Source organism: Camelus dromedarius, chromosome 26 (assembly GCF_036321535.1).
Source record: "Camelus dromedarius isolate mCamDro1 chromosome 26, mCamDro1.pat, whole genome shotgun sequence".
NCBI lineage: Eukaryota > Metazoa > Chordata > Mammalia > Artiodactyla > Camelidae > Camelus > Camelus dromedarius.
In genome coordinates, this window is record NC_087461.1 from 19,210,443 (window position 1) to 19,354,621 (window position 144,179).

General features: G+C 40.3%; 2 protein-coding genes, 1 non-coding gene and 1 pseudogene across 9 annotated transcripts; 1 reads left to right on the plus strand and 3 right to left on the minus strand.

Annotated features, from left to right (window-relative positions):
* Positions 1–4,420: 4,420 nt before the first annotated feature.
* On the minus strand, positions 4,421–111,060 carry ARHGAP12 (Rho GTPase activating protein 12). 7 transcript variants are annotated; one of them, XM_031444879.2, is made up of 20 exons: positions 110,912–111,060; positions 93,854–93,892; positions 92,545–92,660; positions 91,433–92,180; positions 54,711–54,974; positions 47,969–48,109; positions 46,745–46,825; positions 38,888–39,013; positions 35,621–35,695; positions 28,956–29,017; positions 24,928–25,009; positions 19,126–19,227; positions 16,568–16,666; positions 13,770–13,872; positions 12,267–12,383; positions 10,229–10,327; positions 8,552–8,629; positions 8,315–8,449; positions 7,989–8,091; positions 4,421–7,209 (listed from the first exon to the last, which is right to left on the minus strand). In XM_031444879.2, the coding sequence occupies exons 4-20, from the start codon at positions 92,117–92,119 to the stop codon at positions 7,035–7,037; spliced, it is 2,529 nt and encodes an 842-aa protein (XP_031300739.2). In that variant the 5' UTR covers positions 92,120–92,180; positions 92,545–92,660; positions 93,854–93,892; positions 110,912–111,060; the 3' UTR covers positions 4,421–7,034. The 7 variants fall into 7 exon arrangements, with proteins under 7 accessions (XP_031300739.2, XP_031300740.2, XP_031300742.2 ...); XM_031444880.2 differs by lacking the exon at positions 92,545–92,660; XM_031444882.2 differs by lacking the exon at positions 47,969–48,109.
* LOC105086861 (14-3-3 protein eta-like) lies at positions 42,074–45,828 on the minus strand. Its single transcript, XM_031444886.2, has one exon. It carries the CDS (start codon positions 45,640–45,642, stop codon positions 44,971–44,973), a length of 672 nt encoding a protein of 223 aa, XP_031300746.2. The 5' UTR covers positions 45,643–45,828; the 3' UTR covers positions 42,074–44,970.
* On the plus strand, positions 88,090–88,401 carry LOC105086867 (U6 snRNA-associated Sm-like protein LSm3; annotated as a pseudogene).
* TRNAA-UGC (transfer RNA alanine (anticodon UGC)) lies at positions 98,827–98,899 on the minus strand. The gene has a single exon. It is a non-coding gene; the product is annotated as a tRNA-Ala (tRNA).
* Positions 111,061–144,179: the final 33,119 nt, after the last annotated feature.

Genomic DNA, 144,179 nt, shown 5'->3' on the forward strand with positions numbered 1-144,179 from the left:
GTTCTCCCCATGTTTTGTAATGATGGTACTAAATCCTCACGTGCAAGGGTATAGCCACCAAGGACAATGCCTCCTCCCTGCTGGCCCTCACTTAGTCTTATTTCTACAAGCAATGAAGTATTTAACGCTGATATCTCTAAGACATCTCGGTGGGCTGAAACTTGTTCTGTAATTGATTCTGCAAGATGGGATCCTGGGCAGAGTATTTCTTGAATTCTTAAATGCAGGTAACAACTTGTGCCTTTTATACTTGAAAGTCGGTTTTGTTGGATACAAAATCCTTGACTTTCTTTCCTTGAGAATCTTAAATATATCACTCCATCTGCATCTGGTATGAAGGGTTCCTGTTGAAGATTCTGATAATCTGGTAATTTCCTTTCCAGGTCATATGCCCTTTTAAACAGATGCCCAAAAGCTTTGCTTTTCTTTATGGTCCAGTAATTTCTCTAGAATGTGTCTTATTGAGGATTATTTTAGGTCAATATTAGTTATTTGGAGTGTTCTTTCAACACATTTTTTTCTAATTTCAGGAAAGAATCTCTGATTTTAATGACTGTTAATGCCTTGGTTTTCTGAACTCCTATTAATTACATGCTTGACCTTCTTTGCCTATTTTCAATGTCACTTTTTCACTTTTTAATAAATCTTTAAATCTTCCTTGATTTTTAAATATTTTTCTTACATCTTCTTTACACCTTCTTTTTAAGGCATTATCAGTTTTATCTATCCGCTCTTATGTTTCTGTTTACAATTCTGAAATATTGTTTCCTGAGTTCTGTCATCTTGGTTCTTAAAATTCTAATTTGATGTTGTTCTTTCATTTACTATTTCTTAAAAACTTTGAGCTCACTTTGCAACAAAAATCACTCCTCTTTTGTGGGCACGTGCTCCTGGAAGGCTTCCATCTTCCACAGGGTGTTTGCTTCTTGTTCTTTTTCCTAAAAACTTTATATGGAATTTGGCCTTGAGACCATTATTTTGTTCATTTATATGTAAAGTTAATTTTCCTGAACTTCTGGGACTAAGGATTCGGGAAAGCTTTGTTAATTTCGGATTCATTCTTGTGTTGTTTCCGTGTCATGGTGAAGTGTGGCCGCTTGACTCCTGGGACTGCCCGCTCTGCCTCCCTCCCAACCTTGACCTGGACGCCCCTTTGTCTGTTGTCCCCGCCCCGTCCCATGGGTCCCACTCTCAGCGACTCCTCCCCAGTGTGAGGCCCGGTCCTGGAAGGGATCTCTGGCAGGCTGGTTTCGTGCATCCTGGGGGACGGAGTGACCACGCCCTCAGTCCCGGCGGCTATGCTGGGTTCTCAGGTCTGTCAGATGCCGCCCGGCTGCCCGTCCGCGACACCAGTGTCCCTGCAGGTCTTGGAGCTGCTGGGGCTTAATCCCCACCTGCTCGTATTTTGGGGGTTTTGAGGACGTCTCGTCACCTAGTTTTGCTGTCAATGTCGTTATAATGTTGCTTTAATGTGGGAACTGCAAACCCATGCTGTCACCTCCCCCTTCCCAGAATCCTTCCCATGTATTTCATTTACAGGAGGCATGATGTGGGTTACTTACGTGACCACACTAACGTTGTTAAACCCAGGCTTCTCCCGACACTTCAGTTGAGAAAGTCCCACTTCACATTTTATCGTTTCGTGCCAGGTCATCCATCTGCTGCCTAAAAAATCAGGCCTCACCAACTGAACCGACGCTTCATCAAAGCCTTCAACGCTTCCTGTATCTCTCTGGCAAGCTAGCCTCATGTCAACTCAACGAGTACGCAAGAGCTACGTCATTCTCAGCCCACGCTACCCAGTCACGAAGCAATTAATCGTAGCTCAGCCCCAGGAAGCCGGCCTGACCACGGCCCCAGTGGCTGGCCGGGCAGGCGCACTCCTAAAGCTACTGAAACCAGCCACTTCCAAGTCCCTCCTCAGTAAGCGTGAACGTCAGAACTAAACATGTACCCGTTGTCATAATACCAGCCTCACAGCTACAAACACGAGAGCAGGCATCCTACCCGCCTTGCTTACCGCTGCATCCCCAGAGGTTAACACGGTGCTTAAACACCTAGAACGAACTCCTGGGCTCTGCTGAAGAGTCAGTGGGATCTCAGCAGACTGTTTTCACTAAACTCCCTTCTCAACCTCTTACTCAGTGGCAGACGTTTCAGTCCTCACTACCCATTATTTCAAGTGGCAATTTCATACCGTCTGATGCTGGCTTTGTGGGACTCCACGCGTGACAAGGCCGGTAAGGAGGCTCGGTCGTGGCAACAGGCAATGCTCCGGCAATCCGTTTGTTCATATAACAGTTCAGGGACAGGGGCACGATCAGAGAGGACACTCACGAGACGTAGCCGATGTCAGAAACGTGACATCTGACCTGGTTCCATAACATGTAAGGGGTTGAATTCAGGGACCCTCACAGTCAGAACTATGTCATCCAAAGACACTGGGCTTCCCGCTTAGAAAGCGCTTGCTTCCTTCTCCACACGGCTGTGCTGGCTTCCAGGGAGGCCTCTGATTTCTCTCTAAGCCCCCCTCTCCTGGAAGTCTGCACACTGTGGGCATGGGGGCCTCAGTAAGTCCCAAGTGGCCTCGGTGAGAAGCCACTTACAGGTCTGTCGAAGGCAAACAGCAGCTGCTGGGGCGGGCCACCTCCCAACTTGCAACAGGTGAATGTAAGACATAAACAAGGAAAACCAAAGTGTCTGTGTGCCAACAACTCCGCCTGAAAACAGATGCCCACCATTGGTAGGCAAGTCACAGGTTTCTTCCTCGAGTGGTATCATGTGACACCACCAGATTATGCTTTACTTAAATTGATGACAAACTTCTAAATAGAAGTAATGTCACTAATCCAGATATTTCTCCCCTTCAGCCGTGGGCTCGTCTTCCTGGGCCACTAACCAGCCATGAGGCTCCAGGCGTCCACAAGCACTCTGGGCCCCATGAAGTAAGACTGCGAGCGTGAGTGAGGGTCCCTGCGGAGCCGCCCTGCTGTATCAGTGAAGCTCAATTTTAATGGAGCATTAAGATCCCCTTGTCTTTTGACTACATATAAACCACCTCTCAAAACGCCCAGGAGAAAGAGGCCTTGAAAGCTCTGCTGAATCTTCACTGGTCACCACCACGACCTTACTGCTGTTCTGACGTCCACCTCTGCAAGGGCCCTGTGGCAAAGAGCTCCTGTGTCAACACTTGTCACTCTGATGTCACCACAGATCCCATCACTAGGACAAGGTTCACGTCAGCTTTGCAAGTCTCACTGCTACTTACAGCGAGAGCCACAGCCATCAGAACTACCTGGAAGATTTGGCTCCCGGCATGAACAACTAAAACCGTGACCAGACTGCTTTTTCTGCAAACGCTGAAAGAGGAAGTAAAGTGCAGGGAGGGGAGGGCTGATGAGAAAAAGTACGAAACCAAACTTCTTAAACACGCATTGTAGTGGTTTGTTAAACAGTTACCTTGTTCCACAAGTGCTCTGTTTACGAGGGCCATGAAAGTGCTTTCTCGGAGGGAATGAAAGGGTTCATTTTAGTGCCATATTCACATAAGGCTGATTTGTAAAAGCTCAGTCCAGCTGAATATATTTACAGCCACCACTGGTCCACAAAACCTCAGTTGAGAAGCCTAATTGAGATTCTCCAGGGGAAGGCCCCGTCTTTCTCGTTGCAGGACGTCTCATTAGGACTCCGCGCCGCCCGCTTCTCTAGCACGCGGAGTCCGACTGCGCTTGGCCGGGGCTCACGCCTTGTGAATTGCCAGCAGACTCTCATCACCATCTCTGTAAGGTCGCTGATTTTGTCTCGCAGGCCCTTTGCTTTTTGTTTTGTTTTTTGTTTTGTTTCAGACTAAAGTTGCATTTAACAGGGCTCTATTAGTTATACTGGGATACTGCTAAAAACAAAAATAAAAACAGCAAGGTGCCCCGCCTCCAGGATTGTAACATACAGGCTGAACTTGGGACTCAAAACACCTTCTGTCTCAAACAAGAGCCTGCTTCCTGTAGGAGGGTTGTCAGAGCTGATGGCTGGAGTTCAGACACCAGAAAACTCAGTAAAATCTTACTTTCTACCCATTTTCCACGTCTATAGACACGCAGTATTTGAGCGGTTGGCTTTTATTAGACCAGTGAGAGTGTGACGCCCATCTCACTATTTTTATTTCCTTTATTAAGTGACATGTTGTAGGCTTCGCTGTGTATTTTTTTTTTTAATGCCTGAAGATGTTGGAGAAATTAGTGTCGTGGGAAACTACATGTTTACTTTAAACATTTAATTAGAAGCTTCTCCCATGAGCTGGGAAAAAAATCTCCTGGCACAATTATGAAATAACTTTTTTCCTCTCCCTGCTATCTTAATAGCTGGTATTACAGGCTTACTTACAAAAGACCGTGGGATAAAATCAAAGTAGTAAGCAGGTCCCCGGGTATCTGCTATTATTGTTTTATTGATGAGTTTTCATTTGTATGTAAGCAGTGACACACACATTCACACACACACACGTGTGTGTACATGTACATAACACAACTGCAAGGCCCACAGTTTGGCTGAATTATTCCATTCATGCTTTTCACATAAGAAAAAAAAAACCCTACAGATTTGCCTCTAACTAAAAGGTAATACTGGGTTTTTTCTTTTCCAGAGATACTTCATAATTAACTTTTTCTACAGTAAAAGGTAAAATTTCTTACTGCTGTGAAATTTAAACAGTATTTTCCTTCCATTGGAATATAATAACATACTTGAATATATTTTTTTCTTTGAATTTCTAATGACTTTTTTTATGACATTCTGAAGGAAGGCCTATTTAGTAAATAAAATTCCACTGACAATTTATTTCAGCCTTTAATATATTTTCTACTAAAAACCAAGCTGTCAAGACAGGAAAATATGACTGGTTTTGTTATTACAAAACAACAAGTAAGAATGTGTAATTCACAAAGGATGGAAACACAAGACACTGATCTCACTGTACGCAAAGTATTACAGCAAGCTGATCAGCTGTGGACTAATAAAACGTTTAAGACTTCACATACACGTATGCATACTTTGAAACAAGAAACACAGGACAGTTTTCATCTTTGATACGTCCGTAACTACCAAGAGAAAGGACGTCACTGATGTGAGTCTAGCGTTTGCTGGCACACAACCGCTGCAGGGCCAGGTCCAAAGCACACTGTCACGTTGTCAAGGGCACCTTGAGGCAGACACAGACATTCTCGCTTGGGGGCTTTTTCCCCCTTCCCCAAACAATCTGCTTCCCCATAGCGGTCGAGTAGCTTGGTTTGTTATCAATTAGACAAGATCACAACAACAAACAATACTTTCACCACAAAACTCAGGTGAGAGGTTTTCATACAAAAAATATTTGTTCCCAAAGAAGGCAATCTGCAAATTATAAATGCAATCCTAAGAAAAAGAGTCTTGGTTACAAATCATTCATGTTCACAAATTGATGAAGAAATGAGAAGTGAAGGGGTGGGGAGGGGGGTGGGTGGAGGAGGTACTGGCTTGGCAGGGAGCAGAAATGCTATGAAATGAGGAAAACATATTTGCCACAGGAAATAATGGGTTCAGTTGATTTTTTTTTAAATGAGGTATTGTAATTGTGTGCCAGTAAATGCAAAAACAAAACAAAACTAAAAACCAAAATGCACATTCCCAATGGAAAAATCTCTAAACCTCTTATAGTTCTTTATTCAGATTAGACATTGCATATACAGCAGTTAACCTAGAAAAATACATTTTAAAAAATCTTCAGCAGACCATGCTCTCTGTAACAAAACCTTTCAAAACCCTGTTTTATTATACAAACCAATCTACATTAGTAATGTAAAAAGAAATTCCCAAATTTAGTAATGTCATCTTTCCATCTGACATCCATCTAATTTACATCTGGGTTTCCACTATTCATACTGCAGAGTTAGAATTCTGTAATAAATTTTTTCTAAGGTATTCTGTACATATTAAATAATCTAAAAGGCTCCTCTTGTAGTGCATTTGCCATTTAGCAAGTTTACTCAGTATTTTTCCAGTACCATTTGGATTACAGTGATTTGCCTGTAAATGTAATTAAAATCTAAAAGTGCACACAGTTAACTTTCTCAAATAACGGCCTATTTCTGGAGGAAACCTAATATTCACGGAGAAGATTACCGATACCGTGATTAGAAACGTAGGGTTAGAATGTTCTCTGAGACTATACAACACAGGTATGTACAAAAGCTGAGGACAGCAGTCTTCAGCCGGTATTTACATCGAACAATGTTTGTTTCCACAGGGTCATACCAAGAACGCAGCATGGTACTGGACAGTTAGGGTTGTTAGCTGCAAGTCAGTGTAGCCCAGACAGCCCCCAAGCCCCTGCCCAGGCGTGTGCTAAGCTAAACTCCAGTACGTCACAGTGTTGTAAGTACTATTAGTGTGCTGACCAAACAAGCACCCAGGACGCCCCACAAGGCTGCTACGCTCCAGGGGAGCAGGCAGCGAGCCTCCGGCGGGGTGGGGGGGCCTGGGCTGTGAGATTCCAGCGCTTAGGGCCCAGGGCGCATGGGGACCCGGCGAGACAAACGCATGGGTGTCGGGACAGATATGCTCCATTTCGTCTGAAACGCCCAGGCGCGCTTCCAGTATAAGACAGTAGGTCTTGCTCTGTCGGGCGATGAACCTATCGAATCATGAGAAGAAATTCTACATTATCCAGTTTGAGGGGGAAAAATGTAGTATTCTCACCAAATTATCCAGTGTATATGACTGGTCAGAAATGCAAGTTTTGATTTTTGCTGAAATTCAGAGTAGGAAATGCAAACATTCGGGATAAAGTTATTTCAAAATCACACACAGCTCTCTCAACTTGCAACAAGGCAGCAAATGCGAGAGCCTAACACACATCCGGACGCTCCCCTTCCCTTCTGATCCCTCAAAAAAGTGCAAAATCAACGAGTCACTGCTTGGTCCAAAAATAAAACACATCAGGTATAAGGATCTGAAATCTGAAGCAATCTGGCTTCTGTTCCACAGGTCATCCTCAGTAAGGATCAGCGTCCGAAGATGGAACCTACTTCCAGGAGAATGAGCTCTACGATCTGATTCTGGTAGACGGTGTGGACTGCGATGTTACCAGTCTCCTTCTCTGGCTTTAACAGAGTGGGGCCAAAAACAATCGCTATACTTTGATAGGTCATTCGGTTTTTTTCTCCGTTTTCTATAACCCTAAGGGGGAAAAAATTGTTAAAAGAGAAAATAAAAAATACAGAAAAATCCTTCAAACAGTGCTATAAAGCTTACATTTAGAAAAGAGAAATAATGCTCATTTTCCTAAGGTTCTCCTGAACCAAGGAGAACCAAGTGTGAGTGTCATGTGAAGCTGCCTTTGGATAAGCGCAGCTGAAAGGCATAATCATACAGAGTCTAACACACTTTGGATGTGCGATATTTCAGCTTCGTGTTTAAAATGAGATGTAGACTTGAATACGAGTTACAATTCAGGAAATAGTGACTCCTCCACTAGGCAGACGGGGAAAATCTCATGAGGGCACAGAGATGAAACTTTCAGTTTTACTCGTTTTATGCTTTTTTTAAAAAATCTCTCTTGCTGTGATCATTTACTTTAGCGTTCTTTCTGTCAGAGGCTTTTAGTGAATCTGTAGTAACTTACGCCAATCACGGCTTTACTTTAACTGAATATTCCTCACTTAGTAACCAACCACATCTTCCTATAATTAACTTTAGGAACAATGTCTGAACACTCACTGTGCGCTAGGCAGTCTATAAACGTGCTTCACATGTAAAGTCTACTTGAATGTATTCTTCATACCAAACCATTTTCCCCACGAGGAACTGGGTGCACAGAGACGTTCTCTCTCACGTTACAGAGGCAAAGAGACTCGGGTCTGTGCGGCCCTGGCCCTGGGGGCCCACAGCACCTCTCATATCCGTGCAGTCCTGTCCCCCCCGCCCCCAACTATTCCCTCCTCTGTGGTGACTCTGACCTTTTGAGATGTCTGAACAGAACCTGCATCGTGTCCTGGTTTGGCTTTGGCAACTGTCTGATTAGGTCCTTCACAGCAGAGACGCGCTGTCTTGGTTCTTGTTCTGAAAAAAAGACAATAACTGGAGATTTTGCGTGGAACTGTCATTAGTTTGGAACCTGGCATTTGGTGATGCACAGTGACATCTGGTGGTCACATTTAAAATTTCTGGAGTAAAACAATCTGGAAAAAGCTTGTTTAAAGTATGTTCAAACAGAATTTGTAGCAGCTTAATCTGCACAGATTTCAACATCTAGGGGAAAAACTGAGTGGAATTACATACTTACTAATCGCATTAACAAAATCATTAAAATGATTAAATGTAAAGAGAGGTTCCGGTAATTCTCGGAAAAACATTTTGAGTGCTCCAGTGATGACGTGAATATCTTCCCATTTGCTATCCCTCAAGTCCAGCTTCTCATCTGGAAAACAGTAGGAACAGGACATTTTCTGAAGTTGTTTTAAATCAATTCTAACAGGATGAGTGCTTCTTTTGTACGTAACTATGGGGAATGTGATCTCACCATGGTTGACGGCGAATCTCAGCTTCTGGATCACTGCCAGGTTGCCGCTAACTCTGTAAATCCCGTCAACATCCAAACCTAGGCGACAAATAATAATTTTATGTTTAAAGTGCTTGCTGGGACCTATGGTGAAAAAGAACATGAAAATAACATGAGTATACGTATGTTCACGTGTGGCTGAAGCATTGTGCTGTAACCAGAAACTGACACAACGCTGTAAACTGACTGTACTTCCATAAAAATATACATATATAAAAAAAAAAGCATTCGTTGGCCTCTTCTAAAGAATATTTCCTGTTTTAGAATTTTTATTTATTAACATTAGCCTAAAGTCAAATGGCACTCTTTTCCCCTAAATGGCTTTTTATGGGCGCTTGGCAGGAAGAGAGGGGTGGAGGCGCACCCTCAACTGTTTAATAAACAGCAACAAGCCTGCTGCGTTTACCAGGCACACCGGCGGCCATCTTGAGGAAACCGTCTTCAACTTGAAATACTAGCAACTTAAGATAAACTTTGGCAAACGCCTGGGGGTAAGTCAAAAAGGAAAGGAAAGGGGCGAGGGTAGAGCTGAGGGGCAGAGCGCGTGCCTAGCACGCACGAGGACCTGGGTTCAATCCCCAGTGCCTCCATTACAAAATAAATAAATAAACCTAACTGCCTCCCCTTGCCAAAACTACAACAACAATAACAAAGTAAAGGAACCAGTAGATAAAATCAGCCCCATTTCTTTGCACATCACTTGGTAATGTGAATGCACATATTAATGCACTCTGGAAAGTGTGTGTCCTATTAAGTGCTTGTAATAAACAAACCTAATACAAGCAGGCAACTAAAATAACGGTTCTATAAAAACTGATACTTTGATAGTTATTCATTTCTTTTATATATAGAAGAGACTCATCTGAAATTCACACAAAGAAGCCTAAAAAATTCAAATATTCATTAAATGATAGTGATGCACACACTTAACACTAGCTAATGTGCTGTTCACTTAACTTCCGAAAAAGGCAGGTAGCCTGGTGTCTCTGCGTCTTGCTGACAAGAGTCAGACAAGAGATCTGTGACTGGCAGGAATTAAATATGATGCAAATGTATTAATTACACAAGGCGTTCTTGATGATGTATTGATGTAAGATAATGTTATTACAGGCAAGATACTATTATATTATAAACATGTTTAAAGTTAACCAAAATAGAAATTAGTTCCAGACTTCTCTTATAGGAAATGACATTCAAAGGATTTGTCTATTTAGACACTTAACAGTTGGCTTCAAAATGTCACCTCCTTTTTACTATATACACAAGAAACTTTCTCTTAGTAAATAAATACTATCTCCTTACATCTTCTATTCTGCCCATCACTCCTCAATAAAGTCAGTTTCACAATCACCACCTTCTTCATTTTAAGCAAATGCCAACTCCAAACAGCTTCCAGAAATACCATACGTTGAATCAAACATAAGTACACTCAACAGATGCCTGCAGAGGTCTTAATTTGAAACTGTACAAAATGCAAGGCTTTTTTTTTTTCTTTTGCAAAAAAGATGCTTTTCTTAACAACTTACGACTATAAAGAACTTCCAGTTGCAACACACAAAATCATAAAAATCCTAGGGATTTTTGATGCCAAAACAATGGGTTGGTGTGCTGAACATTAAAAAAAAGTCATTTTCTTACCATATTCTTCAACATGTTCAATGCATAATTTCACAAATTTTGGCACGGTACCATTCTCCCTCTGACACAGATTAGCAAGATTGGCTCCAAATACCTGATCTGAAAGAGATTTTTAAAGATGAATCATCTGTTTAAAATTTAGTTCACAAAACAGCTAAACCATTCACAGTGCAACAGAAGGACACCCCTGCACGCAGCCACTGGTCACCATGACGCACGCCCGTGTGCCCTGCAGCCTGCTTACCCCTTCCAGCTCCATGTCGCACGAGTTCCTGCTGCACTGAGCTCCGTGACACCCCCACTCCAGCCTGACCCCCTTCTCACTTCCTACTCCTTGTGCAGAGATCAGTCTTCCATGGGGAAGCTCTGTCTCATCACTCCTGGTCTCGGCTAACATGTCCCCTCCTTAGAGAAGCCCTCTGACTGTCCTGCCTAAGGTAACCCAACCTCACTCACTCTCCATCTTATTATTACACCAGATTCTTCAGAGCAGTCATCCCTATTCTAGATTATCTGTCCATCTCTTATCTTTGGAGAAGGTTCACAGGGACAGGGACCTTGTAACTCCTGAATGCCACCGGGAATTCATGCCTACCACTTAGTAAGTACTGAAGAGTGAGTGAGTGAGTGAGTGAGTGAGTGAGTGTGTGTGAGTGTGTGTGTGTGTGTGTGTGTGTGTGTGTGTGTGTGTCGTGCTCTACCAGTGAGCTAAAATATTTTTTTAAGCTATTAAAGCATGCCCATCGTGTGCCAACATCTGATTTCACAAAATATATCAAAGTCTGTTCTAGTCATCTCTCAACTCAACAGTTTTGAAATTCCGCATTAGTGCTAAATATTCAGGAAAACAAACAAAACACAGGATTGAAGTGGGTGACCACCACCAGAAAGTGACAACTCTATTTCTCACTGAAAAGGCCTGGTTGTTTGTCAGGCTTTTTTTTTTCTTAAGCTTCTAAGCTCAATATGCTAAATTCACACGGATTACCTGGGAGTACCTATTTATCCTTAACTCTTTAAGGCTGCTAATTTGAATCACTTAATTAGCTGAACTCTCCCTAGAAGTTTTAAATATCTTTTTAACGAAACTCATTTGTGTACTTTACTCAGATGCTCTGCGAGCAGGTGCCCGGCGGTGGTCTCTGTCAGATGCTCCACAACCAGAGACAGGTATGATATGTGGTGTGCCCTGTGCCACCTGCATCTTTATTTATTAACAAATGCCTCTGTTTTGAGTCACATATTGGAAATTTTATCTTTGAGATTAAACGTGCTTGTAAGAATTAAACGCAATATATACAAGTATATGTGATTCTAAAGAATTCTTTCCTATTAAGAAAAGATCCTGTTAGTGTGTATGTTTCTTATTCATGAAAAACAGATGTAAAAATTAATTAGGAAAAAAATCTCCTTCTAATTTTAAAATTACCTTAAATGAGCACTGAAGGCAAATGATCCAGAATAAAATTGTCCATGATTTTCCTTCTTTTTTCCTACTGTTAGTGATTATTTATTAAAAATTCCTTCTGACCTGTGCCTCTCAAAACTAAGAATCTTTACTGTCACGTCTTCCACAATTCTGCCGCACAGCCCACCCCATCTGTGCAGTCCCTCTGCTGCAGGGTTTCTAAAAACCTCATTTTGTGCTGATGTCTGTTCAATGCTTTAGTGAAAATACATTCTTCCTGCACATCAAAAAATCAATTTTAGGGGGGGAGGGTATAGCTCAAGCGGTAGAGTGCATGCCTAGCATGCACAAGGTCCTGGGTTCAATCCCCAGTACCTCCTCCAAAAATAAATAAACCTAATTATCTCCCTCCCCCCACCAAAAAAATTAAAATCAAATTAAAAGAAAAAAAATACTGGAAAGAAATCAGTTTTAATTACTCAAATGTATTTTAATCACTGAACCTGGTAACTTTATGCATAAAGAATGAGAACATTTTTATTGTTTAGAAATTTTTTCAGCTTTTAACTTAAAATGTCTTATTTCTGATTTTGGCCAAAGTTCATTATTATGAACACCACTTCTACCTACCTTTAATATAACCTTTTTCACGAACAGCTTGCAAAGTGGGGCGTCGCATAAGAAACTTCTTTAAGTTTTTCTTGGTTTTCTTCTGTTCTGAAGAATCTATGCTAGATACTTTTGTGGCTTAAGACAGACAGATATTAAGCACTTCATAAAATAAAATTTTTGATAAAAAGCTTTTCCACCTAGCTCTCAAAACATATTAGTCTCATATATAAAAACCACAGCATGTAAATTCAGTTATTCTAACTTTAATACAGCTTAAGGGTAACACACGAAGAATCAAACTAACACAGACCCAATTTCCAAGTGATAAACCAGACACTTCATTTTTATCACTAAACACTGACCACAAACTGCGTCTTTGGTACATATGCCAAGACTTCTCTAAGTTGCTCTAATTTATATTCATTGTTTCATTAATGACATTACTTATAACCTTGGACCCTCCATCAGTTTTTAGAAGGTAAAATGATCAGGAAGAAGATAAACGCATAAACATAAACAAAACCCTACCCCTTCTCCATCTTTGCTGAACCAGGGGTCAGGGGACTTAAGTGCACACACCCCCATCCGCAGTATCTGTACTTGCAGCTAACCACGACCCACCATCGTCACTCTACTCTGAGCTAAGGATGGGGTCCCCTGGAAAATGTTCTACATCGCCTGCACACACGAGGTTTTCTTTTTGTTATAATCACAAAAATCTGAAAAGTAAATTTCAACATACTGAAAAAAGCTGAGAGCACAATCTATTAGTAAAGAACTGAAATAATAAAAATTTCACGCGCTTGTACTGTTATATGGTGACAGTGTCGGTAACAGGCTAAACTTCTTTCGAATGTGGAAGAAGAAAAGGAGAACTGATTTTCTAATCATTCAGTTAATATGAAGACCAAAAATTCTTAGTTACATGTGGACTTGTCCAGATAGATTTAACAAAGTTCAGGGTCACAGCTAATGGCCCATTTAAACAATGTAATTCACAAGAGGCCTGTGTTAGCAAACGCGATCCTTAAAACTGCTGGTGCTCGCTCTGGTCCTGTGCGTGTCTGCGATCTGGAGATTACATGTGGGCAGCGACATCTCACAGACACATCCAGTCAGGGGCGGCGGCCTGGTGCCCAGTATGTAGCTACATATACGTCCCCTGACTTCTGAGCATGTGAGAGTCTATCCAGGGTCTTAAATAGTAATTATGTATTTTTCAATCAGTAAAGTTCAGCTTCCTAGAGACCTCAATAGAAGTACGTTCTGTTGTCTGCATTTTTTTCTGTTTTAAGTATCACAGTATCTTAGAGTTAATACGATGCCATGGGGGTGCACACGGTGAGGCTGACAGATGACAAGGAGGTAACGAGGAGAGAGAATGAAACACTGAGACCACACTGCTGCACCTTCCAAACCCCGCAGTGTGGAGACCCCACTCGGCTCCTGCACTTTAAATCTCTGAAGAGCTAAGGGACAAGCCCTCTCACATCACTAGCAAAACAGGAAAGAGAAACTTACAACGGGATTTTTTCAGATCCTTGTGGTCTTTTTCTTTATCGTGCTTTTCCACTCCCGGTGAATCTGGCGTCTCCTCTTCAAGGGTTTCATCGGGTTCTATTGTCTGTCGGTGAGAGATTTTCCAGGCACATTACTTTTGATACCACTTTGGATGCAGTTCTCAGAATGATCAGCAATCCACTCTTCCGAATGGTTTTAGGGAACCAATCAGTATGCAGGGTGCGTGATTAGATATCTGATACATCTTTAAAAATACCTCCCCCCTCCCCCGGCATTAATTGTGAATTTCAATAAAGAAACAATTGCTGATAATTCACAGGATAATGGGCTTGTCCTGCGGATGAGGCTGTCCTGCCTCATTCTGACCGACTGCACTGAATGACAGCATGTTATAACGGGTAAAAGGTGAGGCTATAATCTATGGTGACAGAACAGGACAATGTCACATTCTCGGTAACAGTACACGACAAAGCTAACTAGCAGCAGCACATTGACTGTTTCACACAGACAGTCTTTTAAAGTTGCGCTGGGTGTCAACAGTTACTCATTACTCACAGACCCACGGTGTCAGGAATGGAAAGAAATCCTAGAACTTACGTACAGACTAACTGTAACAGTCACTTTTACAAGCTAAGAACATTGCTGTCTTTCACGCTGAGCACCTTACTCCACCCAGAGCTTATTTCTGTGTGCAGGGCAGGGAAGGCTCCAGTGTCGCCCTGGACATCTACTGGCCGCAGAGTGTCCACAGGTAAGTGGGTCTGTTTCCAGGCTCTTTTTTCTGCCACAGGCCTGTACGTCTACCCCAGTAAGGATACCACCTTGCAGGAGCTAACACAGCTTCATAAGGTCCTGACATCTGATTCAGCAAGTCTTCTTCACAGGTGTCTTAGATGTTCTTAGTCCTCTGCATTTCCATATGAATTCTAGAAACTTGCCAGGTTCCACCAAAAGACCTACTGGGATTTTGAATGAGGTTCAAAACTCTCAGATCTACAAATTTATAACTCATTTGGAAGAATACTGTAACTTTACATAATTGAATCTTTTAATCCATGAACAGGGCATACTTCTCATGTAACTAAGTTTTCTTCAATGTCTCTCAGTAAAGTTTTGTAATTTTCCTGGAAGAAGTCTTGCCCATCTCTTGTCATACAGTGTACAATTTGAAATTTTTATAGTCAGTAATATGTTTCTCTCTTTTCAGTTGGCTTACTCCCTGATCCTTTAGGCCTTCATTTAAAAAACCACTTCCTCTGCAAGGCGTCCTTTGACCCCTATACTAGGTCAGCCCTACTTCATCAGCATATGTTAGCAGTGTGCTGTACATCGCTGACCATCGAACCTCATCCCGCTTCATTATGCAGACCGTGCAGCGGTCCGTCCTCAGCCATCTTCTCTTCGACTGCAGGCTCCATGCACAAGGCGCGGTGCAGCTGTACCCCGGTGCCTGAGGTGCTCACACGTCTGTTAAGTGAATGTGGCATCCCTGCTCTCAAGGGTAGTGAACAGGGCACTGAGATGAGAGCTGAAAGCCCATATTGGGTGGGGGAGAAGGTACATTTGTAAAGACACACTGGGTTCAGGCTGTTGAATTTTAATGGGAATCACATAAGGTTTCTGAGCAGGAGAGGATTATAAACGTGACACAAGGAAGTTTCATACAGCAGAGGCGTTAAGGATGGATTGGTGGGGGATGAGATGGAATGAGGAGAACTGTTTAGGAGGCTACTTTTACTGTAAACATCCAAAGGCCTGTCTGTGGATTCAGGAACAAATGGAAAGAAAGGGACAAGGTTCAGAAATGTCATAAGATACAACGTTACAAATGGTGAAGGAAGAATTCACATCTAGACTGGTGAACAGTCTGCTAGAAGAGGCAAAAGCTGGAGGCGGAAGAGGTGAAGAAAACTCAGATTCCAATCCGGATGCCTTGAACTGGGTAAATCGTAAAGCTTTGGCGCTTACAAGGCTCCGTGGAGACATTCCGGTCCAACCTCTCTGTGATGAGTAGAAAAGCTGAGGCCCACAGAGGGAGGACACCTCGAGAAGACCTCAAGCCTTATTAACGATGAGGCACCACCCACAAAGTCCGTGAAAGACACCCCCTCCTGTCCTGAAGCCAGTGACCCCCCAGCTCTGTTTCTATCTCCGGCTGGTTTAGACTAGATCACGCCCTCCCATAAGCATTCGCTTCATCTCACTTCTGTCACTGACATGTGATGCTCAGACAGGAGCCGCGTCCCCACGTGGAGAGGGAGCGAGGACACACGCACCGTCTAAGGAGGCGCAGCCCCTACTTGCTGCTGCTTCAGAATACACACTTGGGCTTCTTTTTGGCTGTAATACACACAAGAAGAAACTTACCAGGAACATGAGGGCACTGTGAACAGAAAGGTCACGAGGAAAGAAAAGAGACGGCAGCTTCAGTCCTTTCAGCATTTTGCTCGGGACCTGTTTCTACCAAATAGTACTATTTCCAACTCATTCACGCCATGAACACCACGCCCGAGGCACAGTGTGACTGTCCCTGCCTCCTGAGCTACTTTCTTTTTGAACCAATGCCTCATGCGAAAACCCACGGGTGGCAAACACTCTATAAATGAGAATGTGAAATCACTCATTAGCCCCTGGGAATTGCTAAACGGACCACTGCTTTTCCCACCTCTGTCAAAATACGTATTTTTAGAAAGTGTTTTTTCACATATATTGCAAACTAGACACACGATAACCAGATAGAAAGCCAAAAAAGAAAACCAGGTCTGCAGTGAAAACAGTTACCTAAGGCGAACACACACCTGACTGCTGATGGTACCACTAAGAACTTTAAACCAGTCGTTAATAACACTGTCGTTATCAGACTGAATCAGCAGCTCTGTTCCTTGACGGGTTTTCAGCTTTAAAGACAAGAAGGGAGGGGAAAAGTATGGTTAGTGCTTTCAACCAAATAAATAAATACATTTAATTCAAAGCCTACAAAACCACCAGGAGACAATTAGATGCCATATATTACATGAATAGTGATGAAAGGCTACTGTACTACACAGCGATGAAGTATCTTTTGTTTTAGTATAAAGCAACACCAGCTGACTTATTTTACAAAACATGACTTTTTCTCACAACAGATTCTCAATGAAAATCTAGTAAGTTAGGAACCCAAACTCTATGACACAAATGCTATAAAACTTGCTGAAATCTACTATACTTTATCATTAAAAAAATAAGTTCAGGGGAGGGTAGAGTTCAGTGGTAGAGCGCATGCCTAACACGCACAAGGTTCAGTCCCCAGCACCTCCATTAACAAAGAAATAACCCTAATTACCTACTCCCCGCCAAACAACAAAAAAAACCAATTTTTTTAAAAGTTCAAGTTTCCAAACATTACATTTTAAATTAGAATTGAAACATAATTTGTAAAGAAATAAAATCTGTGGTATTTTCACACAAATCTGAGAAATTTTTTTCTCTCTAGTTAAAAAAATAAATGTAGAAAGAAAATATATGAGTTAGACTTTCATCATTTCCACTTTAACAGGGAATTGTAATGAAGTGGTACAAAGATGTAATAAACATCATACCCACTTTGGACAGAAACATTACCAAACTGTTAAACAAGAATGAAGTCAAGTAAGGATACTGTGTGTGACTCCATCTGAAGGCAACAACCACTTTATGTGTAATCTCTCTGGCTCAAGCTCCCCACACCTGGCTGGGGAAGAACGCTGAGGCAGTCGTAGAAAGCACTGCTTCTCCTTTCTGGTTGGTAAATGTTTGATTTCTTTTTTCCCAGAGGAACATATGGCAATGTTTTCCAAACAACATTCTGAGACATATCCCTCAACTAGTTCCTGAAGTCATGTTTAAAACGTATTCCTCAAAAAAAAAAAGAAAAAAGAAAAAAGAAAAACTCCACTAGGTGATATTAACTTGGGAAATACTGGACTGAAGAGAGTTAAACCAAATTCTGTCCTTCAAGACTTAAGAGTTTTGATACTCCAGGGTGCACTGTGACTTTCTAACAGAGGATTAAAATATACACTATTTCCCAAATTTATCTGACCACGGGAGGGATCCTTTTCATTCGGGAACGGAACAAGGCCGGCTCAGGAAACAGGGACCTCCTTTCCTGCGTGACTTTTCTAGGGAGTGGGCCAAGCCAATCAGCCAATGTTGACTATTCACTGCATGTCAGATATTCTGTTAGAGGTTCTTACTTAAATAAAAGGGAAAATGCAGTCTCTGCTTCAAAAAATCTTTTTGATCATCTAGTGGGGGCAATAATTTACAGAGAGGATGATAACTCAGGGTACACAGAAATAAATGCTGTTTTAAAAGCATAAAGCAGCAGCCTCAGTGTTGCAGTAATGTTTCTCGTGGGTCTTGGGAGATAGGAAACATCTGACGAGCAGAGACTAGCAGGTGATGCTTGAGGCAGATTAATCAAGAGTAAACACCATTGAGACAGGAAAACTTGGGTTCTACTCGGGAAACACCAACCGTTCCAGTCTGCCCAGACAACAAGCAGGAAAGGCCTGAGACAGGAGGCTACCAAGGAAGGTTGGGGTCTGGAAGATTATTTGCAAAGACTGTCTCAAAAAGCCCTCTGCACCCAGCACACCCCTCTACAGTGGGACTCGCTGCTCCTCCACCACCCTGCACCGCTGGCTGCCTCTGACTTGCTTTCGCCAGCAGAATACACTGCCCTCTGGCTCTTAAACCCAGGTCTCAAGAAGCCCTGCAGCTCTTACTCGGGCCCTTCTGGGACCCTGATGTGTGAAGCAGCCTGGGTGGCCCCCCGGGTGAGAAAAAGCCCAGCCAACAGCTGGCACCGAGCCTGGGACATGGGGTCTGAGCACCCAGCCCCTCAAGACCCTGGTGCCTGGAGCCCCGGGGGGGAGCAGAAGAATCACGCAGCCCGGCACAGGCCGCGTCCAGCGAACAAAGTGGTTTTTCTCTTAAGCTACTAAGTTTTGGGGTGGCCTGTTATGCAGCAATAAGTAACTGATACAGAGTCACATATTGCTGTGCAGGGCTTTGAATGACAAGTGGAAAGGTTTTAATTTATTTTTTAATTTTAGATTTGGCAGGTAAAGGAAACCACACCCTTGTACTGTTGCTGGGGAAAGGCAAGACTCGTGGAACAAAGGCTTGTAACCGTAGTCTGAGATCCAGTGATTTGTGCAAATGAAGCCACATCTCTACATCAGCTTTTTTCCCTTAAATTATGATATAAAACTGACTTAATGACTAACTTTGCCCTAACTAGTCACACTGAAAGACTATTTCCCAAAATAGCTCAGAACATAAAATTACTATGGTTAAGAATGAGAATTATACTTAGAAAAAAAAGCATTACCTCAAATACATTCTTCTTACTGGATTTATCCTTTGAAGCCATCTCAATCGTCGCTCCCTTAAGGTCCACTGTGAACTCTGGTTTGGACTGGTTACTCCCAAACTTTGTTTTAGAAAAAAGGAAAAACCTTTATGTGATATTCATGTCCGTATGTGTATCCAAAAAGAATCAAGACCAATTTTATATTATTAACAATAAATCAAACAGATGATTACCTCAAATTCTTCTCTTTTTATATTATAAATCCTATTTTAAATTAAAATTGAAAACTGTCTATAAGACATGAATATATAGTTCATAGAAAAGGAAACAAAATGGCTCAACTACCATCATTATAAGAAAAATACAAAATAAAGCCACACTAAACTCCTTTTTCACCCATTAGTGTAACAACAACAGAAAAATTTGATGAAAAACTGCTGGCGAGGCTGTAGAGTGTTAGGCCCTTGTTTGCAAGTGGGGTGTAAACCGAACCACCAGGGAGGAGAAACTGGTGACACTGCATCTGCAAATTTATGAACACATGCAGACCTTGGCTTGGCAATTCTGTTTTTTGGAATTTATCCTAGACTACCCATGACTAACATAAAATGATGTGTTCAAAAGGCAATATTCTTCACGTGGCAGACAATCAAATTCTTCTCCACCTAATAAACATTCTCTAAACCTCATTTTGTGCTTTCAAGAGGTATTTCCTTATCGACTATGTATGTTGTCAATGACTAACAGTAACCTGTGAAAACAAAACTCTGAGCTGCATGTTCTTTCATTCAGTCTTTGTCAGAAAGGAAAACAAGAGCCAGACGGTCTAAAAGCCTCGGCAACTTCATGAGGAACCGCGAAAACAAGGGGAAGACAGCCGACAAGGGTGGTTTGAGAGGAAAAGCACTTAGCTACTACATTTTGTTAGCCAGATAAGGAAAAGATTAGCAAACGGCAGAAAATTTATGTTTAATACAGACTTACTCTATATCTTGCCATCACTAACTTAAATTTTTGTTTAATCTGTTAACTGAGACTAGAAAACAGCATTCCTGTGTCACTGTTAAGGTCTGGAGGTTTTAAAATCGCTAAAGGCTGGGGAGCTGTCACCTCTAAAGTCATGAAGACTTGTCACAGGAAATTTCACTTGCTAAAATACTTCAGGTCAAATTATGTCTGTCACTGGAAACGGATCTCCCCCACCAACCTGTGATAGCTCTCTCTCTATTCATAACGTCAGTGACTGCCTGCAGGTTCACACTGAGTAAGTGGTCCAACTTCACCTGTTCCCTTTCACTTCATCTTTTCAGCTAGCAGTGTGGACTTAAATACTATACTTAATAGAACTGAACAAAACTTAGGATATTATATGGAATTTATTAGTGGAACCAAAACAAAATTTAGGGTATTTCATGGAATTTAATTAGTGGAATCATAATAAAAATCACAACAAAAATTTTAACAATTCAGCAAAGCCTTTGCCTTCTTTACTACATTTGTCATTCAAAAAAAATAACAACATGTAATTAATCTTAAAGCTGTTATGGGAATAACTTTCTGAGCAAATCTGATATATCCCAAAAGTTATAAAACTTAACTGTATACATTTAACAAAATGATAGAAATCAATTTAATTTAACTTGTTGTCATGACATGCTCTGTAGACAGATGGTTAGCTATAAGCTAAGGTATAAATAACCAACCCAATAAGATACGGTGACCAAACATAAATACAATGATGTGACTTGGAATTTTAGTTAAAATGCTTCAATACGGTTGGCCAAATTTTGTGTTCATTATCCATTATTTCTCAAAATCTAGTCCTGCTTTTCTCTACTGTAATTATTGCTCAAACATATCCACAGCAAAGAAAACAGAATTACTGTGGCAAGGGACATGCAACAAACACATACAGTGACAGCTGAGACGGGAGCAGACTTTACACATGCGACAGCAGGCCGGCGGCGGACAGAGTCTTTCCAGGAAGAAAGCAGCGAAAGCAAGAGCTCGGAGGCTGAGCCCTGGCGGCAGAGCGACTTGATGGGGAAGGGAGAGAATGATGGTGTCATTACGATGCACAATGGCAAGATGGCACACAGGACAAAACCACGGTGGAAACGACAGGACAAAATACCACTCCACAGGCAGACACAATAGAGTGAAGCTAGACTTCCAAAATGTTTTCGAAGGCCCTAGAATTCATCGTAGAATATTTCCTGACTTTGTTATTTTTAAGATGAATGTTTTATGCAACTTAAACAGACTTGTTTCCCTTATGCTCACAGCGGAGACCTGAGGGCTGGCGCAGAGAAGTCACAGGCCCCCCGCCCTCGGACCCAGCCCCTGCTCAGAATACCTGAGCTTCCTCCACGTGGCCGGCAGGGCTGTGTCCCCTGCCTGCCTGCGTCCTCTCTCGGGAAGGGCCCTACCATCCAGCTGGCCTTCCCCTTCCTCCAGGACAGCTCTCAACCAGAGGTGACTATGTCGCCCAGGGGACATCTGGCAATGTATGGACACGTTTGCAGTTGTCACAATGGGAGGTGGGGATGCTACTGTCATCTGAACAATCCACAATGCATAAGACAGCCCCACAACAAAGTATTACTTGGTCCAAAGAAGTGACTACTTTTAGAAATTTGAAAGCTTGTATAAATGAACCTGAACAAGTACCAGTATTTGTGGGGTGACTCTGACATACTCAGGGCACAGGATGACGGATCCTCGAGAGGGAGCACAGTGCTGTGTCGTACTGAGGCTGTGCCTGGCTGGTCCCCCGTTACAGCGTAAGCTCTAAGACAGGGGTTGCGTTATTTCCTCCTGAGGCCCCAAACTTAACACCAGGCCCAGAACACAGCAGGCTTTTATGTCTGCTGAACAAATGATGTGAAAGGAGGTAAGAAAAAGGCCAGTGTACTTTAAGTAACTGACATGAAAACCCAGTGGAAACCACTATTTTCCCAAAAACAGGTGGCAAGTACCAATCCTGAAGGAGAAGGCAAGGCTCACTGGATTTCTGGATGACAGAGCTTCGATGTGATTTATCTCACGGTGGAGCTGGTGCAGCGTACGTACAATGAGCACTCAATCTTAACCATCCGTGAAACCCCAAATAAACACAAAGCATGGATGTTTTTTAAAACAGAGCTTCAAACAGCAGAGATGATTTTGCTCAGTGTCCCATCGGTAAACAGGTACCCTGGAGTAGGTGTAAGGTTTGAACTGGCCATTTCTTCCAGTGGGTCTCAGTACAGGTTCCTGCGCCAAGTGGGGAACGACTCCATCAAGAACCAGCCTTCTAAGCTGTAGCCCCTTAACATGACGTCCAAGCCAAACTGAAGGAAAAGCAATCTCTTCCAACATCAAAGGGAAAACTGCTCTGACTTCTGACAGCATCTTCCTGAGAGACACTCAGGGGAGTTTTCACTACAGCTGATTTTTGTCTTTTGGCTTAACTATTAGCCTCAGGTAAGATGGGATTTCACTGTATAAACAGGATACATTTTACCTACGATGGATCTAGTTGGTGACTTAGCAGAGAAAAAGTGAGGATTCTTTCAAATCCTTTCTGAACAATCCTAATTACAGAGTTACTTGGGGAGCATCTTGTATATTTCACCAATTTAAAATATTTATGAATGTTACATGTCAGAATATATTATACATACTCACACAATTTTATTTGAATAATCTTACTTGTTTTTACTTAGTCCACTTAAATTAGTTTTTATTCCCTTAATATGTATTACATGTGGGAAGAAAAAGGCAGCCTGAGAATTTTTAATTAGCTGTAAAATAAAAATTAAGACTTGACTATATAACCAAGTATCTTATCATCTGTTTAGTTTCCAAGATTATAAAACAGTGTGACTACATTTTATTTAATGACACCAATCTGAAGTGACTTATATTATTAATAATGCATTAATAAATTTTCATTTTAAGGCAAAAATTCGAACAGTGAATCCTTAAGTTAAAACTTCATTAAGAATTCTAGAATTTCAAAGTTGGCTAGCTCAGTGAATTTTAAACTATGCTTCTGCTATTACCACATGGAAACCCAGCAACACAATTTTAGCTGATGAACAAAAATACCTCACACCCTCTGTCAGCATTAGTTTTAATGATGAGTTCTGAAGTATGTAAGGTCTTCAAGAGGACTTCATAAAATGCCACCAGCCTGTACTAATGGTTCTGCGCCGGCATATTCACTTAACATCTTCAAATTTAAAAAGAAATGTTTGTTTTCTTTAAGTCACATACAAATCTGCCTACCTCAGTGATGCCTCACTGACCACAATGGTCTGTCTACCTGCCTTATCTGTATATATCACAACCTTCAATCTTTAAGGATCAATAATTACCAAATAAATGACCTATTATCCTGCTTTCTTCAGGAACTTTCTTACTTATTAGTCTCTAATTGCTTCTCCATTTCTTTTCTTTCATCCATTTCCTTTACTCAATTTCAAATAAAAGCTGAGCCACAAGCAGGCACAGTCTTTTAGTCTTCAGTCTTCTAAAAATGCATTATTACAAACCCAAAAAGTGCCCTGCTTTACCTTAGGAGAAAAAGGAGAAATAATTACCAATTTCCCTTAAGATTAAGTCAAAACAAAATTTCATTCTTTTAACATAGAAAGCACATCACGGGTCAGTTCCACTGCACTGGCTGTCCAGAGAACAAACCAAAGGATGAGCGCAGCTAAAGTGAAATGTTCCAGAACGTTCACACTCAAGCTCAATCCAGCAGATATGGGGGTCGCTGTATCAGCGAATCTGAGGACTAGTGTGCTCTGTGGCTTTCCTGGTTCAGAACAATGTTACACGGCTGCATTATAAATGAAGACACTGAAAATTTGCCTGAGTTTTATAAGTGAATTTCTCTTTCATCAAACGTAAGGTCAACACGTCCTGTTAATTTTAAAGCAACTCAGTAATGATAAGAAATACTGGTTTAAAGTAAGATATAAAGCAGAAATTAGATTAATTTCATTTTAAAATTTTATTTAAGTATCGACACTTTAAACTTAATTACCAAACCTATTTTGGAAACATCCAGAGCATGGACTCTGGAGCCAGAATGGTACCCAGATCTGCTGCTTAGCAGTTATAAGACCTTCAGGGAGTTATTTAACTGTTTTACACCTCATTTTCTCATCTCTGAGGGGGTGTGGGGGTGATGAACAGCTGATCTCCCAGAGGTAAGAGGATAATACATACACCATCCTGCACATTCAGAACAGTACCTAATACATTTTAAGCATTCAAAAAGTGTTAGCTATTATGATGTGTCACAAATCGTAATTTTTGGTATTTGTATTACAAATAACCAAGGAGCAATGATAGTAAACACTCAAAATCCCACAAGTAATGGTGACATTTCATTCTTCTAAAAGCTGGCTGACGTCCTATGGAGACATGGACACGCGACCAGTGTCCAAGGGGCAGATTCATGGGGCGTGCCACTTGGCTGTTTATTTTCTGACTAAATATCTGAAAGAGCAAAGTCACAAATACAGGAAAGCTTTCTCGTCCTGAAGATGAACCAAGGAACGCATTCGTTCTCTAACGCCAAGCAGTAAGGCCACCTTTCAGTTCAACGGAGAAAACAGATTTTAACAATACAATGAATCAGACTTTTCTTAAGTAGCCATCTTCTATCTCTTAAGAGTCAAAACACATCTTTGACTAAGAAACCTCCACTTACTCTTATTTGCACTTGAGCTGTAGCAAGAACTCTGGAACACTCTGCGAAGTTCTGCTACACCACCACCCACATGATCTGAATGCATGGAGCCTCCAAAGGAAAGAAATACTCACCCAGCTTGTGCTACTTCCTTGAGTTTTGGTAAAGAGCAAAGAGGAACCCTGCAACACGGCCCATGACGACAGCCAGTTCTTTCTGCAATTATAAAGATGCCCAATTAAAACTCTGCTATCCAGTTTTTCCAGCCAAATTTAAAAAATTAAAACCTCCTTAGCTACTCCCAATGTTGTCTACAACTTACAGTCATTACTGACACTCTAATTGCTGTTATTGGGGATATAATTCTAGTGGAAATCACAATCACTCTATGGTCCCAACTGACCATAAAGGCCCCAACACAAATGAAATTAATTACAGATATAAGTCATTGGAATAACACCTAATTGCTGAAAGTGCGTAAAAGTAACCCAGCACATCTGTGCTCAAGGGCACTAGTGTAAAGTCACGTGAACACTGCATTTGGGAAGAATTCTTATCCACAATTAAAAATTAGACGAACATGCGTATCTCGCCTAATTCTCTGCAGATACAGATTGTGTTACATTTCTCAGTCATCTCCCTTCCCCTAACAAGGCTGCGCTAGGGAAGCGGCAGACAGCAGGCACACTCTAATTGTACGATAAATTACACACTGATCACTGAGGTTACTACTACTAAAATGAGGCTTTTAAAAAAGTATTTTTTCCTAAATTACAAAACCAACACATACACTATCTCAAAACTCTGAACACAGAAATGTACAGAGGAAAAGGCCCCCACTTCTCCTCCTCACCCCACACTCCAGAGGTAACCAATGTTTACCTTACAAGGCCATTCTACTGCTGGCAGGCTAAAATGAACAGCTGAACATACGGCCAGTTTTGAGAAAACTCAAAGCAGCACATTTTCAGAATGTAGAATCTAACACCTATCATTTAGACTCACTTTATTATTTTACTACTTTTTACGTCTACTTGAAAAGTGGAGCAAAGTTTGCTGCTACTGAGTTTCTGTCCGTTCTTCCTTTTACTTCCTGCGGTGTTGCTTATAGGGCCTTACTGCTGCTGACTCAATGAACGCCTGTCCCTGACGGCCTGACCCACGGCGCTTTATTGTTTTAAAGATGCTGAAGGCTTCTCCCCTGAATCGGACCTGTCTGCTCTGAAGATCCCTATTCCTGCTCTACTTTTTACACCTTTGATTTGCCTGTTTGTTTGTTTTCTTCTCTGAACCATTTTTCAGATGTCTCTACTAGATACAAGAGAGTTAGGTTTTGTTTTGTGTTTCAGTCTGAGCACCGTTTTTCTTTCAATAGATGAGTACCTATTGATGATACTGACTCATTGATATTGATATGATAGATGTATTTGGTACTTGTTCTGTCATCATTTTGTTGTATTTTCATTTTATTTTATTATTTTGTTTTGTGTGGATCTCCAGATATTTTGGAAGATTAATTTTTTATATGCAAACTTACTTTATATTCAATATTTTACTTCTTTAGATCTGTTAAGTCTCTCCTCTGAAAAATACTAAAATATATTCTCACTTTAAATATATTTCGACTGGTAAATAAACTTTTTGAGTTTAATTTTCAAAATCAGAAAAACTGTAGAATATTTATATGAGAACAAATATTGAATATTTGAATACTGAACAAGTGACAGTTGCCTCAAGGACTGTGTGACTGAGTTAAAAGCAGAATTAGTCACTTTTTTTCATGGAACCCAATTTTTTTCCTGAAAAAACAACTGATGGATACACTATGGTTATTTAGATTTGAGTATCTGACAGGTAGACATTATCTCAAAAATAAATAAAGCAAGCCTGTCATTTCAAGGAAAATAAATGATAGCACTTGTTGACAATAACAAATTAAAGCTTTCAAACATAAAGCAGAATTTTGGAAAACTTGGCACATCTACCACTATGAGGCTGACAATTTCCCAATATGTAGTGAGTCTGATGATGATATTACTGATTTGTGATTCTATGATATTATAAAATAAAATGTGACAACATTTGAAAATTCAGCAAACTTAGTAAACCAGTATTTTCCAAATGACATACAAGATGCTACAAAGTTATATATGGGTAAAGAGTCATTCAAAGTGCAACACAGATCTCTGGATTTTAATGTAACTGAATATGAAAAGTTCAGTGACAGTTTTTCAGACCCGTCACTGCAACTAACATTTATGGAATTCTGGTGGAGCAGCAAAATATGCACAATGATCTGAGAAGGCTATTAAAATACTCTTCCCTTTTTCAACTTTATCTACGCAAAGAATTTTCTTCATATCCTTCAACCAAAATAGTATGTCACAAAAGACTGCAGAGATGAGAATCCAGCTGTATTCCATTAAGGCAAATAATAAAGGTTTCTGAAAACAAAACAATGCCACGCTTCTGCTGGAAATTTTTACACTAGAAAACACAGGGGGGTTTGTCTTCAAAAAAATGTTATTCATGTTAACATTTATTAGTTATTAGTTTTATTAGTTATTATTTTAAAAGAGTTAAGGCTCTTAAAATGTCTCAATTTTAATTTCTTATAATAAATAATTAGATATAAACTATATAGACAAAAGTTCTTTGCAGTAATCAATAATTTTCAAGAGTTTAAAGGGGTCCTCAGAGTAAAATGTTTGATAACCACTAAAAATACAGGAAATTAAAACACCATTTTGCTCAACTCTATATAAATAAATCTAAAGATAATAAAGTGGATGATAGTCTTAGGAAAACATAAATCACCAAAAGTATTCCAAAGGAAGCAGAAAACCTAAAAGACTGAATTGTCACAGGAAAAATGAAAACAGAAAGTGGCCAAAGACCTATCCGCACTGCCTACGTCCAAAAGGGAGAAAGAGGAACATAAAGACCCAGCTCTCACGGCCTCTGCCGAGGACAGACGACCGCGGGGTCTGCAAAGCGACCTCAGAGCGCTCGAGAGAACAGCTTCCTTGTGCCAGAGTCTGACACAGACAGTTCAGTAAAGCACCTCTGAAAACTCAACCACATGTAAATTTTAAACTCTTTCTTACACAACAGATTGATCTCATCTTGGCTATAAAACCACAGCATTTCAGCAGTTTTTAAAAGCTGAGAGAAATGCAACTTATTTTACAAAGAACTTATTTCTTTAACTCAGTAGGAGGTACTACTCATTAACCAAAAAACCAACAACCCAAGAGAAAAACTGAATTTAACAACAACAAAAAAGAAAAGCAAATGGCTTATGATACTCTCTCATTAAGAAGAAATTCAGATAAAAAATTCCATTTTTCCTCTAATGTCTATTAGCAAAGATCAACGAATTTGACAACATACTGAACGGGCAAAAGTGTGGAGAAACTGAGGCGACTGGACAGTGGAAGTGACTCAGCGTGTTGGGACACAGTCTGGAATTCTATCGAAATGACCACTGCAGGTGGCCCAGCAATCCCACTGCTGTAAAATTTACTCTGCAGGCGGATCTACAACTCGCAAAATGTACTGTGCAAGACACTGACTGTGATACCGTTTGTAACAGCAAAAAAAATGTACACACCCTAAATGTCTACCGACAGACAGGCAGAGTGACATACTTGCAAGTAAGTAAGGTAAATAAACTGTGACACAGCCGTGCGACACATGACTGTGCAGCAGTTAGAAACAGTGCAGCTGCTCCACAGGCAATGGGACAGAACCACCTCCAAGACAAACTGTTAGAAGACTGTGTTAAAACAGTTAATCTATGTGCATACAAATATATGTATCTTCTATCTCTGGAGGAAACCAGTACATCTCACTAGACGTAACTGGTTGCCCCTGGGGAGGGAAACTGATGTACCTTTGTGTTTTGCCATGTGCATTCTTACTTACTAAAAAAAAATTTAATAAAGCTAATGCTTGCTCAGAATCCTCTGCCTTATCACCTTAAGAAATATGTCACAACAAAAAACTTTTCCTGCACTTCATGACAATTCTATATACATCACATTAGAAAATACATTATTTGAAATTCTTTGAACCTTTCAATCATTTCTACTAGAATTATAGTTTTTATTGATTTCAATCAGATGAAGCATGTAAGAACATTAATGATTTGTGGACTTACCGAACCTTTTTCCCATTTTCAGTAATTTTTGTTACATTTAATAATCCGTACTTCTCTTGACCCTATGGTATGGAACAGAGGCAATACTGTTTATACGTCATTCATATAGACAAGGAGGTCCAAATTCTTACATGTGACTGAACCAAACTGATCTGGTACTCTAAAAATCAGCTTCAAAGAAAAGATTGGTCAGTATATAATATGCTTAGTTCCAGGTACATTAAGAATATAATTTTCTAATACTTCTGTAAAGTTATTTTCAGTTATTTGATAATTAAACACTTGGTCTTCTCAAGTAATAGCAGCCATAAGGTTAAAAAAAATCAAATTAGATTTCCATATGAACACTGGAAAAATGATTTATGACTTCCTGTTCAAAGAAAGTGATACAAGGCTATAAAAATAAATACAGTGCTGTAACAATAAATATTACAAAAAAGGAATTATTTACTTTGCTGTTATTTTACAACAGTATAGTCTGAAATTAACTAGATGGAGCAAATGCAGTGACTGTATTTAATAAATTACTTAACAGTAGGCAGTACTCTGCATAGAACTGGCCTAAATGTGGCACAAAGAATCCAATATATGCTCCACTGGTCACATTATCAGACGGTGAACTGGGCTCTGGGCAAACCAGACAGATTAGTGAGCTGATGGGAAAACACTGACACAGCTTTATCATCAAATTCTGGGAAGGCAAAGCCACTGTGCTCAAACTGAAGGTTATCTTAACACTTTTCCAGGTGGAGGTGAGGCAGGACCTTCTCACTGCTTTAGCTTCTTACATTCAAATGAATTTAATCAAAGTGAATGGGTGCCCAGAGCAACCATCAGCATTAGTGAGTGAGTACAGGACAGAGCAGTCAATTTTACTTCAACTACAACACACACGCACGATACACACATATACAGGAAAAAATATTCCCAGCTCAGAATTTATTCCTAGCTATCTAACTCACACCTCAGCTATTTTCCCAATGTAATCCGACCAAATCTTTCTCGTATGGGAGATAACCATAATATTGAGTATTTTCTCAATAATGTCTAGAACATAATGTTTGAAGGTTTTGCCTGGTCTGATAAAAACTCACATCTACAGACAAAGTGGACAAACTGCTACGCTATTCGTTTTTGGAATACTGGGAGCCTGGGAAATAGCCATGTTACTGCAATTTTTTCACAAAGCATAGGCTGGATCTCCTTAGACATGCAAGTCTGAGACTTTCTTAGAGTTCTCTGTTGTCTCTCGTGGCTGCAAGTGCGCACAGGAGGTTAAGTAAGAATACTCCCAATTTACTACCAGAAGTGGGGAGGGAAAAAAACCCCAGAGACTGAGGAACCAAGTAACACTCGTCTGAGGGATGGGCACTGGTTATGTGCGCACAGGAAGTGGAAGGGCAGAGGTGGGAACCTGCCTTTTGAAAACCGCTGCAGCTAGAAGTGTGCAGGGTGAAAAAGCAGAGATGGGAAGGGAATGCAAGCATCAAAGCAGGAAGGAAACTTAAGGGAGAGCAGAGATGAAAGATGGCCTGAGCCTCAGGGGAGAGACACCCTTGGCCAGGGATTCTCACCCAGGCCACGGAGGGACTGAAACCGTGCAAGACTGGGTGTGTACATGTGTCATTCAAGGAAACGGTCCAGAACGCTCCTGGAATCCTCACAGGGACCAGGACTCAAGTACTAACACTCTAAGTAGTAAGCACTCTAACTTGAACATAAAATAAGAACAAAACTGGCCACATCCAAAACACACAAATACAAAAACAACTACCACGCAACCTGATAAGTCTCAGGTACCTCCCCCACACACACACACACCCGGGAGGGAGCGGAGGGAGGAGGAGCAGGCTTCCCGGGGACAGGACCCAGGGGCGAGGAGCGAGGAACCGGTGTTGGCCAGGGAACAGCAGCAGATGAAAAGGACAGACAGTTGAAGGCACAGAAGCTCACAGCGCATCACATCTAAGGCCCTTCCTGCTCCTTTAACCTACTGGGTGAGGCGGGGATACAGCAAGAAACCAGCAGAGGAGAGAATGAACCGGGGGAGGGTGAGGCAGGACCAACCTATTCCATCCAACCAGCACACTCTGACCCTAAGAGATGCTGAAGGCCTGATGTGATCGGTTCAGGAGCCAGAACTGATGGGGATGCCCCGTGAGGGTGGGAGGGAGGGCCTGGGGAGGCTCCCAAGCTTGCGTGACTGGGCACACGGGGGCATCTCGGCTGAGCTGACGCTCAAGAGAGGCCTTCCCTGGCCCCTCAGGTAGGAGTCCTCCGCCCTCCAGTGACTCACTAGGGCCCCCACTCTTTTTCCTTCATAGCACCTGATGCAGAGCGCGGTGCCGTATCATTCATTCACCGTCTACGCCATCAGGCTGTACGCGGTGCCCAGCCAGGTGTGGCGGCGCCCAGCACAGTGCCCAGCATGTAGCTGGTGCTCAATTCACATTGGCTGAGGTAATTAGCCAACAAAGTCGCTTTGCTATCACAGCAAAGAAACACAAGGAGAGAAGGTCAGTGAAGGACAAAACAAAGCTTCAACACTGCAGTTTCTGATTTTGACGCAAAAGTGATGAGCAGGCAGACAGGTTTGGCGATACAAGTGTGAGATCTGGGGGAAATTAGGACATATTATTATTTCATACCATTTGGTATACATTTGCTACTTAATATCATTCAAAAATCAACCAGTGTTTTTGTGCAGCTTACTAAAATAACCCCATAAAAATACCTTGTTAAGTCTTGTAAAAATTACCCATATTCACCAATGAATATTTCTTAATCTAAATACAGCTGATACTCCAAAGGACATAACATGTTGAAAAGGCAGGATATTTTAATAAGAACTAGCAAAACATAAAAAAAAAAAAACTAGCAAAATATGGTTACATTTTAACCAGAGAGATTGTAGTAAGATTATCCTATTCTAGTAAGGTAAGAAAACAACGAAATGTCAGTTCTATTAAGTAACCTCAACGAAATGTCAGTTCTATTAAGTAACCTGGGAAAACTTCCATAGGCTCATCATCACTTTGAAGGGCCCAGATTTTTCATCGATTTTGCATTCATTTACTAAAACAGACTTTCCCAATTTTGGCTAATAGTTATTACATGCCAAAATTAATACTGCCCATTAAAATCTTTACCTCCAGTTAATCATGTCATAACTATGTAATAAAAAGATTATTCTATACTGAGTAAATAACCTTGCACAATGATACAGTGCTGAGAGAGAACCAGGGAGATCAAATGCCCAGAGCAGGTAAATCTACACACACCCTTGAACTGTGGCTGCTCCGGGGGGCGGGGGAGGTGTGTGCAGCAGAGAGGTATGAGTCTCCTTTGAACGTAATGAAAACATCCTGAAACCAGGTAGAAGTGACCGCTGCACACACTGTAAATACACTAAATGCAACTGAATGATCTACCTTAAAATGGTTAATGGCTACTTTTATGTTATGAGAATTTTACCTCAAAAAAAAAAAAGTTTAAAGAACCAGAGTTACAAAAAAAAATTTGTTTAAATCATGTTTTTTAAAAAGGCTTTAGAATAGACTATCCAATGGGGAAAAAAATCAGCCAATTTGTCCGCTAATACTTTTGTTAAAGAACGTGCTGAAATGTCTTTTTCTGCAAAATGAGTAATGCATTTGAATACCATAATTAGAAATATAAGGTCAAAAGCTCAGGTTTCCAAATTGTGTGTTTTAAAATTTTATTCAGGATTAGGTCATTGGGAACTTTCAAATGCATATTCTCAAACGCACACTAGGACAAAAAGCGATTAGGTTCTTAGATCAGCCTACAAAATCCTTTTAATCCATACTGTAGTCATATTATAGAGAAATATATTACTGATTTTTTAAAAAATGTATACACAATATTTCAAAAAAGGACTTGAAGTGACTATAGAAAATAACAATGCATTTTAAAACTGGAAATGAAACAAGAAAAAAGGAAATGTTTAAAATTTATATTGAGATGAAATTTTAATCCGATTTGATTAGAAGAGATTGAATGAAAACATTATCTTAAGTGAACAAGCCTGTCAAAAAAGACCACATACTATATGATTCTATTCATATGAGATGTCCAGAATAGGGCAATCTAGTGAGACGAAATACATTACTGGCTGCTTAGGGCCTGATGGGAGGGGAGGCAGAGGAGGAGACAGCAAATCACTTATTTTCAGAGGTGATGAAAATATCCTTAAATGGCTGTAATGATGGTTGCATAGATCTGAATATACTAAACACCACTGAATGGTGCATTTTAAGTGCGTGAATTGTATAGGATGTTACATTTCAATACGGGTTTAATAAAAACAAAACAAAAAAGATGAGATGGAAGAGGTAGCTAGCAATTTGCAGAGATTTAAAGATGACATCAGGTAACTAACACTGATCACAATGTCATTTCCATTTCTACATCTGTAGTGTCCTTTTTCTTACCACTAAGACTTTATACCAATCAGATGTGAACTCACAAAGAACTAAAAATTACCTGTTTGTATTAAGTGGGTAAGAGTGGGAAAGACAGGCAAGACTCAGTGGGAACAGGGCAAGTGGGGAGGAGGCAGCAGAGGCCGAGGAGAAGTTCAGGGAGAGCAGCAGCCTCCGGAGGGGGGCCAGGCAGCAGGAGGGGAACAGACCGGCCTCCGGGAGGAAGAAACAGAGCTGCACCTCCAGAAAGAAGGAAAGAGGACGCTGGAGAGGCGGTTACCGGCGACCCTGACCGAGTCCAGCCTTGTCAGGTCACTGCCAAACTGCTGAGTCCTTTGTAACTCCACGTGGAACATTTATTAGTTCGTGTTTCTAGAATTACCCTTTTACCAAGAAGCAAATAATTTTAAAAGGTCTTCTTAGAAGTTAAATATTACCTATATTTTAAAGGAAGTTAAAAGGGGTTTCTGCTTTCTTCCAGGGTGGGCTGAAAGGTTAGGAGAGTTGCAGTAACAGCACCTTACAGTCATACAGGAATTCTCAGCAAAACCACTAAAATCATGCTCACTTTTATCTTTCTTTAATGCTTATGGACCCAGGTATGTGTTAAATTACGTGAAAGACAAAAAGCAGAAAGCAGTCCCTGTGGCGCTCATGCCCTCCGCAGGGAGCCAGGGCCACACGGGGGCCTGGGCCACCACCTGCGGAGTGGGTGACAGGGAGTTCAGGGAAGGTGGGACCAACGTCACGCTGTGGTCAGTCTGGCCGGGCCCCAAAGAGTCACCTCACAAGTCAGCACAGGATTTAACTAAGCGCAGAGAAGTGAGGATGGGCAGCCAGGGAAACAGCCTGAGTACCATCAGAAGGACCCACGGACAACGCAGGATGTGACTCGAAAGACAGATGGGATAGGGAAGAGCCAGACAGGGAAATGGCATCTGTGGAGTCTCTGTCCCTGAAAAGTCAGAGGAGCCCTAGTAAATACCCGTGTCCAGTCTCCTCCAGCTCCACAGAGACAGGAAGTATCAACAGTAGCCTGTCTTTTCAAAGCTTTAGAAGTTTGTCTCATTTTTTCCTTCGGCCAACATCTAGGGACCGGCTACGCTATGCACGCACGGGCTCCCTGACCAGCTGTAAGGCAACGTCGCTCTGTCAGGTGGGGAGATGTGACCAGAGGGTGGGAAGCTCCGAGGAAAAAACCAGAAATGAAGAGTTAGTCATTTTATGGAATCAAATACAATATAAGTAAACACTATGAAGAGCATCACAGGGAAACTGGACCAAACCCAGAGGACCGGACAGAACTCCGAGGGGGGAGTGAGGACGGAGCGCAGGGGATGAGGGGGCCAGAGCGGGCAGAGGCCGGGGGCACAGGTCTCAGTGGCCAGGGAACATGTCTCAGTGGCCGGGGGCATAGGTCTCAGAGGGTGGGGGACACAGGTCTCAGAGAGTGGGGGACACAGGTCTCAGTGGCCGGGGAGGGATACAGGTCTCAGTGGCCAGGGGCACACAAGGAGCCCCGACTGAGGAGCAGGCCCCTGGGGGAGGGGGACAACAAGGAGGGGCGAGGACACAAGAGGTGGGGGCAAGAGCCAAGAGTGCCCGGCCCACAGCCTCACTGCCCGTCCAGTCTTCACTCTTACGGCTGGGCAGGAGCACAGGCTGCAAATCACAGGGAAGCCTGGGAGGCCTGCAAGTACCGGGATGGAGTAAAATCCCTTCAAAGGTAAGACAGTGAAAGGTAAGGCAGCCCCCCAGTCCAGGCGAGCCTGACGCTGGGTCATGGATCTCCCGTACTCTCCGGCACAGGCCGGGCAACGCATTCTACAGCTTAGGGGAAAACGGCCTCTAAGCTCTAAGAAGGAGGGAAATGCTTCTTACCTTTGGACTGCTGGCCTGAAGGAAAAAAAGGTGAAGTGTAATCTGATCGTATACTCCAGAGATTTTTGCGTTTATTTTTAAAAAACAAAGATAAATTCATCACCTACAAATATGTATATAGCTTAATCAAGAAGATATCATATTTGCATAAAAGGGGAATTTTGAATCAACAAAATATAATTTTTAAAAAATTTAAACCTATTATCTGATTTTTAAAAGACCAATGAAATTGAATAGAAGCCCCAAAGAGATTTAAACATTGCACTTAGAGAAAATTAATTTACTGAAATTGATTGAAATAATTGGACTATATTATCTATATGTTGCTATCATACTAACTGTATCTTGGTGCTTTGGTGAAGAGGGAGAAGGCTCATTTTCAGGAGAGCAGGGTTTTGAGGCAGGTGGAGAGTCCTACAAGAAATAAGTAATGAAAAGCGTTACTCTATTTCATATGATTATATTCCTCCCTCCACTCACAGTGGGAGAGCTTAGGAAGGGAGGCTAAGAAAACTTTTTCCTAGTTATTTCCCTTCTCTGTTCAGCTCTGAAGCTAACATGGTACAGATGTGAAAACTCAGATGTCATAAAGTTTATAAAATACGGCATAATTTACACCAATTACAGGTAAATTTAAAATCTGCACATGGAATTACTGAAAAGAAATGATGCATGTTCCCTTAAAAGCACGATGCTGCATCAGTATGAACTAACCGTATCTAAAACAGGTGAAAACCAAACACTTGTCGATAAAAATGCAACAGTCAGCACGCTAACGTGCTCCTGGCACAGCGGGTATGAATACCAGGACTAGACGAGGAACAGCCACAGGAACTAACTGGCGACTGCCAGAAAGAGACTTTTATTTTAGTCAACCGCTATGTAAGAAATTAAACTATTAATATTTAATGTAACTTATACCTAACTTTTCAATTTCAGAAATAAGCAAGATTTTTTTAAACGCAAAGAAGAATTCTCAGATTTACACATTAATAATTCACCAGGAAAAAAAAAAGAACTACTTTAATGTCTAAGCGTAAAAGAATATAATGGGGCAAACCAATAATGTGCATTTTAAAGCAATTCTGCTTTGTCAGTATTAAAACACAGTGCATGATTCCCACCACAGATGTTTGTGAGACTATTCATGGAGGATAAGACTGAGAAAAACATTTATTTGGTTAGCAACAGCCAAGTTCCATTTCACTTTTCTCCATTCTCTTAGATACTTTGAATAATTTCAGGAAAAGAAAATGAGAAAAACCATATGCTAATAACTGTTATTAATTTTCCTATAAAGTCAAGTAATTTCGTTGAAACTTCATCTTCACATCTGTATCATCTACTTCCCCACACGTATGGAACTGACACGGCACTGCTGACAAGCCTGAGAACTATGTTAAATCACAATACAAAAACCAGTACTCAATATCCATTTACTTAAAAAACAAGTCTTCAGGTTTGTACCTTGTACAATTTTAAATACAGAAACTAGGTAGCAGTGAAAGTTCACAGGGAAAATCCTTAAAGGCACTACCTTAAAATCAAACATCCAAGGCCAACACTATAAATGGAGAAAACATTAAAATCGTATCAAATATACCTTTATAAAAAGAAATTACACTTAACGTCCAAATCTCAGTTTAGCCTCATTTAAATATTTTTTTCTGATAGCATCAGATGTTTCACTTTTCAATTTTTGCCTTCTAAGGAGTGTCTAATATTGAAAGTCTGATAAAAAGAGGAAAGATTTGATGACACATATACTAGAAAATAAGTAGCTGAATAAAATGAATGGCAATTATGATTTTTCATAGCACTATTGGACCTACAGAAATAAAACCCACAACAAATGGAGTAATAATGTAAATATAACAATTATGATTAGAAACAAATTTACATGTATATATTTATGTATATTTATAAATGTATATGCATATATAAATACATCTTAAATGTCTACAAGTAGCAGGAGTTAGTAAAAACCATACACAGGCAGAAACAGATGTACCCACACCCACACACAAACCCCTACACACACCTACCTCCTCCAAGGTCATCTGGCAATTGAATTAGAACCTGCGTCATCATGGCAACGTTTGCTACAACACATAGTATCAGGTTTCTGTGATTACGTTTCAGGGTATATATACGTGACCCCTTAATCTTAGTCAGCTGGTCTATTCTGGCAAAGACCCTCTTCTGTAACCTCCAGTCTTAAACATGTATATACTCAGTGATGATGGTAAACAGAGGAGTTTACTTGGTGAAGCAATCACCTGTGATTCATCATCTATGATTCCTTTTATAAAGGGTAGGGGGAAAAAGATATTCCTCCCCAAAGTAAGTAAATCTCTAGTCTCAAGAAAATCATGTTATCACAACTCTGAAACAATTAGATGAAAAAGGATATGTAACAGGAACGTCAAACAAGTTATTCTAACAATAGACTGAAAATGAATCTCAAGAAAGATTAAAAAGGAGTAAGAAATTCTGAGTCTACATCACCAAAATAGCCATCCTTTTGTTCTGGTACCAAGAGTCAGCGGAGCTGGTTCAGGAACGGCTTTTGCATTAGAGCATTCATTCCGTACGGTATAGGAGCCTCTGTAGACACTGAACTGTAATCTGGCTCTCGGAGTTAAATGAATTTTTTCTTTAAAATCTCTAGGACTGTTACCTACACAGGTTAATCTCAATGTTAATGCAGTCTCAGGGATTCTTCAACAGCAGTCTCCAGAATTTCTTTCCTTTAATATGCCCTCTCTATTCCACCATGTAACATCCTTACAAACAGAAATCAGAAGTACTTGTTTTGCTTATTGATCGAGATAATTTAGAAAGGAATTTAAGACTGAAAGTATCCAAACACAGAGAAATATGCGGCAGAAGAGTTCATCTTGTTTCATTAACATACCTAAGAATGCAGGAACCAATTAATTACACGAAAAGAGAAGCCTGATGGTAAAATAAAAAAAGAGACTCCAATGACCAGTATTTGAGTTTCAGGGTGTTACTGCCACCCTCCCATTTTAACATTAGTGTGTCTGTTGTTCAGTAAATTCGTCCTAATTTCCTAGTCTAACCACAAAATGAAGCCACAATGTAAAGATGTAACTCACAAGAAAAGTTAAAAACTTTATGGCTTTTCCAGTCTCATGTTTGCAACAAAATTCCTCCCGTTTGAAGCAGAGAACATTGCGTCTCAGGTAAAAGCAGCACTTTGTGCAGAGAGCACTTAGGGACTCAGAGGGAGCAGGAATCCACCCTGCCCTGCGAGGGGAGAAGGTAAAGACACGTCTACTGTTGAACCTCCCAGAGACTGGAGACCAACAGTAACAGGCGCGTGACTTTAAAATAAGACTATCAAAATGCCCCGTGACCTACTAGGCCCAAATGTGTAACGTCAGACATCATCACGCCACACGTCAGTCAGCCCATTGTGCAAAAATCAAAAAACTTCAAAACCAAACCCCACGCAGGAGTAAAGTGACGCGACATACAACACTGGTCACCTAGGTATCAGATTCGACTAAGGAGAAAATGAAATGATAAAGGATAAAGAACGTGCAAGAACACTGCACAGATGCCCTCGGGAAGTCCTACCTTGTCGTTGGTGTCCAACACAATGGTGCTGTGTCTCCACTTTGTTAACACTATTGGTTCTTGCAGCCGCCTGTCCAGACTCCGACTTTTAATTATTTCTCTTTGCTGCTGAGATGAAGCATTATACTAAAGAAAACAAAAGTATACCTCGTAAATAATAGGAACAAAAGAGGAATCCAAACATGCTGGCTCCAAATGACACGTGGTGTTAGGCAAAGCTCACAACATGACACCAACTTAAGTGTTCTCATCTCTGACCAGCACTGTAGCTCAATCAAGATCACAGATTTATATGGTGGACAGGCCACATTAATGTCATCGTTTGGCAAAACACTTAATCTCCCAAAGTCTAAGTTTCATCAACTATAAAACAGATACAACAGAAATTTTACCTCATTCACAGTTATAGGATTGAACAGTGTAAGGATTGCCAAATGTTACCCTGATAGGTTCTCAATGACATTAATTATTACAATTTATAAAATGAGGTCACTGAACAAATTAATTTTCGAAGGTTCCTTCTACTTTGAAAATCCACAGGAATTCAATTTTTGGTTTAGGTTTTAAAGTGATGCTTTCATACACAACAGTATTCTCACATTTAAAGGAGTTTTTGTTTGTTTTTACTCTTTCACTTGCAGGCCAAACACACTATTATTTGTTTCTCACAACATAACCTGGTCAAAAGGGAGAGATGGTACTAGTGCCAAAGACCAACCCTGAATATATCAGCTGTGTACAAAGGATGGGAAATGACTGCCAAGCGAAAATTACATATAAATAAGGTATCAAGTCCTGTGCTTGAAATGTCAAGTAGATCACCAAGCATAAGCATTGATAACGGTGAGGTTTTTAAGAGTTATGCTGTTCTATGCAGGCAATCTGAATAAATTATAAATAATAACTTACAATAAAATGACAAAATCCATCTACTTTTTAAGAGATCCATTCTTCTCCTAAAACCAAAGGATACCTAATATCTACTTCTCTAAAAAACCCCAGTAAATCTTAAATTTTAATGATTCATTGTAATTTCAGTAAAATTATATTATATACTATACTAATAAATTTCTTTTATTCCCCACAATACGCCATTTCTGCCCTTAGCAAAATGAGTCCATACAGGTCTCCCAAACTGTATCCCAAAGCTGTTAACTTCATCTTCCACATTAAAATCTGCCAAAGCTAAGCCATCACATACAGATGTGTGCTTTTCATTCACTGTCGCTCAACAAACAGCAACCTTAAAATCTGTTGGAGAAGTTCACAAAGGGATCATTTCTAGAACAAAGAAAGATGGAGCTTAAAGGCTTCCCCCAAAAATTCTGTGCCATAAATCTCTAAGTGAAGAGAGACCAGCGATTAAGCAGAGCTACATTTTCCCTTCAATACAACCATCGTTAGCAACAATCAGAACGTGTGGTCGCTGTGTGTAAGCTCAGGTAGCTTCTGAGATTTATAATTACCACAGCTGTTTAGAAATCCTTTCCATGGGGCAGCAAAAACAATGTAAAATTAAACTGGGTAATAATCACAATTCTAAAGGTGCTGTGTTCATAACAATGTCCATAAATGCAAATAAAGCATAAATAAACTGCCCGATACAAAATCTAGTATAGACAGAAGGAAAAAATAAAGTGTCACATAGAGAAAAGTAAGAGGATACCACGCTTAACACACACAGTCTAGTTACACAAGATGGCTAAAACTTTTAACATTTTTAAAATCCTTTTTAAAAACACCTTTTCTCTTTTAAGAATTTTTAATTGCTTTTTCATTTCAATTATTTCAAACACACAATAAAACAGCAATTATAATGAAAACCCCCCATCGAACTTGAGCACATCTAACATAACACAGGCACCTTGTTTTCTTTTTAAGAAATGAAACGTCAGAGTCCTCTGAATACATCTTCCAGATTCTACCCCCCTCCCCAGTACCACCTAATTCAGTGTTCATCGTTCTCACGCGTCTCACACTTTAGGATATATGTATGCGTCCATAAATACTTACTACCTGTGGGGTGTTAAATTTTAAATAAATGGAATCATATCACATGCATCAATCTTCAACTTGCTTTTTCACTCAATATGTTTTTATTAAAAAAAAATAATGCCACTGTATTCATGTTGGTGAGTGTCCAGCCCTAACTCACATGCTTCACTTCTACATACCACCACATTATATGCAGGCACCACAACTTAGCCACTCTGTTGTACGTGAACATGTCCAAGGTGGTGGCACTAATCACACTCCTACGGCAGAACATAACGCTCTGCACTGCCCGACTTGATGCCACCGAATTTACATGCATTTGTGTATATAAAACAAACGTATGTACATACACACAAATTTTAAAAAACCTATTTGAAAAGTGAAATGCTAACTCACTGTTTTCATTTACATTTTCCTGATTATTTATAAATTTGAACACCTTATCAAATACTTAATGTAATTCCTCTCCTCTGTATCGCTTAATATTTCTGCCTATTTTCAACTAGGTTCTCTCTCTCCCCTGCTGGTCCGTACAGAGGAACCAGGAAGCTCTGTCTGTATTTTGGCTCCTAAGCCTTTGTTCGCTATGCGAGTTGAATGTATCTTTTCCCAACCGCAGCGGGCATCCTCCCCACCTCGTCAAAGGTGTTCTGTTTAACTTCATGTACCCACATCTGTCGACCTTTCCTTTTATGCTTTTTCCTTATACAGCCTTGTTTAAGAAATCCTTCCCACTCTGCAGTCAAATACCCTTCTACAGCCTGTTAGGTTTTGCTCATTACACTTACAACTGTCACCTACCTGGAATTAACCATTAAGTGTGAAGTGAGGTCAAGTACTACTTTTATTTCATTTTTCTCATGTGAGTAACCAAGTCTTAGCAGCATTTACCACACAGTCCATGCTTCTCCCCGATCTGTGCGGCCACATCTGAGCCTGCACTCTGCCCTCCTGGTCTGCCTCTCCACACCTGGCCCTCGAGACCACAGCTCCATCACTGCAGCCGGAACCCCAGCCCTCACAGGCCCCCTCCCCACCTTCTCTCTACTCAGGGATGTTTCGGTTCTTCACAGACCTTTGTTTGTGAATAAAACTTAGCATCAGTCCTTCCCCTTGTGGGGAGGGGGACAGTAAATAGAAATGCAGTGAATTTATAGATCAATGTAGACACTGCTATAAAATTAAGCCTCTCAATCCAGAATCATAATGGTACACTGCACCCTTTCAGGTTATCCGTTATGCCCCTACATTCTCACTTTTCTTCATTAAGATTTTACAAACCTTTAATAGGTGTATTCTTAGACTCCTCTTGGTTTTGCTGCTGCTGCTCATGTAAAAAGGATCTTTATTCCTATCTCATTTTCAAGCTGACTTTTTACTAGAGAAATGGGTAGTTTTTAGGTTGATTTTATGTCCAGCAACCTTGCTGAACTATCATCAGTTTTGAGTTTGCAGAGTCTCTTGATTTTCTAATAATCAAAAGAAAAAACTGTATCCCTTCCTTTTCAGTTCTATTTTTCTCTCTTTTCTTATTTTATAGCTGAGTAGAAGCAGTGACAGGAGAGCTACAGTCGAGGTCCTAACTATTGGGACAGCTTCTGTAACTGCACCACGAAGTACGGGATGTACTGCAGATGACTTGATAAACACCCTTCAGCACGCTGTGATGTATCATTACATCCGAAGTGATTCTTTTGTAGAAACATACAGTTGCGTCATGGTTTATCATGTCTGAAAATCTTTCAACAGCCGTGTTTAGACCATTTACATTTAATGTAATTATTTATATACTAAGACTTAAGTCTATTTTATTTCTTTTCTGTTCTGTTTATCATTCCTGTTTTCTCCTTTCCTGCCTTCTTGTGGACTACTTGACGAGATTTTACTATTATAGTTTGATTTGTCTACAGTTTTCTTGAGTCTATCTCTTGTTAAAGTTTTGTAGTGATTGCTCAAGGGATTACAATTTACATACTTGATTTCTCAGTCTACCAATATCAACATTTCACCATTTCAAGTGAAATGTGGAAACCTTACCAATAATTACATCACATTACTCTCCCCCTTTTATGATACAATTGTCTTAAATATAATCTCCACCTACAATGAGTACTTCTTCAGAAATGTAATTTTTGTTTTAAATGTCAAACATAATTTTAAAAACTCAGGACAAAAGTCTCCTCAGATATTCACCCTTTCCGCTGTACTTTCTTCATTCTTAATGTTCCAAGTTTCATTTATCATTTCCCTTCTGTTGGAAGGACTTCCTATAGCAATTTTTTGGGAACAAGAGCTGCTGGTAATAAATCTCTTAGTTTAATTTCATCTGAAAATGTCTTTATTTCACTTTCATTCCTGAAGGATATTTTTGCTGGATGTGCAATTATGGGTTGACAGTTTTTTCTTTCAGCATTTGAAAAATGCTACACCACCTCCTTCTGGCTTCATGGTTTCAGATATGACATCTGCTGCCATTCAAATCATTATTACCCTATAGGTACTGTGTTGTTTCACTGTGCTGCTTTCAAGATTTTCTTTGGAAGGAGAAAGCAAGAAAGTCTTAGTTTTGAGAAATTTGATTACAATGTGTCTGGATGTGGATTTCTTCAGGTCTGTCCTGTTTAGTGTTTACTCAGCTTCTTGAATCTGCTTTTTTGTGTTTTGCCAAATTTGTAATGTTTTCAAACATTGCTTCTGCAAATATTTCTCGGGCTCACACTTTTTCCATTCCTTCTGAAACTCTGAAGAAATGAATGTTAGATCTTCTGTTTTCCCACAGACCTCTCAGGCTCTGTTTACTTTCTTAACATGCATCTACTTTTCCTGGGACCAATGCACTAGCCTGGCCTGTTCTTGTCACAGCAGAGGTGGACGACCCAGACCTGGTACACAAGCCCATTTCGATACCATGTGACACGTGCTCACATCCCATCAGTGGAAGAAAGTCACACGACTGAACTGGATTCAGTACATCCCCACCTACAGCAGGAGGCTGTACACAGGTACACGGCAAAGAGCACTGATACAGGAGTGGGTAAGGAATAGGTTCAACGATGCAATCTGCCACTGTATGTAACCTGGGCTTTTTACCCTTTTATGGCTTTTAAGATTGTCTCCCTTTACTGAAGTTCTGCAAACAGTAAAATCTGTCAACATATGGATTTAGTTTTCTCTATTCTTATCAGTACTGAAGACATATTTTCCAATAAAACACTCATGCCTTCCTTCAGTTTTAGAAAATTCCCAGAAATTATATTTTCTTTTTTCTTTTTTTTTAATATCCCCAAAGCAGCATTTATTTACCCACTGAATTCCAAAACATTTAATTTAGAAGTCTGGCATTTCATAGTCACCCATCTTGATTGACATGGGCTAACGCATGTGGCACTGTCAGGTTACATGAGGACAACAGCCAAAGAGTTACAAAAAATAAATCCATGATTCTTAAACAATCGCAACCAAAAAAAAAAAAAAAAAAAAGTTACAGGTATCAAAACTTTAGATGCATTGCATTGAAAAGAAGGTTTGTGCACATCATAATTTAAAGAGGCAAAACAAGGCGCTACGGAAACCTCACATTAAATAGTTTATTATTAAGCCGATGGACAGGAGCAAGTGGTCTCTTTGTCTCAGCTTCCCTTGTACTCCATGAGCTGAGGGAAGAGGTGGGAAGGGTGGATTCATTTTCGCATGCACAAGATGAACTGCTTAACAAAACACTATCAGCTTGTTTAAATGGACCTTTTAAACACCGACTGTAGCCTGTGTTGGCTAATTCTCCTTTCTAACTTCCCCCAGTGCTTTCGCCTGCATTTCACCTATATCGGCAGACGGAGCAGAATGCCTCCTTCAGAATGCACCTGTCTGCACAATTCAAAAAGGGATAGTGGGGAGGAGGGGTGGGTGTTGGGTTCAAAGCAACCGTCAGTCCAGCAATGCCCATGAGTTTATCTGGAACTGCTTCCGGGGGCGGAGAACAGATCTGAGTAGCTGTGCTGCCGCCCGGGTGGGTTTAGCACTAGGTATCTGGTGACTGTGGCGCGGAGGGGCCGGTGTGACGGGGTGGGGGCAGGGCGGGCCGAGGCTGCTCAGTTGCCTTCTCCGGCCTCCTCGTCCTGCTGGTCGCTGGACCAGAGGGTGAGGTTGTCTCGCAGCAGCTGCATGATGAACGTGGAGTCCTTATAGGAATCCTCGTTTAGTGTGTCCAGCTCGGCTATGGCGTCGTCGAAGGCTTGTTTGGCCAAGAGGCAGGCCTGCTCAGGCGCGTTCTGGATCTCGTAGTTGAACACGGAGAAGCTGAGGGCCAGGCCCAGCCGGATGGGGTGCGTCGGCTGCATGTGCTCTTTGCTGATCTTGAAGGCTTCCCTGTAGGCAGCCTCCGAAGCTTCCACCACACTGTTCTTCTCGCCGGAAGCCACCTCGGCCAGGTAGCGGTAGTAGTCGCCCTTCATCTTCAGGTAGAAGACCTTGCTCTTGTACTGGAAGTCGTTGCAGTTCTTGATGAGGAACTTGTCCAGCGGGGCCAGCATGTCGTTGCACACCGACTCCAGCTCCTTCTCGATCTTCTCCTGGTAAGCCTTAACCTTCTCCAGCTTCTTCTCGTTTCCATCGGCCATGGTCTTCCGCTCGAGGCTGCTGATGACCCGCCAGGATGACCGCCGGGCCCCGACCACGTTCTTGCAGGCCACGGACAGAAGGTTGAGGTATTTGTTGGAGAGAGGCTCGTTGAGCTCGGTCACCGCCTTCATGGCGGAGGCCATGTCGTCGTAGCGCTCCGCCTGCTCGGCCAGCCGCGCCCGCTGCAACAGCTGCTCGCGGTCCGCATGTCGCTGTAGTCCGGCCTCGCTTCGCGCCCCACTCGCTTGCTCGCCCGCCCGTCCGCTCCGGGTCGCCGTGGAGGCCGCCGCCCCGCGCACTGTGGCTCGCCCCGCGGACGCCACCGAGCCCAGAAATTATATTTTCAAATATTATTTCTCTACCCTTTCTTCCATTCTCTTCTTCTAGAATTCCTGCTATGTGAATATAGGAAACTTTCCACCCATCTTCCATTTCTCTTAACTATTATGCTTTAATATTTGTTATCTTCCTGTCCCTCTGTCTATAGGTTACACTATCCACTGCACTTTGTATTTCAATGATTTTTTTCTATACCCAAGAATCTTTAATACTAATAATATTTTCTTTAAATTGACTTACTTTGGGAAAAAGAAAAATTTCTTTTAGAACTAGTCTATCTGATAATTACCACTACAGATATGTCTGCTACTTACAGCTGTGATATAAAACATTAAAGTAATGTACCAATTAAAATTTAAATGTCTGCTCAGATATCATTTAAAATTATCTTAAGTGTATGACCTCTTTGAAACCTGCTGCCTTAGATAAACTTGGCCCTGGTGCACTTATCAGAAGAGAGATATCCCACAAGACCATAGAGGATCTTAACGCTCCACGCTACTAATGACTGACTCAATTACAACACATCAACATACAATGAATCTGAATATTGAATTGCTTTTCTTTCTTCAAAAAAATAAATATAAGACTAACTTCATGTAGAGAACTCAACACGTTCCAGACGACTACAGGCATTATTGGCACTGAAAGGGATCTTGTAAACCAGGAAAAATAAAAAAACAATTTCAAGTTAAACCAAAACAATTTTTGCATAGGGATTACTAGTATTACGCAGCAATAAGATAATGCACATCTTAGAAAAAGGATTCTCAATGAATTCTGAAGAAACTGGTCTTGCTGCTTTTTAAAAGTTGAATAAAAATTTAAAAATAAATCTGCTGAAACCATTTTCAGATATTAGCTCATCGACGACTTAAATAGGAATTCAGTGTTCAGGTTTATTACCTTTGGCAATTCCCATTCTGACCGAGATCCATCTGCACTGTAGTAATATTGTCTACCTTGATCGTCAACATGCTTGAGCCACTATAAAAACAAAACAAGTGTTTTTTTTTTAATTTAAGTAAACTTGAGTTTAAGCCTATACAACCAGAGATACTAGATGATATTCTTATGAATTCTGTTCTACTTGCTCAAGAACATTGTAAAAAAAAAAAATAACAAATTTATACTAACAGACTTGCATTTTAAGTTTGGTAAAAATAAGTAAACTATAAACATTAAAATGTGAATCTATCTTTTATCCAATGCCAATGTCAAGCTAGTGATTCAAGCACCACTTAACAACATAACAAAAAATATACAACATAAAGATACACAGATGTATGTGCACTGGACACAGGTTGAGAAATTAACAAAAAAATTTTTTCAATCTTTAAGGATAAAATTACTAAACAATTTAACCCAAGCCATGCAAACCCTTAGGAACTCCCTCCTGTAGCCAACACATCTTACTCAATACAATTTAAATGACACCAACAACAAAACCTCATACAATACAGGGAATATGAGAAGACAACGAAGATACAAACATATGATCTTGACTGTGAAATGAATGAAAATCATTGTTTCCTTATGTTCTAGAGCCAAGTAAAGCAGGAATGAGGGGTAAAAACCTGTCTCTATTTATTCCCAAGGGTCTTAAATTCTTTATGTTAGCACAACCAACCAGTCACCTTCTCAGATGATAAACATGTAAAATTTCAGCATGCATTCCCAAACTAGGTCATTAATGATAAAAATACTCGATTCATGGTTTTTGTTTTACACAACTTGGTTATAAAAGAAAAGGGAGTACAGAAAGTGAGACAGGATATCATAATGCTGGCATGTTGAGAAAACCATTCCCAAAAAACTATTCCTCAAGAAAAATACAAAGAAATATGTTTGCTCAAGAAGTCTAAACAGAATGACACTCAAAAGGTCTGCTCTTAAACAGGTCTGTCTTAAATAGGTCGACACCACAAAAATCACTGCAATTACAAGCAGTTTAAAACCATGAACCAGTAGTGACACTGAGTTTTCGTACTGTCAGTTGACATGATTACAGAATTACAGTAAGATATTTTCATGAGTTCTTAAAATACTACTAAAACTTTAGGACACACTATTTTACGTGCGGATTCTACCAAAAAAAAAAAAAAACCAGATGAGAAAAAAAGAATGTACCTTCTCCTTGGTAAAGTCACTGGTATATAAGGTATGCCCACGTTCATCCAACTCTTCTGACCAACCCCTTGGAGGAGAACCACACTGACTATCTGACTGGCTGTGACAACTGCTGTGGTAGTTCTCTTCTGATGAAAGAAGCTATAAATAGTCAGAAACATAAGGATTTTTCTTCTTTGAATACATATATATGCAGATATGCAGCAGTTGAAACTAAGCAATTGACGTTGGCTATAATGTACTAAGATCTTGAACATATTTAAATATTTTAATTTTCAAAACAAATTGTTTAGTCTTTTAAATGGTACATTGTAAGTGGTGAGGTTTAAATGGTACGTTGTAAGTGGTGAGGTGAAATTAATAATAGTTATTTTATCACATTAATGCAACCCTAGAAAAATTCACTATAATGAGACTGGAAACAATGTTTTCAGACTGGGAAAGGCTACCTTCTATTTAATGCTGCTTTTGAACTGAAACCAGGTTTAAAGTGGCAGGGGTGTGTATGTGTAAGCAAAGCGGGGAGGTGAGGGCCCTTCATCAGACTGAGATTGTTGAAAGTTCTCAGCTATTTATCACAAGTTCCCAACCAAAAGCCTGGCAAAGAGTGCTCAAATATATCTTCAACTATTTTTTTAAAGTGTGTGGGATGGAGAGAGGGGAGGGAAGACACTAGGTTTGTAACACTATATTTTATGTTCTAATTTAATGGCAAGTTGTCTTAATCCACTCAACCGAATGCTTATTTAAAACTATTAGAAACTGAACTTTGAAACAAGAAAAAATATTGAGAAAATTCAAACACGATACAGAAAGATGAAGAAATTCCGTACAGTTTAGGTGTGCTTTACTTCAAACTCCAAACATACAGGAAGACTGAGAACAGCTAACAATTGCTGTTTTCTTTAACTAGAGGCACCGTAATATGAGCAGCGGCAATCCGCTTACTGCACTTAAACTTTGTTCATTCAACAAATGTGCACCAGGCTAACTCTCGCGTGCAAATGACCCTTCCAGGGTCACTTTCAGGTAAAACAGATTTTGCAATTAAATCCTACTCAACTGGACTGTATTTTCTACCATAAGTTGGTCTGAAACACTAAGATGTGTAGATTCTCAATGTTATAGGAGTAACTTAGACATAAACATCCTAACATTAGTAATATGTTCACAAAAACTGACCTAGACTACTTTACAGAAGCCTTGCATAAAGTGAGCTGTATGTTTTGTAACTAATGCTTTTAAAAAATGGAAAATCTAACTCAAAAATCAAGATTCATTTTTATTTGAGACCACTTATAAAAATGTGTGCTCACATGGGAAAAGAAGTGCAATAAAACCTTTCAGAAACAGAATAAAAGAAGGCAATCTATACAGTGGAATATTATTCAGTCATTAAGAACGAACTTTTGCTATTTGTGACAACAGGGATGGATCTTGAGGGCACTATGTTAAGTGAAATAACTCACAGAAGAAAGACAAATATGATCTCACTTATATGTGGGATCATAAAAAACAAAACACACAAAACCAAGCTCACAGATACAGAGAACAGACTGGTGGTTGCCAGGGAGGTAGGCAGTGGGTGAAAAGTCAAAGGGCACAGAATTCCAGTTATAAAATAAGTCACTCAAGGGGACGTAAGGTGCAGCACGGTTACATAGTTAATAATACTGTATCGCACATTTGAGAGATACCTAAAGAGCAGATCTTTAAAGTCTTCAGAAAAACTATTCTGTTAACTACGTATGGTGACAGATGTTACCTATACCTACTACGGTGATCATTTTGCAATATATACAAATATCAAACCATCATGTTGTACACCTAAAATTAATATAATGCTATATGTCAATTATATCTCAATAAGATTTTTTTATAAAGAAGGCAATCTAATTAGTAAAAATTAAGAAAAAAAATCACTAAATCAGTTTTTGTCATAAACATGACTTTTTAGTTGCCACAATGCTCACATAATTTCCAAATTTTTGTGCAGTCAGCTGTTCCCTTCTGCCATGAAAAGTAACCTCCATTATCTCAACATGTTTTATTACATTATAAAACCAGGAGTTGCTTTATGATTTTGAAAATTATTGCCAGAAAAGAGCTGTTTAATGAAAATTAAATAAAAGGTAGCCTAGAAGAAACACAGGGGGCTCTACACATGTTCCATTTCTAGGAGAGTGACAGGCAGCCACCCAACTAGTCACCTGGATGAAAACAGTGTAAAACAGTACATAACTTTTTCTTTTCTTTTTAATTACCAAGGAGCAAGAGGAATACTCAGGAACAAAAACTAACTGGAAGCAAGAATCCAGAAAAGTCAGTAGAATAAAAAGGCAGCTTTCTCCTCGAAGGCGTCTGCCAAACCCTGACCAAAACATCAGTTTTCAAGGCCACGTACAAGTGTTGAGGAACAGGACTCAGGACAACCTAAGGCAAGGAGCCTAAGAGGATGCCCCATAATAAGGAATGGGCACTCCAAAGAATTAAACCTGCAGATTATGGGGTGAACCAGAAACAAATCTTGTCCCTTTATTCCACACTAGGAAAAACATAGGGATCTTCCCAGATAATTGGGGGAACCTGGGGGAGTCCCCAGCCACAAGCGAGCCTTCACGCAATCCAAATTACTACTAGCCGGGTGGCCTATAAACACGAAAGCTGAAAATTTAGTTTCAAATGCTCACAGGATACTAGCTTCCCCAGGCACCTGACAGAAACAAAAGCAAACCCTCTGAAGGAACAAATTTTCAATCCCAGCATTAAAGACTTGCTATATGTATGAATTTCCAAAAACTATAAGCTCACATCAAAACACACACAAGACACGAAACAAAACACCATGAGTGAGAGTCAGCAGAAAAACGTAATCAGACTCTCAAAGACTATATACTGGAACTATCAAAAACAAAGTAAAAAATAAGACTTAAGAAAGCTATGACAAATACATGTGATGTATGATCCTTCACTGCAAGAAAAAAAAAAACTATAAGGAATATAAGTTGCCAAGTGAGAAACATAGATATTAACTAGATATTAAATAATAATACCAATATTAAATTTTGGGGGTGCGATAAATGTATTTTTCACCAAAAAAAAATATTTTTTTTTGCTGGAAAATGTCCTTATACTCAGAGAATAAATTATTATGTTATCTGGTCCAAATGATTCAGAAAAAAAATCACTGGAGAGCAGAGGAGGAAAGCAAACACAGTGAGGCTCCGTGAGGACCCGGCTTACAGACGCTCACTGTACTATTCTTTCCACTTTCCTGCAGGTTTCAAACTTTTCATAGTAGTAAGAGGGGGAAGCTCCCCCAACAAATTAAAAAAAAAAACACATTTTTTAAATTCAAAGGTAGGTTTAGTATCAAATAAAGATGCAGATAAGGAGAAAAAGGGCAGACAGGAGCTTGACCTGGAAGTGACCGCAAAGGAAGCACAGAGACACAGCAAAAAAACACCCAAGCGGAGAGGAAACCAAGAGACCACGATGAGCGGAGTAAGCAGAGTAAACGTTCACGTAACCAGAGCTCCAGAACAAGAGGGAACAGAAAATGGGGTAGGAGCTATGCATACATGACACCTAACACTTCCCAGAACTGATCAAAGACAGGACTCCCCAAATTCAAGATTCCAACAAAGCCCCAGCAGGAAATAAAAAAGACACCTTCACCTGATCACATCACAGTGAAATTACAGATATGAGATCTTAAAAGCTGCCCGCAGGAGGAGAGCGGCAAGTTGAATTCCCAACATGGACAAAGGAAGCCCGAGGACATGAGAATAAAGCCTTCAATGGACAAGGGAAAAACAAAAACCAAACAGTCTGCTTAGAACTGTGTACCAGGTAAGGGTAGTCTTCAAAAATAAGGACAAAAAAGAAAATTTCCAGACAAACAACACTAAAATGTTATCACTAACAGACGCTCACTAAGGAAATAAAAACGTATGTACTTAAGACAGTAGAAGTTATCCAAGATAACCTAATTTGCATAAAGAAATGTGAGAAAACACAACGGGAAATGTGAGGATTAAATTTAAGTATCACATGGACAATGACAGTTAGGGGAGGGTAAAAATAAAGACAAAACATCAGACAACAGCAGCACAACAGCATGGACAGTTCCTGCGCGGTTCTGAAGGAGCAAGAAGACACCGACGAGCCGCGGGCCACGCTGAGTGCACGCGCTCTGGTGTCTGGGGCGCGTTTGTCAACAGCAGCTAGATGTTCAACAGCATCTCTGGCCTCTACCCCCGAAATGCCAGCAGCCCTCCCTGAGACGTAACAACCCGAAACATCCCCAGACACTGTCTAATGTCCCCCAGGAGGCAAAATTGTCCCCAGTTGAGAACCACCGTTCTAGGGCAACTACTAAAATAAGCTTCTGACTGAGGATGAAAGACAACACTTGTTCCCCGTCAAGCCCCACTAAAATAAAAGTACTGAAATAAGCTTGAAAAAAACCTGGCCGCCAAGAACAGAGGGGGAACACAAGAAGACACGTCAGCCACAAAACTGCAAGCTGAGAAGCAGATGAACAAAAATCTCAATTATCCACAAAGACAGCAGAATCTAAACCAGTGGGGGCAGGGGTGGTGCTGGGAAGGGAAGATGAAATCCAACAAATTCTTCAAAAGGCTCCAGGACTAAGATGAGGACTGAAATCACCAGAGTCCCCTTCCTCAGGCCTGGCCACTAGCTGTGCACCCTCTGCTCCAGCAGAAGGATGGATTCACTCCCTGGTTGGGGGGGGGGGGTGACACCAACATTCCGAGTTGGAAGACAACAGGCACTATCAGGACCCAGGTACCAAACCAAAGAGGGGAGGCTGAGGGGGATAGGCTCAGTGGTAGAGCATGAGGCCCTGGGTTCAGCCCCCAACACCTCCATTAAAAAAAAAAGTATTTAATTAAAAAAAGAAAAAGAGGGGAGACCAAGGGACTGGATGCAAACTGGATGCAAACGCCAGCACCAAGACCCTGGCAGCTCTTACCTTCCAGGTTTTAAGATGTCTGCAGACACTGCTTAGTCTAAAAGGAAAGACCTAAAGTTCTAACACTGGAGACGCCAACAAGCAGCTGACCCAGATGAAGTGAAGTTCGATGCCTGGCAATTGTGAGGGAGAGTGATTTCCAACCAAGAATACTATACTCGGGCAAACTATCAATTAAATACGAAGGCAGAACATAGACATTTTCACACACACAGTCTCAATTTTACCTCCCGGATACAGTCTTTCTCAAGAAATTACTGGAAGGTGTGCTCCAGCCACATTGGAAATACCTATTTCTGTCTAATATGTGCAGTAGCAGTGTGAGCTGAGGCTCTGATGTACAAATCACTCTCATCTATCCACTGAAACAGGAAGCTGAGAAATGTTAAAAAGTTCCTGTGTGTACTTTAAATTCCTTTAAATTATTCTATCATTTAGCCCTTTCCCTAATTCTTCCAAATTATAAGATTTGACTTTATTATTGACACACAGGACAACTTATTTTCAAATGTTCCTATTTTTTAAATTTTTTCCTGTGTGGGGGGAGGGTAACTAGGTTTATTTATTTATTTGGTTTTTCAGTGGAGGTGCTGGGGATTGAACCCAGGACCTTGTGCGTGCTAAGGACCCGCTCAACCACTGAGCTATAAACCCTCTCCCCTTAAATCTTTCTAAATACACAATTCAAATCACTTCTGAACACTCCCTACTGCAGTAACACGTGATCGACTTCTCTCACTATTCTCCATCTCATTCTTGAAACTCAAAGCACAAGTCACCACCAGACCAGAGCTATAAATAACCAACTGAAAAATAGGACAAGAAGAAGGGTTATCAACTATAAAAAGCTTTTAGACTCTGCTAAACACAGGATGCGTTCCCTGACTCTCCAGCCTCTACCCACCTAGGGTTCTGTTTTTATCGTACAAGCCAGCTGCCTTCTCTAAGAGCAGGGTGTCCCGGGCAGGTGCCGGGGCCGCAGTCATCCACACTCCAGGACTTAACTCCATTCTGCCAATCCTACCCTTAGCTTCTCCTGCGTATTTCAACAGCCCCGAGGAATCTCTCCAGACCTCGGAGATGAGTATTTCTCAAAACATTGTTGGCCAGTTCACGGCACCACCCTGAGAGGTGTGGGGAAGGTGAAACCAAGGCGGGGTGGGGATACAGTACGGGCACTTATTAGAGAAAACAATGATTTTAGAGTAAATTGTCAGACTTAGAGGACAGTCCATTTGTAGCAAAGGAATTATATTTACTTCCCCTGCATATAAATAAAAAGTGATCTTGTATCTCTGACTGACAAAAACTGAGAAGTATCTTGCTATTGTTAGCCCTACCAAAACACAGTGAAAATTATCAGTCAAATAATTTTGTTCTTATTTGTTTGACTAAATCATCTATTTTCTTTCCTTCTTTTTCTAAAAAATGTCTCTGCTTGGGCAATGGCAATGATTGAATTAGTACCTCCTAGCACGTGAGGGGAACCACTGGCACTAGGCAACATTAATCCAGCTAACTCTGGAACTAGTAAGCATGCTACAAGGTTAGCTACTGTCTACTAGTTAGAGATTAGGAAGAAGCAAGCATTAATATAACAGAATGTGGAAAGAACATTTAGTGCCTTAGAGATTTCAAGGGTTCTACCATTTCAGTGCCTAGAAACAAACCTACTGACGTCTTTCGTCTCTGAATAACAAGAAGGAAGTCTGGTAACTCACGGTGATTTTCTACTGCTCATACCTCCTGCTCTCCTGGACTCTGGGAATCTCCTTTGCTTGTGTTTGTATCTCGAGTCCAGCGAGGGGGTTTCCACGTTCTTTCCTGTGTCCCTCTGTTATAGTAGTAACAACGCCCCGAACTATCCTTGTGAGTTTCCCATTCTCCATTGATCTGAATGGCGGGGCTTCCGGGGAGCGGCGGGAGCGCGGACTGGGATATTTTCAGTTCCTGCAGGTTAGCGTACACAGGAGAGTCTGGCCGTCCTTGATTTGGGGGTGTTGTCGCCTGTGAAAAACGTGAAATAGCCGTGTTTAAGCTGGCGTAACACTTATAAATTAAAATTAAATGAAACACGAGATTTATAAACATAAATACTAATTCACTTAAAAATGTATGTATAGGGGTACAAATTCTTTCTAAGGAAATAACAATTGAACAGTTTTAATATTCACAGTTTGGAAAATACACAAAAGCTTCAACTAGAATTCAAAGTTTGCTTAACAACTGCCCCTCACCCTGAAAGAACACTTGCCAAGAAGTCAGGAGCTGGGGGTCCTCGTTCAAGACCTGGCCTAACAAGAGGCTTGACACTGGAATAGACCACTTCATCTCTCTGAAACTGAATTTTTTAAATCTCTATAAATGAAGGAATTTGGATTAAACCACCTAGGTCTCCATTAGCTCTAAAAGTTTATGATTTTAGGCAAGTTTTAAAATATAAAGTCTTATACATGGGTAGGTCAGCATTTATTCAGAAAACTGTCGAAAGAAGGATTTTATATTCTAAGCTCTAATGTTAAATCAGGACTCCAAGTGAAAGAAAAAGGAGATGTAGTACTTCAGCTCAGAATTTATTACATCCTATTCCTTCTTAGTGATAATTTCTCAACAGCCATAAACAAACCTTTAATTTCTTCCTAATTTCTGTATCTGTGATTTTCCTAAGAGTGGAAAAGACAAGAATTAGCAATGGCTCTATGATTTACATGCTTAACCTCAACCTTCAGTTTACTTTTTATTTTTAAACGTCACTAGATGTCAGTCAAGAGCAGAACGCCCTTCCTACGCTTTGCCTAAGGACACTGTCCACTGTGTTAAGTTAGAATTCTAGATGCTGAAAGAATACTTTTTTATATTGTGTTTGTATTTGTGTAAACACCTCTCCTTTTACAACAGGGCTTCTCAACCTTGACACGACTAACATTTAGGAACAGATTATTCTCTGTGGTGGGGGCCACCCTGCTCACTGTGAACTGTTCAGTAGCATTTCTGGCCTCGACCCACTAGATGAGGGTGGTACCCCTCACCATGACAACTAAAGAGAAAGAGTCTCTGGGCATTGCCCAATGTCCCCTGGGGACAAAACTGCCCCTGGTCGACAACCACTGCTGCACCATGTTAACCGTAGAATTATTCAGATGTGTGATTACTTTTATAATGTACCCATAGTTTTATGAATGTTTAAAAACACTGAATTACAAAAAAGAGAAATGTGGATGGATACATTAAATCAGTTTATTAAAAATTAAAGTACTTTAAATTCTAAAATATGATTTGCCTACAAAATAATCATAATGAATCTAAATCACAGAATAAGTTTTAAAAAAGAAAACAGCAAAAATAACCCAAAACATGAATATATTTGTAAACTAGTTACCTTTGGTATTTATGCAAATACTGTACTCAGTCATACAAATTAGACCATTTTCCTATAAATGTTAGCTTTGAATTTAGACTACCACCAAACTTCATCTTTCTAAGAAGAAAATCTATCCATGAAGACAGATTTCCATGTATTTCTCTTCTAGGCTAATTCCATATTCTGGGGAATCAGCCAAGACAACAATGCTCCTCTGACTAAAATGTACTCTGCTAATTAACAAACAATTCTATACAGTAAATCATCTCCCAGGACCTTATCTAGAGAGCATTTATTCAGCAAGTGTTGCAGAAGTTCTCAGTCTGCTCCTGATACTTAACTCATCTTGGGGAAATAAAGATGCCAACAAACAGCCACTGTCTCAACGATTTTATGGACGCATGTCACCACAGCTTTAAGAAATAGCTCATTCCTGTTGCTTAAACAGTTCAAATTTAAACAGGTTTTCAATTTAAAAAAACTGAAATGCTTTAACACAGTTTATAAGACTAGCATAATTCCGAAACAAATGTACAGAAAAATTAAATGGAAGAAAATTACAAACCAATCTCACTTATAAATTTAAATGAAAATATATTAAATAAAACATTAGCAATCAAATCCAGGGCTCCATTAAATAAGTCAGGGAAAAGCAGAAATGCTGAGAGTCTACCTTCAGGAAATCCTTTACTGCAATACTTTACATTAACAGATTAACATAATCACCTCCACAAACACCAACAAAGCACATGATAAAATTCAACATGGATTCAGGATAAAAAGTGAGGAAAAGGTGATGCCTCCTTAATTTGACACTTTTAAATTATTATTTAAAATAAACATCATACCAAACAAGACACTGATAAGAAGCATTTTCATTAAAGTCAAGAGTAATTCCAGGATGCCATGGATCACTGCTTTTATTCAACATGGTACTGGAGAGCCTAAACAATGTACTAAGGTAAGAAAAATGGGCATAAATACCCAGGAGGGAGAAAACTCTTGATATTTGTCACTGACATAACCAGTATCTGAAAACCTCAGCCCATGAAAACTACTAAGAAGTTCAAATAAGTTGGCCCATCTAAACAGTCTCCAATACATGAGTAATGACAAACTGGAAAATGTAGCAGAATTTTTAAAATCTCATTTACACTATGAAAAGAACTGTTAAGACACTTATAAATAAGTTTTAAAAGAAACCAAATGAAGAATACTTATATATAGAATAGACAGACAAGTTTATATTGTACAACATAGGGAAATATATACAAGGTCTTGAAGTAGCTCACTGTGAAAAAGAATATGAAAATGGATATTTGTATATTCATGTATGACTGAAAAAATGTGTTATACACCAGAAATTGACACAACATTGTAAACTGACTATAACTCAATAAAAAATAAAAAAATACCTATAAAAATTTCCTCAGATTCCTAAAATTATACCTGAATAGATAAACCTTTGTTCCTAAATGGAAAAGTATAATTTTGTAAACACGTTACTTCTCCAAAAACTAATCTATAAATTCTACAAATTCAATGCAATCTTTGGCATGCAGCTGAGTTAGCTCACTGCCTAGCATACAGTGGCACTTAAGGAAATTTGCTGAGTGAATGAACAAACAGAAGACTGCAAACACACAGAGCCAAGTAAAAGCAAAACTGAAGGACTGAGAACTGGTCACACGTGATAAAGGAAACTCAGAAACATCCACATTCCTAGTTTGGGGACAAGGATGGACAACTGTGTCACCACAGAAGAAACTGAGATAAATAGAAACTGATAGAAACTGAACACCGAGCACTTAGCTAGGTGCTGAGGTTACACATGTAAATTTTAAAATTTAAAATTCTAGGACCTTGTAATACAGAAGAAAGAAAAACAAAGATCATTTAAATGCATAATAAACACAACACTAGAGCCACACGTGGGCCAGTGTGGGCACAAAAAGGAAAAGACCTGGAATCAACAGAATAAGCCTCAGAAACAGGTAAAAAACGACAACTAACTAGTGAATGTAACAGAAAAGAAACAGACTCACAGATGCAGAGAAGGAACCAGTGGCCACCAGTGGGAAGAGGAAAGGGGAGGGGCAAGATGGAGGTGGAGGATGAAGAGGCAGAAACTATTAGGTATAAAACAAGCTACAAGGATGTACAACACGGGGAATATAGCCAGTATTTTATAATAACTATAAATGGAGTATAACCTTTAAAAATTGTGAATTACTATATTGTATAGCTATAACATATAATATTGTATATTAACTATACTTCAATCAAAAAGTATGACATTGTAAAATAAATATACAAATAAAGTTTAAAAACATATATATAAAGACCAAAAAAAAAAAAAAAAAAGAAATGAGTAAGAAAGGACCACCAGGTCAACGCTGAGGATACAGGAGCAACAAGAACAAATGTCTGGGAAACCCGTGGTGCAGCCCGGGAAGGATGCTGACTCAGGGAGCAGGGAGAGGAGCAGCCACGGAAAGGTCTACGGAGCAGCAGGGGCAAAACAGGGGAGTTGTGCGTCATGTCAGAAAGCAGGCGTCATCCAGCAGCACTGAGGGGACCGCTGGAGAAGACAGGCCAGGAAGCCCCTTCTGACTCACGATTCAGAAACACTGCAGATTCTACATGGACACAGCTAGAGGCAGATCAGTGGGGAGGCTGTGCAGACAGAACACAGAGCTGCAACAGGACAAGGAGGGCCGGAGCAGCAGGACCGGAATCAAGACATAAGTAGAAAGTTCAATTAACACTTGGATGGTATGTTTGTCTGGGTGAAACATATTTTGGGAGAGGAGGGTTGTTTAAGCACAGACTAAATAATGTCAAGATAAAGACTAGGATAAAGAGAGGAACAAAGAGGAGTGCCATTTCAATCGTATGAGGCTGATACATCTTCTGGAAATCCAGGTGGAAAGGCTCAGACTGTTAGATGTACACACTGGGAGCTCAGTACAGAAATCAGAGCTAAAAATATAAAAGTCATCAGCACACAGGTGGGGCCAGTAACTTCAGACAGTACATAGAGGGAGAGAAGGGGGAACGCAGACCCCTGGAGAATACTGAGCAGTTGCTTTATGAACTAAAATGAGAATACAAGCACAAAGTTAGCACAGGGCATGGCATGGTGCCCGCTGGCAGTGGCATTATACTTATTGTTGCAACTGACATAATTAAGGTACCAGGCAAAGTGAGAGGATCCAGTAAAGGAAACAGAAAGTCAGAAGCAGACAGTCTAACAGGAAAGGGTAGTATTTAAAAGTAACAAGGAAAATTTTGAAAGGGGAACTTGGTTTAATCTGAAGACTTCAAAATGTAAGGGCCCTGAAATAATCACTAGATTCAGCAATTAAAATTAGATTCATTAAAAGACTCCAGTTTCCTGCCATTAAGGATCTGAAATTACGTTCCTGCCATAAACTAGAAAAGTAAATACAATTTAAGGAATGAGTATTTTCAGGCCTTGTACAACAAAACAAATAGCTCAGAACTATGATCCCTGGAGAAGAAACAAAAGGCAGGTCACCCACCACCTCCCTGCCTGGAACCAGCTTCCAGAAATCAGCAGTGTGAAGGGGACCAGAGTCCGCGACCTTGGTGAGTGAACACCAGAGACATGACTTACAGCAACCAAGGAAATAATATAAGAAATGAAAACAAATATATATAAATATCAAACACTGGGAAGAGGTGAAAAGGAGAAAGGAATGGCTCCTAATTTTTATTTAAATTAGGGAACCTTCAAAACTGAAAAAAAGGAGAAATAGAGGCTGAAATGCCTGAAATCAAGGGAGACAACAGTGATTCTAAGCAGAACGTCTATTTAGAGCAGATTTACTGCCAACAGACGAATGGTAAAGCTTCAGTATTTCACACTCTGACTTAACACTAAATCCTCTGACAGAAGTTCATTTGAAATGTTGCTCATTTGCTGTTACAAATAGTTTCCAGTAGAAATAAGAACCTTGTTTCCTCAATGAATTAACTCCAAACTTAAGATCAGCTTAAAACTTTCAATTTCCAAAGTGTGTGGAAAGAGAACAGAAGGCGACTCAGTATTTTTAATATTCTGATCTCTGGTGAAAAGACACTGTCCATGTTTCATATCAACTGCTCAAACCACTGAGAAAAAGTCAAGGGAATTGTCACTGACTGACCACTAACAACCTTCCTCAAGAACTCTTGAAAATACAAATTCTTGGTGAAAAAATATTAAGTATAAAATAGCAAACTAACTTTTACATATACACAATACTAACTACAACAAAGGATAGTGAGTAATTACATACCATTTTGCCTATTGAACCAAAAATGCAGGTTTTTTAAATGAACACAATGCTAGTTAAGATGAAATGTAACAACTCTAGTTTACTGTTGGTAAGTTTAATTAACTGAACCTTTTCGGAAAACAGTTCAGTAGCACGTTTCAAAAGCTTTGAAAAATATTCTTAGGGGGAAAATTCTATAGATTAAAAAAAATCCCACAAATACGTGCATTCCAATGTTACTTATCAGAAATAAATTAAATACAAGCTAAACATCCAACAACAGAAGAATGGCTAAGTAAATAATGATCCAACATAAGAGGAAATACAAGCAATGAAAATGTTAATCATTTCTTAACATGATAAAAAAAATTTTACGAGCTTAATAAGAAAAGCAAGATATAAAAATGCTTCTAGCTCCCAACTTAAAAATTTTTAAGTATGAAGATAAATCAGCTAAACCATGATCAGTACCCAGCAAGGCTTTCACTCAGGTCTGATGGAGACCAAAATTTTTACACATAAGCAAAAGCTAAGAGTTCAGCACCACCAGACCAGCTTTACAAGAAATGTTAAAGGCACCTCTCTAAGCGAAAAAGAAGAGACCACAACCAGAAACATGAAAACCACAAAAGGAAAAATCTCATTTTTTCGCAAATATACAGTAAAGGTAGTAAGCCAACCACATGTGAAAAGCTAGCGGGAAGGTTAAAAGACAAAGGAGTAAAATTATCTACATCCACAGTAAGTAGTTAAAGGATACATAAAACAAAAATATGAACGATGTCAAAAACAGTAAACGTGGGGGGAGCAGAACAAAAACGCAGGGCTGTTAAAATGTGTTTGAGCTTAAGAGATCAGTAACAAAATAATCGTGTGTGTATATACACACACATAGCTATATATAAAGCTCATGGTAACCACAAACCAAAAACCTACAACAGATGCACAAGAAAGAGAAAGGAATCCAAACACAGTAGTAAAGACAGTCATGAAGTCACAGGGAAGAGACAACTATCGAGTCACTAAGCTGTGTAACAGGAACTAATGCAGTGCTGTAGGTCAGTTACATACACTGCGAAACAGACAAACTCATAGGAAAAAAGATCAGATTTGAGGTTGCCAGAGGCAGGGGGAATTGGATAAAGGTGGTCAAAAGAAACATCCAGTTATAAGATAAACAAGTACTAGCAATGGAAGGTACACCATGATAAATGTAATTAGCACTGCTGTATGCTACGTATGAAAGCTGAGAGAGTAAATCCTAAGAGTTCACATCACAAAATTTTTTTCCTATGTAAAAATATTCTATCTATATGAGAAGGATGTTTACTAAATTTATTGTGATAATCACTTCCTGATGTACGTAAGTCAAATCCTATGCATACACCATAAACTTACACAGTGCTATAGGTCAATTACATCTCAGTAAAACTGGAAGAAGAAAAATTAAAGAATAAAAACTAAATTTTTTAAAAATTAGTTTTCTCTGGATAATGGGATTATATATTTTTTTCTATGTGCTTTATTTCCCAATTTTATTACAATGAGAATTATGACCTTTAGCATTTGATTAGGACAAGAATCCGGGCCCCTTGCCCTGTCCATTGGATTCGTAGCAATGACAGCCACAGTACTGATGCTGTACAAGCTAGTGTTTCTAAGGGATGGCCATCATCTATAACAAATCCATCGAGGGGCGCTGATCAAAGTTCTTGTTACTGGGAGTGAAGAGTAACGTCGGGGTGGGGTGGGGGTAGTAATCGATAATCTGCATGTTTAAGCGCCCTGTGTGACTTTTCTGTACACTACTGTTCAGGTGATACTGATGAAATGCAATCTTCCTGAATGCACTTGGGGCAAGCTGGTTCCCCAGTCCAATACATTTGTATTATTATAAAAAACACAAAAAACTCAAAAAGACAATTATGAAGTCCCTACCACCAGTTGCTTCTTACTCTGCAGATAAGTCAAAGGAAGAAGACTAAAAATAAAATAATAAGCAACAAGAAGTACTTCTAATATATGGATCAAATAAAAATTGGTATTCAAATATTTGTAAGACTTAAGTACTGGGCATTCAAACTGAACAAACAGCCTTGTTCATGAAGAGTCACCAACAAAAATTAGTGGATTTTTCATACCAAAAAAAAAGAAAGTCTTTAAAAGGAGAACAAAGAAACAAAGCTAATTTTATGGGTCATATGTGTCATTAATTAACAACTAAATTGGGACCAGTGCCTCTGCCCATGACCCAGTTTTATATTTAAAAAAAGACTTGGCCTGTTCCACTTTTACCTTTACATAGACTAAAATAATCCTCCCACTGTCCACAGACAGGAAAAACTGGGGAGCCATACAGAAAGAAAGTAACTTTAAACTCAGATTGTACCTGAATCCTTACTTTAATATCAAAAATATTGGTACCTGTCCCTTCTACTTTTGACATTAGTTCAATAATTGTTCCTAAAATAAACTTGAGAGAACGACAGAAGACACATTAGCTACATCTTGTTTCTTAATCAGCATACATTGCCAGTACTAACACTTAAGTACCTCCCTTACACAAATGGAAAATTGTATTTCTGTTACCGAATAATCAGTTTAAGTCCCTGCAGCCTACAGTCATATCTTTGATTTAGATTTATGGGGAAAAAAATTACCAAAGGATCAGACTCCAAAACAGAATTTTAATTGCTTCTTGGATTCCAGTTTGGGTGGGGAGGATGTAGCTCAGGGGCGAGGTCCTGGTTCAATCCCCAGAACCTCCATTAAAAAATAAAATAAACAAATAACCCTAATCACCTCCCCCCAAAAGTAAAAAATAATAATAATAATAAAATTTAAAAATTTTCTAAATTCTATTTTAATTCATGAGGGAAAAGGACATTTACATGCTTTCGGTAATTCACCTGCTTAAACTCTGCTTTACCTCAATTGCTAATTATAATTACATTGGGCTAGTTAGCAGAATGAGGACAAAAAAGAAAAAAACTGTCAACAAGCCAATACTCAGTTAAAATGGGAGTGAAATGTGTTTTAGTTTCACAACTAAGAATTGCACATCAATTTTAAACTGGAAAATGTAACTTTCCAAAAGACAATCTTCTCACTTAAAGTCAAATTTCAGCGGGGGCGGGGGGGAGAATATAGATTATCCTTTGTCTAATAATTAATAAATACAAAAACTACAAGGTCTAGTGTTCCTATTATAAAGCGTGACTGCACTGAGATCTCCAGCTAACTTAACAATTAGCTAAGAACTAACTGCGAGCCAGGAGGGAGGTGAACATAAGACAATCCCTGATCTGCAGGGCCAGCAGCCTAGTAACTAGGAAGAGGCAGGTAAAACGCGACTCCAGGGGCAGAAGCCCTGCGCTGCAGGGAGAGGCAGCACTGAATAGAGAGGAGGGTGGGATGTGGTGGGGAGAGGGCTCCCAGCAGAGGTTTAACTGCCCCTTTCAGGAAAGCACGAGGAAGCTGAGGGGGTCAGAGAAGTGGTGAGGGACACTCCAGTCACCCCCAGCCGACATGGCACAAGCAGATGGCAAGCACTCTTTCAATAATGAAACATCCCTGGTAGCTAAGTGAGCTCAGAACTTAAAATAACAGACTATTAAAAATATTATTAAGAATAGATAAACTTTATGATAAATAAACTTTTTCTTACTGGTTTTCTGGTTACTGCAGCTCCTGTAGGGCTTGATGTCTTATATTCTTTCGTGCCCCACCTCGCACCTGGTTTCTGACCTCTCCCTGCTCTGACCACCTTGGCCAACAACCCAAACGACCCCTTCACACCATCACAGGTCAAGCGCCATTTCTGCCCCCTTCCCCTCCCCGATGCAGACACAAACAAGGCTGGTCCCAGGGAGGGAAGCAGGGAGGCCGCACAGATGCTCATTTCTGGGAACCGGACACAAATATCCTGAGGACGTCATTCCTGGGCCACCAACCTGCAGCACCAGCTGCCAGCTGACAAAGAGCAATCGGGCCAGGCTGTCAACCCAAATCACTGGGGGTAACGGCTCTGTACCTCCAGGGCGGGGAGACAGGAGCTGACGGACACCACAGGGAAGAGCCCTGGGCCCCAGGGGCCAGCACATGTGCAGTCATGAGGGTGCGTGTGCACAGTCAGGGGTGTATCATAAGTAAAAGACTCGCCAAAAAGGAACAAATGACAAAACTTCCCTTCCAGATCAAGCCCACACCTCTCCACTGTCACTGTCTGCTGTCCTCACATGCATCCTTCCTCCAGCCTCCCTGCTCTATGGCTTATCACGGAACTTGCAACACTGCACTGTCACCCTAGATTTAGCGCCCGCCTTCCCTCCAGAGCCTGATCACCTCCAAGGCAGAAATGCCTGCCCCATCTCTCCCCGCATCTCTGGGGCCCTGAGAAGCACCTTTGGTGTGCGCCTGAATGCAAGTGACTTCCAGATAACTAACGAAGCTGTGATGAAACCCACACACTAAAATTAATTCCCTACTCCTGGTATACAGTCTCCTTGGGAATCTTAACTGATTCCATTGCTTCAATAAAATCAAATTCTCTCTAACATCCACCTCCCTCCCCTGAACGACAAGCATGTTGTGAAAGACCTACCTGCAAGGACCCTCCACAGGGTCCGCAGACTCATCCCCTCCTCGGCCTCAGCCTCCTCCCACAGCACACTCTCCTGGCACAGCCACCGGTTCAGATAGCAGCACGGCGAGCTCCCCAGTCGGAAATCCCCAAGTCACCCTGTGTCTCTTCGCTTCACCCCAGTGAGGTTCTACGAACTCTTCTATTCCATCTTGAATTCCTTCCTCTCCAATCCCAAGATAATCTCCTTAGCCCAGGTCCTCTTCATCTTTCTTCTGAATGATTACAAGCCCCACCTCTGCACCTTGTCCAGCTGACCCTCCACAGTCCCAAGAGTTATTCTCTGAAAACAAATCTGATCTCATTACTCACCTGCTTTAAAAACATCAGTGACTATTTCGTTGACTGTAGAAGTTCAAATATCACAGCAGAGATTTAAGGCTTCTGAAAATGTCAGTCCCAGACAGTCTTTTCTGCCTTTTACTGTCATACTTTTTACATTCTTTGCTCCAAAACCCCCATGCTACTCATAATTCTACAATTAATGTCATGCTATTTCTCCTTTTTTACCTTCAAATCATTTACCCCTCTATCTGGGATATACTGTCCCCAGTCACCTGCTTGTAAGCCACATATAAACCATAAAGAGCTGGTTCCAGGGTCACTTTCCCTCTGAGATGCCCCTCCATTCCTCAACGGCAGAAGTCATAGATTTCCTGCACATCTGGAGCAGCGCTAACACTAATATAACATGAGCCAGATAATTTAAATTTTTCTAAAAGCCATATCTAAAAAGGCAAAAATAAAGAGGTGAAATGAATTCCAATAATACATCCATTTAACCCAATATTCAAAATACTAGCATTTTACTATATATAACCAATAACAAAATTATTGAGGTTTCTTTTTTGAATTAAGTCTTCAAAACCCAGTATTTTTTTTTTTAATGGAGGTACCTGGGATTGAACCTGGGACCTCTTGCATGCTAAGCACACACTCTACCACTGAGCTGTACCACCCACAGCATGTATTTTATAAGTCTCAATTCAGATCCTAAATTTTCATAAAAAATACTTGATCCTTATTTAGGTTTCATAAAATTTACAGTTGAAAAGTAGATTCAGAAAAAGAAGAGATATATCTGTAACTGAATCATTTTGCTGTACACCTGAAACATTATAAATCAACTATACTTCAATTAAAAAAAAAAAAAAGAAGGTAGGGGAGGGTACAGCTCGGTGGTAGAGTGAATGCCTAGCATGCACAAGGTCCTGGGTTCAATCCCCAGTGCATCCATCAAATAAATAAACGAATAAATGAATAAATAAGCCTAATTTCCTCCCCCCACAAAAAAAGAAAGAAGAAAGAAAGAAAGAAAGAGAGAGAGAAAGGAAGGAAGAAAGAAAGAGAGAAAGGAAGGAAGGAAGAAAGAAAACAGATTCACATACTCAAATTATTCCAGTCTTAAAAGTTTTCCAACAAGTGAGTCAAATACTAGTTTTAAATTTTAACTTGTAATAACTGAAATAAAATAAAATAAATTCAGTTTGTCGGTCTCACGGGCCACATTCGAAGTGTTCAGTAACCACACTTGTCTGGTGGCTGCTGTACTGAACTGCGCCAACCTACAGCACTCTGCATTCACCCATACTGACCACCCCATCACACCAGAAACGAGTATCTATTGATGAGCCCTCATTATTAATCCGTGTTAAAAGTGTTTAACCAGAGATGCTCGTCCTTGGTCAGTTAAGCAAACAAAATTCCTCCACAGGACGTTATGCTGAGACAACAAGACTCAGCTACTCTTTTATGCTGAAGAAGCAACGGTGCAATGGTCTGGTCCACTGCCATTCACTTCTGCAAATCTCCCTCCCAGGCCCTGAATGGTAACTCTATGATCAGCAGCAGGGGATGACAAAGAATACTCTGTTGCTGAAATTTCTAGAGGGTAAAAGTTTATGGCACAATTACAAAGGGAAAAATGCATCTGTGTTTAGTTGTTGAAAGCATATCCTAAATGTAAAAATCCAAGCTTAGAAGCTGAGGCTTCTCACAATAGCAAATAATAAGAATAACAATTTCAAAAAGATATAAAATTAATTCATAGTTATAGGGTACACATTTAAAGGGTTACTATCCTTTCTCTCATTTTCTGATAAATGACTATTCCTTTTTGCTTTTTCAAAAATAAGATTCTGAAAAAAAATCTGAAACCAAATATTTTGAAAAAATTTCATTATTTAAGGGAAGAATTTATAAGTTGTTACTTCAAATAAACACAACTAAATAAATAGGTTTCTAATATAGCACATGTCCCAATTCATTAACAAGTCATGATACAGCTGCTTGGATAATCCATTATATTAACTTCAAACTGAGGGTGTAGACATAAGTTTTAAAGCATTACTTCCTTAAAGTTATATTGAAAGCCTTATACATGCACAAACTGAATAAAAAGTAGATGATTTTCCACCACTTTGAACAGCAAAAAATATCTAAGTCTTGAATTCCTTAAAAGATACTCAAAATAGGTAATTTAAATATAGTATAAATCTATAAATATAAAAACATATGCATGCATTTACACACATACATGTATGCATGAAAAAGATCAAAAGAGTACATAAGCGTTTGCAATTTATTTCACGGCATTATGACTTGTTTTGTTTTGGTTTTTTGCATATCTGTATTTTCTAACTTACATAATCTTGAAATTTGTAATCTTCAAGGAGTACGTTTATTTTGAAATAAGATTACAAATTTGTGGAAGGAAACAGGGCTTTAGTTTTAAACCCACATCACAATTCTTGAACGACCTCCAGGAAGTTCTACAGCCTAAGCTACAAAGGCAAGAAACTCCTGAGATCCATGGAGGTCAGCGCTCCAAACTTCAGGTTCACCCAGAGAATTCAGAGCAGACGAGGAGGAAGGGCTTGTTCATGGTCACTGATACACACGCTGCGTTCATTCTAAGCCAGAAATGTAGTCACTGAGCTTAAAATTATAGTCCTCATAATAAGTCACTGTGAGAATACAGCTCCATTAGCAAGTTCTCCAAGCAACCACTGGACAAAGCAGGGTGGGTCAGGCAAGGAGGAAGGTGGGGTACAGTGGGACTGTTCTACAATGACCCCCTCTCTGAGCCGTTCATCCTGAGGTTTCACAAGCTGAAGACTCTGGACATTAGGTCATCATTCCCAGCCTTTCTCTCTTTGCAACCATCACCACCAACCATCTCCAGAACTTTTTTAACCGTGCAAAACTGAAACTCTGTACTCATTACACAAGAGCTCTCCCCTCTCCCCCAGCCCCCAGCAACCAGCATTCCATTTTCTATTTCTATGAATCTGACAACTTTAGTGCCTCATACAAGTGGAATCATACAGTATTTCTCCTTTTGTGACTGGCTTATTTCATTTAACATAACAGTCTAAAGATTCACCCATGTTGTAGCAAGTGTCAGAATTTACTTCTTTTTAAGGCTGAATAAACATCCTGTTGTACATGCCACATTTTGTTTATCTATTCATCTGTTGATGGAACTTGGGTTGCTTCCACCTTTTGGCTACCATGAATAATGCTGCTATGAATGTGGACATACAAGTTATCTCTGGGATTCCCTGCTTTCAATTCTTCTGGGTATTGTGATGATTAACTTCATGTATCAACTTGACTGGGCTAAGGGGGTGCCCAGATGGTAAGACATCTTCTGGGTGTCCGTGAGGCTGTCTCCAGAAGAGACGAGCCTCTGAATCAGCAGACTGTGTAAAGACTGTCCTCCCTAGTTGGGGCTGAGCATCACCAAGAGGTCCTCGACAGAACAGAAAGGCAGAGGAAGAGCAAATTCACTCTCAGCTGGAGCTGAGACACCCGTCTCCCACCCCAGGGCGATAGCTCTCCTGGTTCTTGGGCTTTATAACATCAGACTCCCCAGTTCTCAGGCCTCTGACCTGGACTGAACCACGCTATCGGCTTTCCTGGTGTCCAGCTTGCAGAAGGCAGATCGTGGGACAGCTCAGCCTCCGGGACTACAGGGGCCAGTTCCTACAGCAAACCTCCTCTGACAGAAATCCACATGTATACTATTGGTTCTGCTTCTTTGGAGAACCCTACCTGGTGGAGATTTATACCCAGAGCCCTTTTCTCTTCAAGCTCCTTAAATAAGACTTACTGTTGCCTTTAGAGGTCACACTGATGCTTCACCTGCTCTCCACTTCCCAACACCTTGCACACTCACTGAAGACCACTGATCCAAAAATGCGGGGGGGGGGGGGGGTTGTATTAATCCGCTCGCCAAATTTAAAAGCAATTTCTTTTTGCTCCTCTTGACCTCCTCATATATCCCCATTCCCAGGGAGAAAAATATAAAACATTCTATTTATATTTCAAGTGCAGGAAACAAGATCCATCTAGTAACTATCCTGTAGTTCTACAGAGAGTTGATGCTGGTCAAAACCGCAGTTTGTTTTCCAAGATCCTTGGTTCACAATTTTTAGAAAAGATTCTTAAATACAAAAGAACTGTTTCCCATAAGCCAGACTAACCCCAATCCCCATCCAAAGACTCACAATCCCTCTACCCTGCTCCAAGGCTCACTTGACACACAGCAGGTCGCCTTGTTCCAAATCCATGATTTATATGCCTGTTCCTTTTCATTAGGTGTCTGGACATTCACAGGAGAAATAAAGGTTTTCATTCAGGGTTCAGAAGTCTCTACGCATAAAACCCGACAAGTGAGAAAATCTGCGGCAGAGGTCTGAATTCTGGTAAGACTTATGAACTGCTGGCCCAGTGTGTCCTTTTGGGATACCACTGCTCCCCAGAATGAGACATACTGAAAGTGGCATGAAGACGCCTGGTTCCTTTTCACAGAAGAAAAGACCAGACAGAGGAAGAAACAAGTCCGGTTATCAGAGATTTCAGGCTTCGTACTCTATTTTGGTGAATGCACTAACAGAATCTATGACACAGACGGCTCAGAGTGAGGAACTATCATGAGGCTATCCATACCATTCTTCTAATTACAGGGCACTGAGTTATTACAGGGACACTGAAATTTATTAATTCCCTTTTAACTCTTTGAAGCTGTAGCTGAAAAGTTAAAAAGATCACATTCCTCCCCCATTTGATTACATCAAGTGTTCTTTAACAGCTGGCTATTAAGTTATTGTAACTGATGAATAAACAGATTGTTTTTCTCCATAAACACATTTAGATTATAGTCACAAAACTGTGGATGAAAAAAATTACTTCAACTGAAATATGAAATAGATGGTTTTTCTATAAAAACAAAGTTTTAAATCTGTACATACATTACATTACCTATTTAGCAATGCCACCACATGACGTGGGTCCTTCACAATGATCTGCTATAGTAAACATAGTAAATCAAGTAAAGGAAAATCTGACATACTCAAGGGAGATATTTAGCAGATAACTGACAAAGTTTTAAAACAACACTTTGCTGGCTAGGGAGGTGATACATTAATAAGCTGCATAAAATGTTAGATTTTAATTATAAAATAGATACAAAAGGCAAAAAAGAAATCTATCTTCCTTTAAAAAAAATAAAAATAGAAAATAGAATTAAAAAGAAAAAAAAAAAAGACTCCAGAAATCTACTCCTCAAGTATAACCTACTGATGTCCTGATGATGTCGTGATGAAGCCATAATCTTAAGTGCAGGTTGTGACCCTTTTCTTAGTTATCTTTCAAACATCTTGCACTTCTGTAATTTCATAATGAAATTCCTAAGCTTCATTTAATACATAAAATCTGAACTGTCTTATACCAGCTGATGAACTTTTTTGAGCAATCAAATAATGACAACAGTTTCGTGTCAGAAGCTTCAGATGTTATCCATACAGCAATGCTTCTGCCATTTTGTATTTGAGTAATTTATTGTATTTTATGCTTTTTAAAATGAGTTAAGAATATGAAAATTGGAAAAAAAAATACTGCAGCATTTCCCTATTTCCTTATAGTATGGGGATGCGCAAACATGGTCCACATCCAGTGTGTTGTCTGCTTTTGTAAATGAAGTTTTACTGAAACACATCCTTTGTGTTTGTCTCCATACTCAGTATGACTGCTTTATGCCACAAGGGCAGAGTTCAGTACTTGTGACGGAGAACGTACAGCTCACAAAACCTAAAATATTTGCTATCTGGTTCTTTACAGAAACAGTTTGCCAACTCTTGTGATAATGCCCTCCCCACTTTAAGCTAGATTTTATTAAAACCAAGTACAAAAAAATTAAGTCAATATGCATTGTACTGCATTCTGCCAAAGTAACTACTTCAAATAATTACAAAATTTAGATTCCTTCAACATTGACATTCCTCCTTCCATAAACACCTCTGAAGGGATGAACAGAAAATGCAACCTTCACCTATGTGACAGTGTCACTTTTATGTTAAGTGAGTTTCAACTGATTTTCTTAATTTGCATGTTAGTTTTAATACTTATTTCAAAGACAAGAATATTTCTCTTGCTTAACTACAGAAATATACAGTTATCACAAAGAACTTTAGTAGTTTCCTTTGAAAAAGGAAAATTTTATTTAAAAAATATAACTTTATTTGAAAAAGAAAAATACCGTATGATATCGCTTATATGTGGAATCTAAAAAAAAGACACGCATGAACTTATTTACAAAACAGAAACAGACTCACAGACATAGAAAACAAACTTACGGTTACCAGGGGGTGAAGGAGGTGTGAAGAGATAAATTACAAGTTTGAGATTTGCAGATACTAACTACTATATATAAAATAAACAACAAGTTTCTACTGGATAGCACAGGGAACTATATTCAATACCTTGCAGTAACCTATAATGGAAAAAAATACGAAAATGAATATATATGTATATGTATGACTGAAGCATTATGCTGTACACCAGAAATTAACTGAACATTGTAAACTGACTATATTTCAGTTAAAAAAAATAGAACTTTGAAAAAATAACTTTACTGGAACCTAGCCTAAGTCAAATAGTCACAAAAATTAAATGCAGACTCTCTAGCTTTCCTATTTACTGATTAACTTATTTAACTTATTCATCCCCATGTATTTTCCCCTCTGACCTTGTATCTTACATTATTACCCTATTTATTGCCTCATCCTACTGATTGCCTGCATCCCAACAAATCACCTAGCATGCTCACACTGGCTCTCGTTTTAAAAAAAAAGTCAATGTAGACTAACAAGCTGACACTAGGCCGGCAGCTTTTACATCAAATAAATCCCGTAACTAAAATCATCCCCGCCTACACTACGCTGCCACATTAGAGTCTCCTATAGAGTTTAGTGACAGTACGCCCCTACACACCTCGACAAGGTTCCTGGCAACTCTGTGCAGGTACTTTTAACAACCCCCGGAGGTTAGGGAACGTCCAATTAAAATTCCTCTTATGGGAGATAATAGGGAAGCAACAGAAATAATCCACTGTGCCACAGAGGTATCTAGCATCCATTCATGAAATGCAGCTCTGTTATAAAACTTGCTCCCCGGAACCTTGCACAATACAAGACACACAGCTGGTGCTCAACGAATAGCTAATACATGCATGAATGATTTAATTATTCCAATGAATCTAAAGTCATGATTTTTGTTTTATTCTGTTCCATCGGTGTTTTCCTTTCCAAATAAAAAATGATTACAATATTTAACAAATAGGTATGAAAAAATCTAATAGTTCCATTAAAACCTACAGTTCACAGTGGGTATTAAAAAACTACTGTTTACAGGAAGAGAAAGAAAAATACCATATAATATCACTCATATGTGGAATCTAACAACAAAAAAAAGAGGACACTAATGAACTCATTTACAAAACAGAAACAGACTTGCAGACATAGTAAACAATCTTATAGTTACCTGGAGAAAGGGGATGGGAAGGGATAAATTTGGGAGTTTGAGATCTATAAATGTTAACCACTGTTATAAAAATAGATAAAAAACAAATTTCTTCTATATAGCACAGGGAACTATATTCAACATCTTGTAATAACCTTTAGTGAAAAAATATGAAAATGACTGTGTGTATATATATATACATATATATATAGATGCATGACTGGGACATTATGCTGTATATCAGAAATTGACACATTATAACTGACTATACTTCAATAAAAAACAAACAAAAAAAAACTACTGTTTAGTGGTGATCATTTTGTAACACATAGAAATGTCAAACCACTAAGTTGTGCACCAGGAACCAACATAGTGTTGCAGGTCTATTATCCTTCAAAAAACAAACAAACCCACAGGAAAAGAGATCAGACCTGTGGTTACCAAAGTGGGAAGGGGGGGTCTGGGAGGAGAAGGAATTGGATGGAGGTGGTCAAAGGTACAAACTTCCAGGTATATTGTAAGTAAGTACTGAGGATGTAATGTACAACATGATTAACATAATTAATGCTGCTGTGTCACATGCAAAACTAAGAGCGTGAATCCTAAGAGTTCTTATCCCAACTCTTGTGTTTTCTTTTGTATCTACATGATGATGGTTGTTCACTAACCTTACCACGGTCATCGTTTCATTATGCACGTGAGTCCAGTCACTACGCTGCACACAAACTTCTACGGAGCTGTATGTCAATTATATCTCAACACAACTGAAAGAGTTTGAAAAAAAGCTGTTTTTTAATTTGATGTGTTCAAACTTCTCTGAACTTTGATGTGTTCAGACTTCTTACAGGGAGGATGCTGCAGATGCCATTTTCAAATACCTGTCTTTTCATGGTCTCAGAAAAGTGCTTATCTAGAAAACATGGCCTTAGATAACTTCACGGAAAATAACCAAATGTAGATACATACATACAAGTATCTACATTAAATTACCCCCAGTAAGTTCCATCTTTGATACTTCTATCAGATAGATAATTGTATTTCTATGACTTTTATATTCATACTCACTTAAGTAAATTTTATTTCCTATGTAATTAAAACGGGCTTTTGCTATTTTCCTTTCTTCTATTTTTAATTAAAACGTCAAAAATACAGTAGTTCTATCTGTATGTTTAAGATCCAAGTAAAGAGTATATCTATGCATAGTGAAAGAAAGCACTTACACAGCGTAGTTTGTGGACCAGGCACTATTCTAAGAACTTATTTAAAGTCATCTGATCTTCATAAAAACCCCATGACATAGGTACTACAATCATACCCATTTTACAGATGGGGAAAAAATTTGGGTACGTGTCGAGGTTCAGACAATCGGAAGTGATGGAGCTGCACTCCGAGCCCAGGCAGGCTGACTCTCGGCCTCCCTTACACTAAGCTGCCACTATACTTTACTAATGAGTGAAGTTTTTATTAAAGTTATAAATGTAATGTCGAATTTTTAGAAAGGGTTAACAGTTATATAAGGTATAAAAAGTAAACCATACCAAAATTCAAGTCTTCTTTGGAAGGACATTACAGACTAAATTGGAAAAACAAGAAAAGGACTTGTGCCAGTGAATAAAGTAAGGTCTCTGTTTGACGATGCATATGCTAATCAGGGAACAGAAGATATGCGAAGTCATACTGTTCAGCATCTTCTGACTTAACGAGAGCCTTTTCTGCTCTCCTTCATTCACTTATTCCTTCAAGATCCATTCAATACATCCTGACTGACGGAACAGAAAAATGTAACAGACAGATCTCTGTCAATGAAAAGCCAGACTCACAGCAGTAAAGTGCATTTCTCAGACTTTACATCATAAGCTCTCCCCTCAAAACACTATCATATCAGTTTTCCATAAGAATATTAAAATTGACAAAGGGTTACCAAACATAATATAAATGTGGTGAGCAATGTCATATTTAAAAAAATAAAAAACTTGCCTAGGGAAGTAACATTATCCCTACAGACTGTGAAATAGTAATAAATGCATGTGCTGGGGCCCCAGACACATCCCAGGAGGCCCTACACAACATACGAAATGCACCGAGTACACACCCCAGCACAGATTGTACACCAACACACCAACTGTGCATTTGTAAAGAACTTTTGTTTGCCTCCTCAGAAGTTGGAAAATCTCTTTTGACGGGTCTCAAACAGAAATCTAGAGTTTAGAACTGTCGGTTTTTCAGTAACATTTTTCTTCAGCAATAACAAAAGCGAATGAATATTTACTGAGCACACTCTGTTCGAGGCACTTGACTGACTCATGGAGTTTCATTATTCCTCCTCATGAGGAAGTTGCTGAACCAAAATGCAAAACCAGGTCTACTGATTTCAAAGTCCAGGCTATTACTCACCACCCGCACTGTCTCCACCAAGTAGATGCAGGAACAATCACTTCTCAGAGCTGTGTTTAATGAATACTTTTGTTACCACAGTGAAAAATATTTTCAAATTTAAGAACTGGCACATTCTCTCTCCCTAACAATACGAACAGAAAAACACTAATGAAATATTAAGTGCTAAGTTACTCCACTTCAATTTCATTTTGCCTATCTTTTAGTAAAAGACTTGAGAACATTGCTCTATACTTTCTAAAACATGCCTGGCACAGCAAAAGTAGCCATTAAGTATTCTGGCTCATAAAATAATGCCCTCCTCTCTCCGAGCACGGCAACCACACAGCTCAGTGCAGATTTCAAGTATTCCTCCCACTGTCCCCAGAAGTACATTCTCACTTCTCAGACTCATCAGAACAGATGTTCTGATTTGGGGTTTGGAAAGTACAGCTGCCACACCATGACACCACCAAAAATCCAACCTCAACATGTTGGTAACTCTCCAGCCAATCTCACTATGCAAAATAAAAACAGGATGATTAACAGTGGGAAAGAGTGTTCCACTAGGAAACTGGTTACTTGATTCAACACTGCAAATCACTGAGTGCCTGTAAGTAGGGGGCACTAGGTAATTTTAAGCAAGGAAGAAATTCTCAAGATTAATTTTCATGGTTCTTCACAATTTCGAAGTAATAAAAAAAAATTACTTGGAAATTACAAAATAACTGCCAAGACACACCCAACCAAGTTCTTTTTAAAATGAGCTTCAAATACATTTCTGACTACAGCAGTATACCTGTCTACTCTCCCAAAGCGACGGATGGGACACCCTCCCACTCAATGAGTTTCTCAAGGAGACAGAACAACTTCCACTGAGAACCTACAGCTGAATTATGTGCTAAGGTACTCAAGTAACATCACTATGGTCTTCATCTGTGGAGAAGCTACTCCATAGACAAGGCCAGATGCCTGGGGTTCTAATTAAGAGGCCAAGAATGGTAAGTAAAATTCAGAGTCACCAAAATAAGATTAAGTCCACATCTATAGGATTTTAAATTAATGTCACAATAAACAACACAGAAATAAAGAGCTCACAGAGTAGGAGAAACAAATCTTTCGGTTTAGATGTATTTTTAATATGACAAAGAGAAAAGTGAGCATCTACAAAAAAAAAAAAAATTATAGTCAGAACCTATCTAACCAAAACTGTTACCTGGGATTTTTCCACATTTTCACTTTAGCAGAATTAGACAGATGACACTTGATAGCACAATTTTTTTTTCCTCCAAAGGTAACACTGACTATGCCTCGGAGAAACTACAAACGAACAAATACACTAATACAAAGACAAGTAAAATTCATAATGATGACAACTACGGAAGTCTGACTCCTTAAAGATTCAACAATCCTTCACATGCTACTTCTGCTATCGCTGGAGACTGGACTAAAAGGCACAGAACTGTGAGCTCCTCAGGGGCAGAGACCAGACTAGACTTGGCATCAGCTCCAGCACAAGGAAAGCCTTTAATGGGCGGTGAATTCAACACAGACATTGGATACTCAATTAGGCAGAAATGTCTGCCCCCCAGAAAAACTGATTGATGCTTCACTGCATTAAGAAGTACGTATTTATTTATTCCCTAAGATTTATATCAACTATCTCCTTGCCTGAACTTGCTTCAAATTTTAGTTCGACAAGCTAAACAGAGAAGAGAATGGCGCTGATTCATCTTCCAGGGAAGTACTGAGAACAGCGCCAGCGCTAACTGAGGGGACACTCCCACTGCGGACCGAGCCCAGGGAAGACCCCAGGGAAGACAGATACAGAGGGGCAGCGCGCCCCTCGCACCTTCGGCAAGCTTTGCATTTTCTAACTTCAGCTTTGCATTTTCTAACTATTTTAAATGGTCTGAATACAGGAAATCCTTCCTTCCTCTTTTCCATCCTTACTGGAGACACAAGTCTTTCACTTCTTGTCATTTCTGTTTCTGCAGAATCAAGGTTTTCAGATCTTGAAACTGTTTTCACACTGTGCCCTCCTTGTGGGGATGTGACTTTATAATAATTTTTATATAAGTATGAACTATTTCTAAAGCAAGAAATTTTCAACATTTTAATATTACTATAGTTCTTAAAATTGCGTATGTTTACAACAAAAAGATTCAATTTAATTCACTGTATTGTTTAAAGACCACTGACAATATGCTTACCAAACTAAATGGTAATAGATTTTAACAAAGAATTCATCTCTCTAACTGAAAAAGAGTTTAGACAAAATGCATTTAGCCAAATTTTAAAACATATTATCAAAAAATTTTATCATCATCAAACCCTAAACCACTAACATCCATCCTGTACCTAGACATAAAGGCATCGGATTCTAAGGAGAAAAATTTTGCAAGGCCTCAAACACCACTTTCTCTTAGCCAAATGCAGATTATTTCACCAAATTCTCAAATTGTTTTTATCTCAGAGCCCCTTTACACACTTAAAAATTACTTGGAATACCAAAGAACTTTTGCTCATGTACGTGATATATACTGATATTTAGTATTAGAAATTAAAACTAGGAAACTTTTACATTGTTTGCTAAATTCATTTAAAAATAATAAATCTTACATAGCAACATAAATATATATTTAGAAAAAAAATGATAGTCTCTCAAAAAACATTAGTGAGGAAAATGGCACTGTATTATATTTACAAATCTCTTCATTATCTGGATTCTCATAACTGCTTCTACATTAAATCTGTTGCAATATGTTGTTTTGGTTGAAATACATAACGAAAAAATGACCTTATTCAGATATATAGATGAGTAAGGCTTTCTATTTTATTTGTATTTTATTTTAGTAGGCTTTTCAGATAATTGTGGACATTCTCTGACATTCCTCCAAAACTCAACGAGTAGTAGTTTCTTCAAGATTAGTTACAATGTGGAATCTAAAGTCACATTAATTAACTATTTTGCACTTTGTCACATTAAAATCCATTGGTCTATCCTGCCTTTGAATGACTCTTGTATACACCATGCATTGCTCATTTGAAAAACATTAATTCACTGAGTATGCTTATTTTCCACATGTTGAAACATTTCATTTTACAGTATCAAAACAAACACAAAATCTTTAATATCACCACTGCTTTCATCAAGAAAAATCTTGAGACTGAAGCTATAAGCTATCATGGCAGATACAAGTCTTCAAGATTCTAATTTTCACTTGAAAGCTTGAATTTTATCATTTGCAACAAAAAACAATTATTTTTTTTAAAGTGATGGGCTTACTTTGTTCATTTCTGAGAAAATGTCTAACAAATGCCCTGCTGTGAATAACCAGTCTGTCCGTCATTCTTTCAAGCAGAATTGGTGCTCCAATTTTTAAAAAGTGACTGGTTAAACTTACACCTCAATCAAACAAGGTCAAAATTCTGATATAATTATTTTTAAGTATCTTAAGGTAGATATACTGCCTTGACTTCATCACACACTGAGAACATGCAATTGCTTCTTCAATGTAAAAAGAAAGTTACCCAGGGGAAGGGTATAGCTCAAGTGGTAGAGAGCATGCTCAGCACCCAAGAGGTCAGGGGTTCAAACCCCAGTACCTCCACCAAGCGGAAATCAATTCCTCCCCCTAATAAAACAAACAACACAAGAAAGTTATCCCTGCCCACCTTACAAAGCAGCTGTAAAGCAACCACATGTGGAAGCACCTATCCCAGGGCTTGACACAGTACAGATGCTCAACAGGCAGTGGTGGGTTCCTTCCACCATCCTCTCACTGTAATATTGGTTATTCTCATGAATCCTCTCTAGTTTTTATTTTTCTATTTCTCATTTAAAACCAAGTAGTCACCTGCCTACTTTCCAACTACTTACAAGTTACTGAATTCCACTCTGTAAGACAGAAAAACAGACAAGTAGTATTCAACCACAGGTTTCAAAAAGAGGGCTTCAGAAGTCAAGCATCCTGTAGGAAGGCTGCAAGAAATAAATTTCTCTGGCTGAGAAGCCTATTCCTGCTCCTCTTCCTTTGATGTACCAAGTTACATTCATGATTTTCCAGAAATTTGAGCTCAAGTGTAACCACAACACACTTCAAAATAACTGTTGTGATAAAACTGTTTGAGTCGTCATTCTGAGTTTAAACCATTTGTCTGGCATTTACTGAAGCAATTGCTAAAGATATTCTATGCATACAGATGAGATTTTTCTCAAGAAAAATGCAAAAATGTCTCCACATCTGTTGTTTTTGTTGATATGTCACCTAGATTAGCAAATTCTTTCCTACAAAGAAAACAGGGTGAAAACACAGAACATTTTAAATATACACATTTTTTAATGACTCTATTAAAATTGTGTCATCTTTCAACCATCTTTTTCTGTTACTCTACTACAATCAGACTAAAATTATACGTGTGTACAACATACATACATATATATATATCGAAAGAGACAGAAAAATGCCCAGTATCGCAAGTCAACTGACACTGTGACTTTAATCTTTAAACATAATGTCTAAGAGCTTAAAATCACGGACTGGAAAACTCAGGCATTAAAGTCTATCAGAATTGGTCTACAGACATGAAGAATTTTATATCCAATTGACTTTACACAGTATCCAAGAACTCTACAACACGAGGCACACATCCATTCCATATTCCAAAGGACAGGTACAGCCCAATGCACAGCAGATACTCGTGCCACATCAGCACCAGTTCTGACTGCCTCCCATGCCCCTTTCCAGGTGCCAGCACCACTACTGTGCCTTTCTCTGGTTACCATCCTCTAAATGATGCGATTCTGATGGGACTGCCAATCACGCTCCCCTGCACACCTCACACCTTCTTTATGAAGGGACTGGCAGTAAGCGCAGTTCTGACGAAGCAGAGTGCTCAATCTACCTGCTGGAGACGAGCAGCAGACTTCATTCAGCTAGGATGAGCTGTCCCTGCAAAGGCTTTTACATGGGAACTTCCTGGCCTTTCTTTTGGCTCTAATTGTGATGATAAAAGCCTGGAGCAGTCAGTAGCTATAACCTGTGTTCTGGGTTCTCCAGGGAAACAGATATAAGATGTGTAAATAAAGAGATTTATTTCAAGGAACTGACTCATGCAATTGTGAAGGCTTGGCCAGTCCAAAATCTGCAGGGCAGACTAGCTGGCTGGAGACCAAGAGAAAAACAGCAGTCTGCTGGCAGAATTCCTTCTTACTGAGGGGAGATTCTAGTCTCTGTCCCAGCAAGGCCTTCCACTGATCGGACGAGGCCCACCACATAAGGGAGGGTAATCTGCTTTATTCAATTTACATGTTAATCTCATCCAAAAAACACCCTCACAGAAGCATCCAGAATAATGTCTGGCCAAATATCTGGGCACCATGGTCAAACCAAGTTGACACATAAAACTAACCATCAAAAGTTCACATCAACTGTAGACGTATCATATAAAGTTTTTTTTTCCTAATCAGTATTGCCTTTACTATACAGATTATTCACTACATTATTTGTTGTCAAAAGTTTGCTGGAAGAAATAGACAGGATACAATCCTTGGCTTTAAAGACTGCAATCTGAAGAGAGTAGGAAATGCCAAAGGAAATTTTGTTTTGCTATTCCTATTTTATAACACGCAGAACTCCTTTCTACTTGAAGTCTAATCTTCAGAACTTCCTACACTGAATTAGCATCAGTCTGGGAACTCCATCCCGGCCAGCCCTCCCCGTCTTTCAGGGCAGTTGGTGTCAAGGACTGACCTGGCACAGAGTGGGTGTGATTTGTGACCACCCAGAGACTCTGTCTCAGAAGAAAAGGGTATGTCAGACAGCTATTATCTGTCTGCCTGGCACCTCTCCCTTATTCTGGGAGCAGCATATCTTTTGAGGAACTGTTTCTCCTCAGATTCCAACCATAAAGTTTGGGTATGGTCCAACCATGGCCCTGGCCATAAATACAAGCATATCTGAAGCCAAGGCAATTCCTTCTCCAAGATTTTCTGCATAATAACTAGGGAAGAAAAAGAGATACACTAATAGAAAAACTAAGGATGTGACCCTAGCACTTGTCAGCAACTTGCCCACAGCCAGGTGGAAGAATTCTGTCTGGAAGAATGACAGAATCCAGGAGAGAGAATCAGACATGACAGACAGAGAGGATAAAAGGAATCCAGACAGGAAGAAGACCCTAGTTCCAATCACCCCAATGCCCAGGTGAATAAACCCTTCCTGCAGTTTGGTTACACGAGCCAATGAATTCCCTTTGGCCTAAACTAGTCACAGTTGGGTTCCTACCATTTACAACTAAGTTCTGACTAATACATAGGAATCAAAGCAGCAAAGGTAAATAAAGCCAAATTCATCTAGGAGTAATGAGGGAGAAGGGCAGGTGAATTTAGAAGAAAGGTAAAAAAGAGACTAACTTGCCTTAGAAAAGGAAAAGGTGAGAAAAGGGTCAGGAAAAGAGGTGAAAGGGAAGGAGCCTTCCGCAGTCTGTGGCCCAAGGGCACCGTCCGCACGAATACACACGCAGGCACTTTTTGGAAAGACGGTTTACGGCTTTCACTAGATCCTCAGACAGGTCACAACCAGACAAAGAGGAAAGGGCCTGATAAACAGATCGATGCTAAAGTAAAGCAGGCCCTATGTTCCAGAAGGAAGCTAGGGATAGGTAATGAAGCATTTCCTTTCTATTATCAGCAGTTTCTGAGAAAAGACCCCCGGCAGTTAGAACCAGGAGTTCTTTTCCTGGGAGAAGGCATGGTCAAAGGAAGTAAGAGCTGTCATCCGAGAAATCTCAGTTAATTTTGCCTTCACGTTTGACCCAAATGTAACTCCAAGCTTACCTAGCTCCTCTCCCAAATTTCCATCTAATTAGACATTTATGCCTAAATTTCCTTAAAGAAGATTTATCAGTTTTCACTTTATAATTACTTTGCCCAAAACTTTCACTTTAAGAATCTGGGCTTGAAGGACACCTTGAAATGAGAGCAAAATCTGGTCACTCTAGTCTCCAGGACTGGCCATACCTACGTCAGCAAGACGGGAGAGAGCTGAGACCATGTGAGGGGGCTCTCTGGCGCCAGGTACACACAGCAATTTCACACAGAGGATTTCATTTAACTATAACAACAATTCTTAGTTCTATTTTTAGAGGTGAGAAAATCACGGCTCAGAGATTAAGGGACTGGCCCATGTACCTACAACTAAGCAGCAGCAGATTTCAAATCTCAAAGACACACTGGTCCTGACTCAAGTTCAGACACCGCACTGCCCTAAGCGAAAAAAAAAAAAAAAGAGAGAGAGAAACTGCTACTGCTTCCTAAGATGCCAAACTTGACCCACATTTTACTGAAGAAAATTTTATGTTACAAATACTGAGGATTAGCTTTACAGAGAAATTCACCAAAACACATTCAAGCCATTATACAGCAGAAATCATCAGCCCCCAAATCTCCCAAGAGTCCTAATTTTGGAACTGCTCTAGCAATAAAGGAACCAAATAGGAAGTTTGTGGTGAGTCTGAGCAGGTGACAAAGCAGAGCTTCAGAGAATTTAAGGAAGCTCAGTAATGGCCCCACTGGTTCCAGCAGCACGGCGGGGTGGGGTGGGGCGTGGGGGCTACTTAACAAAAAGATCCATCAACAGCGAGCGTGGATTTGGATGAGAGGGGACGTTGTTAGCTGTTGCTGCACAAAGCTAAATCATATCTGCTTTTAGATTCGGCACCATCTTTGTGGAAACAGACTTGGGAAAATCTCTAACAAATCTCTAACAAACACAAACCTTTTATACCTAATCCTGAATTAACCAGAAAATCCAATTAGCCTGAAAAATTATGTCTCTTGCCATTCTCCTTTGTATAATAAATACTGCTTGTATAATAGATTATTCTTTTAAATATTCAGAATCATACTGTGTGAATTGCACACACAGTATGATTCTTACTTTATAAAACTACAGATAAATATATGCATGTATAATTAAAATCGGTACTTAATTTTTTTAAATCTGTATTTTTAAATACAATAAACATCTTGTATTAACAGTCCACATAATTTGGGAACAAAGACTAAAAGGAAATATTTAAATACCTTTCAATCAGAAACAAAGCTTAAAACTACAATTAGAGAATTGATTTTGTGAACCCAGTATAACCCAATATAACACCTCAAAATGTTGATGAATTGTTCCATATAAAAAATTTTCCAGATTAATTTCAGATCAGATGTCAAATGCCAGAAACACATTAGTCCAGCATTGTCAATGAAGAAATTCTTTCTATAAACACATCTGCCAACATAGAAGGCTAGTAGAGAACATAATTTAAACATTTCTAGATTTATAGTCATCATAAATATTCACACTGTATTTAATAAAATGACTCTGAGCCTTACAGAACTTTGGCCTTCTTCTCAAAGCCATCTCTTCTCCTCGCACCTTGTCAGCCTCAGAGACAAAGGTCTACCATTTCAACTCCCGGGTTTTAGACCATACTTTCTAACAATGGGAAACTTGATACCCAAGGCTGGTAAGACACATATATTAAAGGAATATTCATGAGATCATTAGAGAAAAACAGGGTTATCAGGAGCAAAGTGTACAGTTTTGAAGGCTGTTCTAAGGTTTGGAGCTCCAAACCAACACGGATTTTCAAAGTTTCATCTTCAAATCAACTATTAGTATGACCTTTGAAAAGACCTAAAAATTTGCCCTGAGGAAGATACTGCATATGATGTGTCCATTTTACTGGGGAAGGTGGGGGGTGCAAATTGAATTTTATGGTTTTTGACTCAAATTTTGGAATCTCTCTATTGCATTACAACTTTTTACCCCCAACTCCATCTCTCTGGTAACTTTATTCATAAAGCCTATGCTGTGTCAAGGTCACAGCACTTCCAGATGACTGTATTTAAACAGAAACACATATCTTTGATGGGACATTAATCTAGGTTTCCCCTTCCCTCCCATGTATCTGTGGCTAAACACTGGTGGTCGTTACAGAAGCACTGGGCATATCTACGATGTACCAGGGTCCTATATACTAGGCATCTGACACACAGAAATAAACAAGATATGGTTAACAACTTGGCCTGGAGAGCGCAGACTGACAAGTGAGAAGAAAGAAAACCATCATGAATGTGATGAGGACAACAAAGGAACAGCACAGGGCGCAATGGAAGCTTCTGATGAGAGGACACCCCCCACCCCTAGAAGTAGAGCTGACGAGACCGTTAAGAGGTCAAGACAATGAATACCTAAAAACTACCATTAAAAACTTACCAATCACATCCAACTCTGGGAAAAGGGAGTAAACGTACTTTATCTTATTCCTCACACTAGGTATAAACAAAAACACTGGACATAATACATGAAATAAACAGAAGACAGCTCTGAAAGGCAGAGAGAAGGGAAACCAACTGTGACCTCAGGACCCAATGAGCAACATGCTGGTGAGTTTCTGTGTTTGCTTTTTGTTTGTTTTGATTTTTTTTTTTTTTTTAGTTTTTGTTTTGTTTTGTTTTTCTGCCCTGGGTTTACTTTTGGCTTCATACATCCCAGATTTAAAGAAGGAAGTCAGCAACCCAGAAACACCAACAGGCACAGACCAAAAAACCCCAACAAATCCCTGCCCGAAAGCCAGCAGAAGGGCCAGAAAAGGAGAAGACTAGCAAGACTGAAACGGTCAGACATTACCGCTCTACTGCAGCCAAACACCACAGAACACACCCACAGCCCCACCCGCAGGCCACCAGCAGGGGCCAGCAGGGCTGCAACACAGCACCCAACCCCTGCCAGGGTGGAATCAGAGGAAGCAGGGGAAGGAAGCAGGGTGACCACTGCGGTCGGGAACAAGAGCCCACACACACAGAAGAGGCTGAGTGGAGTCAGACTCACCACTGCCAGGGCAATGGGTCATCCTCTGACCCCGGACATCAGTGCAGGCTGTCAGGGCCAAGCAGAGAGGCACTTCGACCCCTCCCAGCCAGGAAGTAGCAGGGAGACTGACTGCGGAGCCAGACACTAATGAGGAAATTCTTCAGACACAGATCCTTGAGGAATTTAAAGCCTCTGGTACCCACAACTACAGCAGACACTAAACACAGTCCAATTTCTAGCCAGATTAACGGAACACTGCACATGAGAGGCCTGTTTACTTCCATCCCTATCAACCAATAAAACTTGTCTAACTCTCACCAGAAATTACAAGGCATGGCTAAAGGGAAGAAGGAATCACGTAAAGAGATAACGTGAGCATTTGAGTCAAACTCAGACACGGCACAGATACTGGCATTATCAGACAGGGAATTTAAATAACTTCTAGTGGTATCTTAAGGACTATAAGGGGAAAAGACAACACACAACAACAAATGAGCAATGCCAGCAGAGAGATGGCAAAATCTAACAAGAGAATCAAAAAGAAATGCCACCAGTTAAAACACTGTTTAACAGAAAGAGAAAATGCCTTTGATGTAATGATCAGCAGACTGGACATGGCTGGAAAAAGAATCAATGAGCTTAAAGATGTCAACATAAATTTCCCAGTCTGAAAGCAGGACAAATACCAGAGATCCACGAATACCAAAATGTAAACAACAATACAACAATGAAAAAAACAGACACACATAGCATACGTCCCACCAGAAACCATGTAAACAAAAAGAGAGTGGGTAAAATATTTAAAGTGTTGAAAGAAAAAAAAACCACCAACAAGAACTCTACACAGCTAAAGAAATTACACATCAACATGAAGCAGAAATAAGTACTTTCTTGAACAAACAAAACAGGGAATTCAGCACCATCAGACCGGCTCTGCAGGAAATGCTAATACTGTTACCACGGCATCACTCCCCACATCAATCCACAGACTTAAGACAATCCCTATTAGAATCCCAGCTGGTTTCTTTGCAGAAATTGATGAGCTGATTAAAAACTTCACATGGAACTGCAAAGGAGCCAGAATAGACCAAACACTCTTGAAAAAGTACAATGAAGCAGGAGTAACACATTCCGATTTCAAAACTTACTACAATGTAACAGTAACCAAGTGCAGGCTGAAGGACAGAGGGACAGACCAATGGAACAGACTGAGGATCCAGAAATAAACTCACATGTCTATGGTCAACTGATCTTCAACACTACTTAGGTGTAAATCTAGCAAAACTGTACAGGACTTAACACTAAAAACTACAAAATGCTGTTGAAAAAAATTAAAAAAGATCTAAACAAATGGGGAAATGTACAATATACGTGGACTGGAAGACTCAACATAGTAAGATGTCCATTTCCTCTGAAATGACACACAGGTTAATGCAATTCCTACCAAAATTCCAGTAAAATGTTTCACAGATACGATTTAAATCATGAGGCAATTTAAAACTTCAATTCCTCTAAAATGTATAAGAAGAAGGAAAGGAACTAGAGGAGCTGTGTTAGTTCCCTGTGGCTGCGGTAACAACTTAGTGCCAACAGAGGCTTAAAGCAACAAACCCGTATACCCTCACAGCTCTGGAAGCCAGAGGTCCAGACACAGCACCCCAGGACTGAAATCAAGGTGCTGGCAGGGCTGCGCTCCCTCCAGCGGCTCGAGAGAGTCCTCTGCCTGCAGCCGCATCCTTCCTGACATCAGTGCCACCACCCTCACATCTCCCTTCACTCCAGCTTCACGTGGCTGCCTTCTCTGTGTGCGGTGCCCCTCTGCCTCTCTGCCGACTAAAGAGCTCTCCAAACTCAACAGTACAAAAGCAAAGTGACCAATCAGAGAATGGGCCGAAGTCGTCAAGAGACATTTCAATGAAAAGGATCTACTGATGGCAAATGAGCACGTGAAAGATGTTCAACATCACTAGCTATCAGGGAAATGCAAATTAAAATCAGGAGATACTATTACACACCTATCAGAATGGCTAAAATAAAAACAGTGACGATACCAGATGCTGGTGAGCACGCAGAGACCCTGGATCACAAGCGCTGCTGGTATAAATGTAAATGAACAGCTAGTCTGGAAAAACGGGTTGGCAGTTTCTTGAAAAATTAAACATGCAACTACCATATCATATAATTAGCAATTATACTCGTGGGCATTTAGGCCAGAGAAATAAAAAGGTGTGTTCACACAAAATCCTGGGCAGAAATGTTTAAATGCAACAGCCCCTGGAAACCCAGATGTTCTGCACTAGCACAGCCCATCCAAACCACAGAACACGAGTCAGCGACAAAGGGGGCCTGGATCAGTCTCTGGAGAACTGTGCCGAATGAAAACAGCCAATCCCAAAAGGTTCAAGAGCCTATGAGACCACTTATATGACATTCTTGAAACAACAAAATTATAAAAGTGGAGAACAGATTAGTGGTGGCCGGGGCTAAGGAGGGATGGGGTTGGGGGGGTGGCTACAAACAGGCCACACGAAGGACCCTTGTGTTGACAGAAATTCTCAGCATCTCGACTGTATGATGCCCACGTGCTGACTGGGACACCACAGTAGCTCTGCAAGACGTCAGCACTAGAGGTCACCTGACAGGGGCACGGGGGCTCTCTCTACATGATTTCTTTTGTTGTTGTTTTTTGGGGGTTTTTTGGTCTCCACATGATTTCTTACAACTGCTTATGAAACTACAATTATCTCAAAACGTTTAATTAAAGAAGACTGATCACAGAGTTTGAAACGTGGCAGACGACGCGGACCAGCAACAAACCATCAACACCGCAGAAGAGCCCCTGGTCCTCATCAGGTTCAGCCTGGATGAGCAGATCCATGTGACAATGGGAAGTGACGCAACGCTTTGAGGCAGGCTGCAGGGTATGACCTACATCTAAACATGACGCTGGGAGATGTGGAAGGAACTGTTAACAACTACAGAAACTGATGAAGAAACGTACAAAGAGATACATCAATCAACAAAACGGATTATTTCAATGCTCTTTGTCCGGGGAGATGGTGGTGTGCTAGCTGGCCTGCCGTTAAGAGTTGGCTGAAACAAAGGATTTACCCTGTGAGGAAAATAGGAGACTTTGTATGACTGACTCTTCAGATGCAAAAGACACTCAAAAGAGAAACCTGCATACATTTTGATATTAAGAAATGACCAAGACTTCTTCCACTACTGAAATAAGTTGATTTGCAGACAACTCACAAATCCTTCCGCTCAATGGCATTTTACTGTTTCTATAACCTTTTCAGTAAATGTGATCACCAAGATGCAGAACTCTTTTTTCAGGGGCTGATTTGCTCCATTGTTTTTTCACACAATTCTGGGTTTTTTCCGTTAAATTAAATTTTTATTCCTTTTTTTGACTTAAAAAAGAGAAGACTGATGAATGATAATACGTCAGAAAAATGAAAATCTCCCAGCAGAGACAAGGGGGGAGGGTGTGAGTGCTGACTGGGAAGGGGCTCACAGCTGTACGTAAGCACTAAGCCATACGCTTAAGATTAGTACAATTTACACATATGAATATATGCTATGCCTCAATGAAAAATTATTTTAAATTGACATTTGATTATTAATCTTGCTCACTGTAATAATGGTAACGTATAAAAATATTTTTAATTGTCTGGAAATTTATCCACAATGAAAGGTACCCTGCAGCAGAAGCTGTTTAGGGGAGCGCGGAGGTCCCACTATGACAGGCTAGGGAAGGAGTGGGAAGTGAGCACGTATGTGCAGCTCCTTCCAAAGCCGCCAGTAGGGAGTGGTGAGGCGGCACTCGGAGGGGACGGTGCTGTGGAAGAGCTTTACTAACACAGGAAAACACGAGCAAATTCACATGCTGAAGGAAAACACCTGGTAAATACCGAGTCTAAAGCCATGAGCGCAACACTACACAATCTTTAGCAAAGGTCTGTGGAAAGGAGGGCAAAGCAAACATGAAGAGCCTGTCCCCGTAGGAGAGGCAGCCCCGCACTGCCGGAACCAGGGAGGATGCCTGCTCCATTCCTAGGTCTGATGGTGGAAATGACAGTAGCAGACATGCCAGCAACACGACATCTGAACGGTACTGATGTGCTCTGTGACAGCCAGCCCCCACGGTGGCCCCCACGGCCCCTATCCTGATACCCACACCTGTGCTGGCTCCCCCGACACAGAGAAGGGCTGAACTGCACCATCAGGAAGGTGTGACAGTGTGCCACTGCCAGCTCCCACCCTGTCCTCTCAGGACGGCTCCTTTCGGGGGAAAGCTGCTCACGACATTCAAGTATCTGAAAAGAGGCCAACCACACCACGTGAGCGAGCCACCAAGAGGCAGCCGCCTGGCCCTGGCCAAGCCTTCATAAGATGGCAACATAATGAGAGACCTGAAGCCTTTAAAACCTCTAACCAAGCTGCTTCTTAATGACTGACCCGCAGAAACTGTGATGTAATGGATGTCTGTCTGCTGTGTTAAGCCACCAGAACTGGGAGTCATTTATTCAGCAGCAGCAGGTACCCAGCCAGGTAAGCATATGAGATACACAACAGCCCACTGCATCCTCAGCAACTCTGACCCCCACGTTAGGAGGACGAAACTGAGACACACCAAAGTCAAGTCATTTGCCCCAATTACCTGACAACTGGTGTGATTTGGAGCCAGATTCAAATCTAAAGCCTGCATGATGAACTGCCAGGCAGGACATCCTCCCCAAAGCAGATGCAGACTCCCTCCCGTGGCTTTTACTTCAGCATGAAACAGAAGGGGAGAACTGAAGGACACAGAAAAGGTCTGAAACCAATAATCATGACGAGGTCTGGCGAGAGAAATCTAACAAGATTTCCCAGCAGCCCAGGAGAGGTTAGGAGCCACGAGTGTCCCAGTGTGAACTGAAGATGACCACGACGAAGAGGACACAGGCTGCCGGTGTCCCCACACGGAACACGGAAGGAACTTCAAGTGCGGAACAGCAGTGAGGGCCAGACAGCAAAGGAAACACACGTCTCCCAAGTCCAGTAAGTCCAACAGGGAGCCACCAACAGAAAAATTCCAGACACACTATATGTTCTTCGTCAAAGTATCGCAAAGACTAAAGACTAAGACAAGAGATGACTAACAGACAGTGCTCTTCACCTAACTGCCTTCATCTCAAGCATCAGAAGTTTTTCTAGAGAACCTTCCCCTTTTCCTATATTCGTTCAAAACGTCTCAAGAAAAACTGAAACTCGCGAAAGGAAAAGAACAAACTAGTTCCATTACAAGCCGACCACAAGTAAGGGCAGCTTCACACCTACTGACTCATTTAAATTGATGACTCAATCTTACAACATAGCTTTAGGCCAAAAGTTTATCAACTTACAAATTCACCTAAAATGAAACTTTTCTAATACACTCAAGTTTCAATTTCATTAGTGTGCTTTTGTCACTTTACTTGAAAAACTGGCACAAACGAATCCCAAAATAAAGTTAGGTAAGAAGGGGGAAAAAGAATCAAACTACAGATACAAAATTTTATTCAGGCTAATGTTCAATGCAAGACACTTAAAACACAAAAGTGCATGAAAAGAACTAAAGGTTGGTGAGCTCTCTTTATATATATATATAAATATATATATTTAACATGCAAAGTTCATGAAAAAGTTTCAAAGAACAAGAGTTAGTCATTAACATTCCTGTGACATCTTTCCTCATATAACCATTATTACCTGAAGACTTAGTGGAAACAAGTCAAAGTGAGTGCAGCTGGAAAACAAACTTTTTCTAGTAAAAGAAGTATCATCATTGGGTACACTACACAAATCCTTTGTACTTTATGCATAATCAATAGAAAGAAAAAAAAAAAAGAAACTTGTCCACACTTCAAGTGGCTCTAGTCCTGCCAAGGAACAAGACTTAAGAAAACCTTAAAGGGAGCCTCCATCAATCCTACAAGGTTTTTCATATATTCTCTCTCTTTAACTTTGGATAAAACCCATGTATTCTGAAAACATAAGGCAGAACAACCAGTTCTTAAGTCTGACAAATATTTTAATTACAATCTATAATTCAGCTTTTCTGAAGGTGGCCCAAGTGTCTCCTCGTCCACTTTCGATCTTACCCTGATCTGCTCCGTGGAGCTGCTGCTGAGCTCGTCGCCGGACTCGGAGTCCTGGCGTAGCCTTTCTGAGCCTTCTCCGGTCGAGTCCCAGGACTGCTCCTGGGAGAAGCTCGCTTTCTCTGCGTCCAGGAACTCGGGACCGGGAAAGTGACCAAAGAAGCGCGTCCTATTCTGGCCAGAAACTTTCGGAGAATGTGAGTCACTGGTGAACTTCCCGTTATTATGGGTCAGGTCCAGGCTGAGAGTCTGACCTGGGCTGTAACTGGGTCCAAAATTCTGATTGGCATCACGAAGCAGACCTGATCCTTGAACAGATGACGATGGCTTTCCGAAACTTGAGAGCTCAGGCGGCTTGCTCACATTTTCTGCCGCTCTCTGGAGGTGGAGGCTCTGCACGGCTTTCACAGAATTATTTGGCAGCCCCCTTGCCTGTTTCACGGGCGGCATCAGAGCTTTGCGGCCGACCTCCTTCACGTACTGGGCGGGCACGTAGAACGCTTTGGAGTTCTCGTCTGGCTTGACCTGCCACCAGTCGTCATTGGTCTTCTTCACCAAGAGGTACCGCTCCCCTTGCTTTATGACAATCTTTCTGTCCTTGGCCTCATATTCGTAGTCATACTCCACCTCAATGTACACCTGTCCTGGGACAATCTTCCCTCCTCTGTCAGCCATTTTCACCAGTAACATTCACCTCTCAAAAAGGACGCTTTGCCACATTATGGCTCCGTGGTTTCTGGGATTAATACAGCTATTTTTATTTAAATGCAGGAAGAGAATGGAGGAAAAAAGTTAACAGTTTGGATTTTTAATAGTCATTCACAAGCACCATATAATAAAGAACATTACCTTCAAACCTCAAACCCAGAAAGTAAACATGTGTCTACTACTGTACGTACTGTCCTGCTTTAAACACACTCTCATCCTAACTGTAATCCACATTTTTCAATCATTTATGACCAAAACCAAACCAGTGACTGGAACAGTAAACATGCTGACCAGCCAGACACACAACTATCAAAAATAAGAGAGAAGAACTTCCCTTCTTTTCACGACTACCTCAAACCTCCTTCACATTCTTAGAAAGACTCCCTAATAGTAACTGACACACTCACCAAGGGCCAGGCATGGAGCTAGGTTCACTGTTTGCATTCCTAAAACCGTCTTTGAAGTTAAAGCTGAATTTCAATGACTCTGAATTTCATTCAACGACCTTGTAGTTCTTTACTTTCTAAAATGATCAAGTGCATTAATGAGTTTTTTTAAAGAAGAAAGATATCCAAATATAGGTTTCATGTTCTAATACAAATGGATTAAAAAAGCACTGGTATTTTTAGGCAAAATACACACACAGATACAGCAAAGAAACTGCTGGTTTACTTTTGTTTCCTCTTATATCCACCCCAGGAGGACCACAGTCCTGTTAAGCTGAATCCCACAAATGCCAACAAATAACAGTCTCTTTACTTGTAAATGTTAAAAATGCACACACACATACTGTATGTACACATACTGTACGTAAGACACAAAGTCTACTAGAAATACCCCTAAATTGGCTTGAGAAATCTAGGGGTCAGTTTTTCTTCTATACCAATTTCAAACACTTTAGTACCTCATAAAACACAGCATTCAAGCTTCAAAATGATCCAGCATCTTGATTTTGCTACAATTCAAGTCACACCCCAACCACTGAGGGATGAATTATGTTCCCCAAAAAGGTATGTCTAAGTGCTAACACCAGGACTTGTGAATATGACCTTATTTAGAAACAGGGTCTTAGCAAATAGGATCAATTTGAGAGTAGTTCACCCTTGATTAGAGTGGGCCTGAAATCCAATGACTGGTGTCTTTATAAGGAGAGGGGGATTTGGAGACAAGGAGGGGAGACACACTGGGAAGACCACTGAAGACAGAGGCAGAAACTGGCAGTGAAGCAGCGACAAGCCAAGGAGCTGGAGCCCTGCCAGCAACCAGCAGGCGCCGGAATGGGGCGGGCAAGGCAGGACTGTCCCCTGGAGCCCTGGAGGGAAGCACAGAGGACGTCTGGTGCCAGAACAGTGAGAGAATGAGTTTCTGCAGTTTTAAGTCACTCCGTTTGCAGCACCATGCCACACACTCAACCTAACACTCCAGGAGCCTCAGGCAGACCCAAGGAACTCAGGATGCTGCGACGCACCAGAAATGTGCATGCAGGGTCCCGAATCCACCTACCAGCACCCGGGTACCGCGTGTGATGTTATTCACACTGCACGTGCAGTAAGCCCCACACCCCTCCCGACAGCATCCTCTGGGACAGATAAAGCCCAGGGGATAACTAGTTAGTCATACAATTTCAGCAACTAAAGTTTACTTTCTAGACAAACTACCTGAATAAGTTTAACATAGTAGTGTTGTTTCAAAAAATAATAAAAATTAAAAACTTACCTTAGAAAGAGAACTAACCATCCAGTATCACATTTAAACCTATAAAAAAAAAATGAAGTTCATTAACTTTGACCAAGATAACTTACAGAAGGCTAGGCACCTAGTGTTGCTCATGGTTTCAGAACGGCCACAAGGAGCACAGTGCAGCTTGACGCATCACGCCTGTGCCCAGCACCACCCTCCAAACACGCACAAACACACAGTGCGCTGGGCCCCTGCCCCTCCTGCTTCATTTCTACCTTGCTTCAAGATCATTTCCGCCCTTATTTTCTGTTCTGACACAAACATCTTTTTAAACTTCTAGGAGAAATATCTTTTGTAAAGTCGTTAAAATGACAGAGCTGTTTCCCAAGTTTATGATACTGAGGAGGTTCAAGAGAATGAAAACAAATGTTAAAAGCTGTTGGGAGTCACTGCGTCATTCCCTGCAGATCATTCACAAGCAAGTACACCTTTGCAGCAATACACCTGGGGGTCATCAGCCTAAGCCAGTGCTCAAACTCAGAACCACCAAGAGCGGGCGACCAGATCAGATTCGGTGAGACACACAATGCCACCTGTTGTGCTCTCGCCAAAAACATGTTTAAGCTTAAGCTAATTATCAAGAAACAAACCCAGAATGTGAGACATTTGGTTAGAAACAGACTTGAACTCTTCAAAAAAAAAAAAAAAATCAATTTCACACTGAATGAAAAATGGAGGGAGAGTCTTCTAGATTCAAAGGAGACTGACACACGACACCCAAATCCACCTGGTGATCTAACAGGTACATAAGACTCAACCACATCCAAAATCTACTTCCTCTCTCTACCCCACCCCCGCCCTGCAAAACCTGCCTGGTCTTTCCTGACACAGTAAATAGAAATTCTAATCTTCCAAGTGTGCAGCCTTTATTTTCGTGCATTACCAGGACATTAGTCACCAGGAGTTTTAATCCGTTTACCTTCATAAAAGTTTTTCACGACAACTTTTCAAAATTCCACACTGAAATACTTATCCTGGGGTGATGTGGTTTTTTTCCTTTTACTTTCCAGGAAGTAATAAAATCAGAAACATCCCTGAAGAAACTGAAACGGGTGAAGGAATATGCGGAAGGTCACAGGGGCTCAAGCATCCCCTAACTGGTCAAACATTGACCCGCAGGCATGGAAAAAAGGGAAACACAGAGGAGAACGAGTAACCTTCACGGTTTCATGGGGGCAGCAGAGGGGCTGTGGGCTGGAGACCACCACCGCTGGGGGCAGCCTCGCACTGCCAGGCTTCACGACTGCGCCTTCCCCACCGACTACAGAGGTGGGGAGGAGTTAGGGAGAAAGGTAAGCCAGTTTCACTATGTTCAACACCCAAACTACAGTTTTAGTTAAAGGAAATGAGAACTGGGGGAGCACTGAAGATGGAGAAGTAGTCAGAAGACGTCTAGCTGGAACAGGCGGTCAGACACAAGGCAGGGGACAGGAGCAAGGGCTAGCACATGGAGACCAAGGGACTGGGACAGATTTCTAGTTACCACAGGGATGGAGGGGTGAAAGAGGGGACTCCCCTACAGAGAGATGATTAACATAATAAACTTCTAGCAAGTCGTGGAGCAGAAATTATGGATTACAAGCCAAGGTCTAGGAAAAGTTGGATAAAATAAATATGAAGAGAAAAGCCCCACTGTAAACTATAGATTCAAATACAATTAAAATAATTGTGGGGTAGCTCTAAAAACTTAGACCCAAGCGAAATTGACCTGCAAACGTGTGAGCAACCTATGGGGCCTATTTTCATTTAAAAACATAAGCTGTATTTAGGGCAGTGGGTACGTCTCACTGGTAGAGCACGTACTTAGCACCCATGAGGTCCTGGGTTCAATCACCGGTACCTCCATTAAAAAATAATAATAAGCAGCTGTATTTTTTTTAAATGTTTGTGGTTTTAATTTTGGTTTGTTTCTTCCTCTAGTCCCCAGTTCTTCTCTTTAGATTACGTTGAGCACTCTTTACCCTGGTATCTTAAACCCCTCAAGAGTTTCAATTAGAATCTCTCTGAATCTCACTCATTCAACTACGACACCCTCTGAGCACAACACCTAACTGAACCGCATGCTCCACTCACCGTCCACTCAGCCTTACTCACCACACACACAACTAAGGACCCAGCCTCCAGTACAGAGTGTGCCTGTCTACTGCCCAGTAACAACCACTGCTTTTCTCTGCAGTTTCAAGAACATCCACGTGGGCTCTTCATGCCTCCTACCAGTGGTCTTCTTCCTCACGGTTCACCACGACAACATCCACACATCCCCACACACACACCCCCCTGCGCACATCCTTTACTTCTTTCCCCCCACCAGTCAGATTCACCTCCACCACGCTACTTTGAAACTAATGATCTCTTCCTTTCAGTCTGCCAATTTTCCTCATTTTCTTTCTGCACAAAGTACGCAGCTCAGCAACTGTGATCTTCCTTCCCCAGGACATCTGTTTTAATCAACTACTTCTCTCAGCGTGATATCCTTACAAGGTATATCAAAGAAGTCAACAAGGAAAAAAAAATCCTAAGAGAAATATGGTAGACATATCCAAAATTGATGAGCTTACAATTTATAATGATACATATATGTACAAAGTACTGAGGAATTCTAATACCATGAATGACAAAAATGTTAATAGAGCCTCACACACATATTAACCCACTTAAAAACACCACAATTGCAGGACTGATTCTTGACAGGAAGTCCTCCAGTAGCTTTTACAAGTGCTTGTTGGAAATTAACACTCCCTAAACAGACCTCTACTAAAGAAATCAATTAAATTTAAAGAGCACAACAAAAAAGTTAAAAATAATTCCAGCGTAAGTTCCAGAATAAGAAACTATTCTACCAAATAATTCTGCAGACTGTGACTTAACAAGAAATCAAAGGCCATAATAGGGCACTTAAGGTGTTTTCTCAATGCACAGTCCCTGTTTCTTAAGAGTAAAAATAATAGAGAATGTATGACATTTCTCTAGGCCTGAAGAAGAGAAGGAAAATATAGTGATTACTATTACAAACTATTTTGGCCATAAAGAAATAGCAAAAACAGGAACAGCAGAAAGGATATAGGAATAAACCAGGTAACTGGAAAGCACCAGAAAACACAGTCAAGCATAAACTGGTAAAAGAAATTCAAAATCATATTTAAATATGCAACAAAAATGAGGAAACAAAAGAAATGCTTGGGAAAGTATGTATATTTTAATAAAAATGCCATTTGCATGGGGTATTTCAGAAAGGTTTGTGCCACGAAGTGTTTCTTAGAAATGAAGTGGACATAACTTTTTCTTGGATTGTTACAAGAGGGAGAAAATATTCCAATTTAAAAAGGAAGAAATATGACCTTGGGTTTGGCAAAGAGTTTTAGATATATCACCAAATGCAAAATCCATAAAAGAAATAAAATAATAGGGCTTTATTAAAATTAAAAACTTGTGGAAGATACTGATGAGAGAATGAAAACACAAACTACAGACAAGAAAATATTTGTAAAATACATATCAGATGAGATGATTTTTGTATCAAAAATACACAAAAAACTCTTAAAACTCAACAAAAAGAATCAAAATTTTTAATGGAAAAAGGATCTGAAAAAGACACATCATAAAAAAACATGCAGATGGCAAATAAGCACATAAAAAATGCTCAACATCGCATCATTAGAGAATTGCAAATTAAAACGAGAGACCATTGTACATCTATTAGAATAGCTAAAATCCAAACAATCTGACACCACCAAAAGCTGATGAGGACGTAAAGCAACACAAACTCTCGTTCACCGCTATTGGGACTGTAAAATGGTATAGCCACTTTGGAAGACAGTGTAATAGTTTCTCACAAAGCTAAACATGGTCTTACCACACAATCTAGCCATCACACTCCTAGGTATTTATCCAAATGAGTTGAAACTTTATTTCTACAAAAAATCCTGTATACAAATGTTCATAGCGGCTTTATTTATAACAACTACCCAAAACTGGAAGCAACCAAAATGCCCTTCAATAGGAGAAAGGATAAACTGAAACAGCCATACAACAGAATATTATTCAGTGATAAAAGCTATGAAAAGTTGTAAACGAATCCTAGATATGTTTTGCTAAGGGAAAGAGGTCAGTCTCAAAAAGCCACATACTGAATGATTTAACTCATATAACATTCTGAAAACAGAAACAGACTCACAGACATAGAATACAGACTTGTGGTTGCCAGGCGGGAGTGGGGTGGGAAGAGATAAACTGGGAGTTCGACATCTGCAGATACTGACTGGTATATATAACATAGATAAACATGTTTATACTGTACAGCACATGGAGTATATTCAATATCTTACAGTAGCTTACAGTGAACAAGAACATGAAAATGAATATATGTACATCCATGTATGACTGAAGCATTGTGCTGTACACCAGAAATTGACACAGCATTGTAAACTGACCATACCTCAATAAAAACAAAACAGAACAAAACAAAACTCATATGACATTCTGGAAAAGTCAAAACAACAGAGACAGTGATTGCTAAGGGCAGAACAAAGGGGTGGAGGGTTCCATAGGTGAAGCACAGGAGATTCGTTTAGGTCAATAAAACTATTTTGTGTGATACTGCAATGGTCGATATATGATATTCTGCATATGTCAAAACCCATCAATCTTTACAACGTAAGTGAGAACTTCAATGTATGCAAATTCTAGAAAGTCATTTAAGAGTTCAGGGGAATCCCAGGATGGATAGCAGATGTGACAAGACAATCTAACAGTATTACAAACACACAGAATGACCTCACTGAGTGGAGAGGGGATGAAGGGAGATGCAGACCCCACTTATGTTGTATGTAAGTGAGGTTTATAAGGATATAGGCAAAGGAACTGCCTACTGTATTTTTTTAATGTTTTTTTGTTTGTTTGCTTGTTTGGGGGGGAGGTAATTAGGTTTATTTATTTATTTGTTTATTTAATGGAGGTACTGGGGATGGAACCCAGGACCTCGTGCATGCAAAGCACGCGCTCTACCACTGAGCTATACCCTCCCCGTAAGTGCTGTATTCTGAGAGCTACAGACGTTTCCAATAGGGGTATGAGTTAAAAATTCTGATACTGCTATACATGTATGCACCCTAGAACTGATAATTAAGTAAACGGCATCTAGACGGTGGGCACCACCTATCCCAATGTTGACCTGGGAATTTATAGACATGCAAGGGAGAAGGCTAGAATGATACTGTGATACAGATTTGACTTGGAGACATCAGTATGAACTCACTTTTAGCTCACCATGGATCACAGACAATTACAAAAAGAATTATTACAGATGTATGTCTACAGGCTGCTTCCACATATTTCCTCGCTGTCAGTAAAAATGACCCCTGGCAGCAACAAGTACTCCAAGCACCCAGACTTGGTTTCTAATACCATTCTCCAAATAAAGGAATCAAGGCTCTTTGGAGAAATGGCTGATTCAAGCCCTCAGACAGGAAATACACAGGACAAGCCTACAGCTTCCTGTAGTGCCATACTGACACACTCTCCCATCTTGTTTTCAAGCACTTGATTTAAATGCTGCCTATCACTAGACAACTGTCTTCTTAAACTGACACTCAAATTAAAAGTGGTATCAAGCATATTTGATATTCACATTAACATATCTTAGGGATTTCCAGTCAAGATGGCAGAGTGGCAGGACCACAAGCTCAACTCTCCCCATGACTAACAAATCCACAACTGAATGCTAAACAACCATTGAACAAAAAGCCCAGAACCTAGCAAAAAAGATCTTCTGCAACTAGAAACATAAAGAGGGAACCACAGCAGGACGGTAGGAAGAACGAGCTTGCATTATAATTGAGCCCCATTCCCCCTGGGTGGGTGACCCACAAGCTGAAGATCTGTGAAGTCGCAGAGACCCTCCCAAAGGAGTGACAGCTCTGAGCCCCACGTCAGGTTCCCCAGCCCAGAATCCGGCACTGAGAAGAGAAGGAGACCCCAGGACATCTTGTTTTGAAGGCCAGAGGAGCTTGGTGCTGGGAGCCCCACGGGACTGGGGGAAACGGAGACTCCATTTGCTTGGGAAGCGTACATGGAATCTCGTGTGAGCCAGGTCCAAGGGCAGAGGCAGTGATTTCATAATAGGAACCTGGGCCAGACCTGCCTGCTGGTTTTGGAGGGTCTCCTGGGGAGGGAGGGGACGGCTGCGGTTCACTTAGGGGACATAAAAGCTGGTGGTGACATTCCGGGAGTGTTCATCTACATGAGCTTTCCTGGAGGCTGACATCTTGATTGCATCATTAGCACCAAGACCTAGCCCCACCCAACAGCCTGTAGGGAAGCCTCAGGCCAAAAAACATACAGGGTGGGAACACGGCCCCACTCATCTGCAGACTTCCTAAGCCACAAAGGCCTCTGGACGCAGCCCTACCCACCAGAGGTCCAGGACCAAGCTGCACCCAGCAGTGGGCAGGCACCGGCTCCTCCTGCCAGGAACCCTGCATAAGCCTCTAGTCCAGCCTCACCCACCAGGGGCAGATACTAGAAACAAGAAAACAATAATCCTAAAGCCTGTGGAAGGAATCCACAAACACATAGAGAGATAGATGATATGAGGCGACAAAGGATGATCTCCCAGGCCAAGGCACAAGATAAAATCCCAGAAGAAGAAGTAGGTGATGAGGAGATAAGCAATTTATCTGAGAAAGAGTTTAGAGTAATGACGGTGAAGATGTTCAGGGAACTCAAGAGGAATATAGATGCAAAGACCGAAGTCTTTAGCAAAGAGTCAGAAAATATAAAGAATACCCAAACAGAACTGAAGAACAAAATCACTGAAGTGAGTAACACACTAGAAGGAATCAAGAATAGACTAAATGAGGCAGAAGAACAGATCAGTGAGCTAGAAGACAGATTAGTGGAAATCACTACTTCAGAACAGAAAACAGAAAAATGAATAAAAAGGGATGAGGATAGTTTAAGAGATCTCGGGGACAACATGAAGCACTATAACGTTCGCATTATAGGGGTCCCAGGAAGAGAAGAGACAGAGAAAGCACCTGAGAAAATTTTTGGAGAGATGATCACTGAAAACTTCCCCACCTTGGGAAAGGAAACAGTCACCCAAGTCCTGCGAGCGCAGAGAGTACCACACAGGATCAACCTAAAGAGGAACACACAGTCATCAAACTGCCAACAATTAAGGATAAGGAGAAAATATTAAAATTAGCAAGAGAAAAGCAACAAATAACATACAAAGGAACTCCCCTAAGGTTATCAGCTGATTTTTCAGCAGAAACTCTACAGGCCAGAGGGGAGTGGCATGATATATTTGAAGTGATGCAAGGGGGAAACTTACAAGCAGGAATACTCTGTCCAGCAAGGCTCTCTCTCATTCAGACCTGATGGAGAAATCGAAAGCTTCAGAGATAAACAAAAGCTAAAAGATTTCAGCACCACCAAACCAGCTTTACAACAAATGTTAAAAGACCTTCTCTAGTCATGAAACCATAAGAAAAGAGAACAAAAAGAAGAAAGAGAAAAACAAAGACCTACAAAAGATTGCTTTGGCTATTCGGGGTATTTCATGGTTCCTTATAAATTTTGGAATTGCTTTATTCTACTTCTGTGAGGAATGTCGTGAGTATTTTCATGGAGGATGTGCTGGATCTGTGGATTGCTTTGGGTAGTGTGGCCATTTTGATAGTGTTGATTCTTCCAATCCAAGAGCACAAGAAATCTCTCCATTTCTTTGTGTCATTTCAGCTTTCAGAGATGACAGGTAATCTCTTTGGTTAAGTTTACTTCTAGGTATTTTGCTGTTTTTGATGTAATGGAAATGTGTCTTCCCATTATAAAATTCTGGTTTTTGAAATGGAAAAAAAAAACTGAATGAAGGGCCACAAATGGCAAAATATCCTGTTTAATGGATGAATTGTATTTCATTATACACACACACACACACACACACACACACACACACTGCATCTCCATTATCTATTCAACTATTGATGTGCACTTAGGATGCTTCCATGTCTTGGCAATTATAAATAATGTTGCTGTTAATAGCAGGGTGTATGTATCTTTTTGAGTTAATTCCTATTTTGTGGTTGGTTTTATTCCTTTGGTAACTGTCAGTTTAAAAAGCTAAAGCTCTAAACGTTCTTAGAAACAATGAACAATACATACATGTAAATTTAAAAATACATGTGCAGTGAAAAAAAATGAGCTATCAAGCCATTTTGACATGGAAGAAACTTAAAAGACATATTACTAAATGAAAGAAGCCAGTCTGAAAAGGCTACAAGCTGCACAATTCCAACCAAATGACATTCTAGAAAAGGCACAGCTACAGAAACAATAAAAAGATCATGGTTTCCAGGGATTTGGGGAGAGGAAGGGAAGGAGGGATGGATAGATGGAGCACAAGGGATTTTTAGGGCAATGAAATTATTCTGTATGGTACTATAGTGATGGCTACATGTCGTTATGCATTTGTCAAAACCCATAGAATGTACAACATCAAGAGTAAACCCTAATGTGAACTATGGACTTTGGTTGCTAATAATGTGCCCATTATTTGATTGTACCAAATATGCCACACTGATGAGGGATGTTGAGGGTAGGGGAGTATATACGTGTGGGTGGGGAGGGCTATGTGGGAACTCTGCATTTTCTGCTCAATTCTGCTGTAAACCTGAAATTGCTCTAAAAAAATAAGGTCTATTAAAATATTAAAAAAAGCAACAAAAAAAAATCTTACATTACAAATAATGAAATACCCTTCAAATAATTTAAATAAACTTACATTTCTTTTGTACTTTACATTTATACACTGCATTTATGGAGAATCACAGTGCCTGTCTCATCAAAATACAAATTACATTTATTTAACAGGTAACAGGGCTCTCCACTATCAGTGGATGTTATAGCTTCAAAATCATTCTAAAATGATTTCTTACACAAGGAGATGTAAATACTGACCCAACTAATAATACGACAGAGCAGAAAGTGAGGAGTCCACTGTATTCCAGAAAATTTTGTAAAACTCAGTACTTTCATAAACAGGTCTGATCAAGCCCTTTCTGACCAAAAAACATTAAACTGGGTTTTAATCCCTTGGGAATCACTTGCACACACTAAGAGTTTTACGGTGATGCTGGATACCAGGAAGAGTCTAAAGGTAAAAAACTCCTAATTAGTAAAAAGTCTAAGGAACAAAAAGAATTTTTTCTTGAGCCAATAGATTAACTTCTTATTCCTTCAAATTCTATTTCATCAAAAGCTGCCTGTATCAATAATAGCTCCCCATCAACCTTTACAATCACCCTATGAAAATCTTTCTACTTCTACATTTTTCAGATCTTTACTCCTTTCTCTGTGCACTCGAATCAGTGGATTCTTCTTTCTGTACCACCCTCAACACCTGAGTCCCACGTTTTAATTTCTTACTAAGAACTTTCTAAAATAATCAGTTAAAAACACACACACAAGGAGAAAGAACTTGACATTTTTACAGTTCCCACAATTTTCATCTTGCCTCTGTGGCATCTCACACACCCTGCTTGGAGTAACACCACCTTGATTTTCCCTTGGAGAAGCAGCCATGCCCATGGTCTTAGTCCAAAAAAATAAGATATAGCCCACAAAGCAAAGATACATTCATCTACAAATATATATAGTGATGATTAAGGTCTGGCCATTGCAAAGTTCTAGTCAGACATCAGTAACTTAAAAAAAGAAAAAATACTCATTATAATGCTTAAATTATGCTAATCTACTTCAAATTAACATTCTGATAAGAAGAGTCAAGGTGGGCAAAGGACTTGAATAGACATTTTTTCAAAGAACATATACAAATGGCCAATAAGCAAATCAAATGCAAATCACAACCACAATGAGATACCACTGCATACCCATTAGGATGGCTACTGTAAAAACAACACCACAGAAAAAGCAAGTGCTGGTGAGGATGTGGAGAAACTGGAATTCCTGTCCATTGCTGGTGGGAATGTAAAATGGTGCAGCCAGCAGAGAAAACAGTATGGTGGTTTTTCAAAACATTAAAAATAAAATTACCACATGATCCAGCAATCCTATTTCTGGGTATACATCCAAAAGAATTGAAAAAAGGGACTCAAACAGATATATGTACACCCATGTTCATAGCAGCATTATTCACAGTAGCCAAGAGGCAGAAGCAAACCAAATGTCCATAGATGGACGGATGAACAGCTAAACAAAATGTGGTATACACATATAATGAAACATTATATTGCATATATCACCACAATAAAGAGTCACTGGAGAATAAAATCCTCACACAGCTTTTACAGATCCTCCGTGATTCTTCATTTTTATTCAAATTTAAATTTTTTTACAAAACATTAAAAATCCAATAATGCGAATTAAAACCAAAATAAGATATCACTACACACCAACTCCAATAAATGTATTTTTTAAAAACAAAGACAATGTAAAGTGCTGACAAGGATTACCAACAACTGGACACAGTACAGTGCTAGTGGGGATGCTAAATGGCATAGCCAGTTCAATAGTTTCCTAAACATACATTCTCTGTAGACTATATTCTGGGCCATAAAATTAATAAAAATAAATCTAAAAGGACTGAAATAATACAAATAATGTTCTCTGACAATTGAATTAAATTATAAATTAATAAAAAGATATCTTAAAACCCACAAATTTGTTGTTGGAATCTGAACAATGTATTTCTAAATCACCCAGTAGTCAAAGAAGAAATCAAACAAGAAATCCGAACTGGATGAAAATGAAAACATGACATCTCAAAATTTGTGGGGTGCAGCGTAAGTAGTGCTTACAGATAATTTATATACTAAATGCCCATAATTAGAAAAAAAAAAAAAAAGGTCTAAAATCAATGATGTAAGTTTATGCCCTAAGAAACTAGAAGAAAAACAAATTAAACCCAAAGTAAGAAGAAAGAACTTGATCAAGATCAGAACAGAAGTCAGTAAAAGAGAAAACAGAAAAATGTTATGAGAAATCAATGAAACCAGAAGCTGGTTCTCTGAGAAAATCAGTAATACTAATAAACTGCTAGCCAAACTGACCAAGAACTAAAGAGAAAACATGAAATATCAGTATCAGGAATGAGACAAGAGACATAACTGCAGATCCTAAAAACAATAAAAAGAAGGTAAGAGAATATTATGAACAACTTTATGCTGATAAATTCAACAACTTAGACAAACTGGACAAGTTTTCTGTAAGATACATTACCAAAACTTGTTTAAGAAGAAACAGATAACTTAAATAGTCCTGTATCTATTAAATAAATTAAATCAGTCTTTTAAAATCTTCCCCCAGAGAAAATTCCTGGCCAATATGGCTCCACAGGTGAGTTGTACCAAAATGTAAGGAAGGCAATACCAATTCTACACAAGTCTCTTAGAGAAAACTGAAATGGAGGGAAAACACCCTGGCTCATTCTATCAGGTCAGTATTATTCTCATACCAAAACCAGACAAAAACGTTATAAAAAAGGAAAACTACAGATCAATATCCCTCATGAACATAGACACAAATGTCTCAGACACAAACTTATCTCCAACAGAGAACTCATATCTGGAATATACAAAAACTGTACAAGTCAGTAAGAAGACAATAACCCAATAAAAAAAAGGACAAGAGATACGAACAGACAAGTGTTCATATCCAAGGAAGATCGACAGACAGTGAACAAGCCCATGAAAGGATGCCCAACATCTTTAGCCGTTAGGGAAATGCAAACCATAACCACAAAGAAATAACAGCACACATGTACTAGAGTGACTAAAATTTGAAAGACTGACCATACCAGTATTTCTCAAAATGTGGAGCAACCAGAACTCTCACATACTGCTGGTGGGGATGTAAAATGGTACCACCACTTCGGGAAAAATTGGGCAGGTTCTTAAAAACTTAAAATATACGTATACCATGTGGCCCAGGGACTCTACTCCTAGGTATTCACCAAAGAAAATGGAAGCATGTGTCCACACAAAGACCTGTAGGTGAGTATTCACAGTAGCTCTATTTGTAATAGTCCCTAATGGAAACAACCCTATGTCCACCAACAGGAGAATGGATAAATGAATTATGTAATGTCCACACAACAGGATAACATTCCGCAATAAAAAGAAATGAACTACTATGAAAAAGAAAAAGAAAAAAGAAACAAACTACTGAAACAATAAAGTGAATACATTTCAAAATAATGTTGTTGAGTGAAACAAATCCAGATAAGAAAGGCCACATACGATATGATTCCACCTACATAAAACTCTAGAAAATGCTAACGAATCTGTAGTGACAGCAGATCAACAAGGGGAATGAGTTTACCTTTCCGCTCAAGGAAATTAGGAGGCGGGTGATAGACATGTTTGTTATCTGAAAATGGTGATGATTTCACAGGTCTATTCATATGTCAAAACTCACCGAATTGCACACGTAAAGTATGTCCAGCTAATTTTACAGCAAATCAGACCTCAATAAAACAAATTAATCCTAATAATGCAAATTAAAACCACCAGATATCACTAACCCTCCTACCAGAACGGCTGTAAATACATAAAGGATACTTTGTAGGGTAAGGAAACCCGCAAACGGAATTCTCATTCATTGTTGGCAGTAATGCAGGTGGTGCAGCTACTCCGGAAAGCATGCTGGCAGTTTCTTACAAAGTCAAGTAAGATCTAGCAATTCTTCCTCTAGGTTTTTACCCAAGGAAAATGAAAGCATAAGTCCAAGCAAAGGCCTTACATGAGCACCCATAACAACTATTCATAAAAGCCAGAAATTGGAAATGACCCAAAGGCCTATCAACTGATGAATACCTCAACTAATTATGGTACGCTCATCTGTAAAACAGGAAACAATATAAACCTCAGAAGATCCTGGGGAGAATGAGTAGTGAAAACATGAAAAAGTACTTAGTAAACTACAAAGCATGACACAGAGCACCCCATTAATCACAGCTTACTCAAGGAAGCCAAGTGGACCCAGAAAAGCACAGAACACACAGTACGTAGCCTTCTGTGTCTGGCCTGCTTCACTTAGCGTAATGCTGCTCAGATTCAGCATGCTGCTGTATGTATCTATAGTTCAGTCCTTTTTATTGAGTGTTGTGTTTTATGTTAGTGTATGTACATTATAACTCAACAAAACTAATTTAAAAAAAAAACAAACCAGTAATACACAGCAAACTACAGGTAATTTCCAGCCAACTTTTAAAGATATCACTCAAAATTCAAAATGTATTTTAAATTCTCCTGTGGTAAAGGAGCGCAAAACTTGGGGTCAGAGGACTGAAATTTAAATTAGGATTTGCCCTTATCAGCTCCCAGGCCCTCAGAACCTTAACTATCTATAAAACAAAGAAAACAATACCAACCTCAAAAGATTCTTGTGAAAATGGAAAGAGAAAACGTATTTTGAAAACTAAAAGTCTTGCTACAGAATCTCAACATTAATCAATGCTTACTCAAAGAAACAAAAGCTGTGAGAACAGGAAAACACTCACAAATGACCTGATGGCTTATAAAGTTAGCCCCTCCTCAGATGTCCCTGTTCCTGACTCCTGCTAGCTATGTGACCTAAGGCAAGTCACCTAATCTCTCTGAGCCTCAGCATTTTTCCCATTTGGAGCTTATTAACAGTCCACATCACATCCTGGGAGAATTAAATGAGTAAAACGTGTAAAGCACTAGATACGCCTGGCACATGGCAAGTGCTTTCTAAGTTTTAGCTCGTCACAAAAATACTATTATTACCCCACCAGACCTAGTACTGGCCTCCATCCTGCCCCCTCATGCCGCAGCAGTGCAGGTCACCCTAGTGATCTAGGTCACTGCTTCTCATTTTTAGTGAATGACAAAAGCACCTGGAGAGCCTCTAAAAAAAACAAAAACAAAAATGTTTTCTCTTAGATGAGTTTCAGATGTAAACAGTTACTGCAATGTTAAGCTCGTACAGAGTTCCCGTACGTCCCATTCACAGCTTCCCCTACTTGCGTTTAGTACATTTGTCATATTCGACGAAACAATACCGATCCCTCACCATGTCAATATTCCTTAGTTCTTCCCTGATGAACTTCTTTTCTGGAATCCCATCCGAAACACCACATATACATTCTGCAGTCCATATATATATCCTGCAGCTTTTAAAACCAAGTTACTGAAACACCAGATATTTTAATGACAGTAGGTTTGAGGTGGGGCCCCAAAATTTACATTTCTAACATTGCTGATAGGGCCAATGTAAAAACATGCTTAAAACAGCTCTGATCTAGATTCTAGACTCCAGAACCATGCTGTTCAACACAGTGGCCACTACTAGCCAAATGCGGGTACTGAGCATGGGACGTGTGCATGGACAGTCTAACAGATGTGCTGTGAAATACACGTGAAATTTTGAAGACAAAGTGTAGATAAAATGATAATAAAATGTATTTCATGGCTTCTTTTTCACTTTTTATCACATGAGTACTGAAGACTTTAGAGTTACCCAGGTGACCGGCATTCTACTTCTACTGAACAGCAGTAGTCTGCGGTCCAGGCAGCATCACCATTCTCTGGGCACTTGTTCCAAGTTGAGGTGATTCCCATGCACATTAAAGTTTGAGAAGCACTGGGTTATGGACAGGGGAGGGGTGCTTAGAGAGGTCAGCAACTGGCAGTTCAGTTCAAGTAAAAAGCTAGTCAACTGCAAACTGACACTGCAAGATATTAAGTCTATAACATCAATAAAACTGATAGGAAAATGGCTGAATCACAGCAAAGCCATCCACAAATGAGGATGTGGCACAATGAGAACAGTCAGCAATTGAAGAAAAGAAAAACCACAAAGACAGCAGCCCAAAGGGTTCCTCAAAAGACGGTAATTGGAAAAGCATGATGTGAAGTACAATGGTGCCATGTGGTACCACAATACCTTTTCACATCTGATTCACTCTACAAAACGGTGCATGTTTGCAATTACGACTAGAACTGTTAAACATAAGATAAAATAAAAGTTTAATTTCACTTCTCTCGTCTGCTATTTATCATAAAACTGTCATGTCCATTTTAGGCAGATTCAGTTGCTTTTTCCTAGCACCAGCTTTCTCAGACTAAGCAAAAATAAGGCTACTATTTAATAATTTTACACATCACCATATTAGCTGTTTTATTTTAGTTAATTTAAAAATTTTACCAGGCTTTTATTTTCAGAAATAAACCGCATTAAAGTACTTACATTTTTAAGGCCCACTTCCTAATGACCCATTTAAAAAAAAACTCACTACACATATTTTCTAATTAAAAAAAAGCCAAATCATTGACAAGTAATACACTGCTTTCCTACAGCATTTACATGTTTCCACTTGTGCCTCACAACAACTGGTGCAGGTGTAAAACACTACTGTGTACGGACAACTACGGATACCGTCATATTAAGAATTAATGAAAATTGACACAACATTGTAAAGCGACTATACTTCAAAAAAAAAATCGATGAGTTAGCAATCTCCAACTTCTGGTGGTTGATAAAGCAGGAATAGAAACCTATCACCGAACACTGGGGCGTACACATGGAATCTGTTACTTTACACCTTTAATTCGTTTTTCTCCTCAGAGAGACCCCAGTGGAACACCTGCAACCATGGGTCCCACCCACGTGCCCAGCTTCCCTGGGGTGCAGGCTGCCAGGCTCAGGGTCAAGTCTTCAGAGCCTGCTCTGGGTCACCACTCTGGGTTCCCACATCCCTGCTCAGAAACTTCTCCAAGAATTTTTAAAACAAGAAATAGAAAGAGAAAAATCCTGGCACCAGCAGCCAGACCGTGTAGTCAGAGCAAGAGACACAGAAAGATCCCATTCCGTCACACGCCTTCGAGTGGATCAGATAAGGGCATTGGATATCGACAAATACATCTCCAGGCCACCGATTCCCAACTTTTAGGTACGGAAGAGGCGTGGCTAGGAGCTACATACTTTTTAACAACCTGTGACGGCAACATTCAGTCCTCCAAGGTCTCTCCTTTAGAAGCTGGTGGCGGAATCTGAACCAGACCCGAGGGACTCGTCGTCAATGCCCCCTCCCCAACATCACCTCCCCTTCCGACTAAGTGCACACACGGCCCGTGAACCCTCCCTCCACATGGCACAACGACCCGGAAAGCAACAGAGGGTTAATAGCCTGGACCCACAACAAACACCTCCCTGGAATGACAGGAGAACTTTCACAAGGCTACGCTTGGAAGCTTCTGCTTCTGTCTTTCTGCAAGCGCGCTTAGAACTGCGGCTCGGCGGTCCGAGGGAACACATCACAAGCCTCGGACACGCAAGGCCCTGCCTTCTTCTCCACTGGGGACCCTGCGGCCGGTTCTTCTCAAAGGGTCTGCATAACTGAAGATACGACACATTAAGGACAGTCATTCTCAGAGGACAACCCACCACCCCGAGATGAGCTTGCAGAGAATTCCTTTAAAGTTAAGGACTAGGAGGCGATGCCTCGCAGGAGGGCCGGGTTGCAGCAAGTGCCCCGGGCAGGGGCGGGGAACCCCTGAAGGCGGCAGAGCCCCGAGTGCCCAGGGAGGCCGGCAGCCCCGAGGGCGCAGGCCGGCTCCGTGTGGGGGGCGGAGGGCACCCCCTCCAGCTCCAGGGAGCGGGCACGCGCGGCGGCGGCAGGCGAGGAGGGCGGGAGCCCCGCCAGCCCTTACACACACACACACACACACACGCACACAGGCACACACCGACACCTCCTTCCTGGGGGCGGGGCGGCGGGCACTGCCCTCTCACAGGAAGTCAGGGAACCCGGGGGGCAGATGCGCCGCAACTTCCAGCCATTTAAACCCCGTCGCCCCCCGTCGCCCCCCGTCGCCCCTCGCCAGCCGGCCGGCCCCCGCGCCCCGGCCCCGCCGGCCGCACCTCGGCGCCGCCGCGCGCCAGCACACGCCTCCCCGGCCCCGCCGCCCTCGGCGGGCACAGCCCTGGCCCCGGGCGCCTTTGTGCAGCGCCGCCCGACCTGGACCCCGTCAGTGGGTCCCCCCACCTCACCGAGGGCCCGGCGGTCTCGCGGGACGCGACTCCCGGCGGCCCAGCGCGGCGGCGGCGCGGCGCCTAGACGAGCCCGAAGGGCACTCACTCGGCGTCGGCCGCGCCGGCGCGTCCCCGCAGGCGGCTCTCCGGGAGGCTAAGTTCCAGGGCACGTCGGAGCGCGCCGGCGCGGGGGCGGGGCGCGGCCACGTGATGGGGGCGTGGTATGGTCACGTGACGGGGGCGCGGCGCACGTGACGGCCCGGCGGGCGCGGGGAGGGGAAGGGAGGGGAGGGGCGGGGAGGGGAAGGGAGGGGAGGGGCGGGGAGGGGCGGTGGCGGTGGCGGTGGCGGCGGCGGCGGTGGCGGCGGCGGCGGCGGCGGGTCCGGGAGGACGAGGAGGGGTGGCCGGGTGCGGGGCGCGGGGGCGTGGGCGCTTTGTGAGCGCGGAGTGGGAGACGTGGAGGGGACACTACTGGGGAGAACCGGCAACGGTCGGACGGGACACGGCCCGAGCGCTGGGGCGGCAAGCGGGTGACCCCAGGAGGAGGGGCGGTGGGCCTGCCCGCCTCCTGGGAGCGCGGCCGGCTGTCGGTCGGCTGTTCCTGGGCCCAGAAATCCCGCAGGGAGATTCGGCAAAGGGCGCTGACTAAGGGGGACGAAATGGAGCCCTGGAGACCCTGATCCCTGAAGGGGTCCTTGCGGACCTCCCTTCGCCGCGACTACAGAGCAGAGCGCGGGCCCCGCGGCCCGCACGCAGCATTCAGCCGCCCACGCGCCTGCTGTGTGCAAGCCCCGTGGGGCCACAGTGTCATTGCCCGAAGTCACCCCAGTTTGCAGCGTCTGCAGGATGGCAGCGTAGAATCCGGAAGCCAGAGACATAGAAGGTTTCTCCTGGTTATCAAGAGATCTGCTGGACTGGGAATCTGGAAAGAGACCTGACTTCTGCCATTGTTATTTCCCCCTTGTCCACCTCAGCTGTCAGAGGAACTTGTTGACAGCTCCACAGGCCTCTTCTAAGTGCTAAAATTCAGTAACTGAGAAAAATAACCGGTATGTGTTAGGCCTGCAGAAACTACTCATTCAGTAACCAATTGTTGACTGTCTACTATGGTGCTGGGGTGAAATTTTATGTAATACCAGAAAAAAAGAAAAAGCAAAACAGAAAAGTCCAGGATATGACTCAAGACCACTCTCTGGAATTGGCTCTTTTCTGTCGTTCACCTCATGCTTGAAGATGCCATCGTGTCTGGCTTCCTTATCACACGCCGAATTCCCAGTTGTCCTTTAGAGACGGCAAAGAAACCACTGGGACATTGGCAGGACTTTAACAAGTGTAGTGCACTACCTTCTTATTGAGTCTAATGGGAGGGGGACAGCTAAAGTTTTAAGAAACCCTTCTTTTACAAAGGAAAGATACTTAAAATATGCTTGAGACCGTGCTCTCTCAATACGCTCGATACCCGCTTTCCTTGGCATCAGTGGTCTTTTCTGGCTCTCTCTGTTTCTAACAAATTCCCTTTTCCATGCCCCTGTTCAGCAGAGTATTGCTGCCGTATGCTTTTGAAACTATTTTCCGTAGATTCCCTCGTAATCTCTTTTTAGAACCAAAACAAGTACAGACTGCAGAAAGGAAGCTATGCCCTGATGGGGATGTGCTAATCACTTTATCTTCCCTACTCCCCAAACCAGAATTGGGCGCCGTTGGTTTCAGCAAGAGGCAGAACCAGTGTGTGTATACTTGCTGGTCTGCTGGTAACACCACTTCCTATTTCCCAATCTCGTCTCAGATGATACCGCAGAGGCCACAGTCTGCTGATCACTACCAACAGCAGATGGAGTCAGATAAAAAGAGCTCTCGCCCAAGTGTGTTGTTTGAAAAGACCTGATGGAAACTATGAAATCATACGCAACATTGCCTCTAGTTAGTTTTTAAATAACACTGGTAGCATATGTGCTCCGGATCTCAATAGATCACTCTCAGGAAATTGACATTTAACTCGCTTCCTAAGAAGCAGCATGGAGTTCCAGAATGTAGGCCACAGAGGCAGAGATTTGAGTTTGATTTGTTTAGATACATATGTCCCAACTTCCTGAAAGCACTTGGCATGCGGTAGGTGTACAATAAATTCCTGTTGAATGCATTTTTGAGTAAAAGTACTCTGTAAAGTGCTGAATAAACTTGTCCTGCCCTGTTCTTTATTCTTTAATAGGTAACCCATTTTTCACTGTGCATTTCTAAGTGGGAAGTATAAAATTGTATCTGGCATCACTACTTTGGTTAAGATACGTACAGGAATTTGGCAGTCTCTGTCAAAATTATAGATGCGTGCATACTCTGAACCTCCAGGTTACTTCTAGGAATCTAGCCCACAGATGTAGTTCCACCCATGAGAAATGAGAAGGTATTTCTTATCCTATCACTGAGAATAGCCAATGATTGGGAACAACCTAAATATGTCCATCAGCAAGCCACCAGTTAAATTATGATATACCCAGACATTTTAACACTGTGTAGCTGTTAACAGCAAGAAAAGACTAGGTTCTTCATGTTTTAATATTAAGATTGCCAAGAATTTTTTGTTGAATGAAAAAAGCAGAAAAATGGAACAGAATAATGTATTGGCTTGTATAGACATTAAATTGGGAAAAACTAACTGTTGAGGTATGAGAAATCCATGGAGGGAGGGCATAGGAAGATTTTTCACTGTATTCATGTTTAAACTTTTTGATATTCAAACCATAAGAAGGATTTATCTGTTCAATGTTTAATTAAAAAATTTTCCAGTATCTTTATTTTGTTACTCAAACATTCAGGCTTCATCTGTTTTATCAAAGTTTACCTGATTAGAACATCAGGTAAACTAGTACACATATCAGGCAAACTTTTTAAAAATTTAGAGTTATTTTCATTAAGTTCAAAAGTCTGTTTAAGATCCAGTTACTACGTATAGTTTGAGGCTGAATATACATCCTATCAAGTATATGTACATTTTCAACAGTGCTTTGTTTTTCTTAAAGTAGAGCCTTGCTTAAGTTTTAATGACTTGGATCCTCTGTTTTAAACAATAAAATTAGAATTTCATGGACCATTTGTTTGTCTCCTAATTAAGGTCAAGAAAAAAATATTTGGGAAAAAACACTGAAGGCATGTGTTTCTGTGTTTGTTCACTCGCCCACTTTGTAATGTCAACTGCATCCTGTTTCCATGGGTTACACAGATGCCCTGCAAATTATTTTGCCTAATATTTTTCAGTATTTGATTATATTTATTTGTGGGCTTAATTTCCAGAAATACCAACGGGAATTATAATCATAGACTATAATGACATTCAAATTTACATAACATCATCTCTAAGGATTTTTTTGGATGCTCATTCGGTTTACTAAATCAATTTAAAATACAGGAAAAGAGGAAAAGAGTGGTAAGTTAACCCATTAAGTATAATTGCAAGCGGAGCAAGTTTTCTTTTTTCTTTCAGGATTTTAAGAGCTGTATTAGTACTGTCTTGTGAAACCTCCCCATTTTCACTATATAAATTTACATGATCAGTTTTTTTACACCCATTAAAAACAAGTGCAGGCATGAATAATTAGAACTTACAGGGCAAATTGCCACCTCGACCTTTTTTTTTTTTCAAAATTATATAGGCAGAGCTTTTCAACACAAGAAAATTAATAGTTGGCCTTAAAATTTAAACTATGTTATCAGCCAGTCAGTAACTCAGATAAATTTATACTGATAATTTTTCTGCTTACAGCCTTTGTATAAAATATACATTTATTTCACTTTTTTGGGGGTGGGGATAATTAGGTTTATTTCTTTATTTTTAAATGGACGTACTGGGGATTGAACTCAGGACCTTGTGCATGCTAAGCATGCGCTCTGCCACTGAGCTGTTCCCCCTCCCCATTCATTTCACTGTCCTGTATAACTCCAACTTAGATAAAGGTAGTAAGGAAATGACCCTAATATTAATAAAAATCAGTCATCAATAATTTGTGATTTAAGCCTATTTGCATTGCAGGAGTATTTGCCACAAGTAGGCAGCAATGCAGTGTTTCAGTGTGAAACACAGCTACAACAGAAATAATATTTGTTGATTTAAAAATAATACTGTGTCCCTAACTTTGGGAACCAGGCAAGGATATCTGCCTTCACCACTCCTAGTCAACATTATACTGGTGTTTCTAGCAAGTAACTGGAGATAAGTAAATTTGTAGATAAAACTGCGTATAAATTTATGTAATTGGGTACAGTAGATAAAACATCCAAACAAACACATTGCTAAAATCCGTATGATTGGTATATCAGGGTGGGTGGGAGGATTAAATGAGATAAAAGAACCAAGCTCCTTTGGTACCACCTGGCTTTTGGGAAGTGGTCAGTAAATGATAAAACTGAAGTTCTCTGGAGTTTTTTCAACTCTTAGTAAAAGAGTAATTTGTTACAAAATCGTAGAAGACAGACCTTTACAGATTTACGTAGGTAGGAGATAAAAATATACCTCTTTCTTAGCTTGGGTTCCTCTGGAAGGTGATGGAAGTACCAGTAAGGGGAGTGAGGAAGTGAGACAGGGAAAAAAGCAATCAATCAGGAGCACTGAAACAAGCCTACGGCAACTGGAGGTTAATCCCACTAGGGAGATTCTGGGAGCAGAGCAAGAATGGCCTCCCTTTTGTTTCCAAATAAAATTGAGCAGCCCTAAACTCAAATACAAACTTGATTTTGTGGGATTTTCAAAACACATGTGCAGAATGGAGCTGGCTGTCATTGTCACATTTTCCTGAAGATGCTGGATGAGTCTTCCTTGACAGGAGCTGGGGCACAAGCCCTATTAGCTGAGCATGTGAAATTTACCTTGCTTGGGGTGTATATACTTACAAAATCATGTAAAATATTGACTTAAGGAACCAACCCTGGAGTTTTCTCTGTTCCACATTCAGGAGGTAACATTAGTTTTTGTGCACTCAGAATTATATTAAATTATTATGATATTAAAATGCACATTATCATGTTTCTTGCTGGAATGGAGGAAGGAGAGGAACAGAACATCTTCCTGCCAAAAACACAGTCTCCACCACCAGGTCCTTCCAGACGATCGTTGACATCAGCCCTGGCACAGGTTAACACAGCCCATGACCACAAGACGTCAGCGAAAGCTCCAGGGATTCAGATTTCTGTTTTCTCAAATTTGAGTTTCTATAACTTTAAGAAAATTGATTCAACTTTTCATTTTTATTTCTACTTGGATATGACTCATTTTAATTTCAGAAAACACAATAAGCAATATCATAAGCAGTGAGCAAAATCACCCTTCTGTAGAAGGAATAAATTTTAAGTAAAGAGATGAGTTGTATCTTCATATGGCAATCTAGCTAGTTAACAAAAGGACAAAGGCGGTAGAGAGGGATAAATTAGGAGCTCGGGATTTGCAGATACACACTACTATATATAAAATAGATGGAAAACAAGGTCCTACTGTACAGCACAGGGACCTACACTCAATAGCTTGCAATGGCCTATAATAAAAAAGAATACGAAAAAGAATATATATGTATATATTAATGAATCACTATGCTGTACACCAGAAATTAACACAACATTGTAAACTGACTATACTGCAATAAAAAAAAAAAAGGACATTACCAGTTCTTTAGATCAACTTTGCCTAGTTATTAAAGACCTTCAGTGGTCGAAATGATTGTGGTTTTGAAAGGGAAGAAAAATTCAATTTTCAGGGAACACTGCACTGCATCTGTTGATGTTATCATGACAGTATTTAGGTAGCTGTCATGGTAACCATAATTTAATTGTCCGCTAGTGACTTGGAACACCCAGGCACCCCAGGAAGCAAGGATGATTCAGCAGGCGGCACACTCCTGTCCTTGTGAGCCAGAAAGATACCAAAGCTCTCACTCAGTGTTGCAGACACCCTTATATGAAACAGAAAATGTGGCCACTATGTAATCTGCAGCACTTTGCACAGAAGCAAGGTGCTGACTTCCTTCAATATTCCTGGGAAGCCTATTTTCACTGATTTTGAGGCAGATTTTTTCTTTGTGCTAATGTGCAGCTTTTATTTCTCTTCTTTTTGTCTTTTAAGGCAAACATTCTTTTTTTTTCCACTAATTTACAACATATTCTTCACTTTAGTCTTTGGGGTACAAGGTCAAGGAGAAAGTAAAACAGTTCTTTCTGCTGCCTTACCAGTTTTGTTTGAAAGCGAGAGAAGAGATTGAAATCAATTGCTAAAAAGAGATCTTTTCTCTCTCTCTATTCATTTCCTGGTGTAATATCACAGAGTCTAAAATTGTCAGGATGACCAAATTTCAAATCCAGAGCTGTGCTAAAGTTTCCACTCTTTGCATGCTATTCTGGAAGACCTGTGGGATTGGGGTGAGCTGGCTAATGAAGCTGAAACATCAGGTACCCGCAGTGTGCAAAAGTCAAAAAGATTTATTGTATTTATTTATTTGGGTTTTTTTTTTTTGGTGATACCATGTATAGGTCATTGTTCTGCAGCTGTCCTAGAAAAAGCCTCCTTCATTTTCTTCTTTTTCCTTTCTTTTAATTGAAGTACAGCTGATTTACAGTGTTGTGTTAGTTTCTGGTATACAGCATGGTGATTCTGTTATACGTGTATATATTATTTTTTATATTCTTTTTCATTACATTTTACCATAAGCCATTGAATATAGTCCCCTGTGCTATACAGTAGGACCCTGTTGTTTATCTATTTTGTACAGAGTAGTTTGTATCTGCTAATCCCAAACTCCTAATTTATCCCTCCCCCACCCCCCACCGTAACCATAAATTTGTTTTCTATGAGTCTCTTTCTGTTTTGCAAATAAGTTCATTTGTGTCATTTTTCTAGATTCCACATATAGTTAATATCAAAAGATTTATTTTCACAAAAGTAATAAAAATAGGCGAATAATATGGCTACTTTGAAAAGGCACCAGAAAAGTTCTTGCCACTCTCTTACCATTTTTTCCTATTTGGTTGGCACATTCATACTATTGTACATGTGTGTATGCACATCCAGACTAGAAGAGAGAATTTTGTATATATAAGTATTTATTAAATCATACTTATGACGGGTGGAAATACATGATAGAAAGCAAAAATTCTTTCATAGTTAAATAAATTGGAAGAGAAAAAGAAAAAAAAAAAACCCTCCCTTGGTTTGACAGATTGGTCTCAGCTCTCCATCTGAGCATATGGCTTCACCGGCCCCACCTGTAATTATGTGTTTGAACTCCTGACCATTTCAAAGAATCTACTAATTCAACTTCCCATAGCTTTACACAAATAAACCAATTTGCTGCCTGTTCACCGAGTCTCTGATGAAGAAGATTCTCTGATGTACTGATGTTCAATTTCCTTTACACAAGCCACTTTATTCCTGTAAAATTGTTCCTGAGTTCACACACTTTTACTTAAACAATCAGCCCAAAAGAAGGATGTATTTCCTTAAATCACGAAGACTCCAGAGGCCTCTTCCTTAGCCGCTCACACATTTATTTCTTCTCGTACTAATCAATATGTCGAAGCAAGATTGCGTGCTTTCTGTCAAACTGGTTCCACTTCATTTCGGTGACCTTCGTTCCCCTGGGTGTTTGCAGTCCTGCACAGGCTGACAGACAGTGGTATTATTGCCTTGCAAGTATGAGTCTCAACTGAGGCTTCCGTTTGATTCAGATCTGCTCTTTGATGCTTGTTTCTTGAACTGTTCGACGCGTAATGTTTTGCGTTTAAATAAATTCACATTCTGTTGTCAGAAAACTTCGTATACAGATTTTAGCCTATTTGAAGTCATTATTTCTACTATAAACAAAAATTTAGTTCTCACAGACCAAAGAGGGAGTTTGGAAACAGTTTCTAGTAAAGATGATAAGGAAATAAAATTGAATTCTTTACTTGATGGTGCTCAGTAACTTTCTACCCACTGGAGCGGGGAAGGAAGGAAGTAGAAAGATTTCTTGAGGGAATTTAGAAGTCCTAGATTAGCATTCCAGCTGCATCACTAATTAGCAGTGTCATTTTGTACATGTGTCATCTTGGAGGATGCCTCTCAGAGCCTCGGTTTTCTTCCTCAAATGAGAGGTTGGCTTGGATGATTCGAAGGTCCTATCTATTCCCAGTTTTCCTTGATTCTCTTTATGACCTCAAGATATTTGACAAAGGAAACCATTTTGGGGTCTTAAGTTTTAAAGTAACATTTCCTACAATATCATAATACTTAACACTCTTCCTTTCAACCTTGAAATATTTTTCTCCTATGATGTAATCTTTTTACATTATTTATTTAAATTTTTTATTGATGTGTATTTGATTTACAACATTAGTTTCAGGTGTACAGCAAAGTGATTCAGTTATACATATGCATACATATGTATTTTCTTTTCAGATTCTTTTCTACTATATGTTATTACAAGAAATTGACTATAGTTCCCTGGTTGCTACACAGGAGATCATTGTTGTTTATGTATTTTATATATACTAATGTATGTCTGTTAAAATTTTTATTGAATTTTTTTATGTTTAATGGAGCCACTAGGGAATTGAACCCAGGACCTCATGCATGCTAAGCATGCGCTCTGCCACGGAGCTACACCCCACCCCCACCATGATGCAGTCTTTAAAATATCCCTTGGGTAAGAAGAGGAACTATTATTATCCCCACTTTTTTCAGTTGGGGAAATTTAGGGAGTTTAGCGTCATTATCAGCATTTGTGTCCCAATTACTGGTCGTAAGCTCCGCCGGGGCCAGGGGGATGCGCTCTGAGCCTGGCCCCCAGCAGGCACCAGCGCAGGGGAGAATGAATAGCCCAGCTCCTGCACGTCACTTCAAAGCCCGGGAGTCTGAATTTATGCCCCCTTCTTGTACTTACTCTATTGCATCAGGTAAGAAAAGTCATCCACAGAAGTATGTGTCAGCCTTTCAGGAAGTGGTGACAAAATAAAGGATGACACTCCAAGTTACATTAAATTACATAACATCTGATTAAATCGTTTAAAAACCTACCTGAAATGGCGATGCTCTGGGGAGCCACCTTCACAGTGACTCAAGCTGAGACCTATTCCTGGTGTTGGATAATGTATACACACTGTGATATCTGAAGAGCGGGCAGAATACCTAGAATGCAGTATTAAGACGAGAACTGGGTTCAGAAAAGGCACAGAAACACTTTACCACGGTAGCGCGAACTCTGCTTTCCCTCGGACAGCAGAGAGAAACCTGTCCCTCACCTCTCCTGCTCTTCCTGGCTCCCCCTTCAGCCTGCCTGTCCTGATGCTGAAAAGACTTAAAAGGGGAAGAATTCACAGTGTTGCAGACAGAAGGCCTTTCTTTGGGCTGTGCTGGTTCATCCTCTTTGTAAATGGGGACAACAAAGACCCCAAGAGAGGAACAGACAAAGGACAGAAGTAAACAATTCACAAAAGAGGAAATTCAGCGGTTTGACACACAGTGGGAAAAAGGTTCCATCTCACTAGTCATCAAAGATATGCAAATTAAAACATTAATGAGAGACCTTTTAGCAAAGTGTCTGGTGGTTTGGTTTTTATGGTAACTCTCAGTGGCATCAGCATGAAAGCTGTTTTCTGCACGTCGCTGGCAGCGGTGTAAACCCATTTAGCTCTGTTAAAAAGAAAATTGTCAGTGATGCAAATCAAAACTTAAAGCATTAAAATATTTTATGCTTTTTAAACTAGTCATTTCACTCATGGGAATCTGTTCTAAGAAAGTCTAAATATGGAAACCCCTTTGTATACGCCAGTGTGTGTACAAATAGGGCTATTTGTAAACCAAAGAGGAGAAACTAAATAAATTGTCCAATAATAGGTTAATTATGTATGGCTCGTCCTTCTAATCACCTAGGAAAATACATACGTTATCATGTACAGTGAGAAATCAGGTCATAAAAACCACGAAACAATCATTAAAAAAAACCCATTTTTTTTTTAAAGATGAGAAAATCTTATTTCTAGGGAAAAAAAAGCTTATGGAAGAGAAGACACTAAAATGTTCCTAGTGGTTGTCTTCAGATTGGTACTCTTCTTTTAACTTTTCTGTTTTTTCAATATTTTTATGTTGATCACTTAGGACTTTTTATAACAACAAAAATGTTAAAGGAAAAAATGATAAAAGCTTAACATTTTTCATTATAGTCCTCTTTTAAAAAATATTGTCTAATGGAAAAACGTAATTCCCTGGATTCCATCTCTCATAACTGTTATTTTGTCTTTTTGGTTTCTATACTGTCCTCACCTATATTAAGTAGATAATTGACCTATTTACCAAAACAAATGGAAATGTTCCTAACAGTTTCCTTAGAAGTTTTGTATGAATGTGCCCTAAAAAACAACTTTATTTAAATTCATGCCAGTTTACTCTGAACTCTATTTAAAATTCTCATCTCTCTCACAAGCTAGAACGTCTTTTTAGAGTTTAATTGTGACCATGTTGTTATTGTTCAAAAAGAAAAAAAGGAAAATGGTAAAAACAATGATAAAAGTTGGTACTATTTAGTCTTCAAAAAGAACAGCATGACCTTTATCGGAGGAATATCCAATACTGAGAGACAAAGAGCCCAGAGGAGAAAATGACAGGTACTCAGTGGGGTGAAGTCCTTTCACATAAGACCCGTCAAGGAGAGAACTGTAAGCTGATTAGGGGCGACAGTGCACGATGGATGATTTGCACGAGATAGTGTGTTGGGCTGGACTTGTGCAAAGCCACCGAAACTCGAAACCAAGTAGTTATACTCCACTAACCAGATTTTGAAAGACCAGTGGAGAATTGTCAGCAGGACTGAGAAATGCCTCTAGATTTCATCAGCAGTTTCTGCAAATCCCTTTCCCTTCCTTTTTCTTAAAATACCCTCCCTGAATTTGTGGTTTCTGTTAGGAACATGCACTGTCCTTTTGGCCCTGAATTTGATGAATTCTCCTTAAATAGTAGCAGTTTCACTCTATCAGCTGTTCTTTATTTTATTATTATTTTTTAAGTTTGTTTATTTGTTTGGGGGGGAGGTAATTAGATTTATTATTTATTTTTTAAATTATTTTTTTGATAGAGGGACTGGGGATTGAACCCAGGACCCCCGTGCATGCTAGGCCCATGCTCTACCAGTGAGCTACACCCTCCCCCCATCAGCTGTTCTGTAATGTGTGACTGGGAAAACCAAACCAACAAACAAAAAAGTAACAAGTGGTGCAGACTGTTTCGTTCTATAATTTTACACTAGTAAATTAAAGACGGATGGCATGATCCCTTGTATAATGGCTGTTGTTATACCCCAGCGGGGCAGATTTTGCAACCATTACTCATCCTGTTCTCCAGGGACTGACCATTTTTCTTACATTACCCAGCGAGGGCTCACAGCCCTTTTACTGCTCACGCCCTCGGGAGCATTCCATTCCCCGTGCTCACCCATTATGGGTTATTGCCATCTGGTGGAAAAACAGGGCTGCCTACCAGATGGTGGTTTTGAAACTTCCGGAAGTAAAGTGAAGTCATTTTCATCGGGATAAAAATGCAGGCTCGGGGTTCGGAAACGAGCAGCATCCCCTGCTCCACGTCCGGCTGCAGGACCACCAGAGAGCTCACTTTCTATGATGGTCACACAAAGCCGGTGCTCGTGAAAACAGCTGTGCCGCATTTCTAAGGAACCCTATGTCAGCAAAGCAACAGTGACAAAACAAAACAGAGCGCGGATGTCCCCACCGCCTCTCCCTTCACCAGGGAGAGATGCGTTAGATTACCTCCCACCTCTGTCACAGCACACTGGGGTCGCTGAGCAGTTTTCTGATATGTTAGTTCTTAAAAGGAGGTTTATTCAAATTCAAGATTTAACATCGTCTTCAAAGTGACAGGATGAATATCAATTCCAAAATAACAAGGCATTTCTTTTCCCTGGATTGCCATAAAATTTACTAACACCATCAATTTTTAAAAAAATCTAAATTAAAAAAGATAGCAGGCCTGAGCTCCTCAAAACTGTCAACATTATAAAAGACAAAAATGAAACAAGTTTCTGCTGCACAGCATAGGGAACTATATTCAATATCTTGTAGTAACTTATGGTGAAAAAATATGGAAATGAATATATGTATATTCATGGCAGGGCACAGCTCAGTGATAGAGCACATGCTTAACATGCACAAGGTCCTGGGTTCAGTTCCCAGTACCTCCACTAAAAAAAAAAATTAATTAATTAATTAAAAAATTAATAAGTAAACCTAATTACCCCCCAAAAAGTGAATATATGTATATTCATGTATGACTGAAGCATTGTGCTGTACACCAGAAGTTGACACATTGTAAACTGACTATAGTTCAATTAAAATATATATATATGTATATAAAATAAATTTAAAAATAAATAAAAGACAAAAATGGCAGAGGGACTGTTTCAACTGAAAAGAGATTAATGAGACATAATCATCAGATGAAGTGAATGGTTCTTGACTGGACTGTGATTCTGGAAAAAGCAAAGGGTAATTAGAGAAATTTGAACATGTGCTATACATTGGCTAATGTTATTGTATCAGTGTCAAATGTCTTAGGTAGGATAACGCTATTGTGGTTATGCAAGAGAACGTCCTTTTCATGGAAAATGCAGGATAAATATTTAGGTATGAAACTTTTAATTGGTTGAAAAATACAGAGAGAGAAATAAAGCATGTGGAACAAAATAATAATTTGTGAATCTTATGAATTTTCATTGCTCCATTTTTTCAAATGTTCCATAGGCTTCACATTTTTCAAAATAAAAAACTGGGACAAAAACAACAACAACAACAACAACAACAACAACATCAACAACAACAACAACAACAACAAAACCACTGGAGACTCATCTTTTAAAAAACTTTAAAGGGAGCGTCTTTGTCAGCCCATAATAAAAAATGTCACTGCTGCGCAGCAGGTAACTGACTGGGTGTATCACTCTAGTTATAGGCCTGTTTGTCTAGTTACTAGATGTCAGTAAGCTCATTTAGTGGAATCAAAAAGCGTCAAGTGGTTTCTACTTCCAGCCACGATGGAACAGGAGTTGGATTTCCCTTCTTACCATAACTAAAAAATCGGACAAGATATATGAAATACTGGTTCACAGATACTGGCCAAGAAAGCTTAAGACAGTTGCCCTCAGAGAAGGGAAGCACATCCAGGGAGCTCCCTGCCTCTGTTCCAGCTCACTGCCTGCACTTTCCAGGCTGCTGCTCCACGAAGGAGAAACTCAAATGGAGCCCAAGGGATTCTTTGAATTAAGGAAACAGAGTTGAAAATGACAGGATTGAGGTGAAAGCGGTTAGAATTTGCAGGGCCAAGTGCTGGAGAGGAGAGGGCCCTGGAGAACCAGAGCTTCCGGGCACTGCAGAGGGCTCCCTCCAGGTCTTCTGAGCAGTGATCAGCACATTCCTGCCAGGAGACTCCCTGAGGCTAGAGAAAGTACTGGAGGCGGAGGCAGATCGGAGATCAGACAGGGCCAGGAACAGCCTGCATCCCCACCAGGAAGAATGAAAAACCTCTTAACTAGAAACACTAACCACAGTGCTCAGACCAGAGCTGCTTCAGGAGAGGGCGAGATTCCCTGTGGACTGAGGGCTGTTTCGGCTCCACAAAGTGTAAACGTAAGCCTTGAAAGGATTAAGTCGTTGTTTAATTGCATCTCAGGATGAAGCTCAAAGATATTTATTGGAATACAAAAGAAAAAAAAAATCCACAGGGGAGGGGTATATTAGGAGTTTACGATTAACAGATACACATTACAGTATAGAAAATAGATAAACAACAAAGACCACTGTACAGCACAGGGAAAGATATTATTTCTTATAATAGCATATAATGGAAAAGAATCTGAAAAAAAATTTAGGTATGTACATGTATAACTGAATATCCTGTACACCTGAAACTAACATGGTAAATCAACTACACGTTAATAAAAAATAAAATTAAAAAAAAATCCAGCACACAGCAATGCAAAATTCATAGTCTAGCATCTTCACAAAATGACAGCATAAAAAGAAGCAGGAAAATACAACCCACGGTCAGAGGAAAAGCCCATCCATAGAAACAGCCCCAAGGAGCTCCGGTCAAGACGGCGGAGAGGCAGGACCACGACCTCGCTGCTCCTCGCAACTACAGCAGAACCACAAGTGAGTGCTGAACAACCATCGAAGAAAGACTGGAACCTGGCAAAAAAGGTCTTCTGCAACTGGAAACATAAAGAGGGAACCACAGCAGGACAATAGGAAGGGCGAGATCACGTTATAGTTGGGCCCCATTCCCCTTGCGTGGGTCCTGGCATTGGAAACAGAAAGAGACCCCAGGACATCTGGTTTTGAAGGCCAGAGGGGCTTGGTGCTGGGAGCCCCACGGGACTGGGGGAAACGGAGACTCCATTCACTTGGGAAGCATACACAGAATCTTGTGTGTGCCAGATCCAAGGGCAGAGGCAGTGATTTCATAGGAACCTGGGCCAGACCTGCCTGCTGGATTTGGAGGGTCTCCGGGGGATGTAGGGGTTGGCTGCAGCACACTCAGGGGACATAAAAGCTGGTGGTGACATTCCGGGAGTGTTCATCTACATGAGCTTTCCTGGAGGCTGACATCTTGATTGCATCATTAGCACCAAGACCTAGCCCCACCCAACAGCCTGTAGGGAAGCCTCAGGCCAAAAAACATACAGGGTGGGAACACGGCCCCACTCATCTGCAGACTTCCTAAGCCACAAAGGCCTCTGGATGCAGCCCTACCCACCAGAGGTCCAGGACCAAGCTGCACCCAGCAGTGGGCAGGCACCGGCTCCTCCTGCCAGGAACCCTGCATAAGCCTCTAGTCCAGCCTCACCCACCAGGGGCAGATACTAGAAACAAGAAAACAATAATCCTAAAGCCTGTGGAAGGAATCCACAAACACATAGAGAGATAGATGATATGAGGCGACAAAGGATGATCTCCCAGGCCAAGGCACAAGATAAAATCCCAGAAGAAGAAGTAGGTGATGAGGAGATAAGCAATTTATCTGAGAAAGAGTTTAGAGTAATGATGGTGAAGATGTTCAGGGAACTCAAGAGGAATATAGATGCAAAGACCGAAGTCTTTAGCAAAGAGTCAGAAAATATAAAGAATACCCAAACAGAACTGAAGAACAAAATCACTGAAATGAGTAACACACTAGAAGGAACCAAGAATAGACTAAATGAGGCAGAAGAACAGATCAGTGAGCTAGAAGACAGATTAGTGGAAATCACTACTTCAGAACAGAAAACAGAAAAATGAATAAAAAGGAATGAGGATAGTTTAAGAGATCTCGGGGACAACATGAAGCACTCTAACATTCACATTATAAGGGTTCCAGGAAGAGAAGAGACAGAGAAAGCACCTGAGAAAATTTTTGGAGAGATGATCACTGAAAACTTCCCCACCTTGGGAAAGGAAACAGTCACCCAAGTCCTGCAAGCGCAGAGAGTACCACACAGGATCAACCCAAAGAGGAACACACAGTCATCAAACTGCCAACAATTAAGGATAAGGAGAAAATATTAAAATTAGCAAGAGAAAAGCAACAAATAACATACAAAGGAACTCCCCTAAGGTTATCAGCTGATTTTTCAGCAGAAACTCTACAGGCCAGAGGGGAGTGGCATGATATATTTGAAGTGATGCAAGGGGGAAACTTACAAGCAGGAATACTCTGTCCAGCAAGGCTCTCTCTCATTCAGACCTGATGGAGAAATCGAAAGCTTCAGAGATAAACAAAAGCTAAAAGATTTCAGCACCACCAAACCAGCTTTACAACAAATGTTAAAGGACCTTCTCTAGTCATGAAACCATAAAAAAAGAGAACAAAAAGAAGAAAGAGAAAAACAAAGACCTACAAAAGATTGCTTTGGCTATTTGGGGTCTTTCATGGTTCCTTATAAATTTTGGAATTGCTTTATTCTACTTCTGTGAGGAATGTCGTGAGTATTTTCATGGAGGATGTGCTGGATCTGTGGATTGCTTTGGGTAGTGTGGCCATTTTGATAGTGTTGATTCTTCCAGTCCAAGAGCACAAGAAATCTCTCCATTTCTTTGTGTCATTTCAGCTTTCAGAGGATAGGTAACCTCTTTGGTTAAGTTTACTTCTGGGTATTTTGCTGTTTTTGATGTAATGGAAATGTGTCTTCCAGTTATAAAATTCTGGTTTTTGAAATGGAAAAAAAAACTGAATGAAAGGCCGCAAATGGCAAAATATCTTCCATTTTATGGTTGGGTTTTATTTCATTTTATATATATATATATATATACTGCATCTCCATTATCTGTTCAACTATTTATGTGCACTTAGGATGCTTCCATGTCTTGGCAATTATAAATAATGTTGCTGTTAATGGCAGGGTGTATGTATCTTTTTGAGTTAATTCTTATTTTGTGGTTGGCTTTATTCCTTTGATAACTATGTCAGTTTAAAAAGCTAAAGCTCTAAACTCTCTTAGAAACAATGAACAGTAGGTGTATGTAAATTTTAAAATACATGTGTAGTAAAAAAAATGAGCTATCAAGCCATGAAAGACATGGAAGAAACTATAAAGACATAATACTAAATGAAAGAAGCCAGTCTGAAAAGGCTACAAATGGTACAATTCCAACCAAGTAACATTCTGGAAAAGGCACAACTATAGAAACAATAAAAAGACTGTGGTTTCCAGGGGTTTGGGGAGAGGGAGGGAGGGAAGAATGAACAGATGGAGCACAAGGGATTTTTAGGGCAATGAAATTATTCTGTATGATACTATAGCGGCTACATGTCATTATGCATTTGTTAAAACCCATAGAATATACAACATTAAGAATAAACCCTAATGTAAACTATGGACTTTGGTTGCTAATAATGTGCCCATGTTGGTTCATCGATTGTACCAAATATGCCACACTGATGAGGGATGTTGAGGGTAGGGGAGTGTATATGTGTGGGTAGGGAGGGCTGTGTGGGAACTCTGTATTTTCTGCTCAAATCTGTTGTGAACTCTAAAAGAATAAAGTCTATTAAAAGAAAAAAAAGAAACAGACCTACATATGGAACTTATGATAGAATTAGTGGATAAGAGCATCAAAACACTGTTTATAAACATACTCCATGTGTTAAGGAAGCATGACAAAGAGATATATAGAAGATATTATCCACACTGAACTCCTAAATATGGAAAATACAAAAAATTACACTGGATGGGATTAATAGCAGATCTGATAACACAGAAGAAAAGAATAGTTAATTTGAAGACAAAGCAATAAAACCTATTTAAAATGAAACACAAAGAAAGGAAAGACTGGAGATAAACACAGGTCAGTGAGCCATGGGGTAACACCAAGCACTCTAACATACATGTGATTAGAGTCCCAGAAGGAGAGGAATGTGGGAGGGGAGGGTGGAAGCAGAAAGACTATTTAAAGAATAATGACCAAAATTTTTCCATGTTTGATGAAAATTATATACCCACAAGATCCATGTACTCAATGAACCCCAAGGACAAGAAACATCATGACATTTATAAGACTTTATAGTCAAATTGATTAATCTAGTGATAAAGAAAAAAAAAATCCTAAAAGCAGCCAGAAAAAAAGATTAAGTACCTAGACATCTCATGGAAAATACTGAAAGTAAAAAAGCAGCCAACCTAGAATTCTTTAGTTAGTGAAAATATCTTTCACAACAAAAGCTGAAAAATATTTTGAGACATGTGAACACTAAGAATTCATCGTCAACTGACCAACATTTCAAAAAATGTGCTTCCTCTTCCCTCAGGCAGAGGAAAATGAAGCCAGATGGACATCTGGATGTACAAAAGGAATGAAGAGCACAGGAAATTATAAATAGGTGGGTAAATATTTTTTTTAATTTTTGTTCATATTTTTTACTCTTTAAAAAAATAACATTAATGAATTTTGATGTTTATAACATGTGTCTATATAAAATGAATAACCATAGTAGAAGAAAGATTGAGAAAAAAGAAATGTAAAAAATCATTGTAAGATTCTTAAATTAATGTGAAATTCTACTTGAAGGTAGACTGTTATCATTTAAAGATGAAAACTGTAAACCCTAATACAAAACACTAAAAATACAAAAGAGCTGTTCTAGTAAGCCAAAAAAGGAGAGTAAATGGAATAAGTTTTTTAAAATTCTTAGTTAACTTGAAAAAAGGGGAGCAAAAAACAAATGGGATAAATTGAAACCAAATAGCAAGTAGGTGAGTTTAAACCCAACATGTTTAAAAAATTACATTAAATGTAAATATTCTAAACACCAAAAATAAAAGGCAAAGTTTTTAATACAAAATCTTTATATACACTTTAAATATAAATTCACAGATAAGTTAAAGGATGGAAAAGTGGTATTAACAATAATCACAGGGGAGGGGAAAGCTCAGTGGTACAGCACATGCTTAGCATGCACAAGGTCTTGGGTTCAATCCCCAGTACCTCCATAAAAAATAAACAAATAAATACATTTTTAAAATAAACCTAATTACCTCCCCCACCAAAAACCCCGACAATAATCACAAGAAGTCTGGAGCCACTATGTTAATGTCACACAAACAGTTTAAAGAGCAGGAACATCCAGGGAGAAAGAAGGTCATTGCATGATGATAAAGGGGTCAGTTAATCGTGAGGGCATAAAAACCCTCAATGCAATGTACCTGATATCAGTGCTTCAAAATACATGAAGCAGCAAACTGGCAGACTACAAAGAGGCATAAATACATGCACAACTGTGGTCAGAAGTCTGTAGCCAACATTCGTATCCCTAACTGATAGAACAAGTGAACAGATAATCAGTAAGGATATAGGACACTTGAACAATGCTTTCAACACACTTAACCTAATTCATAAAATGGTGCACAGAACAGCAGAAGAAAGCACATGCTTTGAAAGAGCACATGAAACATTTCTCAAGAGCTAACTATATCATGGGTCATAAACAAGTCTCAATGAACTTCAAAGATTTCAAATCATATGAATATGTTCTGTGACCACCAAGGAATTAGATTAGAAATCAGAAACAGAAGTACATCTCAAAAATTCCAAAATGTTTAGAAAATAAACAGAAGACTTCTGAATAACCTATAGGTTGACTTAGAAAAAACAAAAAAATTTAAAAGTGTTTTGAAATTAGGTTTCACGAAAATGAAACATTGCATATTAAAATTTGTGGGATGCAGTGAAAGCAGTGCTGAGAAATAAATGTACAACATTAAAAACTTCTATTATAAAGAAAGAAAGATCTCAAAGCTAGGATCTAAACTTCCACCTTGAAAACTAGAAAAAAGCTCCCACAAATGATATGCAAATTATACAGAAAAAAGAAAATAATAAAGACAGAAGCTAGTGGAATAAGAAAGAGAGAGAAAATCAGTGAAATAACCATTGCTTCTTTGGGAAGATCATCAAACTTAACAGACTTCTAGCCAGAATGGTCAGGGAAAAAAAAAGAAAAAACACAAATTATGAATAACTAAATTAGAGAGGAGAAATCACTACAGAGTCTATAGACATTAAAAGGCAAAAAGGATAATATAGTGAAAAACTTCATGCCAATAAATTCTACAACATAGAGGAGATGGACAAATTATATTTTTGGAAAAAAAATCTACCTAAGTTTATTCAAGAAGAAATAGATAACCTTATTTTATGTCTATGAATGATTTGAAATTATAACTTAAAATCTTCCTGTAAAAATACCCCAGGCCCAGATCTCTTCACTGGTGAATTCTACCCAACATTTAAGGAAGAAATCATATCAATAATGTGCAAACACTTCCAGAAAATTAAAAAGGTGGAAATATTTTCCAGCTCATTCTGTAAGTCCAGCAACATGCTGAAATCAAAACCAAAGACATTACAAGGAGCATTTCAAAACACACCAATATCCCTCATGAACATAAACATAAAAATCGTAGACAAATTTTGGCATATTAAATCCAACAGCAAATAAGAAGGAATCATGATCTTGTGGTGTTGATCCCAGGAAGGCAAGATAAATTGAACACTCAAAAATCAAACAATATAATTTACCATGTTGACATACTAAAAGTTAAAAACCATATGATTACCTCAATAGATGCAGAAAACAATCACAAATATTCAATATACTTTTATGATTAAAAAAAAAACTCGCAGTAAAACTGAAACTAGATGCCCAGTAAACAATTCTCTTACTCCCACCCCTCTCCGTCCCCTGACAACCACCATTCTACTTTGTGTTTCTATGAGTCTGACTACTTTAGGTATCTCATGTAAGTGGAATCGTTGAGTATTCATCTTTTTGTCACTGGCTTATTTCACACAGCTTAACGTCCTCAAGGTTCATCCATGTTGTAGCACGCGACATGGTTTCCTTCTTTTTTAGAGATGAGTAATATTCCATTATCTATAAACATCACATTTTCTTTATACATTCATCTGTTAATGGGCATTTGGATTTTTCACCTGTTGACTATTATGACAACTTCTTTATCCAGTCATTTGTTGATGGACATTTAGGTTGCTTCCATGTCTTGGCTATTGTAAATAGTGCTGCTGTGAACAGTGGAGTGCAGGTGTCTTTCTGAATTAGAATTCCCTCCAGGTATATGCCCAGGAGTGGGATTGCTGGATCATAGGGTAAGTCTATTTTAGTTTTTTAAGGAAATTCCACACTGTTTTCCATAGTGGCTGAACCATTTTGCGTTCCCATCAACAGTGTAGGAGGGTTCCCTTTTCTCCACACCCTCTCCAGCATTTATTATTTATTATTTATTATCTTGTTAGATGATGGCCATTCTGACTGGTGTGAGGTGATGCCTCATTGCAGTTTTGATGTCTTCAAGAGTTTTTAATTAAAATGCAGATACTCCAAAGAGAAAGAGAGAGGGTGGATAATAAAAACTAATGTCCATGAAAGACTTTATTTTACACTTTACAGCTTTGGAGAATTAGAGGAGATATTAGTTGACTTGGAAAGATATTGGAGGGGAGCAGATTACCATTTACAACATAGTAGGTACAATGTAAGACATACATCATGCACTTTGTGATATGTAACACCCTCCTGAGTGGAATGATTACAACACCACGAGGTGATTATTATTTACTTGCCCTACACAGATTTTGTTTCTTTTACAATAAGCATGTCCTATGTATGTCAGTTATTTTTCAGGTAAAATTTTAATTTAGGTTAAGCAAGAAAGCACTGAGGCCTCCAGTGGGTTTAAGCTCGAACTACACAAAGTGTGCCAGAGATCTGGCGAGGGGGTAGGGGGACATTTTAACATAAGAGGACGTGTCTAGTCCAGGAAGGAGACGTGATGGACTCTCAGAGGTCTAAGTCTTGGCAAATCTAATGTAAAACCTTAGCGTCTATTCCACCGAGTAGCAGCTGAACTCTGCCAGGCTCTTTGACGGGCGCTGCTAGAGATCGTGTTGTGACTGTGAGTCAGGGAACGGTTTCACCACACGAGGAAGCAAATGACGAGGTGGTTTGCCTGGAGTTCACAGTTGCACTCTGCTCGGTGTGAGCTGTAAATACACAAGCCCTTTTTCAAAATCTGTGACACCCTGAGAAGATCTCACATTCAACACGAGCAACCAAACCAAATGCACAGACATATGCCAGCAGTCTGCCACCCTCCCCAGAGGACGGCTTCAGACAGACACGCTTCTTCTAACTAAACCACTTTGGTTGAGAAGCACCTCAGGCTAATGGCTGAGAATTTTGCTAATGACACATGTGATTCAAAGACAGGTCATCTCAGAACTTCAGAATGTAGGAATGTTTACATTCTAGCCCATTTTTGCAGGTAACAGCTTATAAAATACTCTGAAATAAACAGTGAAGATTGTTCTCTGTCTGAGTATAATTATATGCAGTGTTTCAATTCATTTCACCAAGCATATGTTGAACACCTGCTGTGTGAAAGCGGAAGATACAAAGAAGAATAAGCTTGGATCTGTGCACACAGGGCTTGGAGGTCACTGCGGAGCCAGCCTGCCTGGTGTGAGTGATGCTGTGGAGCACATGGAGGGGGATGCTGGTGAGGGCGTGCGGTGCTGGGGGGTCTGGGAGAAGATGATGCCGGAACTGAGGCCTGGCAGGCAGACAGGCTGGAAAGAAGGGCTTTCAAACTGACATAAAAGCACTGAGAAGTTCCAGAGCCCAGAGTTTAAAAAAAAAAAAAAAAAAAAGCAAGTAGTTTCAAAAGATTGAATTGGACTTCTGGCCAAGATGGAGTGACAGGGCCTCCATTTACCTTCTCCTACGTGAAACAATTAAAAAAAAAAAAAAACAGGAAAAATACAGAAAACAACTGTTTTCAGACACTGCACACCAGGCAGGGAAGGACAATGATCCCTGAGGGAGAGGAGACAAATGAGGTGAGCCCTGTCACTGTCCCAGCTCGTCCAGGGGCAGCTTAGAGACTGGGAACCGTGAGGAACCGGGGTCCAGGAGGGCGTGGCCTCTCAAGTCCTCAGGCAGCATCTCAGGGTGAGGGGCTCTGAACAGGGAGGGAGCTGCGGAGGGTCCCCTAGAGTCTTCAGCTGAGCACAGATCAGCACCTTTGTGTGAGAAAACTGCTCAAGGGTCAAGGGCAGGACCGGAAAGACTAATCCTGGGCTGAAGAACCTCGTAATTCACAGGGCACCAGGCAGAATACGCAGAGGAGCGCCATCTCAGCACAGCGACAGAGTTAGCTCTGGAGTAAAGACTGCTCTCATCCTGCCTGACAGAGTTTAAGAGAAGCTTCGAAAAGATCAGACTGTTGCCAAGTAATTTAACTGCTTCTCAGAATCAAGCTCAAGAAAATATTGATAGAAATTGAAAAATCTCCTGCACCTAAGAAGGTAAAATTCACAATGTCTGGCATCCAGTGAAAAGTGACCAGGCATACAAACAGGAGAACACTGTGAATAACGAGGAGAAAAAGGCAATCCACAGACCCAGACCCAGAAATGATACAGACATTAATGAGACCAAGATAGAGTTAGTGGAGAAAGACGTTAAAACAGTTAGTATATTAATAACTATATATTATGTTCCATATGATTAAGAATCTAAATGAAAGATTAAGCATGTTAAATAGAGAATGGAAGACATTAAAAAAAAACCAACTTGTAGACCTGAAAAATACAGTATCTCAGTGAAACATATGCTGGATGGGACTAGCAGCAGATAAGACACTACTGAAGGAAAGAGAAGTCACCCATAGTAAGAGAAACTTTCCAAAATGAAACACACAGAGGAAAAAGAGGAAAAAGGTTGAAAGTAAAATGAGCAGAGCATCAGGGAACTACGGGACAACTTCAAGTTACATACAAATAACCCTGCACTTGCGGCCGAAGTAGATTGGTTTATGGGTGATCACCTTGACCATGGCTGGGCGGATGACTTTCTTCCTTGGGATTTTGAATTTAGGACCAAGAGGGAATCAGGCCAGTCTCATTCTGCATGATGGAAGCTGGGAAAATGGAAATCCTCACTGTCTCCTGCCAGGTAGACTGAGAAGCAGAAGTTACTCTGTATCAAGGGGAGCTAAGAACCAGGAAAACAGGGTGTAGGGGTGTAATTTGGAGAGAGCAATCATCAAGTTTTCAGGTCCGGTTTCCATGTATTTCTGAGCCTAGTTGGGTAGTACCCCTAACCTGCTGAGATTCTCCTTAGATTCCATGCAGTATGTGTTTTTGTTTTGTTTGTTTGATTTGTCACCTGTAATGAAAAAGGCCTTAAATTAGACAGAGATAATAATGCATTTGATTTTGGATGTGTTAAAATGTTACTCAATTTTTGACACTCGTTTGGAGCGTCTATCGGGTATCAACATGGAAGCGTCCACTGTGCAGGTGAATAGACTTATCTGAAGCTCAGAAAAGATGTGTGCACCCCAAATGTATGTTTTTATTTATTATTATTATTTATTTCTATCACTCTACAGAATAGACCACCTAAATCAAAGGGAGTACATGAAATTGACCATGGCGATCATGTAGAGGAAAACTCAATAAAACCAAAGGTAGAGGCTGGAAACAGCCACATCAAAGAGACACAACGAGCATCAAGGGAAAGACTGAGAAGAACACTTTCCAAGCCAGGATGAAAGGAAGATGCAGGGAAGTCAAGGAGAGGAGAATCTGAAGAAAGGAGAAACCCATGAGCTTTTCAGGTTCCTAAAGGACAAAGACATTCCTGAACCTTTATTGGCAACCACCAACTTCCTATATTTCTGACCTTACTTCCTTTTTTCTGCCCATATATACCACCCCTGAGTCCCTGTTTCCCTGTTTCTGACCTCAACATGTGAATTTAACCATAGTTACTCATCTCTTAGGAGAGCTTGATTTTGGCAATCGTTACCCTGCATTATTCCACAATACCTGCCGAGGATTAAAGACCCAGTCAGAGCAAGTCAACAGAGAAGAGCTGAGCCCTTCTCCCCAAAAGACAACCGCAAGCCAACAGGACCGGGAGAGCGAGGGAGGAGCTGGAGGAGAATGGATGGTTTTCCAAGAGGAAGTCGGGCCTCGCTGATCAATAAAGCTCTGGCTGGAGGCACGTATGCATGTGGACAAACGCTCATGAATGGCGTCTATTAAGATTTTCAAAAAGCCTTTCACAAAGTGCTACACAAAAGGCTATTTTAAAAACTGAGTCATGTGGTACGATGGAGCCTGCTGCAATGCACAGGGAGGCTGCTCAGAGACAAGGAACAGTGGCTTAGGACTGAGGAGCACTTCCTGGAGGAAGAAGGCTAAACACTGGCACTCCCTTATGACTAGCCTTGGTTAACGCTTCTGTGAATTATTTGGAGCAGTGATTATGAGAAGCCCAAGGATGTGGGGGTAACCTGAAGTTAATGTGGAAAGTATAGAACCAGTTTTCAAATGGGCAAAAATATTGAACTTAGGGGAAAATAAACTAAAGGCCCTTCTCAAAAGATCCCTTTACTCATTCATTCATTAAACAGTGGCCGAGGATTTACTGTGTGGCTAGCTATTGTGCGCTATTTAGCTATTGTGCTACAAGTTGGGCAGGAAATAATAATTAAGAAGGCGTTTCTCCCCGCTCTTAGGAAACTTAAATGGAACAAGAAGACATTTCCTGAATCTTGAGAAAAGTAAATTTAAGGTGAATAAAGGAAGTAGTTCACATAATAGGAAACACATGGAGCTTGATTTTTCTAAGCATTATTTTCTAAGCTGATAAGGTTGAAAATTTTAGAGGGCGGGTAGAGCTCAAGTGGCAGAGTGTGTGCTTAGCAAGCACAAGGTCCTGGGTTCAATCCCCAGTACCTTCTCTAAAAATAAAGAAATAAGTAAACCTAATTACCTGCCCCCACATCCCCCAAAAGAGAAAATTTTAAATAAACTCTGAATATTTAGATAATTTCATAAAAGGCACTGCTATGATGGTTTGGTCAAGGGAAAAGAGAGTATTGGGGGGGCCACATACATAACGTCTGGATATATTAGGACCAATTTTTGTTGTTGCAAGGGATAAAAACTCAATTCAAAACTAACTAAAAAATACAGATGATTGGATAAAGAAATTAGGTATATATGTACAATGGAATACTACTGAGCCATACAAAAGAATGAATTTTTGCCATTTGTAGCCACATGGATGGACCTAGAGATTATCACACTGAGTGAAGTAAGTCAGAGAAAGACAAACATCATATGACATCACTTATATGTGGAATAGGAAAAAAATGACACAAATGAACTTATTTATAAAACAGCAACAGACTCACAGACATAGAAAACAAACTTAGTTACCCTAGGGAGAAAGGAGGGGAGGAGGGATAAATTAGGAGTTTGAGATGAAGAGACACAAACTACTGTATGTACAATAGATAAACAACAAGGTCCCACTGTAGAGCACAGGGAACTATATTCAATTATCTTGTAACGGCCTATAATGAAAAAGAATATGAAAAGGAATAGTTATATATATGACTGAATCACTATGCTGTACACCTGAAACTAGCACAACATTGTTAAGTCAACTACACTTCCATTTAAAACAAAACTAAGAAGAGGCAAGCCTGACTCAGGCAGAGCTGGGTGCAGAGAGGCAGGAGATGAGGACTTGGTGAGGCTCGCCCACTCTGCGTCTCTGGGCTGCTTTATTCTAATCATTTTTTCACGTGGAGCAAAGGAGGCCTAGGGATGGGCATGGAAGACAGAAGAATTCCGGTTTTCCATGTTTCATGGCACTTGTGATCTTAGGGGATCATGTTTCTCCCAGCACCCATGTCAATTGCTGGAAAAGGACTCTAAACGGCCCACCCCCGCACCACTCACTCTGGCCAGAAAGTCCAAGTATTGTTACTGACCAAGTTAGGGACACCAGAGCTGCCCATCCCAAGGCCCAGCATGAGGGGAGCTGTCAGCCTCCTGGAGCCACACAGACTGAGGAGGAGGAAGAAGATGCCAAACAGATGGTGGGCCGACAGAAACAAGAGAGGACAGCTATCTGCTTCCTCTCGTTAAGGTCACCCTGGGCTGATTTTGGTTAGGGGAGAAGCCTTCAAAAAGTCCCCCTGTGATCCCCGCCTCCCAGGATGCACACGGTCGGTGATGCCCTCCCTTCAGTGGGGGCTGGACTTAGGGACCCAGAACTGAAGAATAGACTAGGGCAGAAGCGAGGGGGTTAATTCTGAGCCTGCAGGTTCCAGTCTGACTCTTTCCAGCATATTTCACTCCGGGGAAGCCAGCGACCAAGTTCTGAGTCAACCCTGTGGAGAGGCCCAGCTGAGTGAACTTGGAAGCCGATTTCCTGAGGCTGATAGTGGCCAGGTGTGTGAGTTTGGAAGCGGCTCCTTCCCCAGTCTAATCTTTCAATGAAACCGCATACCTGGCTGGCAGCTCTGCTGTGACTTCATGCAGCTCGGCTCAGCTGTGCCCAGATTCCTGCTCCACAAAAACTGAGAGATCAGCGTTTTCATCTATAAGCCGCTAAGTTTGGGGGCAATTTGTTAAACAGCAATAAATAACTATCATACTGGGGTTGGTGCAATAAGGTAATATTCATGCTCTTATGTACAAAGGACCAAAAATAGATAAATACACACAGGATCAGGCAGACGAGTCTGTTAAACGTCATGTGAACCAGGACCTACCATATAGCACAGAGAACTATATTCAATTTCTTGTAATAACATATAATGGAAAAGAATCTGAAAGGAAAAACTATATATGTATGTATATGAATAACTGAATCACTTTGCTGTACACCTGAAACTAACACTGTTAAATCAATTACACGTTAACAAAAATTTTTTTAAATGTCATATGTGATTCTGTCATGTGTTTGGTTATTTTCTGTGTTGAACGTGAAGAAATGACTTTTCTCCCCTCAACGAAACTATTGGGTATTATTTTTATCTATAACTAGACTGACGACATAGTAACTATACTAGCATCTTATTAAATACAAATCTTAAAATAGGATACAGCAATTGCAAAATCCTATAGTTAGGTGAAGTCTAGACATCATTTGGCTATGTTCTGGACTGTTTCTCTAATTTTTTCATGGTTCAAATAAGGTTCCCAATGGTAATTTGAGGTTAAAAAGAATCATTTGGCCAAGTCTCCTTTGACTCGTTTAAAAGATCTGAAACATCTCCCTGAAGTCAAGGTCTGTAGAAGGGCAACGTGACTTTGAGATCTGTTTATGTCTTATGTTTGTAGGTTACCTAAGTACCTCTCCCCGATCAGAAGTCTCAAATAATCTCCAAGGAAGAAAGAAAGAGGATGGAGTTCAGTGCCCCAAGAATGTTTATGGAAGCTAATTTTCTTTAGCAGCAGCTTTACCGTAAAATAAAAGATCTGTTTAAAACTTCTGAAGCCTGGGTATAAGCCCCACACTGACATCGCGCTATAAAAAATACCAAGTTGTAGCCCCGGAAAACTGGTAGGTAACAGACGTGCTGATTGACCTCCACTCAAGTGCTAGCACCTGCTACTATTTTCAGAAGTATAATAGCTACCCTGGGGCATTTCTAACTTAGGTGCAATGTTGAGAGGGATTTTCTAATGAGGATTGCCCTAATATTTCAGAAAATTCTAATTAGTAGCTGATCCTCTCTCACCGCACAGCCTCACGCTGCTGCTCTGAGTTTCTTTTTTTTAGACGCGATAGAAGAGTCTCCAGGTAGTTCTGAAGGTGCTTTTGATAATGATGTAGCCCAGGGTACGATGCTGCGTCCGCGGTGTCCGCGGTTACTTCCGGGAGATACGGCTGTATCCAGACAGCGCTGAGCGGGCTCAGTGCGGAACCCAAATGGATGATCTGCTTGTGTATTTTGGGAGACCAGGATCTCAAAATCAGCCTCTAATGTGCCTCCCACTTTCTTATAGGACCCAGGTTTTCTTCCAAGAAAATGGAAGCAGGGCCCTTTGCTTGGAATTCACTGGAATTTAATGAATACTTAGAATTTATTACCAGTTAACCAGTGAACTCATTTTATGGTGCCATTCCTTCATCCTTTATCAGTTCTCACTCGTGTGTAGAAAGTTCCATGTTTTGACATAAAGTACGTTTGGGTCGAGTTGGTTTTTTTGTTTGTTTTCCCTTTTCTTTCCTTATATAACTTTCTACTACTGCAGAGGACTGTTTTGAAGCTGTTTAATTTTTGTTGTTTTTCAGTTCTTTGAAGCTTAATGAGGAAAAATGTACAAATCTATACATGTTCATACAAACATACCCCCTTATTACATAGCTAGCCTACAGTGGTGCTGGGTAATACCCAAAGTTATTGACCCCAAGGGACTGAGGTAGTATCTGTTTGTTTTTTAAGTTGTAAAAACTTTATCCTGTTTTTTCCCCTTGGTGGAGGTACTGGGGATTGAACCTAGGACCTGTGCAAGGTAAGCACACACTCTACTGCTGAGCCACCGCTCCCAGCCCAACCTGGAGTAACATTTGTGTTGATGGATGCTTTGCAGTCTGTAGGACCTGGAAAAGAAACAGGACTGATGATCTCATCTTGTCTCTCAGAGTCAAGAACTTTGATGCCCCAACCCGTAAGTCTTTACAATGCCCTGGAATCACTGCAGAGCTAATCTGGTGCCATTAGAGCACCACTGTGGAGGAATTCTGTGCACCACCACCTTGACTTTACATTGGAAAGCTAAGATTTTTATCCCACCAGATAGTTCACAGAGAAGTGATTATTATGTGTGATCATCAGCCTACTTAAAGTAGAAAGGATTTCTATATATAATAGCAAAGGAAACAACCATAATGGGAATGACTGATAGATTTTGGGACAAAAAAGGGAAAACCATCTGCAAGTTAAAAAAAAAAAAGTGGGGGGAGGGTATGGCTGAGTGGTAGAGTGCATGCTTAGCATGCACAAGGTCCTGGATTCAATCCCCAGTCCCTCCATTAAAAAAATAAAAAATAAAAATAAAATAAACCTAATTACCTCCTCACTCACCCTAAATTTTTTTTTTAATATCATAAATAAAACTAACAGGAAAATGAAAATAATGGAAGGTATTTGCAAAATGTATGACAAAGGATTAGGGCCAATTTTGTTTGGTTTTTATTTCATAATCATTTACTTAACTTTGCAATCCAGCTAAACCTGGAGGGGGGTAGGGAAAATATGGAGCTCAAAGAACTGCAGTGAGAAGGGCCGATGTTTTTAACACAGAGAGAGTTCTTCCCAATCTCCATAAATAAAATTAAGTTTCTGTTTCTTTTCCTCTTCTGAGGATAGAGACAGTCAAAACGGTCTAGCATGTGGCACACCGCCCTAGGCTAGCTTACCACACAGCCACAGGACATAAGACCAGGCTACCCTGAGCCCCTGGGATTGGATTTGTTTACTTTTATAGCCAGAAGTGGGGCAGCGCCAGAACCCACATGCGGCGTGTGCTCAGGTCCACTTCCAGGGGCTTGTGCCCTGCGACTGACCCTTCTCGTGGGAGCACCTGGAATGGAGCCCCACACCTGCCGGCCCTGGGCCTGCCAAGTGTGCCTGTGACCAGATCAAGTGTGCTCTTCCTACCGAGGAGCAGAAAATTGTCAGAAAAGTATTGAAGGCACAGACAAATGGAGATTTTTGGAATCACAATTGGGGGGGGGTAATTCAGTTTATTTAATTTAATTTAATTAATTAATTTATTTATATTATTTATTTATTTATATTATTTATTTATTTATTTTAAATGGAGGTACCAGGGTTTGAACCCAGGACCTCGTGCATGCTAAGCATACAGTCTACCACTGACCTATACCCTCTCCACTGGAGTCACAATTTTTTTAAAAGTTTTTTTTCATTTGTGATTTTATTTATTTATTTATGTTTTTTGCTGCACTTTAGTTTTATTTTTGCAGGGGGAGGTAATTAGGTTTATTTATTTATTTATTTTTTAATGGAGGCACTGGGGATTGAACCCAGGACCTCCCACATGCTAAACATACACACTACCACTGAGCTATACCCTCCCCTCACAATTTTTTAAAAAGCAAAAGGCTAGAAAAAAAATTAACTCCTGGGAAAGCAGATGGGACTATTTTCACCAAATCTAGGGATATATTTGGGGTGATCTGACTTTCAACATAGCCTATGTGTGAGACCAGGAATCCATCTGGGGGGACCTGGGGAAAACCCAGGGAGGCGGGCAGCCCTGCTTAGGCAGCTGAAACTGAAGTTCAGAGCAAGGCTCTTGGGGGCCCGTTGGGCAGACACGCTTGTTGGCATGGTATTTACACTAGGGAAACTCTAGAGAGAGTCGTCAGGACTGGATGTTACAATGGTAGCTATGTTTTATGGTTGTTTACTCTGTGTCAGTGGAATGTAAGCCCTGAAAAGGTAATGGCTGGTGATTGGTGGACTGGCATCTGTTTTGTTCACTGCTGTGTCCCCGGCTCCTAGCAGAGTAATTGGTACACAACTATAAAATGTAGCTAGTGCGGAAAACTGGACGGCCGCATGTAAATCAGTGAAGTTAGAACACTCCCTCACATCATGCACAAAAATAAACTCAAAATGGCTTAAAGACTTATGAAGACAAGACATGAGAAACCTCCCAGAAGAAAACATGGGCAAAACGCTCTCTGATATAAATCTTAGCAGTGTTCTCCTAGGGCAGTCTACCCGGGCAATAGAAATGAAAGCAAAAATTAACAAATTGGACCTAATTAACAAGCTTTTGTGCAGCAAAGGAAACTATAAGCAAAACAAAACAAAAAAAAAACCCCTACAGAATGGGAGAAAATATTCGCAAATGATGAGACTGACAAGGGCTTAATTACCTGAATACATAAACAGCTCATACAACTTAATAACAAAAAAACCCAAACAACCCAATCCAAAAATGGACAGAACACCTAAACAAGCAATTCTCCAATGAAGATATACAAACGGCCAATAAATGCTCAATATTGCTAATTATCAGAGAAATGCAAATCAAAACTACAATAAGTTATCACCTCACACCAGTCAGAATGGCCATCATTCAAAAGTCCACAAGTGATAAATGCTGGAGAGGGTGTGGAGAAAAGGGAATCCTCCTACACTGTTGGTGGGAATGTAGTTTGGTGCAGCCATTATGGAAAACACTATGGAGATTCCTCAAAAACTAAGAAACAGACTTACCATAGGATCCAGCAATCCCACTTCTGGGCCTATATTTGGAGGGAACTCTAACTTGAAAAGATACATGCACTCCAGTGTTCAAAGAACACTATTTACAATAGCCAAGACATGGAAACAACCTATATGTCCATTGACAGATGACTGGATAAAGAAGATGTGTGTATTTATATACAATGGAATACTACGCAGCCATGAAAAAGAATGAACTCATGCCATTTGCAGCAACATGGATGGACCTGGGGGGCATTATGTGAGGTGAAATAAGCCAGACAGAGAAAGACAAACACTGCATGATGTCACTTACATATGGAATCTAAAAAATACAATAAACTAGTGAATATAACAAAAAGAAATGGACTCACAGATATGGAGAACAAACTAGTGGTTACCAGTGGGAAGAGGGAAGGAGGGAGGGGCAATATCAGGGAAGAGGATTAAGAGGTACAAACTATTAGGTATAAAATAAACTACCAGGTTGTACTGTACAACATGGGGACTATTTTATAACTATAAATGGAGTCTAACCTTTAAAAACAAAACAAAACAAAACAAGATAAATTGTGAATCACTACATTGTACACCTGTAACATATATTATATATCAACTATACCTCAATAAAAAATTAACAAATAAAAACCAAGATACCTTATGGTCCATAAGCTACATTGGCAAAGGTTCTCTAATGAAGATGATACCCATGAGGTTTGGGCCAAGGGTGTGAGAAAATAGGCACTTTAGTCTATTTTGGGGGGGTGAGGGAAGGGGGACAGTATGTGTTGGTGTAAACTTTCAGGACAGTAGTTGACAGAAGGTATCAAAAGCGTTTCCTCCCTCAGACCCACATCTCCTGATTTATTATCCTAAGGAAATATCTGTGGATTACCCAATGACTTCCACCCGAGAAGGAAGGTAAGAGGTTCGAGCCTGAGCCGTGGAGTCAGGCAAGCCTGGGTTGACAGGGTGGTTCTGCACCTGCCCCATGTGACCCGCAGGTTAAGTGGTGACCGCCAGCGGCTGTGGGACCTTGGGTGAGGTATTTACAGCCTCTAGGCAGCATGGCCTCATCTGTAAAACGGCTGTCATACCAGGATTCACCGCGGGACGCAGTGAGGAGGAAATGAGAAAACGCACAGGAGGCACCTGGCACAGGGCTGGATGTGTGGGGAGGCATCCACCTGCGTAAGCCAAACGGGGGAAAGCAGCGTGCGCTCAGCCCGGCATTATTTACGATGGTGAAAAGGAAAACAGAAATTGCCTAAGTGACTTAAAATAAGTATAGAGAAGAAAGACCACACTGGCCTTGAAAATCATGTTGCAGATGAACAGTTAATGGCAAGGAAAATAATCACAATACATTTTCAGGTGAAAAAAGTTGGTTATAAACAGTATGTCCCATATAATCCCAATTTTAGGGAAAACGTGCAGAAAGACAAATATGATTTTTCCACAATAAAGACGCCTTATTTTCTAATTTGAACAAACTCTGCATGTTATTGATAGCAGACATATGCGGGGTTTTGGATGTCCAGCATCACCGCACTTCCTTGTAATATCCCAGTTTTCTTATGGGGAATCATCGCTGTCCCTCCGGGAGGAGTCGTGGCAGGAGGGTGGGGCTCCTTCATCGCCCCTCACTGACGGAGCCAGGA

Excerpts from the sequence above, each read along its gene's own strand:
- LOC105086861 (XM_031444886.2), bottom strand. The coding sequence starts at position 45,642 with ATGGCCTCCGCCATGAAGGCGGTGACCGAGCTCAACGAGCCTCTCTCC.
- ARHGAP12 (XM_031444880.2), bottom strand. The coding sequence starts at position 92,119 with ATGTTACTGGTGAAAATGGCTGACAGAGGAGGGAAGATTGTCCCAGGA. Across the intron at positions 35,696-38,887 it reads TGTTGGACACCAACGACAAG|GACTCTCCACCTGCCTCAAA; the intron begins GTAGGACTTCCC and ends TATTTCTTGTAG. Across the intron at positions 10,328-12,266 it reads TGAAAAAGGTTATATTAAAG|ATCAGGTATTTGGAGCCAAT; the intron begins GTAGGTAGAAGT and ends AATCTCTTTCAG.